The sequence below is a fragment of the Talpa occidentalis genome, unplaced genomic scaffold (genome assembly GCF_014898055.3).
Source record: "Talpa occidentalis isolate TD23 unplaced genomic scaffold, MPIMG_talOcc4v2.1 talOcc4.4, whole genome shotgun sequence".
NCBI classification, from domain to species: Eukaryota; Metazoa; Chordata; class Mammalia; order Eulipotyphla; family Talpidae; genus Talpa; species Talpa occidentalis.
Genome location: NW_023604295.1, coordinates 12,596,774 through 12,740,952, shown reverse-complemented (window position 1 = coordinate 12,740,952; position 144,179 = coordinate 12,596,774). Strand labels below are relative to the sequence as shown.

Here is a 144,179-nt window from a genome sequence, read left to right as displayed (position 1 = left end):
TACTACCACTATATAGTAATATCCTTATTTGTCTTCAAATTCTAGTGTACTATTTCCACATTAATAAAAACAAGAGAATTGCTAAATTACAACTTTTCTCTTGCCAAAATGCTACCCAGTCAACAACCGAACACACTCAGGCTATTGAGACAACTAATTACTTTTTTTCTTTCTTTCTTTCTTTCTATTTTTTGTTTGTTGCTGTTATTTAATCTCAAAAAAATAAATCTCTTCTTAGAAAAGTAATCATTAGCTGCCAAAAACACTTCTAAAAAACACTTACCATTTTCCGAGATCTTTCCAATAGCTTATTCCATATCGTAAAATGTGCCTTGAAAGGAAAAGATTTAATCTGAATTAAATTAAGCAGTGAAGTTAAAATAAACATGGCTGAGTATATAGGCTCTGAACAAAACAAATAAAATGTTGGACAGTATAGTGAGGCTCACTTAGGTAGTTACAAAAGGGCTTCAAATTGGTGGGGAAGGTACTGCATGGAACGGTGACTTTGGCATTTAAGGAAAAAACAACCTAAGTCCTGAATGAGCCATTATTGCTCTTTCGTCCACCTAAGCCATCGACAGCAGAGAAAGCATTCACTTTAATGGAAGTAACACTCTGCCCGCTTTCCCGCAGCATGAGTCTTTCTTTCAACATTCAATTTCGACATGCCTGAGGTCGTTCTTCAAATCATAAGCAACCACAAAGAGAGGTTCATGAAGCACTGTCACAGCTTCACACTGAAATGGCAGGCCTAGAAGATTTAGCAAATAACGCTAAAGACCAAGGAAAAACAAATGAAGACAACAGTAAAATTAAATAAGCATTTCCTTAATCCATAGCACTTTTATGTAGCAGAGGATTATCAGAAAGCAAAAGGAAAAGCTGTGCAAAATATATATTGAGACATAAATTTTATTGTCAGGTGAAGGTGATCCTGAGGGATAAATCGATATTGACTAAGTTGGTAAAAGTACTCCTTGCAAGATCACTTGCAAACCCTTCTGGAGAAAGAATACATAATACGTTTAAAGGAAAACCATGCTTGACTTGGGCTGAATGAACTACTGGTGCTGAAATCTTAAGGTGTTACTGGAATACAGTGTGTGATGGAAGGTGATATGCAATGAAGAAAGAGAGGTAGGCATAATCCATAAAAGGAAAAAATGATAACCTGAACTTCATCAATATTAAAAACCGCTGATGTGAAAAAGCCTGACATAAAAGACAAAAAGACAGACTACAGAAAGTATTTGCAAACTACATATCTAATAAAGCATTTTACTCAGCAGTAAAAAGCAAACAATACAATTGGAATATTGGCAAAAGGACATGAACAGATATTTCTTAAAAAAAAAAAAGATATACAATGACAAATAAGCACATAAAATGATGTCCAACATAAACAACCAACAGGAAAATGTAAATTAAAACTACGAGAAATCATTACAAACCTATCAGAATGGCTAAAATACAAAATAGTGACATCGATGCTTAGGATTTGAAAAAACTATCACACATTGCTGGTGGGAATGTAAATTGGTACAATTAATTTGATAGTTTCTTAAAAATGTAAACATGTACCTGGACATGTATCATAGAGAAATGAAAACATATATTTATAAAAATCTGTACACAAATGTTCAAAGCAGTACAGTATCCACAATAGCCAAAAAGTAGGAACAACCCAAATATCCATTAACATGTGAGTGGTTAAACAAGTGGTAGACCATCCACATCAAGGAACAAAGAATACTACTGAGCAATAAAAAGGTACAAGCTATTGATATATGCAACAAGTTAGACAGAGCTCCACAGAATTATGCTGCATGAAAAAAAGCCCAATCCCGAAAGATTAGCAGTTGCCAGGGGTAAGGAGAGGGCACAGGGTGCAGGGAGTGGGTGTGAGTGTATGTGGCAATGTAACAAAGCATAAAACCTCCTTGTAAAGTAATTATTTTGTATTTCACTGTCTTGTCCATACTCCCGCTGTGATATTGCACCACAGTTTTACAAAATGTTACAGTAGGGAAACTGGATAAAGGTATTTAGGGCAGGATCTCTTATTTTTCAAAACTGCACATGAATCTATAATCATCTCAAAATCAAAAATTTAATTGGAAAAAAAAATTACCAAAATGAGGGAGGCTGTGGGTCATGAACAGATCATTAAACTTAGGGAGAAGTGTAGGTCAAATGTAAGCCCAGGCCTCCCCGGTGGCGCAGCGGTTGAGCGCTGGGTTGCGAAGCTGCCCGCGGCACCGGTTCAATCCCCGGCTGCTCCCCGGACACCAGAGGAGGGTCCCACATGGTGCGCAGACCTCTCCTGCCACCCGCTGCTCCCCTCAGCAGTGTCCTTCTGCCTGCTCTGCTCCCCACTCTGGCTCTGGTGGATTCTCTCACCCTCCCACGCTTCTGCCTGTACCCAGTGCTTGTATAAATAAATAAATAAATCTTTTTTAAAAAAGAAAAATCTTTAAAAAAAAAAAAAAAAAGTAAGCCCAGGGCCTCCCTGGTAGCACAGCCAAGTTGAGCACCACACTGTGAAGCTGTCCACAGCATCTGCAGTGCAGGTTCGATTCCTGATTCCCTGCCGGCCAGGGAGAAACCCACATGACATGGCAGACCTCTCCGGCCTTGCCCGCTGCTCCCCTCAGCAGTGTCTTCAGTCCATCTGCCTGTTCTGCTCCCCGCTCTGTCTCTGGTGAAATCTCTCACCCTCCCGTGCCTCTGACCCTGTACCCCAGTTCTTGTACAAATAAATAAAATCTTTAAAACAACAAAAAAAACTTATACCTAAAAAAAAAAGTGTAAGCTCAAATGGCATTCTAGAAGGTTTTACTAATACACATTCTAAAACTTCTCAATGTAGTAATTTGAACAATTAAAAATAGTATCTCAACTTGATTTATTAATGTTTCTTTTGTGAATTATCTGTTTACAACCTAGCAAAATAGTGTTTAATCTTAAACCCAAGATTATGAAGTATTAGAAAATTAAAACATATGTCCTTCAGGGCCTCCCCGGTGGCGCAGTGGTTGAGCGCTGGGTTGCGAAGCTGCCCGCGGCCTGCGTGGCACCGGTTCAATCCCCAGCTGCTCCCCGGCCACCGGAGGAGGGTCCCACATGGCGCGCAGACCTCTCCTGCCGCCCGCTGCTCCCCTCAGCAGTGTACTTCGGTCCTTCTGCCTGCTCTGCTCCCCGCTCTGGCTCTGGTGAATTCTCTCACCCTCCCCCGCTTCTGACTGTACCCAGTGCATGTATAAACAAAAAACAAACAAACAAACAAACAAATAATAAATAAAACATGCCTCTATAAAAAAAAAAAAAAAAAAAAATATGTCCTTCAAATTGGTGTAAAAGCAAAATTAGAATCACCCACAACCAAACTGTATGAGCTGCAACTTTAAGGTTTACTTACTTTTAAGTGAACAGGCAAGGAGAGACCCTGGAATCTTCGTACAAGACTTGGCTGGGCGGTTTGAAGATTGTGAACTGCTGATACTTCATACTGGTAACAAACACTTGTTCTTGGAATAAGAGGGCCTTCACTCACATCAATGAAGTCACCAAATCTGATTGGATTTTTTAAAATAAAGAAATAAAACCTCAAATTCAAACCACTTACAGTAGTTGGTGAAAATGATCTCATTCTCTTTGCCGCTACATCCCTAACCAAGCTCTAGTCCCTAATGCCCCCGACATGATGACATAGTAAAAAGGCTAAAACTCTGAAAATCAGTCAGGGGAACCGTGTTCTTAATTAACATTAATATAACTACAGGTTTTTAAGATGCTATTAAGTGGACCCACAACCTTTCAACAATTCATTACAACAGAGGTTGGAATTCAGCATACAGGACAGACTGTATGACGAAACACAGGGCAGATTCCTAGATGAAAAACATTAAATCTGAGTCAAAAAAACATGAGGTTGGGAAAACAGATATAGGTCATGAAATCTTCTTTTGTTACATCTAATTACCAAGCTAATTCTTACCATCCCACCCTGATTTATTGAGAAATAATTGACATACATTAGTGTGTATGTTTAAGGCACACAGCATGATGGTTTCACATACACACGCTGTAAACGCTGCCCATGAGAGGTTCCACTAAACACCCATGTGTTTTTTGCTCAATACAGTCTGACCTCTCACTCCTGCATTAGACAGTACATTCTGATTTAACTTACTTATATGTCACAGGGTAAAACTAATGGGTTGAGATTCAGATTCTGTGTACATGTGAAATACCATGTGTAATTCATGATGATGAATATTTTGGCCAATTTCAAAATCAACTCTCAGAAAGCATATTTTTGAACAGTGCTTTTCCACTCTTAAAATGCAGAAATAAAAATAAACAATAGAACAATTAAATAACAATGAGGAACAGAAGCCATAACCACTCCTGAAGATAATTTAAAGCTTCCAATTACCACCACATCAGAAAAATAAAGAAAGCAATAGAAAACAAGGTAATAAGAATAACAAAATTAAGTACAAATACATCTTGTTCAGTTCTACACTACATTCAGGTAGCCATAAATGTATGGCTACTATAACTTAGCAGAGCAGACAATTTTATTCTTATTTACCTGTGTAATTTGACTATTCTCTTGGGGTTCTGAGAGGCCTTCTCTTCTATGAAATCTATTTTGTATCTAAAAAACAAAACAGAAAAATCAATGCTTAAATATACCAAAAAGAAGGGTTTAAGGACGTCTCCCTCTCACTTAACAACAGTTTTTTAAAAATGTAGTTTGCCCTTGGAGGCATCTCCTTCACCTCCTTCACTGGGCCAGAGCCTCCCAACTCCACCAGACTGTCCTTGCCAATGGCAAATGTGACTCTTTGATGCCAAACTAGTGAACACATTTCAGGCGCGCCTTGCTTAGGTAAAAGGAGGGTCTAAGACAGGGCACAGAAAGAGAAGAGCCTCCAGAAAGCTGAAATAACAAGCAATAAAGAATGCAACGGTGAGGGGAGGAGTGAGAAGTGGAAATAAGGCCTACAATGGAGAATCCCCACAGGTAAGATCAAGGCCTGCCTGTGTTAAGTCCCTCCAATCTTTCCATTAAATACTAGAAGGATAGGAGAAGAAAGATGCCAAATATACAAAATAATACAATTTATTGACTGATGTTATCACTTCACAATGGAAGAAAAAAGGGAAACCACTCTGTTGATATGAAGAGAACTGGCAGAAGAAACAGAGAAGTAAAACAAAGTAAGAAAATTATCATTTACTAATGAGGAGTGAGTGGGGCTTTTACTTGGATGAAATAATGAGATTACAGAGTGTGCTGATTCAGAAAAAGAAATGTTGGAGCTGAAAATAAAATGGTGTAATATATAGCAAATATAAATATTCTTTTTTTTTAATTTTTTTTTTTTTCAGGAAAAAAAAAAATTTTTTTTTAAAGATATATTTATTTATTTATACAAGCACTGGGCACAGTCAGAAGTGCGGGAGGGTGAGAGAATTCACCAGAGCCAGAGCAAGGAGGAGAAGAGCCAGACAGACAGAGGACACTGCTGAGGGGAGCAGCAAGTGGGTGGGACAGGAGAGGTCTACAGCGCCATGTGGGTATCTCCCTGGCCGGCCCGGAATCAAACCAGCACTGCAGAGGCTGCGGACAGCCTCACAGTGCTGCACACAACCCGCTGCGCCACCGGGGAGGCCCCTATAAACATTCTTAAAAGCTGAATTTTCTTCAATACATGTAACTTTGTAAGGTTAAATCCTGCTTTAAAGGTTGGGCCTCCCCGGTGGTGCAGCGGTTGAGCGCTGGGTTGCGAAGTCTCTGTAGCGCCAGTTCAATCCCCAGCTGCTCCCCAGCCACTGGAGGCGGGTCCCACATGACGCGCAGACCTCTCCTGCCACCCGCTGCTCCCCTCAGCAGTGTACTTCGGTCCTTCTGCCTGCTCTGCTCCCCGCTCTGGCTCTGGTGAATTCTCTCACCCTCCCGCGCTTCTGACTGTACCCAGTGCTTGTATAAATAAACAAACAAATAAATGAATAAATCGTAAAAAAAAAAAAAAAAATCCTGCTTTAAAGGAAGTCAACTCTTGGGCCTCCCCGGTGGCGCAGCGGTTGAGCGCTTGGTTATGAAGCTGCCCGCAGCCTCTGCAGCACCAGTTCGATCCCCGGCTGCTCCCCGGCCACTGGAGGAGGGTCCCACATGGTGCGCAGACCTCTTCTGCCGCCCGCTGCTCCCCTCAGCAGTGTACTTTGGTCCTTCTGCCTGCTCTGCTCCCCCCTCTGGCTCTGGTGAATTCTCTCACCCTCCCGCGCTTCTGAATGTACCCAGTGCTTGTATAAATAAATAAAAATAAATCTTAATAAATAAATAAATAAATAAATAAAAGGAAGTCAACTCTTACTTGTTATGTTGAAATATATCTAATGCCACTTTTGCATCAACATCCAGAGTTTCAAATGGAAGATCTTTATAAATGAAAGCACGAGCATCTTTTGTGAAGGAACGTAGGTTCTCCTAAAAATGAAAATAATAACCTTTTAGAACAATTTATTTAAAAGCATTTTTCCATAAGCCAGATAAGATAAAACTGTATGCCTAACATTATAAATCCAACTAAAATAAAAAGCAAAGTCAAGTTTGTTAGGAGAAAAAGTTATTAATTCACAACAGTTGACTACCTATTAAGATATCAGCCTGTATTAATAATAATTAAAGACAATCTTACAAGAAGTTTCAATAAACATTACATTCAAATTATAGAACTTGTAAATGTTTTCAAAACTATGATGCAACAATTAAGAAATGCTAATAAATAATAAAATACAAAAAAAAATTTTACACTAAGTAAAACTGAATTTGTAAAAGCATGGAGAAATAAATTATTGTTTACATGATTCAGAAAGCTGGACGAGGATATTGGCCCTGTTCAAAATATAACATCTATCTAACACTGAAAATTTCTGTTTAATGAAAATGTCAATTTTACATAATTATAATGATTAATTAATAACATACACTAACAAATCCTTTTGAGATTTTAAGTAAAAATTATTAAAGTGCTTTTGAGATTTTAAGTAAAATTATTTATTAAACATTTTTAATAAAAATGTAATAAAAATTATCTCAATAAATTTTAATTTAAAGGTTTTAATATACACTAACAAAATTATTTAATGAAAATAAATTTTAAAATTTTAACAAAAATTTATTTAAAAATTTTATAAAAAATTGAGTTTTCCTATTTTAAGTCACTACTTCTGGGAAGTACTTAACTACTTAGAAACAGAAAGGACTTATACTACTTAAGATCAAATAGTCTCTTTTTTTAATTTTAATTTTATTTTCCGATAGAACTCTGGTATAAGCCAGAGGTGCAGGGGGGTAAGAGAATTCACCAGAGATAGAATAGGGAGTAGAACAGATAGATCTACTGAAATACACTTTTGAAGAAAACAGTGGGAGAGACAGGAGAGGTCTGCTGTGCCATGTGGGTTAGCTCCTGGACCAGGGATAGAACTTAGGCCATCGTGGTGATAGTATTGAGACTTAACCCTTAGGCCACCAGGGAGGCCTGAGTTTGATCCCTGGCCAGGAAACTGACCCACATGGCGCAGCAGACCTCTCCTGTCTCACCCGCTGCTCCCCTCAGCAGTGTATTTCAGTAAATCCGCCGGTTTTGCTCCCCACTCTGTCTCTGGTGAATCCTCTCACACCCCACACCTCTGGCCTGCACCCAAGTTCTTGTGTGCATAAACAAAATTTAAAAAAAAAGAAAAAGAAGACAAGTTTCATAGATAATCAAAGTTGAATCTTGATCTCATTAGTTGTTACTTAACTTCTCCATTAAAGTAAGAATCTCTTCTTAAATTTGGGGACATACATGAAAAGGAAGAAGTGATATTGACACAAGCCCAGAGATGATGCAGAAGCAGTTCCAATATCATCGCCGGCCTCCTCCCGATCTTTCTCTCTACCGCTCTTCCTTCTTTCCCTTTCTCTCTTTCTACCCTTCCTACTTTGCTCTTTCCTCTCTGGATATTCATATGGGTAGGATATATAAGAACTTCCAAATCCAGAATTTAAACCTCAATCTGTTCTGACTTCAAAATTCCTGCTTTAAGATGCAACACTAAGGAAAAACTACTATCAAGTATAATCATAAAATGCCCTCTACTGTAAGACACATTTGTTTCCAGCGATAATAAATTGACACATTGGCACACTATCTGCCTCCTCTTTTCTGGACATCTTGAAAACCACTATCCTAAGAAACAGAAAGATCTGTACAAGGGAGAAAGCCCTTCAAGAAAAGGTCAAGAACATAAAGCTTCCATACAACTGCCCATGCTGTTGTGAATACTCTCATTCATATGCCCCTGTCTTAAAATATACTGGAAAAGCAACAACAAAGATAAATAAATTCTTTTTAAATATCCTCAACATGCAGCATCACTCAACAATACTACCCGAGGAATCATTCAAACAAAGAAAAGCACACATTCTAAAATTAATTTTCCAAAGAGTACACTTACTTTGGTTGGCATCCACTCATCAAGTTTCTTATCCAAAACTACGTCATAGCAGAAGGCTCCGGCAATCACTGTAAATTCAACCAAAATAAAAAGCTAAGTTGAATCGGCTAGGGAGAAAAGGGACTGATTTGCAACAACTGAATATGTAGACCAGGAGACGAAGGGTCAGCAATCCCTCCCCACTCTACAAATTATAAAATTGCCACCATTGTCCCAGCTGCTTGCCGTAGCGCCACTAAATCTCTCCCCTCACCCAAAACCTTTAATCATTAAAAATTCCATATAATACTAGCTATAAAAATTCCAAAACAACAAGGTATTTCATAAGTTGGTGAGTGATAAATGAACATGCAATGTTGAAATTACTTTAAAATAGCTTTTAAGTTACTTTAAAATAGCTTATACATGTCCTCATTTTTGTTCTATTCTTAGAATCATTGCATTTTTTCAATTATTGGTGTATATACTTCTACCTTTCACGAAAATACAAATGTACTCTTGCAAAAATCCTAGTTTTAAGAAATTACAATGAGTGTGAACTTTTCCATCTCCCCAGTGGTGTCCCCCTCCAGAGTCACAGTCATTTATGGTGAAAAGCACCACATGGGCACAGCTTTCTCAAAAGCGCATTTATAATCTCATTCCCGCATCCACCACTCAATTTGGACGTAATGCTTAAAGTGGTAAGAAATAAACAGAGAGACAGCATAATTCCATGAAATTCACATCCAAGAGAAAATTCTCCTCTAATTCAGTTAATTATTGCCCTCCAATAATAAGCAGAATAGATTTTAGTACCCATAATAAATGGAATGCATGTATGATGGTAATTTTTATTCCATAAAAGTAAAAACTCTATACAACATCAAATAGGTATCCAAATATTCAGCGGTCGCCACGTATGTCTGTATTTACGTGTGTACGTTACCAGGGACTTCTGGAGCTCTGACCAAACTGACCACATAGTTATCCTTGAAGGCCCGCTCCACGACACAGCCCATTATCATGGCACAAGAGCGCCAATAAGCCTGGAGAAATGAGAGACACGAAAACATAATACACGCTAGCACTATATAATACCCACTCAGTATTAATACTTAGGTTGACTTCTGACTTAGGACCTATTTCTCAGTCTCTGTCCATCCTCAGCATGGTACCCATCAGGCCATGACCTACTGTCACCAAATAAAACCACAGAGGAATGTAACACCAGCTTCCTGTTGCCAGCAGCTTCTGTTAAAGCTATCAGATACCGTAATGTTTATCAAACAATAGACAGTTTTACTATCTGGTAATAATTTTATTTTGAACCTAGGATAAAGTTAATTGTCCACAAACTTGTACTAAAATAATGTTAATATACTGTGTACACGCATACATTTTATAACATAATCTATGTTAACAATATGCTAATATGCATATCAATGTATTATATAACAAAATATGTATGTTAATACTATGTTAATATGGTATATATGTTTACATAAATTTGGAAGGAAAGGTCAACCTTTAAGAATTAGTTATAATATTCCTATGATTCCTATGGCGTACTGAACATTACATAACTTATCACTCAGGTTACTCATAGCAAAAAGTTATTTCTAATAATTCATAGCACCTCACTATTAACCTGGCTTTGCTTTTACCAGCACTTTTAGATTCATGAATGAGCCTGATATGGGAACCCACACAATGACCTTATCAGACTCATAAAGATCCTATGGCCCATCTCATGCCCCTGACTGGCACTGCAATGGACACTGACTGTTACAAGTTCCTCTCCACATCTGAGGATGGCAAGGGCGCGCTCCTTTGGGTGTATGTGGCAGAATGTATTCTACACAACTACACAACATACACTAAAAGTCAGCACAAACCCAGGTCTTGAAGGCAAACAGAAAAATGCACTTCACCTATCCTAGTTAAATGCAGTCAATGTCTACTGAAGTCAAGAGTCAGGATGCCTAAGAGCAAATCCAGGCTCCACCACTTCCCAAACCACTTGGTCAAGATGCTGAACCTCTTCTTGCCTCAATTTATTTATCTGGAAAATGGGGATAATAGCAACCACTTGGTATGTTATTATGAGGATTAAATGGCTTAATACCTGTAAATTACCTAAGGCAGTACTTAATACATAATATACAATGTTAGATATTACTATTAGCAAGTCTATCATTTTTCCAAGTATTTCAATTCTGCAAATATTTATTAACCACCTACAATATGTTAATCAAGGACTAAGTTCAATAAGGAACATGGCCTCTGTCTTTACAGATTCAAGAATCGAAACATTCAACAATTACAAAGCAAAATGAGAAGATTGTATCTAGAGACACTGCCACATTCTGTGAGGGCCTACAGAAAAGAGGAATTAATTCTGACAGGAAGAAAGTTCTAAAGAGCAGAGAACATTTTAATTCAACTATAACAAAGAATTTTAATTGGGATGGGAAAGAAAATGCTGATAGTTGAAGGAAAAGGTAGTCAACAAAAGCCAGGAAAGTAACAGCACACACCCCTGCGGGCAAAGAGCAAAGAGCAAGTGCTGGCAGGAAGCAAAATCTGAAAGACCTCACAGGTCAGGTAATGCAGGGCCCGAGAAGTTACAGGCAGGCGAGTCCTTTAGGGATAAGGGTCATGTCACAACTCTTATATGACTATTCTGGACAACTTTATAAAAGGGGGTGGGGAGGGCAGAGCTAATTAAGTTATTGAAATAATCCAGAGAAGATGATCAAAGGCTGGCTTCAAGCAGCAGCAGGAATGAAATTAACTGCAGTGTAAAGTGATCAGTAAATGCAAGTTGACCAAAGCTATGAATATGAAAGTCATGTCGTCTCAAACCAAAACACAGAGAAACAGAAGCCACTGGTATTTACTAAACTCTGAAGATGCCTAATCCAACAAGCAAAACGTGGACTAGCACACCACAACCCCTGGCCATGGCCATATTTGTGCATTTCATATACCCTCGAAAACAGACTTAACAAAAAGAAGAAAAAGATGAATGTAGAGATTGAAATACCTTATTTACTTCTCCTGGGTCACGATCTTTGAAAGTAAGAAACTGAATTTCACAGGACTCGGTCAGAGGCTTGTACATGTCCCAGGGCTGCCCGTCCACCAGGGCCAGCATGGACTTCTTACAGTACCACTCACTTAAATCTAGGAATTTACAATAGATTGCTGGTCAAAATTTAACCAAACCCACAGTGAAAAGTTACATGTGTAAGTACTACAGTTAGAAATAAAACAATAAAGGGGCCTCCCCGGTGGCGCAGCGGTTGAGTGCTGGGCTGCGAAGCTGCCCGCGGTCTCTACAGCGCCGGTTCGATTCCCGGCTGCTCCCCGGCCACCAGAGGAGGGTCCCACATGGCGCGCAGACCTCTTCTGCCGCCCGCTGCTCCCCTCAGCAGTGTACTTCATCGGTCTGCCTGTTCTGCTCTCCGCTTTGGCTCTGGTGAATTCTCTCACCCTCCTGCGCTTCTGACTGTACCCACTGCTTGTATAAATAAATAAATAAATCTTTAAAAGAAAAAAATAAATAAAACAATAAAAAGGCAACATTCTGCAAGCTGCCTTTCTGGGGAGAAGGAAATATTACACAGTATATCTGTCACCAATTAAAAAAATCCCCAAAACATCCAATGAATTGTTTATTATTAACCATTTACAAAAATCATTAAGGCTGTACAGCTGCAAATTAATTTGCCAATTGTCAAATAACAATTATCTAAGGGCTACACTTTAATATTCAGAGAGCAGCATCACCAATATATTTAGATGTATGCATACACAATTCAGAAAAAATGACAAACATACAAATACTCATCCACATTAAGTCTGTTTTACATGAGCTTGGGGTTACATTCTCAAACCATCTTACTTTCCCTGCTGTGGACTCTTCAAGTTAAATTCTACTGTTACCAGTTTGTAATTATTAGTGTTAATTCACATATAAGCCAATCAGCTCTGGTTTGTTCTATGACCCTGGGCTGTAACTCCATACCTGCTTAGAAGGTTTTTTGAATGCACAGCTATTCACAAAAATGGTTAAACTACAGCACCTAAATTATTAGCACTACATCATTTCCATGAGGCAGGGATCAAGTCTATTTCTGTTCATTCATCAGTATATCCAAGGCCTTAAAACAGAACTAAATATAGTAGGACCTCTATAAACTTTAATGAATAACGAGCAAGTGTCAGGGCCAGAGTCATGTTGTGAGTAGTCCAGAAGTGTCACCTCTACATGTCTCTGAAAGGCCTGAGTTTTGTCTTATCTCCTGTAATCCTACATCTACCATATAGCAGAGGATCAATAATTACTAGCCAAACAATTACCGTAAGTACTGATTCAAGTGATAAAACATTGAGAGTATATATTCTATAGGCCCATGTAACCTGCTAATTAAATTTGTTAATTATGTAAATGGAATCTTTTCTGAGTTTCCAAAAGTCTGAGCAATGGAGCTAGTCATATAAATATGTGACTGTGTCTGTCTATATCCATACATTGGGCTTTCTAAATTTAAATATTATTAGTTCCATCAAAACTACTATAAAAGCACTGATCACAAATAAAATATAAAGCCCCCGTTCCCTGCATTTCCACAACAAATCATACATGGGGCACAGGTATCTCTGTTAAGACATGAACAAAACAAATATTTTCACCCCAATCACATTCACCTCACTGCACATTTCCAATCACACATTTACCACGTTTACATGTGGATGTTAGCAAAAAACCCACACACGAAGTAAGTGGTAAACAGATATATAATTTAAGTTAGGTTGCAAAGAGTAAGAAAGGAAATGGTGGCCAAAGAAGCTGGTCATCAGAGGCCAGGGCAGTCCCCTTAGCCAAAAATCCTTCCAGGAGACCTCCGGTTACACGGGAGTACTGCCCACAAAGGCAAGTACTCTAACTAGTAACAATACTTTGAGTTCCGCCTCTATCTGCCAGAAACAATTGCAGTGTCAACTGTAGCCACAATCAAGTTAAGCCCCAGGACAACCTGGCATTCCAGTGCCAACCTTGCAAGACCACAAGTACATTTAAGAGCTAAAGCCGGGCCTCCCTGGTGGCGCAAGGGGTTAAGAGGCAACCTGTGAAGCTACCGCAGCCACTGCACCAAGAGTTCCAGGGAGCAGCCCACATGGCACAGCAGACCTCTCCCGTCTCCCAGCTGCCCCCCTCAGCAGTGTATTTCAGTAGATCTGCCTGTTCTGTTCCCCACTCTGTCTCTGGTGAATCCTCTCAACCCCCAAATCTCTGCCCTGTACCCCAGTTCTTGAATGCATAAATAAATCAATCTTTTTTAAAAAAAAAGAGCGAAAGCCAAGGTGAACAGACTATAAGATGCTGGATAAAGGACTTCTGGAAACTTCAGGGAGTAATTACAGCAGCTTATCCCTACTGCACCAGTCTTCAGCACGATTTACTTAAGTGTCAAAACTGTGTTGTGACTTGTTACTTACGCATCGCACAACTATAAGGAGTTGAAATGTTTTTATTCATCACAAAGATGGTGCCAGGGTCCGTTTTCCCAGCAAGTTTAACTTCAATCTTCTCAGTTCGGGGAGTTAACGATAATTGCCTGCTTTTCTCCTTATTATAGAGCTCATTCTGCAATTCTATCACTTCAGTCGGTGACAGCGACAGCCAAGAAGCTGGAGATGTGGCTATAAGTCCTGTGTGGAAATTACAATAAATATGAAGATTGAAAAATACCGCTAACATACAGCCAATACCCCACCCTGTCCCAATCCCCAAACACCACCATCCACATATAAGAACAGGGGAGGACGGTGATAATGCTCTCAGGAGTCAAACTAACGCTTTCTAATTTTAATCAAAATGCCAAAGGACGAAAACGCAGGTAGCCCAGATCTGCGCTCTTATTTCAACTTTGCTCTTCCACCATCAGATCTCCATTTCCCACCAATTTCCGCTCATATTCCACTGCGTGCTTTACAGTAAGGGACCAAGAGTCACCAGGAAGTGGCCTCCCTGGTGCAGCAAGGGGTTAAGATGCAACCTATGAAGCTATCAGCAGGCACTGCAGCACGAGTTTGATCCCTGGCCATGGAGCTACCCACATGGAGCTACCCACATGGAGCTACCCACATGGCCTGGCAGACCTCTCCTGACTGCCAGCTGCTCCCTTCAGCAGTGTACTTTGGTTAATCTGCCTGTTGTGTTCCCCACTCTGTCTCTGGTGAATCCTCTCTCTTTCTCTCTCTCTCTCTCTCTCTCTCTCTCTCTCTCTCACACACACACACACACACACACACACACACAGATCTCCCCTCTCCCGCCCCTCTGGCCTGCACCCCAGCTCTTGTATGCATAAAAATAAAATAAATCTTAAAAAAAAAAAAAAAAGTAAACCAGTCACAGGGAAGGTGAGCAAAGCTGTCTCTTTGCAATACGCCTTGGAGAGGACAAGAAAGCTCCGGGACACTGGAGGTCCCGCGCCCAAACTCTGAACAATATCCAGGGCGAGAAATGTTGGGCATATTTTCCAAACCTCAAACCAGGGGATTTGGCAGAACAAGTTCGACTATCCCTCAAGGGGGAAAAACAAAAAAAACAAAAAAACCCACGTTTGCACAGGGCCGTGGATTCCTTACCCGAGGTGCCCCGAGCTCTCCCTGCAGCCCCGCCCCAGGTCTCCCCACCCCCCCGCGCCCCCAGATCGAGAAGGGGCCGCAGCAGGGACTGAAAGCCCGGCCTCCGCCGCCAGCCCCGCGAGGCGCCCCGGGACCCTTCTTGGGACCCATCTGAGCATCTCGCTCCCCGTCCCCACGGCCGCTGCCACTCACTCCAGCCCGCCCGGCCGGCGGGGGCGGCCCGCCAGAGCCGCAGCGCCCGTACCCCCATGGCCCGCGCCCCCTTGGCGGCCATAGGAACCGCGGCGCGCAGGTCCGTCTCTTCCTCCTCCCCGGAAACTCTGAGCGTGTATCCCGGTTCCGGTGCACTATTAGTTCCGTTCCAGACCCGGCGCGCCGCCTGCGGGCCGCCACTAGGGGGCGCCGAGGCACCTTGCTGGAGGTGAGGCTAACGTGCGCCAGCAACCTCCCCTCTCCAAGGGTTCGAGCCCCGCCGCCCGGGCGCTGCCGGGGTATCCAATAAAGAATAACTATAGAAAGGGAAAAATGGGGTGGAGTGGGGAAGGTTTCTGTTTATCCTTGTTTTTCCCTGCTGGCCACGCCGATGATCTTTTCTAGGTGGTGGCTTATCTCAGTTTTGTAAGGGTGGTCTTTGAGGTGGGCTTGCAACCGAGTTGCTCATTAAATTGTCCATCTTATTGTGCACCTCCAAGTGTGTCCTGTTAACGGTGGAGGGATTTTGTAATCTGTAGAGCTTTACAAATTACCTAGAGGGTCTAGAGAAAGAAAGTGCAAATTAGAAGGCTTCTGTTCGTCCCCTTGAGAGCCCAAGCGCCCAGTGCAATGGGTTCACAGGGTCGGTGCTCGCTCATAGATATGTGTTCAATAAATGAATAAATGAATAAATGAACGAATGCCTTGCAAAAGACCTCTGTGCAGTATCTAATTCCTTTTTCATAGCAGGATATTATTGCTGTTGTAAGCATCCATAGGTGAAGTCTGGAAGTGCTTTTATTCAAAATTGGTTAATGCTTTATTTAAGGAGGCTAAATGTACAGGTAGAGCCCACACTGCCTTTTCCGCCTCTGCTCTTTGGCTTGCAATGGAAATACAGCACCACCAGGTGGAAGTGCCCGCTAAGGAACAAACCCTACGTCCTCGATGGCTCCTCTGCTGTCAAGACCCAAATTTCACATTCACATCTGCGCTGGAAAACGCCTTTCTTCACTTTTAAAATAAGAAATGTAAGTAGGTGGTTGAGCTTGGATTTAAGTCCAGTCTACATTTTGCTAGACCACCTCTCCTTTAAGATCTTAATTCAAAACAGGTGTGTGGTGTGTGGTGTCTGGGGGGAGGGGAGTGTGTGTGGTGTGTTTCTGCTTTGCTTCCTTCCTAAATATGCATATGCTTATTCCCTTGAAAACTTGTTTCACCAGTATTTTAGTGTCTGTCCCTTTTCATCCTATCTAGCTGTCATCAGAACATATTAGAGCAACATTTAAACGAAGTCTGACCATAATTAGGCAAATTTAAATCATAGATTGCCTTGGGAGCAGGAATTGCAAGTCACAAGTTTCTCAGAAATTAACTTGGTTGGAGGGAATGTTACTGATGATAATGACCAGCTAATACTGACTAGATGCCAATTGTTGGTCTGGGTTCATTAATTCTAACCTGCTTGATCAATAAGCAAAATTATTTTCGTTTTCCTGGAGAGGAAAATCAGGTTTGGAGAGCTTGAGAGACCTACCCCACAATTTTGTCTAAGAATCATCCCCCCAAAATATTTCATCATTCTAAATTTCCTTTCTGACCTCCTTCTTTACTAGCCTTTCCCCGAATTTAATCTTACTCATCTCTATCTCTTTCCCAAATAATAGGAATCAGATCTGCAGCAGTAAATATTTAAGTTAGGCCCGAGACGTCTTTTTGTGCCAGAGAGCAAGGAAAGACTCAAAAACAGAGAGAAATGTTAAAAGAACATAGGTCCAGCTTGAAGTGGGCTTACATGAGACAAATTTAGGTTAGGTGAAATAATTCTGTAAATTATTTTAATTATTTTACACACACACATATTATATAAATACATATTTTTATAGCAGAGTTGTATTTCATACTACGGAAAAGCTTATCAGTTCTTTCCCAACAGTAAACAGAACCAAGGATACAGATTCCCAAGATACATATTCTTGTAGGTAGTGTTTTTTATTTCATTTTACAAAAAAAAAAGCGTGTGTGTAAATTATGTTAAGAAAGCGAATGTTTTGTCCTAACCCTCGTTAATAAGTACCAAATAATGTTTATTTAAAATAGTAGTGACTCAGGGCCTCCCTGGTGGCACAAGGGGTTAAGTCTCAACACTCTGAAACTATTGGCAGCCACTGCAGCATAAGTTTGATCCCGGCCAGGGCGCTAACCCACATGGCACAGCAGACCTCCCCTGTCTCGCCCGCCCGCTGCTCCCCTCAGCAGTGTATTTCAGTAGATCTGCCTGTTCTGCTCCCTGATCTGTCTCTGGTGAATCTTCTCACCCCCTGCACCTCTGGCCTACATCCCAGTTCTTGTATGCATTAATAAAAATAAATCTTTGGGCCTCCCCGGTGGCGCAGCGGTTGAGCGCTGGGTTGCGAAGCTGCCCGCGGCCTCTGTGGCGCGGGTTCGATCCCCGGCTGCTCCCCGGCCACCGGAGGCGGGTCCCACATGGCGCGCAGACCTCTCCTGCCGCCCGCTGCTCCCCTCAGAGGTGTACTTCGGTCCTTCTGCCTGCTCTGCTCCCCGCTCTGGCTCTGGTGAATTCTCTCACCCTCCCGCGCTTCTGACTGTACCCAGTGCTTGTATAAACAAAACAAACAAACAAACAAACAAACAAATAAAACATGCCTCTATTTAAAAAAAATAAAAAAATAAAAAAAATAAATAGAATAAAAATAAATCTTTAAAATAAAATAAAATACTAATGACTCACTAAGTATTTAAAGTTGTAAGTTTAATCACAGATTGAAGGGAAAGTAAGAATCCTTTAATCTGAAACCCCTACCCCTCATTTTACTAGATAGAGAAGATGAGTTACAGAAAGGCTAGTATTTGGCTCAAGGCCATACAAATGTGAGTGTAGCATCTGGGATCACTGGAAACACCAGCACATGGGAAAAATGTCAAGACTCCTGAAATTGGCACGCGCTCCTTAAAACGTTGCTAAAACACTCAAAGTCGCTCCACCCTGCAGCCACCAGGCCAAATCCCTCATTGCACAGTGTGGCGAAAACCTCAAGAATTCGCCTCCCATTTGTTTAGGATCAAAGATGCACTAATTCCTTCAGCACATAATAATCTAGATTGTTGTCCATGAAAAGGGACAGAGAGATTCTCCACAAGCAGTCCTCTTGTGAGTTAAGAAGCAAACAGTTGGAATCTAATCTAGACTTCCCTCCCTCATTATACTGAATTTCATTAGTCAGTGGGTGTAGGTGGTTTTTGGATGATCAGTACGGAGCTTGGGGTTCTCTCCCCAGTGTAGGCTAAATTGGACATCGGGGAGAGTACGGAGGATAGGCATGTGTCATACACAGGAATTGATAAGGGAGGTCAGGAGTTTAAAACAATAATAAAAATTGGGTTAAAAGTTGTGCATAATGGGGCCTCTCTGGTGGTGCAGCGGGTTGAGTGCGGTGCTGCAAAGCTGTCCGCAGACTCTGTAGCATGGGTTTGATTCCTGGCTGGCCAGGGAGCAACCCACATGGTGCAGCAGACCTCTCCTGTCTCACCCGCTGCTTAATTCTCCACAAGCAGTCCTCCACAACCCCATTCTATTTCAGAGCAACAGAACCTACCAGACTCCCCACAAGCTCACTTAGAATTTCTTAAGGTGGAAGTTCATGTTTCCTGGGTGATGGGGTGAGAACTAAAGGATGCTATTAAAAATAATAAATAAATAAATAAAGTGATGCTATTGGGGTGAAACTGTAACAACTCAATGGAGCTGGTGTCTTGTTGGGTGTCTGGGCAGAATGGAAGACACTGACAATATGGGGTGTGCAAAGGACAAGTATTCATTTCCTTGAGACAAGAGGAGACCGGGAAACTCGTGTGTGCAAAGGAACTGGTTTGCAGAGGGGAGGGTGAGGCCAAGTTATGGAACATTGTTGAGGGTGGGAAGAGAGATTCAAGAATGTCTTTGTTCCCAGTGCTGGATTCTTCTGGATCTTACTTCACCATCTGGAGCAGGAATGTCTGCAAAAAGCATACCTTTGGGAAAACATCAAAGTATATCATATACATGATGCTTATCTCATCCAGGTTTTATTTCTAGGCAAGAAGTGAGTGTACAGGTGACCTATGACTTATGACTGGGGCCAGTGGGGAAACTTGCATAACTCCTATTAACCCTGTGCTCACAAAACAAAATACTTCCCTCCAGAATCCCCCTCCCTTCATTATGCATGACTTTTTTTATTTATTTATACAAGACCCGGGGTACAGGCCAGATGTGAGGGAGTGTGGGAGGATTCACCAGAGACAGAGCAGGGAACAGAATAGGCAGAGTGACTGAAATACACTGCTGAGGGGAGTATCGTGTGAGACAGGAGAGGTCTGCCGCACCATGTGGGTTGCTCCCTGGCCAGCCAGGAATCAAACCCGTGCTACAGAGTCTGCGGACAGCTTTGCAGCACCGCACTCAACCTGCTGCACCACCAGGGAGGCCCCATTAGGCACAACTTTTACCCCAGCTTTTATTATTGTTTTTTTTTTTTTAAAGATTTATTTATTTATTCATTTGTTTATTTATTTATTTATTTATTTATAAAAGCACTGGGTACAGTCAGAAGCGCGGGAGGGTGAGAGAATTCACCAGAGCCAGAGCAGGGAACAGAACAGGCAGACTTGAAGAGGTACACTGCTGAGGGGAGCAGCGGGCGGCAGGAGAGGTCTGCGTGCCATGCGGGACCCTCCTCCAGTGGCCGGGGAGAAGCCGGGGATTGAACTGGCGCCGCAGAGGCTGCGGGCAGCTTCGCAATCCAGCGCTCAACCGCTGCGCCACCAAGGAGGCCCTTATTATTGTTTTAAACTCCTGACCTCCCTTATCAGTTCCTGTGTATGACACATGCCTATCCTCTGTACTCTCCCCGATGTCCAATTTAGCCTACGCTGGGGAGAGAATCCCAAGCTCAGTACTGATCACCCAAAAACCACCTACACCCACTGACTAATGAAATTCAGTATAATGAGGGAGGGAAGTCTAGATTAGATTCCAACTCTTTGCTTCTTAACTCTAGGATGTTGACCATATGGAACCATAATTGACTCAACATGCTCTCCTTGAGGACACAACACAGGATCCTTGAAATATTTTGCAGCAGAGAACATCTATCTAAAACTGTGCACTGGTATCTGGCATAAATATTTCTCTAGAAGAGTTTCCTGATAGTAGGATTGTTTGGTCAAGATTACATGCCTTAGAAATGTTGATAATGACCCCAAAATGTGCATCTAAGTCACAAGCATGTACACCAAAGCAGAGCATAACCAGGGTCTGCTCCAGACCATAGTTGCACAGATTCATGTAGAGGTAACAGGCTATGCTTTCATGTATCTTTAAATTTGTGACTGAGAACCAAGATTGCAACCTCTAATTTTCCACCTTTCATCTTTCTTTCCAAGAAACACAGTCCCTATTTCAAATTCAGGAATGTTTTCAACCTGATCTGGCATTTGTCTGTTGGAGACATTGCAGAAAATGGCAGCTCAGAGCCAATAATTTCAACTTTTTAAAAATATTTATGCATACAAGAGGTGAGGGGGTGAGAGGATTCACTAGAGACAGAGTGGGGCGCACTCTTAGGGGAGGAACAGGTGAGATGGGAGAGGTCTGCTGGGCCATGGGGGTAACTTCCTGGCAGGGGATCGAATATGTGCTGCAATGGCTACAGATAGATTCACAGTGCTGTGCTTAACCCCTTGTGCCACCAGGGAGGCCCAATAATATCAACTTCTAATCAATCTTTTGTTCAGAGGGCTGGACATTGGTGCTAACGTTGGTTATAAAGGTGTGTAGCACACAACTGTAGATCTTCAATTAGAATGAGTGGCTCTAATCAGACTTCTTACTGTTTTTCTCTAGACTCCTTTTCTTTGCTGGGATTATATTTTTGTCACTTTACATTACACAGACAACATTTAATTCCCAAATGTTCCAGATTCGGGTTATTCAGATGAGATCAGAAGTATTCAAGGTGGTTGGCCATGGACACAGATTCAAATTATTCAAAATAAATCTCCAAGAAGAAATTGCAGAAGCAATGAAATAGGGAGACAAGAAATAGTAACTCCCTGAGCACTTCCCCTGTGACAACTGGAGGAGTATTTTGATAACTGTTGGCAGCGGAACACTGCATGTGATGTTGGGAAGGAGACCTTGGCATTCATGCAAACAAATGGTTACATGACCATTTTTAAAATTTCTGCGGTGCCTGCAAATGCAAGTGACAACTTCTCAGCCTGCAGAATTCCTCCATGTGAGAGATTTGAGAATGTTTCACAATTGTCCTGAAATGTCTCCCCTGAAAATGAAAAATTTTATGACCCCATCAAATAATTGTCACTACGAAAACAAAAGCTCACCGGAGTAACTGTAATTAACTTGTTCATTTTTTTTTTTTTTAAGATTTATTTATTTATGCATACAAGAACTGGAGTGTAAGCCAGAGGTGTGGGGCTTAAGAGGATTCACCAGAGAGAGTGGGGAGCAGAACATGCAGATCTACTGAAATACACTGCTGAGCAGAGCAGCAGGCCAGACAGGAGAGGTCTGCTGCACCATGTGGGTCAGCTCCCTGGCAGGGATCTAACTCATGTCCCAGCAGCTGGCCATAGCTTGATCGTGCTCAAACTTAACCCCTGCACCACCAGGGAAGCCCTGATAACTAATTTTTTAATTTATAAACTGGTTGACTAACTAATTTTAACTTGCTCCAGTTTTACAAGATTTTATAATAGTTCAAAGCAGTGGTCCTCAAGCTTTATTTCATTTACCTTCCCCAACTAGCATTATAAAACATTTTCCTAATGGCTCCCATGATACTTAAATACCACTGATGCACAATCTGCTTTAGCCTTTTTTTTTTATACCCCCAACAAAATAACTGCCTCTCCCTTGGAATCAATGTTGCCGAGAATTCATGGCCTAGGATATTTAGATCTTCTATGGTCAGAAAATGTAGGATAAGCTACCTTCCTCAAATGCTACTCTGCCTGCAGCTGTTATTTTCAGTCGCAGTTCAGTTACATCTGAATATCACCCTGCTTTCAGTGCGGTTGGAGGAGCTGCGAGCTTGTGAGAAATAGGTTCTCAGCTGCCCTCATTCCTACTGACTCAGAATCTGCATTTTTTAAATTTTTTTTAAAGGTTTATTTATTTATGCATACAAGAGCTGGGGTGTAGGCCAGAGGTTTGGGGCTGGGGGTGAAAGAATTCACAGAGAAGGGAGCAGAACAGGCGGATTGACTGAAATACACTGCTGAGGGGAGCAGCAGGCAAGACAGGAGAGGTCTGCTGCACCATGTGGGTCACCTCCCTGGCAGGGATTGAACTCGTGGATCAGTGGCTGCAGATAACTTCATAGTGCTGGTGCTTAACCCCTTGTGCCACCAGGAAGGCCCCAGAATCTGCATTTTTAACAAGCACATCTGTGGATTCAGATACCCAATGCAGGCTGAGAAGTAATGGTTTACAGTACAGTCCTCTGCCCAGTTGGGATACATTAAGACAAAGTTCAAAGGAAAATTTGCACAGGCCCTAAAGCCTTTTTTTAAGTCCCCACCCCTTCCTCCTGATGAGTATACCAAATTGCTTCTTTAAAAGTCATCAGTATTGTTTTTTAAACTTAGAACTGGGTATATTTTGTTTGTTTGAGAAAGGTTAATTTTATTTACTCTAAGCAAGTAAAAATCCGCAGGACATCTTTCTTCCCAAGCTGCCTGGCCTCCCTCTCCTGGTTTCCTTTGTATTCTCTTGCAAAATGAGGGTGGATTACAATTAGTTGGAGCCTCAAGACAAAAACAATGGAAAGAAGTTTTAGTTTTTCTCCCTGGTGATTTGGCCTCCCAACTCTGGGTCAAGACCTCTGGAAGATTAAACTTGTTTTGATAGTGATCATTCTCTTGGATCTAGTGAGTAAGTGGAGCCAGTAACATAGCAAAGTGATTTCATCTGTTTTATTAATATGAAGAACCAGCAAGTGAGCAGCAAAAGGGGGTGGGTACTGAATTATTTCAGTCCACTTTGGTTTCTTATTTATGCAGATCAGGTTAACTTTTCCATTACCCTTTCTTGGTTCTGTGTATGAAATTTTAAAATGTATGTGAAATACATGCAAAACAGTTCAATCATAAAGAAAAGAAGGAAAACTGGTACAAGGAATCACAGATCCCCGCGCCTGGGCTACAGATTGCCATGTTTTGCTTCTTTTCCATGGGTCTGAAGTATTTTAATATTAATTATAGATATTATGGCATTTTACCCCTAATTTTTCAGCTGAGTAGCCATTTTTTAATAAATGGCAATTTTTTACATAAAAGATGACTTATGCTTAATAAATACATATTTATGCTTAAAGATGTATTTATTTATGCATACAAGAACTGGGGTACATACCAGAGGTATGGGGGTGAGAGGATTCCCCAGAGTGGGGAACAGACAGAGTGGGGAACAGACTGACTGTAAACACTGCTGAGGGGAGCAGTGGGTGAGACAGGAGACGTCTGCTGTGCCATGTGGGTTAGCTCCCTGGCCTGGATCAAACTCTGCAGTGGCTGCAGAGAGATTCACAGTGCTGTGCTTAACCCCTTGCACCACCAGGAGGCCCTTCACTAAAACTTTTGAGATGAAAACTGAAGAGATTTCTGGCAGCACAAGGCTTCCATTATCATTCTCATCACTTTTGCTTCTACTAGCAGAAAAAGAACTTGGACCTTTTAGAAATGGTCCAAGAACCAAGTGAAACTGTATTTTTTTTGATGATTCCAGGAGGGTCCTGAGAGCAGAAAGCAAAACTCCCTTTCATTCTATACTACAGACGAAGTCAGGTCAAGTTAGGCCAAAAGCCATACTCCTTGTCATTGAAAATTTCTGTGGAAAGATGTGATTAAAAGCCAGTGGCTTTTTCTTAATTAAGAATCTCAGGCCATGGCCTCGCTGGTGGTGAAAGGGGTTAAGCATAGCACTGTGAAGCTATCTGCAGCCTCTGCAACATGAGTTAGAAACCTGGCCAGGGAGCTACCCACATGGAACAGCAAACCTCTCCTGTTTGGACTGCTGCTCCCCTCAGCAGTGTATTTCAGTCAGTCTGCTTGTTCTGCTCCCCACTCTGTCTCTGGTGAATCTTCTCAACTCCACATCTCTGGCCTGCACCCCAGTTCTTGTATGCATAAATAAACAAAATAATTTTTTTTAAAGTGTCTCTAGGGGAAAAAAGTTGCTTCTGGAATGGCCATCTGTCTCCACTTTGATTTTCAGGCCTTCAGGATGTTTAGTCCCTGTCCTCAGAAATAATGGCCAGGATGGCTACTTCCCCCGAGGGCACTAACCCTGCATCCTGTCTGTGGACCCACAGGAGCCCACGAGCATTTTCAAAGCTCTGCTGTCCCTGCCGGGTTCACTAGCCCCAGCCAGCAGAAGAGCATTTGAACTTCTGTCTCTGAGAGGACTCTCAGCACTTCAGGAAATCAACAGCCTGGCCTTCTTCATGTTATACTTTTAGGAAAAACAAAATATTTTTTAAAAGAGATCCAGTTCCTAGGGGCACGCAAATCTGTAAATCCCCAGGCAAGGCTTAAAAATGAGGGAGACAGTGTGAGGGTTTGAAGGGTATCTTATGAAAAAAATGTGACCTTTCCTGACTTTTCCAGAGAAAAGTAAATCTTGGCTTGTGTGGTGAACAGAATGTTGTCACCATGTTATCAGTTGGGAAGCTACATGTTAATCTGTTGTTCTTCTTCCAGTCAGTTGCTATTTGTAAAGGCCATAAAAGAGCATTCTAGAGAGACTAACACTGTCCACCTGGTTTAAAGGGGACATATCCAAGAACCCAGCAGAATTTCCAAATCTTTGGGAGTAAAAGCACATTCTGTTCCTTGTCTAGCCAATCCAAATTTTCTATGACAAATAAATCAACTTATTGGTGTTCTAACCCCCTCCCAAATATCTTTAAGGGGAAAGGATACAGGTGAGATGCTGGTAAGAAAAGTTATTTTATTTTTAAAATTTTTTAAAAGATTATTTATGCATACAAGAGCAGGATACTGGCCAGAGGTGCAGGGGTGGTGGGTGGTGGTGAGAGGATTCACCAGAGACAGAGCAGGGAGCAGAACAGGCAGATCTACTGAAATACACTGCTGAGGGGAGCAGCGGGTGAGACAGGGGAGGTCACCATGTGGGTTGCTTCACCATGTGGGTTGCTCCCTGGCTGGCTGAGCATTGAACTCGTGCTGCAGAGGCTGTGGATTGCTTCATAGTGCGGTGCTTAACCCCTTGTGCCACCAGAGAAGCCCATAAATTGCTTTTAAAAAAGAAAAAACTAATAACTAATTTACTGATTGCTGGAGAATTCCACTAATTGGCAGGCAGAATCATTTTAATGATGGTTAGAAATTGAGGAATGGGCCTCCCCTGGTGGCGCAGCAGTTGAGCGCAGTGCCGTGAAGCTATCCACAGCCTCTGTAGTGCTGGTTCGATCCTGGCCAGCCGGCGAGGGTCCCACATGGTGCAGCAGACCTCTCCTGCCTCGCCCGCTGCTCCCCTCAACAGTGTATTTCGTCAGTCTGCCTGTTCTGTTCCCCACTCTGTCTCTGGTAAATCCTCTCACCCTCCCACACATCTGGATTGTGCCCCAGTTCTTGTATAAAATAAATAAATAAATCTTAAAAAAAAAAAAAAAAAGAAATCGAGGAGCAAAGAACCTGAACGAATGTTACTACCACTAGTAATTAGAAGCAGGAGAGACTAGTTAATTGTCTGTATTTGCTTTGCTTTGCTTTTAATTTTTGAGGTGCAGGGGTGAGAGGATTTACCAGAGAGAGAGCGGGGAACAGAACAGGCGGATCTACGGAAATGCACTATTGAGGAGAGCAGCAGTTGAGAGAGGAGAGGTCTGCTATGACATTTGGGTCAGTTCCTTGGCTGCGGCTTGAACTCAAGCTTCAGTGGCTGGTGATAATTTGATAGCTCTGAGACATTAACCCTTGTGCCACCAGTGAGGCCCTATATTTTTTCTTCTTGAAGTAAGTTTTGAGCACTGTATTGTTATGTCCATGAAGAAAGATGTCCCTTTGGGTGAGTAACAAGTGCTATCTCCTGGAGACACTGCAGGCCTCCCTGAGAGGTTTATTTTGGCTGGGAAGTGTTGGTTTGAGCAAGACATGAGCGAGCTTACGGGCCCATCAGAATGCAATGTTGAATCGGGCTTCTTCTGGATATATCTGAGGAGACAATAAGGAGGATGAATAAGTAACAGGGATCCCAGTAGGTTAAAATCCTTAAATTCTATCCATAACAAGTTAAAATTTATATGAGAGGCACTTGGGGATTTATGCGGTACAGGAAATAGAAGACTTTTTTTCCATCTTTTCTCTAAATTGCAGAGTGTGGGCACACTTTCCACCACCTTCTCCACACCCATGAGGAAAAATAACCCATCCAACACAGAAACTTGATCTGAGAGGTTGTGAGAAATCACTCAATTTAAACCCAGCCCTTTCCTTCATTCCTTGTTTTAGGAAATGTGCCTCGACACCTCCTCAACATTACTCCAAATTCAGAATTGGAGTGGGTGGAAAGAATGAAAAACGGTTAGTTGTCCTAAAACACCAAGTCCCCATTTATGTTTACCTGACAGAACTGCTAATGGTGTCACAGTGGCAGTGACTGTGGCAGGTGGGGGTGTAGCGAGCCAGCAGGATTGTGGAAACTGGGATGGAATGGAGAGGGACTCTGGTATTTCCTCCCGCACACCTTCCCTACAAATTGCCCCATTGCTCCCTAGTAAAGATTCTTACAAATGGAGTAATAATGAAACCAGGGCCTCCCTGGTGCCTTATGGCTTAAGTCTCAGCACTATCACCACTAATGCATGAATTTGATTCCTAATGCATGAGGTTGATTCCCGGCCAGGGAGCTAAGCCACATATGGCTCAGCAGACCTCTCCTGTCTTGTCTCCTGCTCTCCTAAGCAGTGTATTTTAATAGACTTGCTTGTTCTGCTCCACACTCTGTCTCTGGCGAATCTGCTCATTCCCAGCACCTCTGGCCTGCACCCCAGTTCTTCTACAAAATAAATATTTTTAAAAGAAGGAAAGCAATGTACATCCACTCATTAATGAAGCAGCACTCACTATTACTGGTCCTTTAACCTGATGCTGCTGTTGGTAATCATTTCATTATTTGTTTTCATCTTGTGTGTGTTTCATACTTAATTAAGCATAGAAAACTATACATTTTTTGGGCCTCCCTGGTGGCGCAAGAGTTATAGACACAGCGTTATCAAGCTATCACCAGCCACTGCAGCACGAGTTCTATCCCTGGCCAGGGAGCTACCCACACGGTGCAGCAGACCTCTCCTGACTCATCAGCCACTCTCCTCAGCAGTGTATTTCAGTAAATCCACCTGTTCTGCTCCCCTGTCTCTGGTGAATCCTTTCAGCCCCTGTACCTCTGGTCTCTACTCCAGTTCTTCTATGTAAAAATAAGTAAAATCTTTTTTTTTTAAAAAAAAAAAAACCAAACTGCATTTTTTTCTGCAATTTTTTGAAGTCTTGCTTTTGCTTTTGTCCAAGAATTACTAAATGCAGGAGACAATTCTCAATCCTCTTTTTAGCATGTGACACTGTAAACATCTACCTCTACCTTTGGGTCCTAAGTCTCTACCCTTTCCTACTTTTTTTTAAAAAAGATTTATTTATTTCTGCATACAAGAGCTGGGGTACAGGCCAGAGATGCGGGGGTTGGAGGATTCACCAGAGACAGAGTGGGGAACAGAACAGGCAGACTGACTGAAGTACACTGCTGAGGGGAGCAGCAGGCAAGTCAGGTCCTCTCCTACTTCTTTGTCTTCTCCTTTGGGGGGCGTTCTTTTTCCAGGTCATTTTTCAGTTTGTTTAAATGTTGCCATCAGACTGTTTTTTTTAAAGATTTATTTATTTATGCATATAAGTACTGGGGTACAGGCCAGACGTATGGGGGTTGTGAGGACTCACCAGAGACAGAGTGGGGAACAGAACACGCAGATTGACTGGAATACACTGCTGAGAGGAGCAGCGCCCGCTGCCAGGAGAGGTCTGCTGTGCCATGTGGGTAGCTCCCTGGCCGGGGATCAAACTCATGCTGCAGTGGCTGCGGATAGCCTCATAGGTTGCATCTTAACCCTTTGCGCCACCAGGGAGGACCCTCAGACTTTGTTTTTTTAGAGCAGTTTTAGTTTGACAACAAAATTAGATACAAAGTACAGAGATTTCCCATGTACTCCATAACCCTACACATGCCTGGTCTCCCCCACTATCCACAACCCCCCCAGAGGGACAATTTTTCCAAAGGATGAATTTACATTCACACATTGTAAACACCCACTCTTAGTGTATATTCTGTGTATATAATTGTTCCTAGGGATCAAAAATGTCTGGTGCACTCAAGAGTATTGACAGATCTGCAAAAAACATTCGCAAGAGACAAAATTGTTATACATCCATTTTTTTTTTTTAAAGATTGAGTGATGGGTAAAGTTTTGTGTAGAAGAAAGTCAATTTAATGGGGCACAGGGGAGAACTTAGCTCAGTAGACAAAAGCCAGAGTTTAGATACACAGAACTGGAAGGAATGAGGCATCCCTGCTGTTTCCTTGGAGACAGTGATGGAAGCTTAGTGACCATGGCAGGGAGAGGGGCAGCGACGCAGTGGACCCTGAATGGGAATCAAAGTGGCAAAATTGTTAGTTTGTGCTCCAGTCAAGCAAGAAAGGACACAGATTTAACAACAGGCTTCTGTCAGCTTTTTTCCTGGGCAGTAACAATCTTGGTGATCTCTGTTCTAAGAGATGCTGATGATAAAGAAAGACTTATTTGAAAGACTTATTTAATTGACTTATTTCTTTAGTCAATTCTGAGGGTCTCCTGAGCTCTAGCCCAAGCTTTCTTTCTTTTTTTTTTTTAAGATTTATTTATTTATGCATACAAGGACTGGGGTACAGACCAGAGGTGCAGAGGGTGAGAGGATTCACCAGAGACAGAGTGGGGAACAGAGCAGGCAGATCCACTGAAATACACTGCTGAGAGGAGCAGCAGGCGAGACAGGAGAGGTCTGCTGTGCCATGTGGGTTAGCTTCCTGGCTGGGAATCGAACTCTGGCAATAGCTTGATAGTGCTGAGACATTAATCCCTGTGCCACCAGGGATGCCCTCCAGCCCAAGCTTTCTAACAGTTTTGCTGATATTGCACTTGGACAACTGTCAGTCAACTCATCCCGGGTCTCCTGGAACCATGTCTGCTTACTCAGTTAATGGTGCTTTGTATAAGCCCCTCACACACCCACTCAGGCTAAACATCTCACCTATAACTTCTCACCTTTTCTCACCTGTATAAATCTGCTGACCAGGTCCGTGCAGTATCATCTGAATCTGTTTTTTCACTTATTTCTCTGTCACCGTTGTTTTTACTTCATTTTTTTCTTGGAACGTTGTAATAGTTTTGAAACTTGTCTAGCATTCTGATTCTCATTGTCTAATCCACGCTCAACATTTCTACATAAATCATCATTCTATGATAGCTGTGTCCTTTAAAGCTTTCTGCAGTGATGGAATAAGAATGAGAATTTTAAATGTGACTAGTGTGAATTTTAAATTTAATTCATTTCAAATATGGTAGCCACGTGGCTGTAAAGGCTACCATATTGGTAAAAGGCAAAAGAGTTATAAGATCTGAAGAGAAACCAGAATATAAAAGCCTACCATATTGGACAACAGGGTTCTAAAATATGGATTTTTAAATATCCTATCCTCGTGCTTTCAAAAAGCTCTCACCCATAGGATGAGGCTAGGCACCATGATATTGGATGACACTCTTTCAGTTTCTGTCACCTCGCCTGCCTTAATTCCACATGTACTCTAGCACTGTAGAATCTCACTTTTCCTAAGCAAGCAAAACCTTTTCAATCTTCCAAGTTTTGACCCCACATTTTGCTTTACCTAGAATGCCTTTTCCTTATTTTCTTTCTTTCAAAATCTGACTAATCTTCAATGCCTAATAGAGAAAACAGTGCCCCTACACCCCAACAGAGGAACATCCCTTATCCTTGACCTTGAAAAAGCTATTTAGTATCTCCCAGCTTAGCTTTCTCATGTGTGAAGTGAGAATGCCATTTCCCCCCCTTACACAGTTGGGGTGCTTAGCTATTCCACTATGCAGAGTCCACTACCGAGAAAGCACTCAATAAAAAGTAGCTGTTATTATTTTCTATCCTGACATAACACTTACCACATGGCATTAGAGATCTTTCTAGCTGAAATGCTTTTCCTCCTCAAGACTGCGAGCTCATTTGCAGCTAAGACTTGTGTTCATCATCATTTACCTACCAGCCTCCTGCTCCCTGTGGCCATTTGATAAATGCCTGGACAAGGTGACAAGCAAGAATCTGAGTGAATCAATTATTTGCATAGCATGTTGCAGAATAATAAATTTTTAAAAAGCTTATTTTTTTAAAAGATTTATTTACTTATGCATACAAGAGCTGGGGGACAGGGCAGAGATGCAGGGGGTGAGAGGATTCACCAGAGACAGAGTGGGGAGCAGAACAGGCAGACTGACTGAAATACACTGCTGAGGGGAGCAGCAGGCGAGGCAGGAGAGATCTGCTGGGCCATGTGGGTTGCTCCCTGGCTGGCCGGGGATTGAACTTGTGAACTTGTGCTGCAGAGGCTGCGGATTGCTTCATAGTGCGGTGCTTACCCCCTTGAGCCACCAGGGAGGCCCTAAAAAGCTTATCTTCTGGGTGTGTATCTATTGGGAAGTAAAGGAGACATATAGTTGTGTCAAGAAGGAGAAAGGAGAAGCCTGTTGTTAAATCTGTGCCCCTTCTTGCTTGACAGAGCACCAACTAACGTTTTTGCCTTTTCACTTCCCTTGCAGCGTCCACTGGGTCGCCGCCCTCTCTGCCAAGGTCACTAAGCTTCCATCACTGTCTCCAAGGAAACAGCAGGGATGCCTCATTCCTTCCAGATCTGCCTGTCTAAACTCTGGCTTTTGTCCCCTGAGCTAGCTAAGTTCTCCTCTGTACCCCACTAAATCGACTCCCTTCTGCACAGAACTTTGTCCTTTACTCAACCTTAAAAAAAAAAAAAAAGGTATAACAATTTCTTCTCTTGAAAATGATGTTTCTCCAGACCTGTCAACACTGTTGACTGCTCCAGACATTTTTGATCCCTAGGGACAGATACATAAATGCCTCCTTAGCCCTTTTAGTGTGTGCACTGGAAGTGCAGGTCCAATTTAAACCACGTACCAGAGCATTCATAACGGGTTTCCCTTTTAAAAGCAGAGTAGACCGAAAATAAACCTGACAAAGGGCAGCTGTGGAGTTTTAACGTGTGGAAAACTCCACAGGCAGCAGTTATGTAACTGAAGAGAAACATGATAAATATTTTACACCGTTAGATGAACTTCCAGCTCTGGACACGAGAAAAGCAAAGAACACAGAACACACCTTAACTCTGCAAGGAGCAAAAGCCTACCCCGAGCAGGGCCAAAGCCAGCGCAAAAATCTGAGGCCAGCCTTCCAGCCCAAGTCTCCAGGGCTTGCTTTTCCCTCGAGTTCCAGGCGGAGCCGGAGAACCCCATCCTCCCGCAGCGCCTCCGCCCGCAGCTTGGCCTCTTTGGATAGAAATTTTCCCCTAATCTCCACCCCTGGGCTGAAAACCCCAAAAGAAGTTTTGTGCCAGGAAAGAAAGAGGAGTTGGTGCGAGGCGGGCCGAGCTCCCCACCCCCTCCAGCGTCACCCTCTCCCCTCTGCACACAACCCCTCCCCACCCAGCCCCCGGCCCGCGCCCCCGCCCGCGCCCCGGCTGCGCGCCCTGGGGACAGCTGGCAGCCCCGAGCGCGCCCAGACACAAAGCCGATCAATCCCGGCGGCAGGGGGCGGGGGATGGGGGAGCCCCGCCAGGACTTCCCTTCTGCCCCTCATTAGGACGCCGCCGACACCTCGTCCGGCTCGCACGTCCCGCCCCGCTCCCCCTCTTGCTCCCCGCCTGCACCCTCAGCCAGAGCCCCCAGCCCTGGGCCAGGGAGGACCCGCCCGCGGAGAAGCGCCCCGGGCAGGGGAGACTGAGCTCCCATCAGGGGCCACCCCTCTTCTCCCCTCCCCTCGCCCGCACGGATCTCTCCTCCCCTCCCGCCCCAGAAGTTCAGGGGCCCCGGCCTGGCCTCCTGCGCGCGCGTAGCCGGGACCCTCGGCCTCGGACGCGCTGCCCGCGGGCGCCCGGGAAGATGGCGAGGAGCGGCCACCGCCTGCTGCTGCTGCTGCTGCGCTACCTGGTGGTGGTCCTGGGATGTAAGTTACAGGGGTGCCTCCACCCTCCCACCCATTCCCGCTGGAACCGGCTCCCCCAAACCGCGCGGAGGGCCGGCTCCCGGCTCTGCGCCGCGGGGCGCCGCGGGGCCTCGGACTCGGCACCCCGAGCCCAGGAACCCCGCGTGCAGGCAGGTGCGGGGGCCGGGAGCTCGAGGTCTGAGGTTTATTGGGAATAGAATCTGGTTTTGTCAGTTTCTGTGAGAGAAAATTAAGGGCGCACACCAGCGCCTTCGCGTCTTCTTGCAAAGTTGGGTGAAGTTTGCAAAGAAAGACGCGGGACGTGACCCGAATGCAGAACTCGCCAACTACTTCTGAGATGCTGAGAGCCCAAGATGGCATCGCTCGGGCCAGGCTCGGCCACTCTCAGTGCAGGGGACGGGGGTGGTGGTAAGAGTTTGCTGGGCTTCAGAGGGGCCCGATTGTGCCGGGGATGTGCAGCGCACCTGAAAGGCGGGGTGTGAGTGTGGGTTGGGGTACTTCGTGGCCCGCCGACCCTAAATTGCTTTTATTCTCTCCACCTGCACATGCAATCTGCATTCAGCTCGAGAAGCCTCGTCTGGGGACTCCCGCCAGCTGCTGTGTCCTCAGGGGACCGTCAGCTGGATGAATGTTAGAAAGATGCAAAAGCTGAGCAGCCGGGCGGACAGACGTCCCCAAAGCCAATTTTCTGGGATGGTTCTAAACGGGATTTTCACGGATTCTGGGCTCATGAGACTTCAAATCCTGGAAACGTCTCCTGTTATTTTGTTTTCTTCCTGTTTACTTTTTGGAAAAATGCAGGAAATGCTAATGGATCTTACTAAGAAACGAAATCCTTTTTTCTTTTCCTTTCGCTTTACCCCTCTTTTTTCGTTTTTTTTTTTTTCCTTTTTTCTTTTGGTTTTTAAAAGACAAAATGGGTTATTGTTGTGACTCAAATTCTGGTAACACAATATTTAAAATAATCAGCTGGATAAGTGACTAATACTTTAATACAATGACATTTTCTCAGCTCTCGCCGCTGAAGTGATTATTGCTTAGCTCAACGTGATGTCAGTTTTGTCCCTTCGTGTGGGAGGAAGATGCAGGATGTCTCAGTCCAGGGACATGTGCTGACCTATATTATAGAAACCCAGACCAGGAAGGCTAGCTTTGACAATAAAGCCATTATTGCGTTTTGAATTATCGAATTGGTATCACCTTGAACACAGAGAGGGAAAAACTGTACTAATACTAAAAGACAACAAAGAGACAGTCTGGAGCACTTGGAACAAACTACAGGGAAAGTTAAGTCTTCTGTTGATAATCCCAAATTTCCAATACAAAAGACTGTGCTTTAGTGTATAATTGTTACTAATTAAAAACAGAAAATGGTCTTACTCGGCTATTTCTATTCAGTGATCAAAATAGAAACAATACCCTAAGGTTGAAATTGTAGCCAAGAAACAAACAAGAGGCAAACAAAGGCTCCAATGAATGGGCAGGATAACCTCTGCAATCTAATGTTAGACTCTAGTACAAATCTAACTTTTTGGTTCTTATCACCATGAGTCCTGTAGGGATTAGTTTGTAAGTGGTGGATCTCTTCGGTGTTGTTCCTGGGAACTAAAAGAATATTTTGTCTTCTTCATTTTATTAAATAAAGCACATAGATTTAAAGAAAAATGGCAGAGTATAGAGAGTTTGATATATTATTATGGTCTACTAAAGAGCACATTTTACTCGGATGTACTTCATTCTCACCTAATATCCCTTTTGGTTCCAGGATCTGATTCAATATATTAGGTAGTAGTTGTGTCATACTAGGCATATGACAAATTCTCAGACTTCCTTTGTGGTTTTTTTTTTAATCACCCTGAACATGTTCAAGGAGTCCTGGTGAAGTACCTTGTAGAATGTCCCTCAATTGGCATTTCTCTGATGTTTTTGTCATGATTAGACTGCTTTTATGGATTTTTGGGAGGAAAGTCACAGAGGTAAACCACCATGGTTGGCACATCTCAGCAAGAGTATGTATTATGAACATGACTTCTTTCTTAGTTCATACTGATGTCAGTTTTCATCACCTGGCTGACATGTGTTTCTACACAGATACTACTCCCCCCCCCCACCTTTTCATTCTGTATTTCTGGGAAGAAAGTCACTATGTGCAGTCCACACTTAGAGAGTAAGTTTCACCTCCTTGTGGTGGAGTATCTATAAATTACTTGGAATTATTTTGTTTGGGACATGTGTCTCCACTATGCGTTCATACTTTCATTCATTTTTTGTAAAGATTTATTTTTATGGGCCTTCCCGGTGGCGCAGCGGTTGAGTGCTGGGTTGCGAAGCTGCCCGCGGCCTCTGCAGCACCGGTTCGATCCCCGGCTGCTCCCCGGCCACCGGAGGAGGGTCCCACATGGCGCGCAGACCTCTCCTGCCACCTGCTGCTCCCCTCAGCAGTGTACTTCGGTCCTTCTGCCTGCTCTGTTACCTGCTCTGGCTCTGGTGAATTCTCTCACCCTCCCGTGTTTCTGACTATACCCAGTGCATGTATAAACAAACCATCAAACAAACAAACAAACAAATAAATAAATAAATAAAACATGTCTCTATAAAAAAATTAAAATAAAAAAAAAGATTTATTTTTATTTATTTATGCATTTAAGAACTGGGATACAGGCCAGAGCTGTGGAAGGTGAGAGGATTCACCAGAGACAGAGTGGGGAACAGAACAGGCAGACTGACTGAAACACACTGCTGAGGGGAGCAGTGGGCGAGATAGGAGAGATCTGCTGAGCTATGTGGGTCACCTCCCTGGTGGGGGATCCAATTTCTGCTGCAGTGGCTGGCAATAGCTTGATAGTGCTGAGACATTAACCCCTCTGCCACCAGGGATGCCCCTTCATTCATTTTTATGTCAGTATGGACTCCTGAATATTTATCTAATACCTTGGGTATAGTCCAATACTGTTTTATTTATTTAAGCACTCAGATTGCTTCCGTTTTGACCACTGGGAATTCTTTCAATTGGTTCCTATGCCCCTTGCCATATCACAATCATTGTGTAGATACGTGTTTGTGTTTTTGTTTGTTTGTTCTTAGTACTTCCTTTCTGCTACCATGGAGCCCTCCAGGCTGATATCATGTTTCCCGCTCCGGTGCAGAAATCAGCCATTTTCCAAAGGTGTTCTGGTTCCTTTCATTGTAGAATGGTATTAGAAACCAAGTTCTGGGCACTGGATGTGCTCATGGTTGCTTCCAAATCCAAAAATGCCATACTGAAGGCTTGCGTATCTGTCAGCCACTATTCACATCTGTTCTTACTTTTAAATTCTCAACAAACCCATCAGACGGAATCTACCATCAACTTACAGATGGTGACCCCACAGCTCCGGAAAGCTTAGTTGTCTGAGTTCATGTATCTTGTCTGGAAAGAGAAGACACTTAGATTCAAAATTCTGAAAATTTGTTCTTAGATAGCTGACCTCTCTGTCCTTTATTTCTGTAAGTGCTTCATGCTTGTTGCTGTTTTAATTTAAAAAAGAAAGAAAGCAAGAAAGACTTGTGGATTTCTTATGCTCAAATTACATACACACCTTCTTCCTATTCACCCCAAATAGAGCAGAGCCACCCTTAGCCCAATCCTATGATACTCATTCCTTTCTTTTTTATTTTTGCTACATGTCAACATTCTTTCTTTCCTGGTTGCCTAGAGGATTGCTTTTGTTGTTGCTGTTATCTTAACTATGATTTCAGTGTACCTATTGATCTATGGACATTTATTTCCATGTTTTGGAATTATATTTCTCTTTCTCACTAAAATGGAAACTCCATAAAGGAAGGAATTTCGTGATGTCTGCTCACCATTATGTGCCCAGTGCTGGGTGAAGGAGTAACTCTAGAACTGTGGATTGATGGGAAGGGGTTAGGGTAGAATGAGTAAAGGAAAAGCATGGATGGAAAAAAATGACTGCCATATAAATCGAGAACCTTAACTTATTCTAAGTAGATGAGGTGTCACATTTCTCTGAAGTAACATTTAAGCCAGTGCGATCAGAACCATGAATGTAGATGAGCTGAGGGCCACATGCTGGCCTGCATGGCCCCTAGCACTGGTCCGCAGATTTGGATTGGAACCCAAGCCACGCAACTTGGCCTGACTGTAATCTTTCATCAACCACTAAGGATCGTGGAAGAGAAGAGAAGTCTGGTTCTCCTGCAGAATCACAAGGCTCTGCCTCATTGATGGAACTGACCCAAAACAGTGCTCCACCGAACCAGTGCAGGAAAATTTTGTTCTCCGTAAACATTGTTAAGAACAAAGATTCATCATCAATTTGCTAAAGAGAGCTGGTTCCATACTGGCATAATCTTAGTTATCTGATGAAGAATGTAAAGATTTTAAATTGGTTTTGGGCCTCCCCAGTGGCGCAGCGGTTGAGCGCTGGGTTGCGAAGCTGCCCGTGGCCTCTGCAGCGCCGGTTCGATCCCCGGCTGCTCCCCGGCCACTGGAGGAGGGTCCCACATGGCGCAGACCTCTCCTGCCGCCCGCTGCTCCCCTCAGCAGTGTACTTCGCTTCTGCCTGCTCTGCTCCCCGCTCTGGCTCTGGTGAATTCTCTCACCCTCCCGCGCTTCTGACTGTACCCAGTGCATGTATAAACAAGCAGGCAAATAGACAAACAAATAAATAAATAAACAAAACATGCCTCTATAAAAAAAAAAAAAATTGGTTTTGCTGGTAGACCCTATAGCCATTTCAAGACTGTGACAGAAATAACATTACAAGGGAAGAACAAAAACATTAGCATAAAGGGACATTAGCATGGCCTCCTAAGGTTGAAACCACTCATTTCCTTCCACAGCAGCAGATGAACAAGAGGAGCGCTGTGAGCTGGCATATGTTTGTTGCCTATGATTTCCATTACATTGGTTTCCTCCTGTGGATCTTTGGGTAGAAATGTTGTTTCAGACTACAGGGGCAAGAGCGGCTTCTGTTGTTGTCAACAGCTATTCCTTGTGGAAAGAGAAGCTTCCCGACCATGTTAGTTTCCTATCGCTACAGTAACAAATTACCACTGATTAATTATCTTAAAGTTTTAGAGGTCAGAGGTCTGAACACATCTCACTGGGCTAAAATCAAGATGTGGAAAGGGCAGTGCTCCTTCTGGAATTTCTAAGTGAGAATCTGGTCCTTCCCTTTTCCAGCTTCTAGAATCCACTGTTCACGGCCACCGACCCAGCTTGCAGGCAATCCCAGGCTCTCTTCTGCCTTCCTTTTCCTCTTAAAAGGACCCTTGAGTTGACCTCAGTGATCCAGGATTGTCTACTTATCTCAAGGTTAGCTGATTGGCAGCTTTAATTTTATCTAAAATGCTAAATTTATTTACTATGTAAGGTCTCATATTTCGAATTCCTGAGATTAGGATATGGAGATCTTTGGGATGTCATACCAACCAGAAGTAGCAAGTGCACAGCAACAGTGTAATCAGTGTTGTGGCCAAGAATTGGTCAAGAATATTCTAGATCCTGTGACACAAACATGCTTTTACTTGATTCACTCTACCTGTTCAAACAGGAGTTGGGGCAACTCAGCTTACCAGGTAGTAATTCCTTTTGCGGAGGCTGTGTCAGGAGGAGACCACTGCAGATGGAGGGAGCAGCATGTATGGAGGTCCTTGGGCAAGAACAAGCAGGGAGGAGAGTGTGAGGGAATGAAGTTCCTATGTCCAGCAGGAGAGGGCAAAAGACAACCGCCAAGTAGTGCTGGGCCACGTGGGATGTATTTCAGATCTTGAATTTATCCTCAAGGCAAGTAGAAGACATTGCAGGCTTTTAAACAGAAAATATTAGTCCAATTTGCCTTGCAGGAGCACAGTGACAGTTAATGGAGTGTGGAGAATGGACAGAGTAGTGTGGGAAGTCGAAGTGAGGAGACCAGTAGTTGGAATGGGCCAGGTAATTCATAGCTACTTCTTTTATGTAGTTTATTGAAATATACATATGACTAAACATACATACACAGACAGTTGTTTTCTATTTGAAGTGTGATTAGACTTAACAAGTCTAATGAGAAAAATTGCTGTTTGGTTTTTAAGGAATTTTTTATGATGTCACTGCAAGTGTTCCCACCTTTCTGTTCAACTCCCAAGAGATAAACCTGCAAAGATAGTTCTGCTGTTATTCTTCTTTCAATATCAGTTTCCCCACCCGAGTTTGTGCTCCTTCAGTGTTAAGTGTTGCCAGCTTTAGGAGGGTAGCTTGGTTTGATTTGACAGAAGAGCAACCTCTATAAACACCCACCACCAAAGTGCCCAATTATTTCTTTAAAAATGAAAATAAGGGGGCCTCTCTGGTTGCACAAGGGGTTAAGCACAGAACTGTGAAGCTATCCGCAGCCTCTGCAGCACAAGTTCGATCCCTGGCCAGGGAGCTGACACACCTGGCATAGGAGACTTCTCCTGTCTCGCCCACTGCTTCCCTCAGCAGTACATTTCAGTAGATCCACCTGTTCTATTCCCCGCTCTGTCTCTGGTGAATCCTCTTACCCCCCACACCTCTGGCCTGTACCCCAGTTCTTGTATGCATAAATAAATAAATCTTTTTAAAAAAAAGAAAATAAGAATTTACTCTGCTTACTGTTTTGTACTTTCCAACAAATCAAATCATTATATCAATATATAGTATTTTTTTAAAAGATTTATTTATTTATTTATACAAGTACTGTGTACAGTCAGAAGCATGGGAGGGTGAGAGAATTCACCAGAGGCAGAGCGGAGAGCAGAGCAGAGCAGGCAGACCGATGAAGTACACTGCTGAGGGGAGCAGCGGGCGGCAGGAGAGGTCTGCGGGCCATGTGGGACCCTCTCCTGGTGGCTGGGGAGCAGCTGGGGATCGAACCGGTGCTGCAGAGGCTGCGGACAGCTTCGCAACCCAGCGCTCAACCGCTGCGCCACTGGGGAGGCCCGTCAATATATAGTATTCCAGGCCTTTTTTGCAGACATTTATTTATTTATTTATTTATTTTTAAAGATTTATTTATTCATTGATTGATTGATTGATTTATACATACATACATACAAGCACTGGGCACAGTCAGAAGCGCGGGAGGGTGAGAGAATTCACCAAAGCCAGAGCGGGGAGCAGAGCAGGCAGGAGGACCGAAGTACACTGCTGAGGGGAGCAGCGGGCGGCAGGAGAGGTCTGCGCGCCATGTGGGACCCTCCTCCGGTGGCCGGGGAGCAGCCGGGGATCGAACCGGCCATGCAGAGGCTGCGGGCAGCTTCGCAACCCAGCGCTCAACCGCTGCGCCACCAGGGAGGCCCTGTAGACATTTATTTTTACAAGTAATGAAGTCACAACCTGAAGCAATTGTCTCACAAATCGAACTCATGATACCATCTTCACAGACCTTTAAAATCTTTATGCCAAAATGCAGTAAAGACTGCCTTCTAGTTAAAACACCACAAGCAGTTAAACTAAGTGTTGTCATAACAGGGAGACTCCCAAATCTAAAAAGAGAAAAGTTCCAACCCAGGCCCAATAAAAACATCCAAAGGTGAGGAACTTAAGGGTCAAAGCCAAAGGGGAGAGAGACACCAGCTTGAACAAAGATTCACAGACAAGTTCAAGATGCTGCTATTTTTAAAGGTGACCAAAGCAGTAATGACCACAAATAAAAGGAACTTGTTGAACCACCGGAAGAGTGCTAAATTTGAAAAGGGAGAATTGGACTGTTTTTTGTTTTTTGTTTTTAATTCTTTAGAGGCACTTTAAAATAGTGGATTCTAGTCAGAAGTAAACTGATACGGTGGGATAAGTGATTACTCAAGAATATATTTGTCGAGTACTTTAAACACGCAGTCAGATCTGTCATTAAAACTAGGATAAAAATTCTTTATAAGCTGATTCTCCATAGGATCACTGTAATTTGGCCCCATATAGTGTGTTTGGTTGCAGAACCAAACTGGGCTCTGTGTGTGTTGGGGTCAGGGGAGGCATCTATCCTATTTTACTGCATACACTGTTTCTCCTTCCCAGTCATCTTCTGGGAAGAAGTCATCTTCTTTTTTTTTTTTTTAAGATTTATTTATTTATGCATATAGGAGCTGGAGTACAGGCCAGAGATGCAGGGTGGGGGGCGGTGAGAGGACTCACCAGAGACAGAACAGGGAGCAGAACAGGCAGACTGGCTGAAACACACTGCTGAGGGGAGCAGCGGGAGAGATAGGAGAGGTCTGCTTCGCCCTGTGGGTTGCTCCCTGGCTGGCCAGGGATTGAACTTGTACTGCAGAGGCTTCGGATCACTTCATAGTGCTGTGCTTAACCCCTTGTGCCACCAGGGAGGCCCGTTTTTGTCTTTGCTGAAATTGCTGCACTGGCCAAATGCAATTCCTCCCTGAAGGTCCAAAATCCCTTCCTCTTCTCTTAGACCTTTCCAACTCATCCATTCTTCAGAGGGGACCCATACTGCATATTATGATCCTGGTTCTCTTGTATGTTCTTGGTTCTCTTTTGGCACTTACCGGACAATTGTCACTTTCACACGTACATCTCTCTGTTGAGGACAGAGATAACACATCTTTGTGTCCCTAACACCTAACATAGTGCCTGGCACATGGTGTTTCTTTAATAATCAGTTAAGTGGAAGTGAGTAAATTGGAGCTTAATGTTTGTTTATTTGCTTCTTTGCTTCATATATAGCTTCTATATAACTTTTTAGTAATAAAAATCCCAAATTCATGTAAAATTAGTAGTGCTTAATGAACACATAATTTTGCATCTCCTAGAACACCACTTCCTATCCTTTTTAATGGTAGTCTTCCTAAAATTAGGAGGAAATACAGATACAGGTCCACCTTTTTGAGTTTTAGGTAATTGGGCTGATTGCCTGAATAGTGCTGCTTGATTAGTAAGCATAGATGAAAAACTCAGATAACTCAAACAGTACCTGCTGACAAGTTACCTGATATAAAATATGAGATAGGATGTGAGAGCTGTAAATGTGATCTTTGGAGCAGAGGATTCCAGACTTTTCCCTCAAGGCCCACTCTCTTTACCCCTCAGCTGATATCATAGCAGTCCAAGTCCTGTAATTGGCTAAAGGTAATTTAAACAGGTGAGAGGACAGAGCCTGATAAAGTGATCTGTATTTCCAAACCAAAGATGATTTTCATAGACATTCTTGTCCAGTCATCATAACATCTTCTTGGGGGTTGGGGGGTGGGATCTTGACCCTTTCTCATTAATGCTGAGAATATTTCCCCTGGATCCAGCAATTCTTTATTTTGGTCCAAGGGAATCATCTCATAGTCTGCTAGTAGGCAAATGCCAAAATTAGATCCATCCTAAGAAGAACTGTCTGAGGATACTGGAATGTTCAGACATCACTGTCCAGAGCACTGGTCTTCAAAAGTTTAGCTAGCCTACTTTTAAAAAGAACATATGCCCCCAAATAAATTTTTGGTTATAAATTGCAAACACATATTTGTGCATCTATATTCTGATAACTATAAAAACATAAAATAAATATCAAACCAATGAGATAATGGAAAAATTAGTAATAATAACCTTAGACAGAAATAATTGGGTGGTTGCCCTATATGTCAGCATTTGATCAAGCCTCTGTATTTAAAACACTGTGGGATCAGAACATGATCCCATGGACCAAAATACAGACAACTCCCGATTTAGAATGGTTTGACTTAGGATTTTTGGACTTGATGCTGTGAAAGGAATATGCATTCAGTACGAACCATACTTCCTTCAGATGTTGAATTTTGAGATTTTCCAGGTTGGATTTATGCCTTAGGATACTCTCCAGGGATGCCGGGCGGTGGCAGGAAGCCACGTGGTCATGGGAGTAAGCAGTTGTTACTCTACAGCCTGTTTTTCTCTTGCAATACAGTTTCAATACATTACATGAGATATTCAGCACTTTATTACAAAACTGGCTTTGTCTTAGGTGATTTTGCCCAACTGTAGTGTTCTGAGCATGTTCAGGGTAGCTGAAGCTAAGATGTGAAGTTCTGTAGGTTGGGTGTACTGAATGCAGTTCTGTTTTGTTTTTTTAAGATTTATTTTTATTTATCATGAACTGAGGTGTAGGCCACAGGTGTGGGGGTGGGTTGGTGGGAGAATTCACTAGAGACAGTGGGGAGCAGATTAGGCGGATCTACTGAAATGCACTGCTGAAGGGAGCAGTAGGTAAGTCAGGAAATGTCTGCTGCGCCATGTGGATCAGCTCCCTGGCCAGGGATCGAACTCATGCTGCAGTGGCTGGTGATAGCTTGGTAGTGTTGAAACTTAACCTCTTGAGCTACCTGGGAGGCCCTGAATGCAGTTTTTGACTTGCAATATTTTCAAATTCTGGTGAGTTTATCAGGATGAAACCCCATCAAGGTACAGGAAAATCTATATAAATTCCAGAAATTGGCCCAGGTTAATTTGGAAATTCTTTCTCCCTCTCTCTCTCTCTCAATCTCTATAGCATCTCAAACCATAGCAAAAGCTTTAATAAGTATCATTTTTAACACTTGGTAGCCATTTGAGGGACACTAGATCTTAACCTGGTCGTGTCCATGAGGATAAATTTCGAATGGATGAGAGATCTACATGAAGTAAATAAGCACAAAAATGACCATACGCCAGCCCCCTCCCCAAAAAGAAATCATGGGTACATTATTCTGCTAGCTAACCATATAGCAAAAGAACTTCTGCATGGAAAAAATAAATCACCATAAGCAAATCAAAAGATAAACAATTAATTGGGAAAAGATATTTGCAATTTAAGTCGCATCCAAAGAGTATTGTTACCAATATACAAAGAGCTCATAAAAATGGAAAGAACTTAAAAATACAAAGAACAAAAGAGAAAAATGCATGCAAAATTACCCAGAATTCCCAGAAGAAAATTTGAAATGCTTCCTCAAATATGAAGCTCAACACAACAAACTTGATATGCAAATTAACACATCACATAGATAGCATCTCTTCCTCCCAGATTATCGAAGAAAACACATACTTCATCTGATTGCTCTGTTATTGAAGCTGTTTGGAAATAGGAGCCTCTCACACCTGCTGATGGGCTGTTAATGATATAACTGCTATGGAAGGGATCTCAGCAATTTGTCAAAAAATTACGTGTCTCCCCTTGACCCATTACTCCATTGCTGGGAGCCTGTTTCAATGCAATATTTGCAAAACAGGATATGATAATATATAATGTTATTTATTTCAAAATTTTTATGATAAATAATCAAAAATCCATCAATGGAGGATTGGCTTGAACACATCATAGAATGGTATGCAACGTAGCCATAAAAAGGAAGAAGGAAGATCTCTCTCTATGTATGGATATCTTCAGTGTGTTACAAGTGAAAAAAAGCAAGAGACAGAACAGTGTAATTAGTATGCTACATTTTTGTAAAAAGGAAACACCGGGAGGTTAAATGAGAACTATTATAAGTGAGTGAGACAGGAATGAAACAGACTTTTATTAAACAGATTTGATTTTTGAAAATTTAAATGGTTTATTTCAAAAGACAAAATTCTCTGAAACAGCCATCTCTAAAATTTGAAATTAAAAAAAAAAACGAACCTATTGCATATCAAGACAATGATATAACCGCATGGAGGAAAGAATTACTCCAATCTGAGTTTAGAAGATAATACTCTACTGGATAGTAGAATATATTTTAAGGATAAATAAAGCTGCAAATATATTTTAAACTAAAGTAATTTAAAATAATGGTTTTGCTTTGCAATAATGCAGTGCAGTAATCATTATCTTGCATGTGTAATTGTTCAGGATGTCAGTATTAACAGGTAAAAATATTAGATTAACTATGGGCGGCAAACTGTACCATGGAAAAATCTGTCTGTTATCGCCTGCAACCCCTGATTAATCTTGGCATCACTAAAAGTAGAACAGCCAACACTATGTGATACAAAAGAAGCATATAACATTCCCTGTGTACTATTCTTGCCCATGTCTACAAAGAAAAAACAACAAGAACAACAAATCTGACCTTCACTTGACTCAAGTCAGTAGACTAGCTAACTTCTTTTCATAGGAGGGTAGATTCACAGATTAAATGGCACCACCAGGTTGCAGATGGACAAATTCAGAACTGACCAAGTTTTTACAATCAATGACATGAAAACAAAAAATAGAGAAGGCAGTTAGCTCTGCATTAACAATAAAATAAGACAAAAAGCCTATGAAGCAACTGTAATGCTGAGATGTGGTTTGAATTCTGATTCAAAAAAGGCATAAAAAAATTAGACTATGACTGGACATTAGATTATGCTAAGGAATTATTTCTAATTCATTTGGTTGTTCTAGCAGTGTTGTATGTATACATCTCTAATTTTGTATTGATTCCTACTAAAGTAATAAAAATTGTTTGAGGTCTATGATTTACATTAACCCTATAATTGAATTTGTATTATGAGTCCTACTTATTTGAACAAGTATGTCTTACCTCTCTTGCTTGTACCATTTTATAGTGTCAACTGTTTTTTGGTGAAATACCAAAATTTGCTGACTAATCACAAGACCAGTCTTTTTATTACCTGGACTAGAATATCTAAGGAAATTTAATTCTGATTATTAGAAGATAAAAAATACTTTTGGAAGCGGGACACAGAAAGACTTCCTTTATGCAGCAAAGTTATTTCACCATGATGGTGTGGAATAGGAAGGCTTCTTTTCAGAGGACAATGGATTCCCACTTTTACGGGAAAGGCTATCAGAATTACATCTTCCCTGGCAAGATAACTCAGGTTCATGTTCATACTGACTGGGGTGCTGGGCAGAATCACTTTTTAAATTGATTAATTCTATAAGTTATATATATATATATTTTTAAAGATTTATTTATTTATTTATACAAGCACTGGGTACAGTCAGAAGCGCGGGAGGGTGAGAGAATTCACCAGAGCCAGAGCGGGGAGCAGAGCAGGCAGAAGGACCGAAGTACACTGCTGAGGGGAGCAGCGGGCGGCAGGAGAGGTCTGCGCGCCATGTGGGACCCTCCTCCTGTGGCCGGGGAGCAGCTGGGAATCGAACTGGCGCTGCAGAGGCTGCGGGCAGCTTCGCAACCCAGCGCTCAACCGCTGCGCCACCAGGGAGGCCCTATAAGTTATATTTTTAAAGTGTATTTGATAATTAAATTCCGGGTGAAATGTTGTCACTGAAGGTTCAGATGATCTCCTTTTATTTTAAACCACAAATGTCAAGTTTATTCACAAGGAAACAAAAAACATGTTATAAATTAAATAGAGCTTGCCATCCAAAGAACTAAGCTTGTGGGCCTCCCCTGGGGGCGCAGGTGGTTGAGCACCGTACTGTGAAGCTGTCCGCAGCCTCTGCAGCGCTGGTTCGATCCCGGCCGGGCGGCCAGGTCCCACATGGCAGGGCAGACCTCTCCTGTCCCGCCCGCTGCTCCCCTCAGCAGTGTATTTCAGTCTGTCTGCCTGTTCTGCTCCCCACTCTGTCTCTGGTGAGTCCTCTCACCCTCCCGCTCATCTGGCTTGTACCCCGGCTCTTGTATAGAATAAATAAATAAATCTTTAAAAAAAAAAAAAGAACTAAGCTTGTATCAGTTCTGATTCTAGTAATGATAGGACTTTAGAAACTTGTTTTATTTAGGTCTTCATTTTGTTATTTGTAAAATGAAGGGGTAGAATTTAACGATGATTAGTATTTTTTATAATTTAACACTTGATGTGTATAAGGAATAATTTCCCTGCCCTCCTGGGTTCTTCTTGGGCTGGTGGAGCAAACACATTGACATCAGACTAGTAGGAGAAAAAGACCTAATTTGAGTATGTGGGGATGGAGAATTTACGTGATTGTGCATTCTAGAGCACATGAGACAAACTGAGGTTTATATCCTGAGTTACGGATTGGGTAGGGGGCCTGCAGCCTCAAGGAGAGAAAAAGAGGGACTCACATGATAAGGAAGGGGTGACTTCATAGAACAGAGCCTGCCTTTAGATGTTTGCCCTGCCTTAAGACAGGTTCTCTGATGAAAAAGTATTTCTGGAGCTGACACTCAAATCTGGGTACCATTTATTCTTTATTTTTTTAATATTTATTTATTTATGCATACAAGAACTGGGGTACAGGCCAGAGGTGTGGGGGTGAGAGGATTCACCAGAGACAAAGTGGGGAACAGAACAGGCAGATTGATCGAAATGCACTGCTGAGGGGAGCAGCAGTTGAGACAGACGAGATCTACCACCCCATGTGGGTAGCTCCATGGCTGGGGATCGAACTTGTGCTGTAGTGGCTGCGGCTAGCTTCATAGGTTGTGTCTTAACCCCTTTCGTCACCAGAGAGATCCCATGTTTTCATTCACTGCCTCCTTCAGTGTTCTTTTTGATTGGAACTCTATTTTGAAAAGGATCAAGATATGCTCCAGAAGTGACTGATACTTATTTTTAAAGATTCATTTTTATTTATTCATGCATAAAAGAACTGGGGTGTAGGCTAGAGATGCAGAGCTTGAGAGGATTCACCAGAGACAGAGTGGGAAGCAGAACAGGCAGATCCACTGAAGTCCACTGCTGAGGGGAGGGGCGGGTAAAACAGGAGAGGTCTGCTATGCCATGTGGGTCAGCTCCCTGGCTGGGGATTGAGCTCATGCTTAAGTAGCTGCCAATAGCTTGATAGTGCTGAGACTTTAACACCTGCGCCAGTGTGGGTTGTCCTGTGTGACTGATATTTATGTAATTGACTAAATACTAGGTACAAGATTCCATTGGATGCTGTAGGCAGCAGGAAGTTGCTGGAATTTTTTAAGAGTGAAGTTATATGCCCAAGAAATGATATTTGGAGTAGATAATTTTGACACTTCATATTGGATACATAGGGAGTGTTACAGAAATAAATTCTACTTTTTACCCGTGCAGAGAAAGAACAAGAGGTACTTCAGGAATGGTGAGGTCAGGAAAAGCTTTATTACTCATGCATGAGGTCCCAGACCTGGGTATCCCACTAAGGTCTGAGCACCTGTCTACAGACAAAGAATTTCTTTTATACATAACTATTCTTACGTTGATAACATTATTTGCTACAAAGTTCCTGAACAAGGGGAAGGGAAAAGCAGGAACACAGACATCTGGGATGGCCTTGAAGAGATAGACCAACATGAACATGACTGGCTGCCTGACCTTGTAACTTTATTAGTCTGCTAAGGAAAGATTTGTTAAGTGAGCAAAGCTTGCTGATTACAATTGCATTGAATTATTAACTGCAGCAGCCCCAACCCCCCACACAGCAGGGAGCTGAAAAGATTTATTTTCCCTTTCATCTCTCCCCTTTGATGCCATTGTGAGTTGTTTTCTCATAAAGCATCATCCTCTACAATGTCCAGTTCACTACTAACTGGCCAGTACGCGGTGAGGAGCAGCTGAAGCTTGATTTTTGATACCTGTGTGGATATACAATTTGTAAGCATATTAAGCAGACAGGGGCCAAAGGCAACTATCAAAAAGAGGATCAGCAGGGGCTCTAAAAAGGGGGCCAGCCATGGGAACCTTGAGGAGAAGGAATCCCACCAGGTCGACTGGTGTTGGGCGCCCCATCTGCGATCAATACGATCCTGGAGCTGGGTGAGTGTTTCCTGGACCACTCCAGACTCATTTGCAGAGAAGCCCAATCTTCTTGTAAGAACAGGCAGATACCTCCATGGGCAGCAGCAAGGAGATCTAGTCCTCGTGGGTTTTGGAGTACCACAGCTGCCAGAAAATCAAGTTGTTTTTGTAGGGCTAAGGCTGACTTTGTAAGAGCATCAAAATCTGACTTGAGCTGGCCACCTAATTCATTATAACAGACCTGAGACACTCCTATCCCAGCCACACACATAGCTGCCTGAGATGCAGCCAGGAGACCCACTACAAGTGGGATGGCCATAGGAACCCTCTTTGTACGATGAGGGGGTTTCCAGACTGAAAGTGCATCTCTTCCAGTTAAGACACACAAGTTAGGCACCAGTTTGACAATGAAGCATGACTGATTGTGTGGAATAATACATTCATATACTCCTCAAATACAAGCTAGGTAAGTGCTGTTTGTTGCACAGACCTTCGAGGTATGAGACAAAGGATTGGAGGCATTTCCCCACAGAGATATAAGACCTAAGATCTGGTTTGAGGAGGAGTCCGGTGAAATCTTTGGAGGGAGCTGGCCTGGGCTGAGCACAATCCTAGTGTACTTGATGGGGCCTGGCTTCATACAGATCCAGAAATCTGAAGCAAGGGCTGCATTTGAGCAATTGAGAGCTGAGTATGAAGCATTAATTATGCCTAGTAGTGCAGACTCAATCGTTTGTTGGGATAAATCAGAGGATGCTCAAGATGAAGGTGACCCTTGCGGACCTACAGTCAGACGGGGCACAAAGAGGGGAAAGGAGGGGTTCATGAATAGGAGCAGCACGCTTTGTGGTCTCAGCTACCTGAACACTTAGAAGGGAGGCAGCGACCACCAGGGCAGATGATAAGGTGGGATGCGCCGGAGCGGGTAAGCAAGCCGCTTGTTTAGCTGCCTTATCAGCTAGACGATGGTCTGTTGCTATGGGATCAGTTCCCTTTTGGTGTCCTCTACAGTGTGCGATGGCTACTGCGTGTGGATACCAAACTGCTTCTAACAACGGCATGATTTCAGTTTTATTTTTAATTGCTTTACCAGAAGCTGTAAGGAGCCCTCATTCTTTATAGATTGCTCCATGGATGTGGGCTGTGGCAAAAGCTAGCGCGAACCTGTGAAGATATTGACTGCCTGGTCTCTACCAGTAGACAGTGCACGAATCAAAGCAGAAAGTTCTGCCCTCTGTGCCGACCAGCCCGCGGGGAGAACACCTGACTCCAAAACCTTGCAGGTGGTAGTAACTGCGTAACCTGCAACCTGCCCTGCGGGTGTTGTTCTTCAGAAAGCTGCTACCATCACAGGGCCTCCCTGGTGGTGCAAGGGGTTAAGCACCGCACTATGAGGCAATCCGCAGCCTCTGCAGCACGAGTTTGATCCCCGGCCAGCCAGGTAGCAACCCACAAGGCGCAGCAGACCTCTCCTGTCTCTCCCGCTGCTCCCCTCAGCAGTGTGTTTCAGTCAGTTTGCCTGTTCTGTTCCCCACTCTGTCTCTGGTGAATCCTCTCACATCCCCCCATCTTTAGCCTGTACCCCAGCTCTTGCATGCATAAATAAATCTTTAAAAAAAAGAAAGGTAAATTCACTCTGAAAGAGAATGAGGAACTAGATTAATAGTGACACTACCTGTTCCAGTGCAACCCCGATATGAAATGGGTGGCCTGACTGTGGGTTCTCACCCGTGCACTTAAAAGGATTTATAGTAAGACTCAAGTATAGGCACATACAAAATGGTTAATAAGTGTTTATTTACAAAAGAAGGGGAAAGAAGAAATGAATAATTTAGGGAGAAAGAGAGGGAGATAAGTTGGTGAGTGTGTCCTACCCGTTCCGCTGAGCTGGAATCCCAATGGGGCGCTGAGAGCCGGGGGGTAAAAGTCAAGAGTCAAACCAAGAACGAAGAGGCCCCCAGGGGCCATATATCTGATTTTATACCAAACCTGGCTGCTTAACTCCGCCCTCAAGACCCAGCAACCGGCCTTTCGGTGATGATAGGATCTGTAGTTCCTGGAGTCTTGATGGCTTTGGTCTGGAGTGGGGTGGAGTCCACAAAACCTGTGTGGAGTTTGCTCAGGACATACTTTTCCCCTAACAAATCCCAGTGCTTGTGCTCAGTTCACGAATTAGAAGAGCAGAGACAATGCGGAAAAGTACCCAGAGAACAAGAGACTACCAAGCAGAACCAGTGTCAGGGAAACAGAGAGCAATTTCCACCAGTTGTTATCTGGAATCCAGGGAGAATGAACAGAGAAGATCAAAGTGAAGTAACAAACAATGTGAAGGATTAAAAAAATAAAGGAAAAATTAGCATTTGAATGGATTTTCCATCTACAAAAATACTTTCCCAGGAATTATTTTACTTATTTCTCAGGCTAACATCCCTGTGAGGTACCTTGAACTAATTTTACTACAGTTTCATAAATAAGAAACAGACTTAGGATATTTTTAGGAGCTACATGGAGGCAGGTCTTGGAGAAGTTAGAACCGCTGACTTCAAATCCTGTTCTTTTCCATCTGGGAGACAAGAACATGGGTAAGTAAGGAAAGGTGGGAAGTTGACATGTTAGGAGACATGACTGAAGGTGACCTTTTCTGGTGTCCTTCCAGCAATATAAATGCCACAAGGAGAGGAGAGAGGGAGACTCAGTCTTGTTATGTATAGATTTAGAATCAGCATATGGAAACCTCTGGGGCTCTTAGAGGATGACTAATTTTTTATGTCATAATAAGAAGATAATTTGAACGTTCTCTTTAGGATGTGGCTTACATAAATATCTTCATGTGTTATGAAAGTTCTTTTTGACATTTGGTATGCTTGCAATGTGGTTGTCTCAAAATATAAATATGCTTTCCACATTCACAGCTCAAATTGAATTCAAAGCAATGTTAACCTGAAGGTAAGCCACAAGCTTAGAATAAATATTTCATGATCTAAAAATATTATTTCACTGGGAAAAATATCCAAACATGAATATATTCAGTATTGTGAGGGGTTTATTATAGAATTTAATCACCTTGACAAACATCACAGACCCTTTAAATGGTAATTAGAAAGTTTTCATAATTTTCTGACTTTTTGTCCTTAAAGCTTAAGTAATGTTATGTTAAAAAAAATTCTGTATTATGAATTCACTAAATTTTGTATATTTATTTAAATTGTGATGTGTTGTTTGATAGTGGTACACAAATATTTTTTTAAAACCCCCTTTATTTTGAAATAAAGAAATACTCAGCTAATTCCTTTACATCTTTTGTAAGTTCTTTTGTCTTTTACTACTTCCCTCTTTGGTTTCCATGGGAGCAGCCTCAGTCAGAAAGTATTTGGGACTTTTGCAAAAGATTGAGTCCAGGATTCCTACTTAGATTTCAAGCACTTGCAGCTTAATTAATGCTCTGTGTGTATCTTTGAAGGTGGAGTAAACTGTGTTATGTTTCCACTTTATGCTTATATTTTTAAAAGATTTTTATTAAAGATCTGGATTGCAGACCTTTAAGATCATTTAAAAGTGTGGTTGTATATGCCTGAAAAAAAAAAAAAAAGGAAATATCTCTAGGCATTCTACACTCAACACATATGGACACACCAATGATCCCAGTTAAACTCGTCTGAATTAGTTCCATTTTTCTTCACTGAAAATGTTTTTAAATACAGCATCTGGTGAGTAGGAAGAATTGTATTGAATTTAGACTTGGACCAGTAAATAATTAAAAGTCAAAAAGGTAAGATGGAAAATAAAGGAGATGACATGCCTCCAAACTGTACAAAAAGATCCTGACTAACCCTCTTGTCACTTCCCCAGTGCCTGTTATCATTTCACTCTGATGATAAGTCCCACCAGTGGAACATCATATAGATCAGAGGTTTTATTCTGAAAACATTGATTTATGGTCATATTACATCAACTACAGAAATATAAGACACTCTGAGTTTATATGGCAAAGCTTTCAACATTCTTTTAACTGAGGGTTTGGTCAAGGAATTCAATTGGGAGTAACCAACTGGAGGAGCGTCCCTGTGGGGCTGTTGTGAGGGTTGTAGAGGTCCCTGGGACCTTCCTAATCACAATGATGGGTGGGTCCTATACATTTGTTGGGTTGCAACAAGGGCTGGTAAATATCTGTGTGTCAGACAATGTTGCAAAATAAAGAATTTCCCAGTGTCCCTCACCCTGCATTGTTCAGTGTTTTCCTAAGACCCGCTGCAAGTTGACATAAGTGGAAAATCTCTACTATCTGAGCCCATAAATTGTACTATTACCTATAAACACAAATTTGTTTTTATAGTCTAAATATAAAATATGCAAATTTTATTCCAAAAGCCACAGTAACCTTGTTCTTTATTTTCTCACACCATTTGGAATGATTTCTCATCCTTTACGTCTCTTAAATCCAATTGAACATTATAACTGCTATCCGACTTCTTCATTGTGTCTTCTAGTGTACTCATGTAAAAGCACATATATATATATATTTAAAAGATTTATTTATTTATACAAGAACTGGAGTACAGGCCAGATGCATGGGAGGGTGAGAGGATTCACCAGAGACAGAGCGGGGAACAGAACAGGCAGACTGACGAAATACACTGCTGGGCAGCGGGCGAGACAGGAGAGGTCTGCTTCACCATGTGGGATTCTCGCCGGCTGGCCGGGATCGAACCCGTGCTGCAGAGGCTGTGGACAGCTTCACAGTGCGGCTCTCAACCGCCTGCACCACCAGGGAGGCCCTATAAAATAATTTTCAAAGATTCAACAATGTAGAGGAAGGAATGACTATGAATAGAGGGGTAGAAGGTTGTAGCTTTCTTGACAGTTGAGTGAGGCATTGAATTATACACAGAGTTCACCTTTGTCAGGGGCGTGTTGGAGGAAATGGATTCCAGGCAGATGGAATGGAGAATGTGAAGGTCTGAAAAATGCAAAGAGCTCACGTGAGTGGGAGCCCTAACCTGGGGGGCTTGACCATAAGGTTTGTCTGGTCAGTGACCCCTGGAAAGGTAGGAGCCAATTGTGAAAGTTCACTGGAAAGAATTTGGATTTGATCGTGAAGGCAAGGGAAATCCTCTGAAGAAAGTTAAATATCACGAGACTAACTCATGTAGGAGTGAAGAAGATGAATTGCAAACTTGCTCACATCTCTATTCTTTCTTACCTTTTCCTCTCCTGAATTAGAGGAAAATGAGTCTCTCCTATCAAAAATTAATTCCTTCCCTATGCGCCAAGATGGGTCTTTTGCTTCAGCAGCTATTTCTCTCATAGATCTTCATCTTCCTTACTAGCTCTCTTATCATAGGCTATTAAGATATCGAAGGTTCTCCAGTTTTAACTGGGGAAACCGACTGCCATGTTTCTATAATCAAGCATCTTGAATCAGGGGTCTGTATCTATTAACTCCATTTTTTTAATAGCCCACTGCAAATTGCCCCTTCCCAATACCGTTGAAATTGCTATCATTGTATTGCCCATAGTTAGATAGTTCATAAATCTGCTTTTGTAGAAAACCTTAATTTATCTGGAACATCAGATATTGTTGATGCTTCCTCCTTAAAAATCTGACCATCCTAGACTTCTGTGACATTCTGTCCTAGTTTCTCTCATTTCTGACTACCTCTTTTCAATCTTCTACATGATCTCCTCTTGGACTGTTTCTCCTTATTCTACTCCAGTGCCCCATACTTTCAATTAATTATATTCTCTTGGAAAGTCACAATGCTCCTTAGCATGTCAAAGGCTCCAAAGAGTCATAGAGAATTTTCTTTAACGTAATGTTTTTCAAGCCTTTATGACCATGGAATTCTCCTTCTATAAAATGCTAAAAGCCAAAGGCCAATCTGAGGGCAAGAGGGCTGGAAAGAAACATTAGAGAAGAGAACCAGGAGAGAATGGTGCCATCAAAGCCATCAGATGTGACAGATCATGAGATACTATTTAATTGGATCAAAGTGGATTGGCAAGGAAAGTTCCATGGGTAGTTGAGATGTTACTTAGAATTTCATGGGAGAATTTCCTAAAGGTGTTAAGATGTGAGAGGTTAAGGAATCTCCACATAGCTCTCCACAGTGGCTGGACCAGTTTGCACTCCCATCAGCAGTGCAGGAGAGTTCCTTTTTCTCTACATCCTCGCCAACATTTGTTGTTGCTAGTTTTTTTAATATGTGCCATTCTCACTGGTGTAAGATGGTATCTCATGGTAGTTTTGATTTGCATTTCCCAGATTACAAGTGACGTTGAACGTTTTTGTTAAAGATTTATTTATGTATGCAAACAAGAGCTGGGGTACAGGTTAGAGGTATGTGGGGGGTGGATGGGTGAGAGGATTCACCAGAGACAGAGTGGGGAACAGTAGAGGCTGATTGACCAAAGTACACTGCTGAGGGGAGCAGCGAGCGAATCAGGAGAGGTCTGCTGCACCATGTGGGTTGCTCCCTGGGTAGCTGGGGATCAAACTCATTCTGCAGAGGCTGCAGATTGCTTCATAGTGCGGTGCTTAACCCTTTGCGCCACCAGGGAGGCCCCATGATGTTGAAGATTTTTTCATATGCCTGTTGGCCATTCGCATTTCCTCTTTGGAGAAGGAGCTTCCATATGATCCAGCAATTCCACTCCTAGGTATTTACCCAAAGGACACAGAAACATTAATTCCAAAAGGCACCTGTACCCCTATGTTTATTGCAGCACTATTTACAATAGCTAAGTTATGGAAACAACCCAAATTCCCAAAGGTAGATGACTGGATCAAGAAGATGTGGTGCATATACACCATGGAATATTACACAACAATCAAAAAAGATAAACTCATGCAGTTTGCAGCAACATGGATGGAGCTAGAAGGGATCATTCTCAGCGAAATAAGCCAGAAAGAAAAAGAAACATACCCGATGGTCTCACTCATAGCAGGAATTTAGAAAACCTAAATAAGGGACCAGGAAAAAGACTAATTATAATAAAGTAAAAATCAAAATCAACAAGCAACTATAAACCAGAGACACACTACATGGGTTGGGGGGAGGAGGGAGTAGGATCAAAACAAAGGGGGTGGGAATTGTATGGGGACTATAACCAAAATGAAAATGCATACATTGTGCAAAAATGAAAAATGATGTAAAAATGTATAAAATTTTAAAAAAGTGCAAATGTCAAAAAAAAAAAAAAAGATGTGAGAGGAGTCTTGAAGATTGGAGAGAAGAGAGTTCCCCCCACACCTGCCCATACTTCCCCTTCATGTGTTGACTATGTGTAAATAAACATGTCCTTTGTACTTGAGGATACAGACATAATGCTGCAGAGGGTGTTTATTTGAGGGTATTTGTTTAAAGAGGGTGTTTAAAGAGTGATTGAGGGACCTCCCTGGTGGTGTAAGAGGTTAAGTCTTGGCTCTATGAAGCTATCAGCAGCCATTGCAGCACGAGTTCAATCCCCGGCTAGGGAGCCGACCCACATGGTGCAGCAGACCTCCCCTGTCTCACCTGCTGCTCCCCTCAGCTGTGTTTTTCAGTAAATCTCCTTGTTCTGCTCCCCTGTCATATTGAAGAGGTGATGCCAAGGATAAGATCCATGGAAGGAAAACTAGGAAAGTGTGTCACCCAGGATACTAAGTGTAGAAAGTGTGTATCAAGGGAAAGGGTGTGTTGAATTGTAATTAAGGAAGCTTTCATCATCACACACTTGATTGACAGGTGATGAGATCCAGCCCAAAGAGGCTGTAACTGCCCCAGGCATCTCACAGCAAGGGTGAGAGGATTCAGGCATAGACTTACATTATTACATTACAGCCTCGGTAATGATAAAGTCATGCTAATTATTTTCGAAAGGGAGAAAAAGATATAATCATATAACTCATTCTCTATTTGTACAGTCCACGCTAATACATGACTTGTAGAATCATTTATGAGACTCTAAATTTTCATTACCTGCATGACACAAAAAGGAGTGTGGAGTGAAGAGAGGGATTATATAGTGTATGGCAGATATTAGGCTAAGCAATTATGTACTTATTTTTAATGTAATCTTTACAACCAATTTAAGGAAGGCATTATTAACTTCATTTTACATAAATGGAAACTGCAGCCTAGAAGCTTAAGGCGATAGTTTGTCCAATGTAATGTGACTGATGATTCATAGCAGCGGACTTCAACCCAGCTAAGTCTTACATCTTCTCTTCCAGTTATAATTTCCTGAAGACAAAGGATGATTCTGTTTCCACCTGTAATTAACTTAGATCACAATTTTAACAGACTTTGCACCTGGATTTTATTGTTGCTTTTTGTTTGATTTGAGATAATTAATCAAAAAGCCAAGCGATTGAAATGGTGATGGCGGTAGTAGAAGATTATTTAAACTCTTTATCTCAGTGGGTGAGAAATCAATTCTGATGCTACCTCATCAGAAACTGAAGTGCTAAGATGAACTCTATCTAATTTCAAAGTATCTGGTTGATTCACAAATGCAGTCATCCTCTTGCTATACAGGATATCAAACAGCTGTTTTGACTGAATTATATTATGATGATAAGACTTTTGCCTATTTGGCAAAAGAAAGAAATCACAGAATTAATTTTGAGCAATCTGGCCAGACAGTTGTAAAATATGACAATTCAACACAAGTACTTTGTCCATTTTTTTTATTCTTTTTTTAAAATTTTATTTTTATATTCCCCGTACAATTTCAACCCCCTTATTTTGCCCCTAAACCCTCCTTTCCCCGCCCACTTTGTCCATTTTTTAAAACACTTGATCTGAATAAGTTTCAAAAATTGGGTCTCTAGTTGCACTTACTCATTGCCTTACCTTTTAGGATGCACATCCGAAGCCCCCAGTATTTTGAATATATTTTAAAGATTTATCTATTTTTATGCATACAAGAACTGGGGAATAAGGGGTGCAGGGAGTGAGAGGACTCACCAGTGAGAGTGGGGAGCAGAACAGGCAGATTGACTGATAATACACTGCTGAGGGGAGCAGTGGGCGAGACAGGAGAGGTCTGCTGTGCCATGTGGGTTGCTCCCTGGCCGGCCAGGGCATCGAACTTGTCTTAGTTCAGGCTGCTGAAACAAAAATGCCAGAGTCTGAGTGGCTCAGACTACAAGCATTTATTTCTCACAGTTCTGGAGGCTCAAGTCAGACATCCAGGCAAATTTGGTGTTGGTAAAAGCTGGTTGCAGAGTGTGGACTTTTCTTGTGTCCACATGGGGTGGAAAGGAATGAGAGGTGCTCCCTGGGGTCTGTTTTATAAGGACACTAGTCCACTAATCCCATTCCTGAGGACTCCATCCTCATGACATAATCACCTCCCAAAGGCCCCACCTCATGACTATTGGAGGTTAGGATTTCAACACAAAACTCATGTGGGTGACAACACCATTCACCCCATAACACACATGTTCATTAAACCGTTTCTTTTACTGATCAAGTTGATTGATTCTGAAGAGAGCAATTTAGTGTCAACTCACAGTTGGATATGTAGGACCGGTTTTGAAATAAAAGAGTGAGTCAGAGAACTGTCTTTACCAAAGAAACAAGAAAACTTTAGCCCCTGGATGTAGAGCATCTGAGAAATCACAGTAATTAATTCTGAGCAATCTGGCCAGACACTTGTAAAATATGACAATTCAACAATGCCAAACCATTGTTTCATGGTCTGCACTTCAAAATAAATGGCTCTTGTTCCTTTGGCTTCCTGAAGACTAATCAAAGGAAACAAGAAGCAACAATAGGCTGGGAGGGTTTCCCTTAGTTTTCAAATTTCTTCTGGAAGCATTTATGATAAAAGAATTTAATTAACAACACATGTTTGAAATGTAAGGGCTTAGGTTATTATGAATTCTCATCCAGCAGGGGAGTTGAAAAATAAAATCCATACAACTCTCATTTTTTTTTAAAGATTTATTTATTTATTTATACAAGCACTGGGTACAGTCAGAATCATGGGAGGGTAAGAGAATTCACCAGAGCCAGAGTGGGGAGCAGAACAGGCAGAAGGACCGAAGCACACTGCTGAGGGGAGCAGTGGGCGGCAGGAGAGGTCTGCGCGCCATGAGGGACCCTCCTCCGGTGGCCGGGGAGCAGCCGGAATCGAACTGGTGCTGCAGAGGCTGCAGGCAGCTTCACAACCCAGCGCTCAGGCCCACAACTCTCATTTTAAGAATAGTAAGTAGGCTGGAGTGAGTTGGAGTGAGTTTGCTAAATTGTTGGTAATATAAAATATTTAGCGTATTATTTTATTTTTTTAATTCAAGTAACATTGCATCATACATATAAGTTTCAGGTGTTCATTGTTGAGAATCCACATGTGTCTACACTACACTAAGTTCATTGCTGAAAGTCCATATCTATCCTTTACCATAACATTGTCTCCTTTGTCCCAACTCACACACACCGCTACCCCTTCCCTCCACGTAACCACCAATTGGTCCTATAGTCCAAAAGTTTATTTTTGTTTTGTTGAGATTATCCATTTGCTTTCTCTATAGACCATCTATGAGTGAAACCATGTGACGTTTGTCTTTCTTTGTCTGCCTTATTTCACTAAGCATAATGCCCTCCGGTCCAGCCGTGATGTTGCAGATGGCAGGATTTCATCTTTTTAACAGCTGAATAGTATTCCTTGATACTATAGATATATATATCTATAGATAATATGTCTTTAGTCATTAGTCAATGGGCCATTAGGTTTGTGTGACACAATTTGTATTCCTAACTGTATATTCATGAAAACATTTGACACATTAAACTATTCTAAGTGATTTTCAAAATTCACTGAAGGCAAAGAAATAAAATTGACGATACAAAGAAAATTTAAAAACAGACATCTATGTATAGTCGGGATGGAAAGAGATTAAATAGACTGCTGTCTTCTCACATAAGTTGCTTAAGTGGATTTATAAATAAATCCACTGACCCAAACAGTCACTGAGCAATCTGTGCCTATCAGCTGTTAGGACATTCTGTGCAGGGATTCCTAGATTTGCATACCTTGATGATTCAAAACCCATATTCAGAAACTTGGTGTTTTTTTTTTTTTTAGCTATTTTCCCAAAGCTGATCAAAACTCTGGAGAAGTGATTTGTTATATCTGCTCTTAGAAATTAGTTCTATTACAATTATATTGGTATATTCATTTCTGCTAAGAAATCTCAAATACTGGTGGTGGTGCTGGCTGCTTAATCATGAGAAACCATATTGAGTATTAGGAATTGGTACTGGCAGTTTCAGTCTAAAGGGCAATGAATAACAGGGTATGGGCATGGGTGGTTTGGTGGAGGTGAAGAAAAAAATTAAAGTCATGTGTCTTGTAAGATATAGTTGTCCTGCAATAGGTGCCCTTAAAGACCATTATTATATACTTTACCAGTTTTCTTAACAGAAAATGGATAGAAGTGGAACTCTTGCAATTTTAGTTTAGAAGTATCCATATGCATCAATATCTATAAGCCTAATACTGTTATTAAAAGAGGTTGCAAAAACATAAAGTACATTTTTTACATCTTAGGAGTTGTACTTTTTAGAAAAAACTATTTTTTGTCTAGTTTGAAAGTTGAGGAAATTTGGTGGAGGGGAGAGTGAATGAGCCATCAGTTTTGCTACTACCTTGTATGACTCCGGAAGAAAAATAATAATCATCTTAATTATAATGTCATCAAGTTCTCTAGGCCTGATGTACCATCTCTACTATAAAGACATGCCTGAGACACCCAGGACCACTTGGGTCTGTGTAGAGATAGACTCAAGTTTGTTTTGCTCCATCTTTCCTACTTTAGTGCTATTCATCATTACACCATGTGCCTGTTTTGTTACTGAACTATTTTAGTAACAATTTCTCAGTTTACATTAAACAATGTTAGGCCAGGACCTCGGTGGTGGTGCAAGGGTTAAAGTCTCAGTGCTATCAAGCTATTGCCAGCCACTGGGGCAGGAGTTTGATCTCTAGCTAGGGAGCTGACCCACATAGTGCAACAGACCTCTCCTGACTCACCCACTGCTCCCCTCAGCAGTGTATTTCACTGGGGTGTAGGCCCAAGGTGCAGGGGACAGGGCAGGGAGATGATTCACCAGAGACAGAGCGGGGAGTAGAACAGGCAGATCTACTGAAATACACTGCTGAGGGGAGCAGTGGATGAGACAGGAGAGGTCTGTTGCACCATGTGGGTCAGCTCTTTGGCTGGGGATCAAACTTGTGCTGCAGTGGCTGGACATAGCTTGATAGTGCTGAGACTTTAACCCCTGCGCCACCAGGGAGGCCAAAGAAGGTGCCATTACTTTATCTTGTCTTGACTTCCTGCTGGATTTGAGTTGACTGCTGCCGTCTACCTACAATTTATAAATGAGGCCACTTGTGAATGAGTTATGTTTGGCTAAGATTGTAATTTGGGGAAGATCTCAATCTCAAAATGGCTCCTTTCACACACTAGTGGAAAGTACCAATTTAGAAATTCAGCCGTCATGGGGTTTGAATGCCATTGGTCACCATTAAACCTCTGAAGATGTGCTGAAGGCCATTTCCTTGAAATTTTTGAGAATTTACAGTAAGAAGTTAATGTATTGGGCCTCCCCGGTGGCGCAGCGGTTGAGCGCTGGGTTGCGAAGCTGCCCGCGGCCTCTGCGGCGCCGGTTCGATCCCCGGCTGCTCCCCGGCCACCACAGGAGGGTCCCACATGGCGCGCAGATCTCTCCTGCCGCCCGCTGCTCCCCTCAGCAGTGTACTTCGGTCCTTCTGCCTGCTCTGCTCCCGCTCTGGCTCTGGTGAATTCTCTCACCCTCCCGCGCTTCTGACTGTACCCAGTGCATGTATAAACAAAACAAACAAACCAGCAAACAAATAAATAAAGTATGCCTCTATTAAAAAAAAAAAAAAAAAAAAAAAGAAGTTAATGTATTTACTTTATCTGTTTCTAATATCACCTGAAATTTTTAATCATCCGGTTGTTTGCACAGCAGAAAAACTTGAAAATTTCCCTAAATTTACTAAAACATATAACTTTCATGGAAATAACTTTATACTTAGTTCTGAAATACCAATGTTCCTTCTTATACTCAAATGATTGAAAAACCAGAAAGAAGGGTGTAGGGGCAGGACAGGGACAGAGCAGGTTTTCTAAGATTTGAGCAGACCAGGTAAAGGAGAGTCCTGGAGCCCTCGGTGGCTTTCTCAGGCTTTTATTGAGCTTTTACATGTAGTGCAGCAACCAGGTACACAGCAGGCACCGGTGCCGGGGGTCCAGGAGGCCAAGACGCCTCCAAGCCCCCGGCAAGTCTTCAGTCTGGGCTTCTTTCTTTCCTTCTCTCTCTCCTGCTTCTGCTTCTTCTCTTGGTGAGTATCTCAATACTGCAGTCATGGCCCACAGACGTAAACAACACCACAGTCGTAAAAAACACAGAAGTAAACAACGCAGCTATAGCAATGTAACAAAATTCAGGTGCCCATTCAGGCAGTGCAATCCTAATGGTGGGAGAGTAGAAAAGCCTGAAAATCATTTACCCTACAAAAGGGGGTATGTAACTATTTTACAGTATATAATAAATATACGTTTGACCACCATAAACTTTTACCCATGAACATTTTCTCCATTAAAGTGTCCATTTGTTATATACTCTCTGAGTAATATTTTTACAACCCTAAAGGTTGAAAACGAACCCCCCTGGAGGGTATCTGCCAGTGTAGTTATGGGGCTACATTCTCAGAATTGCACTGGTCTGAGAATGGGGTGGGGGTGGGGGCAGGGCAGATCCACAGAGCCAGCCTGACTAGCTGTAGGTTCACAGAAGCACATTTTGACTTCCCTGCTTTCTAGCATTGTGACCTTGAACCAGCATCTTGCCCGCTCAATCATCACATCTGTGAAATTTCGGTATTAAGTCAAGTCACATCTTACTTAGGTACTAGGTTCTTAAGGGAAAAATTTATTCCCTGAAATTCTCTAGGTCATCATTAACTTACCAGGACATCAGCCATGATTAACTCTAAAATCAAGCACATCTTTTATTTCTCCTTGCACTTTGGTGTGGATTCCCTTTCTCTAAAATTAGGATGTCAATGTTTCATTAAGAGGAACAGTCACAATGTCCAGTTTGAGAGACTGGGCTATCTTAGTCTCTCTCCCCGCCTCCTTACTCTTCCCAGTTCTCTTCTCTCTTGTCTTGCTCTGGCCTCTTCTCTCCCCTCCCCTCCCCCAACTCTCCAGACCTCCTGTGGTTGAATCTTAGTGAGACAGATGACTTTCTAACTATTAATTCCTCCATCACTGGGTTACTTTCTATCCATATAAGCATTTGTATGTAGCAAATACAGGGTCATAATATTTATTTGTTACTGCTAGGCCCCTATATCTTTTTTATATCTTACTACAATAATTATATGCCAGTGATTATCAAAACTACATGGTTATTTGTTTTTATTTTTGAAAACCTACAAAATATATGACATCTACAGTTTTTATAATTTGCTTTTATTAATGGTACTCTTGGTAACAATTTTAAAGCAAAGAAAAACCTCTGTGGGGGCCTCCCTGGTGGTGCAAGGGCTCAGTCTCAGTACTGAGCTAATGGAAGCCACTGAAGCTATGAAGCTAATGGCAGCCACTGCCTCACGAGTTCAATCCCCGGCCAGGGAGCTGACCCACATATGGCGCAGCAGACCTCTCCTGATTCGCCTGCTGCTCCCCTTAGCAGTCGATTTCAGTCAATCTGCCTGTTCTGCTCCCACTCTGTCTCTGGTGAATCCTCTCACCCCCCTCTCACACCTCTGGCCTACACCCCAGGTCTTGTATGCATAAATAAATAAATCTTTAAAAAAAAAAAACCTCTCAGATATGTCAATTTTTCCTAATCATGTCTTCAATTAAAAGTATTAATTTAAACAACACTTCATAGTAAACTTTTTAATGTGGTATTGTTAGTATTTATTTTTATTCAAGCTAGATTAATTTAGATGAGTGATAGATAATACAGGAACTTCTTACAGTTAGGGAAGAAAGAAACAAAAGATTTCACTGTACTAGGAATTATTTGACTTGGAATTTTTAGCAGTTATGGAAAATCATCTCTTAACCTCATTTAATGAACTTCTGCCAACAATTTTGGAGCACATCCATAAGTATTAAAGATGTTTTGTAGCTAACTAAAACAATTGTTGACCTCTACCAGCAGACCTACATGATGATATTTTTGGTTATTTTTCTAGTTAACTTATTCTGAAAAAGTGAAGAAAAAATAAAAATCTTCAAGAAAGCAATCAATAGAGACTGTTCCTAACATCTGTTAGCGAAATGTTGATATAAAATCCAACATTTTGTTTTCATAAAAAGAGTTATTAGGTGCAAGTTTTGAAAAATATGAAACTGAATTCCAAAACTAGAAAAATCTAAAAAAGGTAGCAATCTTATAATAAAGAAATGTTTATTAATTTTTTAAGAATTTAGAACTTTCTGTTTAAATAAAGTTCATCTTAAGTGACCACATATTTTAAGTATATTTACTTAATTAAAGGCAAACCTTTTTTTTTAAGTAGAATTAGAGGAAACAAGGTGACTGGGGGAAGACACTTAAGGTTATAGAAGAACAGTCAGCTATCAAGAAATACTACCTATTTATTAATTTTTAACAACTAATGTCTATTCTTTTTTTTTTTGCCTTCATGGTTTTGCCAATTCAAACAGTTCTTTTTTTTTTTTCTTCAGTGTCTGGGACACATTTTTTTTCTATTCAGGTATATAGATATGAAAGCTAAGAGGAAAAAATAAAATTCTTGAAGTTAACAGCTGCTGTTTTACATTTACTTTTAGAGTGATTTTTGAAGATTTAAGAACACTTCCTCAAAGGAAGTTCAAGCAAGTAGAAAACTAGAACTATGAAAGGGGGTAAATGATTCAACTACATCTTCCAGTCTGAGACTGGACTGAAGTTTGCCTCAAAAATGGAAGAAGATTCAAAGCATACTGAAGAAAATAAACATTCTCAGTGGGTAGTGCAATGTTTGAAAAGTTCAAAGATATGATGATGTGGAGGGAACAAACATTATTTTTTCCTACTTTGCCCAGATTTTCCCCTCAACTGGTTTCTAGGGAATATGAGTCTTTATTTTTTTGTCTAAAAGTGTACTAAAATAGCTTAAAAATCCCAAGAAATCCCACTCATTTTGGTAACTAATATTTCTAGGTGATGTGATTTATTTGCAAGTTTTTTAAATTATTGGCAGTTTCCAGTTTTTTCCCCAATATATTTACTGAAACAATCTATGTATACATGGAATTGCATAGTTCAAACACATGTTGTTCAAGAGTCAACTATATTTTGAAATGACTCTTTGGAAGCCCTGATACTTCTCTAAGACTAAGGCACATGGATCACTACTTTATATAAATGTATTCATAGATCGCCAATAAAAAGGATTCGTTTAGTCCTATATCTTCACCTGTTTGCTGGTTTCCCTAATGATGTGTTTTAGGTGTAGGGATATAAAATCTGAAGAGTTTAACAATATTCGGCAAGGGAACTTTAAAGCCTGTAGAGTTTTGAGATTTTTTTTTTTTTTAAAGATTTATTTATGCATAGAAGAGCTGGGGTACAGGCCAGAGATGAGGGGGAGTAAGAGGATTCACCAGAGACAGAGTGGGGAGCAGAACAGGCAGACTGACTGAAACACACTGCTGAGGGGAGCAGCGGGTGAGTCAGGAGAGGTCTGCTGCGCCATGTGGGTTTCTTTCTGACCGGCTGGCGATCGAATTCGTGCTGCAGAGGCTGTGGATTGCTTCATAGTGTGGTGCTTAACTGCTTGCACCAGCAGGGAGGCCCGAGTTTTGAGATTTTAATTTCACAATTTTATTTGCTGTCCAAATTTCTAAAGGAGAGGGAAAAGGGAAAAAAATATGTAGAATACATACTATTCTATTTATGTGTCAGAGTACATATAGGTAAATAAATCAGAGAAAAAGAACCATGTCATATGAAAGACTCTCATAATAAATTAATTCATGGTTATCCTATAAGATTATTCTGATTTATTGGAACTTTCAAAATCCTGGAAATCATAGGGTTTTGCTTCCCTGTAGTGTATTTATTTCTGTTCCTGATACTTCAAACCAATCTAGCTTTAAGTATAGGCCAGTGTTTCTAAATCAGGTATGATTCATACACTCACGCTTAGATCCTTAGATACAGGAATATCTGCAAACATTTTTGGTTGTCAGGACTTGGGGAGGAGGTGGGGGTGCATGGATGCTAGTAACAGCTGGTGGGTAGAAGCCAGAGATCCAACAAAGCATCCTACAATGTACGGGACAATCTCCCAGAGCAATGATCTGTCCCCAAACGTTGATGGTGTCATGACAGAGAAACCCTTGTCTGCATCTCTCTTCAAGGTATCCTATTTCTCCAGACACAGACTGGAGTTTCTCTGGTTTCCACCTTCCTGCTGTCCTGGAGTCACTCCTTTGCCTTTGTTATGACCACCAATTTCTCAAACCTATCCCATCTTCATTATATCAGTGGCTCTTTGCACCTGGCATCTTTGTTAACCCAAGTCCTTCCTCAAAGTTTAGCCTTGGGGAACATGATGTGGAGTCTGGTATAGTACCAGAATGACCCACATGGGCATTGGGTACAGACTGAATGAGTGAAACTTCAACTTAAGCACTTATTATTTGCATAACCTTGGCTAAGTTTTTTTAATCCACTCTATGCCTTAGTTTCTCCACTGGAAAAAAAGATGTGGATCAAAATGGTACCCCATAACAGAAAATTGTTGTAAGAGTGAAATGAGTTAATGCTGGTAAGCACTGAGAATGTTCCTTCCCTAATGCTTATTAAATGCCTAATAAATGCTATTGTTCTTTTTTAAAAGTCCACTAAGGTCCATATTCTGCAAATCTCTTTTCTCTACCTGTCTCTGGAGCCAGAAGGCGTATTTACTCATGATGGTTTCTCTCAAATGTTTTCCCAAACCATGGCCTTTTTATATCTTTTTAATGACCAGAAGTTCTAATTGTGGAAAGGCAGGAAGTAACCTGCTTTTCTTTCTGGTTTTGCCTACAACACCCTCTCCCAGAGGGAAAGAGCATTTGGCTACATGAAGGTGGGGGAGGACAAAAAAGGTGGAATTATTGTCCTAGACGACATACAAGTCACCATCTATTGATGGAAACGAATGAGTAATGGATACATCTTGGGCAATGCCTGATTTTCTGACATGAGGGAGCATACGGATTGTGGTATTTTTATGGAATGAAAATTATAGGAAAAAAACAAAGTTCAGGAGCAAGCAAGGTTCATTTTTGGCCATGAGTTTGTGGTGCTTATAAGAAATGTAGATCTAGATACCTCACAGAAAAAGGAGTTTATGGATATAATGAGAGTTGGAGATACATATTTAGAATTTTCAGCAAATAAATGATAGTTGAGTCAGTGAAGTTTAAAAATTATATAGAAAAGGGTTTCTGGATGGATGGATGGGTGGATGGATGGATGGATGGATGGATGGATGGATGGATGGATGGATGGAACAAAGAGGAAGAAGTCACAAGGAAGGCAGAATGAAAAGTAGGAGAAAGTCATGTCCCAGAATCCAAGGGAGTCATAGAGACTGTCAGATAGCATAGAGAGATTAAGTATGACAGAAGACTGACAAAGTGTCTGCAGGACAATGCCACAGATAGGCAATTTTTGCCTTGATGAAAACATCAACTTTTAAGTTTATATTATGAATTGTGTGAAACTACCCCCCAACTTTTGGACAGTTTACTTTTTATTGCATCCTGTCAAACATTTAAAGATGGCCTGTTGCACAATATTAATTATTTTATATTTAATCTTTCAGATCATAAGGCCTATGGAGTCTCTGCCCCAAAAGACCATCAAGTAGTCACAGCAATAGAGTATCAAGGTAGAGTACCTTACTGATTTTCATGGACCTCATTGCTTAAATGACTCACAAGGATAAACTTTGTGATGACATCAGTACATGCCTCAGCCTCACCTACCTCACCTTGAATCCTCTGCCAGGAATGCCACTCCTTGTTGTCCCCACCTTGAAAATTCTTCTCCGCCTCCCCTGTGGAAATTTTGGACATTCAACGAAAGACCTGATGTACAAAGACGGTTTCTTCCTTCATAAATTATGCACAAAGCAAATCTAACTTGCGGAACTGGGTGATAAAAGTCTTGCCAAGTTTCCAGCCAACTAGCTAGGGCAAATGGAAACCACTTCTGAAATCCACTCTTCATATTTGAGATGATAGTGTAGCCTATGTGGGCATTCCATTCTGTTACTTATTTTAGCTTCCTAGAAATTCTTACAAGAGCCAGTTGATGTTTGATGGGTACAAGTTCTCAGTTTTACAAGATGGAAAACTTCTGAAGATTGGCTGTCCAACAACGTGAATGTACTTGACTGAAGTGATCAGTGAAAGCGACTAAGATGGCAATTTTTCAGTTTTATGTAGTTTACCATGATGAAAATATTGTTAAAAATGCCTAATAGCCAAAAAAAAATAAGAGCTTTTATAAGTTCCCTTCAAATGGGAACTACTATTTTTCTGAAGGATCTTTTTTTTTTTTTTTTTTTAAATACAAGTGCTGGGATACAGACCAGATGTGCATGAGGGTGAGAGGATTCACCAGAGACAGAGCGGGGTACAGAACAGGCAGACTGACGAAATGCACTGCTGAGGGGAGCAGAGGGTGAGACAGGAGAGGTCTGCCGCGCCATGTGGGATTCTTGCCGGCTGGCTGGCTGGGATCAAACCTGCACTGCAGAGGCTGCGGACAGCTTCACAGTGTGGTGCTCAACCAGGGAGGCCGCCAGGGAGGCCCCTTTTCTGAAGGATCTTTTACTAGAATACAGTTAATTATACTAGGCAACCAGAAAAATTACTATTACTTAAACGCAATACTTCTTTAGGCTGGAGAGTGTAAACAATAAACAGATCCTCTTCTTCAGGCATGTGTTAGGTTCCTGGAATTGCAGAAGGATAGATTTGAAGAAAGAAACAAGGGTATAGAAGAGGACTAGGGTGAGGAGGAATTCTATGAAATAGCATTTAACCAGTGCTTACAAATAGTGTCTGACACACAGTAAGTCTTATATGTGCTTGTTTATAAAAATGTGCTATCAGGGGCCTCCCCGGTGGCACAGCGGTTGAATGCTGGGTTGCGAAGCTGCCCGCGGCCTCTGCGGTGCCGGTTCGATCCCCGGCTGCTCCCCGGCCACCAGAGGAGAATCCCACATGGCGCGCAGACCTCTCCTGCCGCCCGCTGCTCCCCTCAGCAGTGTACTTCGGTCCTTCTGCCTGCTCTGCTCCCCGCTCTGGCTCTGGTGAATTCTCTCACCCTCCCACGCTTCTGACTGTACCCAGTGCTTGTATAAACAAAACAAACAAACAAACAAACAAACAAATAAATAAAAAACATGCTTCTATTAAAAAAAAAAAAAGTGCTATCAGCAGAATCAGCCTGTCAAAAAATAAGAAATCACTTAATAAGAAATTGCTTAAATATTAATGTTAGCTAGTTTCAATCCTAATATTTTCCATGATTAAGCTAATAAGACCATCACTCTTTATAATGAAATAGTTTTAAATGAGGAGAAGTGGGTAGAGGAAATTAATGAAGGGAGTAGTTGGCACTATGGAGTACTTACAGGGAGGACAAATCGGAGTGGGCATGATTCCAAAGAAGAGACTGGACAGCCATGAAAGGGAGCAGGGTGGGTGGGAGAGGAAAAGATGGGTCAGTATGTCCTTGGGGGTAAAGGAAGTGAGGTTAGTTTCTTCGACTTCCTTTTCTGGAAGTTCTTACTGTTAAATCCAACAACCTGGACATACCTTCAAACATTGCTGCTTCCCAGATTGCTATGCAATGATATCTGAATTAAGACATCAAATGTATATTCTTTGGTCTTACATTAATTTTTAAAGCATTTTTTGAGGTGAAATTCACATAACATAAAACCCATACTTTAAACAATTCAGTGGTATTTAATACATTCCCAGTGATCTACAACTATCTCCTCTATTTGTTGTAGAATATTCCCCCCCATTCCTCCAGGAATAAAACCCCATTATATAATTTACATTACTTTTTTTTTTTTTTTTTGTGGGACCCTCGCCAGCAGCCGGGGAACGAACCGGCGCTGCAGAGGCTGTGGGCAGCCTCGCAGGCCAGCGCTCAACCGCTGCACCGCCAGGGGAGGCCCTACATTACTTTTTAATGTAAAAAATTTTTATATTTTATATTTTTATATTTTATAATTTTATTTTTAATGTAGAAAATGTTTATAATGAGTGGCCATTTTATATTTCTATTTCCATTTCTATCTCCTTTTAATAGAGAATTACATTTTCAACTATACTTTATGTTTATATATTATATGAAAATTTCCACGTAATTTTCCAATCACTCTAAGTTGGCTCTCCATAAAACAAAATTAATTTCTTACCTTAAATTTTAGTTTTGGGATACTTTATTTTATTTATTTTTTATTTTTTTATTTTTTAAAGATTTATTTATTTATTTATAATTTAATTTAATTTTTTTTAAAGATCTATTCATTTTTATACAAAGGCTGGGGTACAGGCCAGAGGTATGGGGGGGGGGTTGAGAGAATTCACCAGAGACAGAGTGGGGAACAGAACAGGCAGTGTGGCTGAAATACACTGCTGAGGGGAGCAGCCCGTGAGTCAGGAGAGGTCTGCTGTGCCGTGTGTGTAGCTCCCTGGCCTGCCAGGGATTGAACTCATGCTGGAGAGGCTGCAGGTTGCATCTTAACCCCTTGTGCCACCAGGGAGGCCCAGTTTTGGGATACTGTATGCAGTAAAGTATCTTTTTTTTAAGTATCTTTCATCGTACTAAATGCCTAAAATACTTTACGATTTGTGTATGTACGTATGTGTGGTCCACCACATTTATTCAGTCTTTTGTCTCTTCTATCTCTGACATCAGGAAATAGTGAATTAAATCCTTCCTGTAGGTGTTGCTGTCCTGCTCCTCTTCCCCTCCTGTGCCCAGAGCAGAATAAGACTACAATGAGGGCACCTCTGCCAGGCTTATAAATTAAATTAACAGCCTTATGCGGGCAGCAGTCAGACTTGAGAGCAGGAAATCATCTAACAGCATCCTTTTCTCTACAGAAGTGATCGTTGATAATTCTTTAGAACTATTTTGATAGTATCAATTCTTTTCTTGCATCATTTAAGATTTTGATAATTTTTAACTTGAGCACAGAGAGTAAAAGCCAAAGGCCAGCAGCAGTACAGAATCCTAGAAAAATTAAAATTCACAACAATTTCATTTATGTGATCCCTATAGGTGATTATTTTGCTATGTGTTGTTGCTAATGCTTTTTCTAAACAAAAAATTACCTTTTCTCAGTCCAAATAAAATATAGTTTTGGTAATGCTGTCATCTTAATAGAAAAATGGTGCATTTCGTTCTTTTAATGTATTTGTTTTGAGAAAATATGGCTTATTTTACTCCTTGCTGTCTCAAACAGAGATGCCATTTTAGTTCAAATTTGAGTGATTTTAGGTACATATGTGAGGGTATAAAATAGGGATTCCAATCATGTCAAGGCCAGCTTATAATTACAACAGAGAAGTTCCTTGTAAGTAAAAGTAATCATGATGACTTAAAGGACACAGACCATAGACAAAGCACCCTGTTCCCTCACTCAAGTGTGTAATTGCCTTATCTGGATTGATCTTTACAACTTTGTGTGATGAGTACTGTTATTCTTTGTCTTTGCCCAAAAGAAGTTAAATAATTCATCTAAATTCACACCTACTGGGCCTCCCTGGTGGTGCAAGGGGTTAAGCACAGCACTCTGAAACTATCCACAGCCTCTGCAGCACAAGTTTGGTTCCCGGCTGGCCAGGGAGCTACCCACATGGCACAGCAGACCTCTCCTGCCTCGCCCCTCAGCAATGTATTTCAGTAGATCTGCCTGTTCTGCTCCCCACTCTGTCTCTGGTGAATCTTCTCACCTACTAAATGGAAGAGGTCTAACTCCAAAACTGGGCTTCAAACTACTGCATTATGGCGTCATCACCCTGAGGGCTGGACACAGAGAATGATGCTGGCTATGGGGGTTGACTAGGCTGAACAGAGGAGTAACATGGTGATCAGCTTCCAAGTTCACTGATCTTTATCCTCTGTTGCTGACCCCACAATTCCAATCATTTTACTGTTTCTCACAATTCTAGAGGTCAAGGTGTTGGTATCCTAGGGTCTAGGTATCAGCTTTCCCTTCGTGGAACAATCCCAACGGCCCATGTGGTGAATTCCGAATTCGAATTTCAATGAATTCTAAGTTTATTTCTAAAGAATTCTAATTCCTTCTTTTGAGTTCTGAGTCAAATGTCCCCTTCTAAATGAGAGGAACTCTAGCTGCCCTACTAACCCCCAGCGCTTCTCAGTGTACTGTACTCTGCTCTACTCTTATTTATTTCTGTAGCGCTCATCATTTCCTGACATAATAAACAATTCACTTTCTGGAGTTTCTTGTTTCCTAGTGTCCCTCTAGTGTGTAAAATTCACAATGGCAGGGGTTTTTATGTTACTCACTGATATAATCTAAGAACAAGGCCAGGCACACAGTAAATACGCAATAATTTTGGGCAAATTGGGTAGACCGTTTCTCCAAATTTTAAATGGTCAGGGTGAGTGAGGTTGGAGAGCCACGGTACTTAGACCATTGTTACCTTTCTTTCCATAGAGTAATGGGGACAGAAATTAGAAAGAATTCACCAGAAAGATTGTGTGAATGTGAGTATGTGTGTGTTGTGTCTGGTTAAATTTATGAAACAACATGATTTTTTGAGTAAAAGCTTATTCCTGAAACCTAGGAGTATGGGTTAAAAATGAGTGTGGGCGTGTATTTGTTGGAAACTCAACAAAATACGGGAAGGAAACCTATCTAAAACTTAAGACTCCGGAAAGTCACCACCCATTCTCCTTAATCAACAGAACAGAATCGTGTTTCCTCAGACAAGTCCCTCAGCACACATTTGTCTTTGAGCATAATTGTAAACATGTCTGTAAAATGATGTCTCTTTCTAATGTAAAATCTCCTTTAAAAACTTTAGGCATCTTTAAAAACAACATTTTAGGTTTTTTTTTCCCCCTCGTCTTTCTTTTCTCTGTTCTCCTTTCTATTTTTCCATTACTTTTTATTCTATTTATGTATTTCAAGCAGTATGTGTGTAAAAGAAAAAGAAAATAGAATCCCATTTAACAAAAAGAAAAATCATAATTCTATCACATCAAAATCCTGGAAGGGTTAATATTCTCATGCATATTCCTACTGGCTTTTTGTCCATATGTATGTGTATGCTGTTAATGAAATCTGGGGTAACAGTATAAGTATTTCTCTCTAATCTACCATATCATGTAGTGTCCCAAATTCTTTCAAAAATGGCATTAAATCTGCTTAACATTAAAATTAGTGGTATGGAATAGATTTTTACATAACTTCTAGTCCAAGATACTATAATTATGCATTGGAGGTAAATGAAAGTCTCAGGTATATGAAACTGAAAGTAAAGAACCAAGTTGAAACACATTTTTAAAATTATATAAAATCTTTAAAAAATAAATAAAATTATATAACTGGAGATTACCATTTAGCAACTTAAAACAACTGGTGGACAGGCATCGAGTTCTCCCCCAACCCCACTCCCAACACACAGACACACACACACACACACGCACACTCACACACACACACACACACACACACAGTCATCTAGTTTGGACGCTAAAAAGAGAGGGAATTCTTTAATGATGTAACTGCAGAAAATTTCCTGTGCTAAAGTGAACTTGAGGCTTTAAACTTGATGCCAAGATTCAATCATTCTTTTTTTTTTTTTAAAGAGAGTGCATTTAATTTTTATTTTTATTATTTAAGATTTATTTATTTATTTATGTATTTATTATACAAGCACTGGGTACAGTCAGAAGCGCGGGAGGTTGAGAGAATTCACCAGAGCCAGAGCGGGGAGCAGAACAGGCAGAAGGACCGAAGTACACTGCTGAGGGGAGCAGCGGGCAGCAGGAGAGGTCTGCGCGCCATGCAGGACCCTCCTCCGGTGGCGGCGCAGAAGCCGCCGGGTATCGAACCAGCGCAGCAGAGGATGCGGGGCAGCTTCGCAACCCAGCGCTCAACCGCTGCGCCACAGGGGAGGCCCTAGATTCAATCTTTCAATAATGTATCTGGATTGAGTTATAGAATAGGAATCAACAATTTATTAGAAGCCCATATTGTGTTTGTATCAATGTATTTGGAGAGAGGGTTATCAAAAAAGGGATCTGAGTAAGAGTGTAGCAGATTTACGGAATGTTGGTGGATTCCACTGTATGACCTGGGCTGGACTAAGTGCCTCATGAGGCTCTACATATGAAGATTTCTCTGATCACCCCCATCCTACACTTCGTTATGTTGGACTAACATTACATTATCTCATTTGCCACCAGACTCAACTCTTTGAAGACTGAGACTTTGTAGAATAAGATAATTGATCATAGCTGCCATTTTAAAAATTTAAATTGTGCCCAGGCTTGTGTGCTTTGCACATATTATTGTATTTGAAGACTCACGACAACTCTATGTGATATTATCTTATTTTGCAGATGGTAACTGAGCTTCAAGAACTAGGTAACCAGAAATAAGTACCAGAGTCAGACAATTATTATATGGAAGAGCTATAGTGCTGCTACTTCATCTTTGGGCTAACCCAACATGGTACCCATTGAAATAATTTATAAATTATGCATGAATAAATGAATAAATACAAACATAAAGGAAAAATTTAAGTATGCTTAAAATTTTGTTACTTAGTAAAATCCAATATAATTTTAGAGACAGTGAGAAAATAAGTGTTTTTGTTGTTGTTCCTAGAGGTTATTTTAGCCTGTAAATACCCAAAGAAGACCACTTCCTCCAGATTGGAGTGGAAGAAGCTGGGACGGAGTGTCTCCTTTGTCTACTACCAACAGGCCCTTCAAGGTAAGAAGCTGTAGACCTGATGAGGTGAAATGCTGGAGAACAAGTACAGCCCGATCTTTTATACAAAAGCCAACAGGACATGGCTGATTTTTGAAATTGTGTTTTTGTAAGTGTGAGATGAAACCAACAGTGACTGAGACCTGGGACACAGCAACCATGAAAATAGGACAGAGAATGGAAGTAGATGAAATCCATTGAGTACTGGGGCCTTCAGCTGATCTAATAGATCAAACTCTTGAGAAAGAAGAAAAGATGATGTGATCTGGGGATGGATGCTCAGTCTCAGTTGTAATGACGTCACGCTATTTCCATATCTCCATCAGGAAGGGTAACCATTGCTGAGAAGCTCAGGAGGGAATAAAGACTGGGGGGTTGTGGGGATTGAGGGTGGGGGGTGGGGGTAAATGCAACTACTTTTATTCAGTGCTTTTTTTTTTAATTTGTTATGTATTTCTTCTTGTCACTCTTCCTCTTGAATATGTGGTGAGCTTTAAAGTGTTACTAATGATGGATAAGATAAGATGTCTAGAATATGCCTTAAAATAATCCAGTGGTTAGATGTAAAGATGCGTTGATTACTGTTGCAGCTGGTGGTGCGTATGTTAAGGTTCATTTTACTATGTCTCTAATTCTGTGTATGCTTGAATTTTTCCATTATAAATATTTTGAAAGTTGGAAATATAATGTAACAAGTACAATAAACATTTTAATTTTTTAGTATTATGGATTTAATTTTAAAAAATTAAAAAAAACCAAATGTTTAAAGTCCATAAAATATGTAAAATAGCCTCCTGGTTTTTAATCCATTTAAGATAAGGCTATAGGCTTCAGCTGCCTTTACTTGAATTTTCTGCCATTGCCAATTCTGGCATTTAAGGCTTATACAAAACATTATTTTACTTCCATACACATGTCTATCAAAAATTAGCCAAAAGAATATTTTTAATACTCCCTCACCTTTTCTGTTGTGCCTGCATTAAAATTACTGCTTGTGCTAATTAAACTACGTTCTTCGTATCTTTTGAAAACAGGAATATTTTTACAAAGGTACTGGAAAGGGGATGAGGCAGGAATAAGGGCTAGATTTCTTAAAATATGGGAATATGGAATGGACATTACTAAAACCAAGCCTCTAAAAACTCAAATTATCCCCTTGATTAATTTTTTTATTGGAAAAACAACAACAAAAAAAAGAAAGAAACTTGAAATAGCACCCACACACAATTTGGAAGCTTTAAAGTCAACTTAATTAATAAGAAAACCACTAGTTTGGTTGAATCCAGGAATGCAGTATCCATGGCTAGAAAAAAACCCACCTATAAGAGGACCCAAATGGTTCAAAATCAGGTTGTTTCAGGGTCAACTGGCATATAGAGAATTACTTGCATCATTATTAACATCATTGTCTTTTTTATCTGAAAGGTGATTTTAAAGATCGGGCGGAGATGATAGATTTCAGTATCCGGATCAAAAATGTTACCAGAAATGATGCAGGAAAGTACCGTTGTGAAGTTAGCGCTCCATCCGAGCAAGGTCAAAATCTGGAAGAGGACACAGTCACACTGGAAGTTTTAGGTGATGTGTTTATATCTCTGTGATTACTGCTCCCCATTGTCAACCCCCCAGCCCTGGGAGCAGTGAAGCAACTCCGGACCCCAAATGAGTAAAGCGTCCAGCACCCCTTCCATGAAGCTCTTGTCTGTTGCTCCCCCTTATCTCATTAGTTACTGAATTTCTGCTATTACTAATTCATTGTCACAAAATTTCTATCCACTCAAGAATGAAATAAACTTAATAGTTCCACTTTGCGATAGGAGCATTTTCCCCAAGAGTTTGTTTTTCAGTAGCTTATGCAGCATATGCAGTATTTCTCCTTCCATATAAAAATAAACATGAGAGGAGAAAAAAAAGCAGAAAATCAAAAAAATAGAACGGAAAAAGTATTAGATGTCATTTGGTAAAGAAAAGAAATTAGCAATGTACATCTTGTAATTGCTAGAGCCTTTCACATATGTAATTTTAATCTTCATTGACAACCTGATTTTTACTATTAGGGAAATAGCAGTTAAATGACTTTTCTGAAGCCTACACAGCTAGAAAGTATCTGGACCAGGATTTGAAAGTGAAAGATTTCACTCCAAGGTGAATATGTTTGGTTACTGCAAGAATCATTGATAGATATTAACAGCTCAGCATGACAATTGGTTGGGCACATGATTGTCTTCTCTAGAGATGTTAGTACAAAGAACCAAGAAAATAGAATGAGATGACTCCTCTCCTTTTTTTCTGTATAATCCAGGGCTCTTTCTAAATACTGGTAATGCAGTAGTTAGAAGCAATTTAATTCAGAAAGCCCTACAGGAGGCCCAGCTTTTGCTGCTGTATAACAAATGCTCTTTTGTTGCTATATAACAAATGCTTACAAAATTTGTTGCGTGAAATTAGCTGGCAGGTCTACAGATCAGCAGTCCTGCATGATTGAAGTCCTCTGTCGTGGCTATCACAAGGTTGAAGTGTCAACTGGGCTCAATTTTTGTCTTAAAGCACAGGAGGAAAGTCTGTGGCCAACCTCATGCTTGTCATTGGCAGATATTACTTCCTGGTGGTTGTAGATCTGAGGTCCCATTCCATACTGGCTGTGAACTGGGGGCCACATTTGACTCCTGGAGCCACCCACATTCTTGCCATGTGGTTCTTTCCATCTGCAGTCCAACAAAAACATGTCAGATAGTCTTGTGCTTTGAACCTCTGGCTTTCCCTGCTGTGACCAGCCAGAGAAAACTCCTTTCAAAGGATTAGATCAAACCCATCTATGCCACTTCTGTGTCTTAAAGGTCGTGGACTAAGTACCTTAATTACATCCCCTAATTCCTTCAGAGTAGTATCTCATTTAGTATTTGATTGAATAACTGAAAGTGTATACATACCAAGGCCATGAACTTGGAGAGCCATCTGAGAATTCTATATCCTGCTCTCACCAGTTATCACCTAGTCAAGTCTGGTTTATTTCACAAATACCTGAGACCAAACTAATCCTAACTTAGTTATCCTCTAAATTGGATAGTGCTAGATATGATGGGATTTTAGTATAAATATGGGACAAGAAAATTGTATTTTAAGTTTGACTCCTTTTGAATATAGTGGCAAATGAAACATTAAAATCATGGGTGAGGGGAAAAGTAGAGACCATTTTTTCTAAAAATGAATAGCTGTGTTTTTAACTAAAAGAATGCTATTATAACAAAAACCCTGTATGCTCAGGGAGTGTCTTAATATCATAGAAATTTCTTTCTCATGCAATTAAAGTCTGAATAGTTGGGGCAGAATTTGTAGCAGTGGAGCTATATTATTCTACTTCATTAGAAACCCAACTTATTATAGGTCTGGCATCTTAAATCATGGCCTTCAAAGGACACCCTGGGTATTGATATCTACTCAGTAGTGGGGAGGGGTAGAGACGGTGAATGAATGAGAATCACCGAAGAAGGTGTTATGAATCAGGTCTAGAAATGGCATATATGTCATTTTTCCCCATGTCCTATTGGCCAAAACTCATGCACAAGATCCCATCTGGCATCCAGGGGACTGCAAATGCCATCTAGTATGTCCATGTGGAAAGGAAATGGGTCTCTTGAATAAGGAACCAATCTTTAGCACAGCTGTCCAACAAGTCCAATTTACAGGACTGTTCAAGTCCCTACTCAGCTTATAAATAATCAATACCAATAATCCCTGGTGGCGCAAGGGGGTAAGATGTAGCACTATGAAACTGTCTGCAGCTACTGCAGCACGAGTTTGATCCCTGGTCAGGGAGCTGACCCACATGTGCAGCAGACCTCTCCTGTCTCACCCGCTACTCCCCTCAGCAGTGTATTTCAGTAGATCTGCCTATTCTGCTCCCCACTCTGTCTCTGGTGAATCCTCTCACCCCTGAACCTCTGGCCTGTATCCTAGCTCTTGTATGCATCAATAAATAAATCTTTAAAAAATAAATAATCAATACCACTTGACTTCCACCCTTCAGTGGCTCCAGCTGTTCCGTCATGTGAAGTACCAAATTCTGCTCTGAGTGGAACAGTGGTGGAACTACGATGTCACGACAAAGAAGGGAACCCAGCTCCTGAATACACCTGGTTTAAGAATGGCGTCCGTTTGCTGGCAAATTCAAAACTCAGCACCCAAAGCCCCAACAGCTCATACACAATGAATACAAAATCTGGAACTCTGGTAAGCTTACGTCAAGCATTGGCCTGGTAACTAGCTTGTATGTGGAGGGGAAAAATCATATTTGAACTAACATGATGGCGACTAGAGGGCTGGTACCATTGCTTATTAAATGGAAAGAGGAGGATCCAACAGGACAAATGTGGTCTGCATAGCGAGGTGTTGGAAAGGGCAGCTACTAGATGAGGGAAGACAAAACAGAGCCAGGGAACTGAGCACACAGAAGTCTACACTGGTGACCAAAAGCAGCCAAGTTTGTCATGATGATGGACCAGGAGTGCATTCCAGCCGCCATCTTGGACTGGAAAGTACTGAGTGCAGTGTCATATTTATAAACTCTGGGAAATGTATACATGCTCTCTTGGGGCTGCCCTGACTCCAGCGTCAGCCACATAAATAGTGACTATGGACAACCTGTGATAGGACAGCTGTGCCATTAAGCTTTGTCATAACTGGATCACCAACAATGGATGCCATGACTTGAGTTTCTGTTATTTTAGATTTAGTCCAGATCTTCTGATTGTCTGCCCTTGAAAATATCTCAATTGAAATGTCTTTCTTTTTTTCTTTCTTTTTTTTAAGATTTATTTATTTATTTATACAAGAACTGGGATACAGGCCAGAAGCGCGGGAGGGTGAGAGAATTCACCAGAGACAGAGCAGGGAGCAGAACAGGCAGACGGACCGAAGACACTGCTGCGGGAGAGGCAGGAGAGGTCTGCCATGCCATGTGGGTCTCCCCCTGGCCGGTGGGGAATTGAACCAGTGCTGCAGAGACTGCAGACAGCTTCGCAGCGTGGCACTCAACCTGCTGCGCCACCGGGGAGGCCCTGAAATGTCTTTCCAGGAGGGGTTTCCCTGGTGGCGCAAGGGTTAAGTCTCAGCACTATCAAGCTATTGCCAGCCATTCGATCCTCCTGGGGGGCGGGGAGCTAACCCACAAGGCATAGCACATCTCTTCTGTCTCCCCTGCTGCTCCCCTCAGCAATGTATTTCAGTAGAAATACTGCTCCCCACTCTGTGTCTGGTGAATCCTCTCATACCCACCCCTCTCCTCTGGCCTACACCCCAGTTCTTGTATGCATAAACAAATAAAATAAATCCTTAAAAAAAAAAAAGAAAGAAAAGCCTTTCTAGGAAGTGATGGGAACTTCTAAATAAGCCTCTTTAAAGTCAGTGATGTTTACAGTAGCCAAGCCATGGAAACAGCCTAAGTGCCCAAATACAGATGAGTGAATCAGGCAGATGTGGTATATATAATGAAATATTACTCAGCTATCAAAAAAAGTTAAATTCTTGCCATTTGCAGCAATGTGGGTGGAGCTGGAAGGGATTATGCTAAATGAAAGAAGTCAGAAAGAGAAAGACAAACACCAGATGGTGTTACTTATTAAGTGGAATATAAAGAAACCAAACAAAACTTAGATAAAGCCAAAGTAACAACAAAAGCTGACTATGGAACTGCAGCTCTCAAAGTGAGAAGGGGAGGGGAGCAGCAATAACAAATGGGGCCTCTCTGTGGCACAAGGGGTTAAGACGCAACACTATGAAGCTATCCACAGCCACTGCAGCACAAGTTCAATCCCAGCCAGGGAGCTGACCCACATGGCGCAGCAGACCTCTCCTGCCTCGCCAGCTGCTCCCGTCAGCAGTGTTTTTCAGTAGATCCGCTTGTTCTGCTCTCTGTCTCTGGTGAATCCTCTCACCACCCCTACACCTTAGCCTGTACCCCAGTTCTTATATGCATAAATAAATATTTAAAAAAAAGAACAAGAGATAGAGCAGCATGGACTGTGGGTGTTTTGATGAAGGGTGCAGTGTGACACCTTAGCGGGGGGAGATCTCATACTTCTAAAACACAAATAGTGTTCTAAACCAATGTTCCCCCAATTAAAAAATTTTTTTAAATAAATAAAGTCAATGACATTTAAAATTAAAAATATTTTGACATTTTTATCTGACATTTCATGGTAGAGATGGGAACCAAAAAAATCACTGAAGTTTTTTTTCAAAAAATCAAATTAATATATAACCCATCAGCTTAAAAATGTCTAATTTCTGGGCCTCCCCTGGTGGCGCAGAGGTTGAGCTCTGGGCTGCGAGGCTGCCCGCAGCCTCTGCGGCGCCGGTTCATTCCCCGGCCGAGCTCACGAGGGTCCTACCAAAAAAAAAAAAAAAAAAGTCTAATTTCTAAAAATGCAGAATCACCAACACAGCCACTGTCCAAGAATGTTAAAGGTATAATAATTTCAGTAGGAGGCCATGATGTTTCCAGTCATTCCTCCCATATACAAACACATAATAACACGCAAAACTAGATGCTCTGGTGAATAAATAATACAGCATTGTGATAAAGTGATTCAATAATAAGTTTTGTCATGGCTGCGGCTCCTCCCTGAGGAAGGCCATGCTCCGGCCCTCTGAGCACCAGCAGCATCAGTCAGCAGGTCCAGTGATTTTACACTGAGCAACTGGGCAGAAAACCTGCCGTCACACTTTGCTATATTTACTTTCAAATTTATTTTTTCTCAGAGCAGGTGATAAAGCCCCAAGGCAAGTCTGAAAAGATATAGATTCACTTTCCTCAGTTTGCCTCAACCCTTGAAATATCTTGTGATGTCAAATGAATGTACCAGGGCAGAACTAGGATGGGTCATTTTCTGAGAAAAGAGCAAACAAAGACTCCAGTGTCTAACTAATGACTTCCTTTTAATTACCAGCTATGACATGCCAGAAGATCGTTTTTTGGTCTCAGTCAAGCTTATTGTTGGCCTGAGTTCATGGTGAATTTTTTTTTAAAGATTTATTTATTTATTTTATACAAGAACTGGGGTATAGGTCAGAAGCGCGGGAGGGTGAGAGAATTCACCAGAGCCAGAGCGGGGAGCAGAACAGTCAGATGGAGCAAAGACACTGCTGAGGGGAGCAGCGGTCCCGAGGCAGGAGAGGTCTGCTGCTCCATGTGGGGTTCTCCCTGGCCGGTGGGGAATCGAACCGGTGCTGCAGAGGCTGCGGACAGCTTCGCAGCGTGGTGCTCAACCACTGCACCACCAGGGAGGCCCCACAGTGAATATTTTAAAGTTTTATGACTTTGGGGGGTGGTGAGTGATGAGTCCATTGAGTGAAATGAAAATGAGGAAAAGCTTTCCATGCCATCATGTTGAGGTATACAAAAAAGGAAGGGGAGAGGATTGCAAATTGTGGGTAAACAAAAGGAAGGGAGGTAAAGGAGTTAATAGACCAAAATCCTGGCTGTTTACAGGAGAAAATAATTGTGTGGTGATTTAACACAATGAGGTGCTCTTTAGAAGTTCATGGCTCCCTTGGATGTGGCCACCAGTGACTTATGTGGTATTTAGGGTGTGACAGCAGGTCACTTCACTCTCTGCATGGTCCTGGAAGGATCCTTTAAGGACCTTCCTTATGCCCAGCTATCCATCCATCCATCCATCCATCCATCCATCCATCCATTCATCCACCCTTCCTTCCTTCTTTTGCTCCTTCCATCTGCTTTTCTACCTTTCTCCTAACTTGTTTCTTTTTTTTCATCTATCTAACCACCTAGATTCCCTCCCTCCTTCCTGCCTTCCTGATAAAATAACTAATAACAATTATGATGCCTATTATAACAAAGTCTTTCAGTTGCTTTGTCAGGGTGTGGAAGGAGTAAGAGTAGGACTTCATCTTTTCAGAATTTTCAAAAAATTTGCAGCCAGTAGAATTCATAATCCTATAAACTATCTTGATTAAGATTTACCAAGACTTTAAGCTACTTCCAGGAGGTAAGTCTGACTCTATAAGACTTACTTTGCTGCTGCTGTTAACTCACATGTGGTTTCGGAAAGTGCATTAGCCTTTTGTGGCCAAGGAGGACTCAACTATCAATTGCAATCAACTTTAAAAAATGCCCACTGCCTCCTAACCATACTACTTTTGCAGTGCCACATACACAAAAGGCATTTATCCATATATTTTTAAGTCTTTCTCTGTCAAATTAAGTAGGAGACCTACCTTGAAGATGTGGCAGATTTTTTAATTCAGAGTAAAGTGATTAAGCTCTAAGATTCGAAAAGGAAAGACCAAATTAACAGTAAAATTCAAGGGACGCCATTATTTTAAGGGTCAGTTTGTAGATTTGTTGCTTAAAAAGTGTATTTTTTCTTTCCACAAATAGCAATTTAACACTGTTTCAAAACTGGACAGTGGAGAATATTCCTGTGAAGCCCGTAATTCCATAGGACATCGAAGGTGTCCTGGAAAACGAATGCAAGTAGGTAAGCATGAAAGACTGGGAAGAACAAATGGTTTGCAGTTAGAGCAAGTGTTTGGGGTGGAAGAAGTGAGAGGCAGGAAAGGGCTGAATGATTTGAAGGATAATCTGGAAAATATTTAAAGTTCGCTTGATAGATGCGGTTTTAAATTCATGTTCTGAAGAAGCCAATAGTATTCAGCATTATATTTTACAGTTTTTTAAATTTTTCAAATAGTAGTTTTAAAAATAAACTCATTTAAGTTAATATTCTTTCCAACAAAACTAAAGGTTTGGTAAATTGCTCAAGGTCATGGATTTGGTATGAGGGTTTGAATTGAGGCTCTCCCTATCTGCGTGTTCTTGGGTAAGCGGTTTAACCACTGTGCCTCAATCTGCCCAAAATAAAAGTACTGATATGCCATTTTCATAATGTTGCTATAAAGATGAATCAGTTTCTGCCAGATGTTTCTTGCAGTTTTACAGACCAGCAGTGGCATAGGCCTTCTTCTGAGCCTATGAATGAGCTTTACATTATTTGTGAAATTGGAACAGAAGAATTGCAAGTAAAATTTGAAGATGTGTGTGAGCAGAACACTTGAACTCTCTGGATCTCAAAGATCACTGCCAAACTAATTGATACATGACTTCTGAATGATTCCATCTCTGAATGAATGCAAGGGAATGCCATACATTTTTCCCCCTAAATCACAGAAGTTAATAAAATGCAAGGTTCTTGCAATGCTCACTTCAGCTGATTGATATTCCTGATCAGTTTTGATATAAGTCCCAAAGGGAGTCAGGAGAACAGCTTCAAGAACATGAAACATCCCTATTTATGTTCTGACTGCAGAGGATCGTTTGATTTGAACTTTTTTAGTGTGGTGACTGACCTGCTTTCATGGAGGGTTTACTTTACCTTCCAGATGATCTGAACCTGAGCGGCATCATCGCGGCCGTAGTTGTTGTGGCTTTAGTGATTTCCGTCTGTGGCCTTGGTGTGTGCTATGCTCAGAGGAAAGGCTACTTTTCAAGTAAGTGAACTTAACCCTTTTTTACTGGACAACTTCCTCTGGTTGTAGAATTTTCTTTAGACACTTCCTTTTAAGTTCTAACAAACTCTGGAGAATGTTTTTCATTGATTTTTCTGCAGTAGAAAATGTCGAAGATGATATGCAGGTGAGTCTTGATGGACCTTGGCTAACATAGGGAGGAAAGGCAGAGCTGCTGCATGGAACATTCCAGAAACTCCACAGAATATGTGAAAAGCGCCCTGAGGTGGCTTAGTGAAGCCACTCTGACAGCTATTCAACAGAGGATGGATGTTTATAGTATATTTTAATGTATTTAGGATCCTCTCAAGTTAGGAGTTGTATGTCTCAAGATGTAAATTAGTTTCTAGTTTTCTGATAAGAAATTTCATTGAAAGAAATTTGTGAAATGTTTTATCAGCTTAAAACTTGGAATGTCGAATGTTCAATTGAACACACTTGTCTTTAGAACTGTTCATTACAAACTAGAAACTCTGTTAGAGATGCTTCTGAACAAGGTTTTTAGTAATTTAAATTTAGAACTCTTATATCTCCAGATCTCTATTTGGCAATGTAGTAAGTTTGATTAAATGGGTAAAATTAAAGCATAATCTGTTTTAGTCTCCTAATATATTTCTTTACAACCAGTCTTCACATTTACGTAAGAGTTCAGAAGCTACAGAACTGCATCAAGGCCACTGAGAATAGTGTATTAATGGAATTTTTTTAATGGAATAATAAATACATTTACAGCATGGGCAAAATTTAGACATACTGTTTTAGAATTTAGATTTTTTTAATATTTTATATTAAAATAGAACTTAAATGTAAAAAGGGTTTATAATGCATATAGATAAATATTGTTATAAAATGTTGCCATGAACATGATTTCAAAGATAGCCCTATAATTCAGAATAACTACACTGTAAATTAATAAAACTAGTTGTTCTTTTATATGTTGCGCCAATTTGGTCCTGTGTAATGTACTTTTATGAATGGAATCTGGGTGAGTCCCTCTGCTGGTCACCAGTGAAAGTACACACAGATTGTTCATTTCAAAATTCTTGTTACCTTTATCTCTACTCGGAAAGAATGTCTCAATGATTTTATTTGAAGACTTGGTAGTCACATTTTCCTTAAAATATTTGACTTGGGTAATAGTAGTTCATTAGCTAAATATGTTGCTTCTATTTCTTGTGGCAGAAAAAAATCTATCCAAGAGAACCATTTTTTTGCAGTTAAATTTCAGACAGGAGTTGGCAAGCCTGTGACTCAAACCCAGCCTGCCACCTATTTTTCTTGGGCCTGCAGGTTAAGAATGGTTTTTATAAATGAACGTTTATAATCTATTCACTAATAGGAAACACTAATTTTAAATGCCAATTAAAAGAAAGGTATCCCCTCCAAAAAAAGTATTCCATCTTTTAATTAGTAACTTGTATTATAAGATTTGATTATTATTATTGTGTTTTGATTTTAATTGATAAAAATTTGGGGAACATGTTTTCTCTTTTATTGTATAAGTGCCTGTGTAATATCAATTTATCCTCTTAAACCACAAAGCCAAAAATATTTGCCATGTGAACCTTTTCAGAAAAGTTTGCCAATCCTTGATTTAGAAGGTGTAAATGTCACCAAGTGAGAATCAAAATTGAGAACAAGAAATCTGGCCAAAACTCACTTTTATATGAATCTGTATATACCATATTAACTCTTGCATTAATGATATATACTTATTCTTTTCTAGAAGAAACCTCCTTCCAGTAAGTATACTTTCTTCAAATGCATGCCTTTTACCCATGTCAACTAATTTTCTGTTAATTTCCCATTCAAAGTAAAAAGTGGGAAGCAGGGTTACCATTTGCATAGGTCAATATCCTATGGGATGTGACTCAAGTTCATCAAGAAATACACCCCACCTCACACCTTGTGCCTACTTGTCAATGTGTTTAATTACCTAGAAAAGAAAGTCACTGGTTTGATTTTGTAGGCATTTCTGTGGTACTGCTTTAAAAAATACCCATGCTAGATTGAAAATTTTCAAATAAAATTTTACTTAACTGTCATTTTTAGATTTCATTGAAAACCGATTCTGTGCTTAACACTATCTTAGGCTCTGGTGACAATGCAGAAAACTGAAGAGGTCCAAAAAACTCCTCTATCTTGTGAAGCTTTCATTGTAGTAAAGAAACATGGGAAGTTACCAAACACATAGTCTTACATCATATTGTGATTAAGTATCATGGAGAAAAATTAAGCAAGGAAAGGATAAGGAATGCACGGGATAGGATTGTCCTTTTAAACAGGGTGGTTAGGGATGAGGTGGCATTTGAGAAAGACCTGAAGGAGCTAAGAAAACACATCACCTTGGAGTAGACAGCCACGAAGAGTGTTCCAGCTGAGGAAGAGAATGCATGGAAAGATCCTGAGCCTGGGTGAGCCTGATATGTCTAAAGAACATCAACAGTAGCAATTTGGCTGGAACAGAGTGAGGATGGCAGGAAGAGGGGATAAGAGCACATAAGTACAGGGGGGTCTGATCACATAGAGCCCTTTCTAGGCAGTTGTGAAGAGACTGGCTTTGGTCTGAGTAAGTTGGGTTCATTGGAGGAGGAGTTTGAGAGGAGAGTACATTCATATTACTTAATTCTTTAAAGATCACATTGGCTGCCATGTTGAGAACTAACTATAAGGCAATAAGGATGGCGGGAATAAGGAGACCAGTTAGAAAACTACTCAACAATTAGCAAAAGAAAATGGCATCTGGCACCAAAGCAGAAATGTTGAGAAGTAATAGGATTCAGAAAATATTTTTAACATTCGGCTGATTGATTGGATGTGGGTGGTAAGAATAAGAGAATTCAAATTGACTCTAAGGTTTCTGGAGAACGGAGTTACCATTTACTGATGTGTGGAAAGATCAGAAGGTGCAAATTTGGGATTGTTGTGGGGGGAGGGGTAAGTAGAGTTGGGAGTGTTTGGGAATTTTAATATTAGAGATGCCTGTTAAGACCTCAGGTAGAGATTAATAGGTAATTGCTTATATTAATTTGGAGTTGGAAGTAATACCTTGTCTAGAGTTAGAAATCTAAGAGTCATTGGGGTGTGAGTACTAGATGAGATCACCAAACCAACCACCCCAGTTTTTGTGCAGCTGATTTGTGACTGCCCTCCATGTATATACCTGGGAAGACCAGCTGTGGTCCCTGGGCATTCCCTTCCACTCTCCACTGCTGTGGCTCCAGATAATTTGTTATCATCTATGTCTTTTGAAGACTTAGCTGCTGCTGATTTCCTGTTCCCAGCCTTCCTGCCCAAAGCAGGTCTAGGAGCTTCATAACAGCCCAGTACAAGTCCAGAATGAGATCCAAGTCATCAGGACTATCAGTAGCAAATGGGGTGAGCTCAAAAAAGTAGAGAAGTCCAATGGCCTAGAAACCACACCCTCTCCACCCAGGCAAATGGGAGGCTTCCATTTTGAGTAAGATGGAAAGTCATTGGAGAGTTTTGAGCAGGGGGTTGGGAGGGACATTATCTTCTATATGAGAAGAGGGTGGCATTGCTGTGGTTAGGTTAGTTACCCAAGGCAGTGATCTAGGAGGCAATTGTTTCTTTCCTAGACACATCTCTCATGACTCCCAAAATTTGGTGAGGAATGCATTGGATGTTGTCCTAGTGTGCTGGAGATGCTGTAACAAAGTGCCAGAGAATGGGTGGTTTAAGTGGCAGAAGATAATTTCTTCATAGTTCTGGAGGCCAAAAGTCCAGGATCAAGATGAAGCAGGTTCCTTCTGGGAACCTTGAGAAAAGATCTGCTTCTGGCCCCTCTCCTGGCTCAGAGGGGGTCTTTGCCCTGCCTCCTTCTCATCTCCATCTCTGTGTCCAGATTTTCTCTTCTTGGAAAGACATGCATCAAATTGGAGTCAGACCTATCCATAGGACTCATTTTAATTTAATTACTTCTTTAAAGACCCTAACTCCAAAGCCACATTCTGAGGTACTGGTGGTTGAGTCTTTAATGTATGAATTTGGAGAAATGGGGGAAGAGACACAATTCAGATAGGAGCCACCAAGTAAAGCTTCCTTTCCAAGGAAAATAGGAAATTTGAGATAATTATAATAATCGTTTTCAAAAATATGAAATGTTAACAAGTTGCTAAGGTAGGCATTCTCTGGTTTGCACCACAAAAGTCTTTAGTTCCAGCTCCAGGCTACAATGAGATGCACAGAGCTTTACACACACTTATTTTGTTGCATGGCTTTCTCTGTGACTATTGTACATAAATAGAAGAAAATCAGTGAGGATTGTGGGCTTTTTTTCTACGGGGCTCATCTTCCTGCTGAGAGATTGTGTGGAGGTGATATTAACTAAAAGAAGATATGTGTTTCAGAAGGGGAAGCGATAATGTAGTAAATATTGTCTTTTATATTCCACAAACAGGAAGAGTAATTCTGAATCTAAAGCCACTACCATGAGTGAAAATGTGAGTATTTTGAAAGCATATTTATAGAACGGATGTGTTTAGGGACTGGGGCAGAGAAATGATGTCATTGGATGGAAATGATAGATTTTTCACTTTCCATATACTTTGTACTATTAGTAGTTTCTACCACTGGTGTTTAGAAGGAGCTGAGGTACCGTTAGTCTCCATCCACTCTCTGGGATGGCTTGAAAGTGGCCTGGAGTTTGTAAGGCAAGGGAGCTTTACCAAGCCACTGTTCTCCCTCATGGTGAGGGTCATGAGTCAGCTCTTTAGTAGCCTCAGTTCTGGCATTGCCCTCTCCATTTCATAGATGAAAAAGTGAAAATTAAGCCACAAGCTGCACAGAATACAGTGGAAGAGCTTGGACCCAGGTACCTTGATTCTCATGGGTCTGACCAACCAGATGGCTTCCATTCCTGTGGGTCTGGGACTCTCCTTGGGTTATTTAAAATCATTTGGAAAATTTAGAGATGTGGAATAATAGCCTCTGTCATTATTAGAGGGAATATTTCAGAAATCCTTGAAAAGGTGAGATAATTATCTCATCATAGGTAATTATCTAACTTAGATGGTTTAGGGAACATGATGTAACATTCGGACCCTTGTGCCTTTGTAACACTACAGTCAAGCTAAGATTTTGTAGCTCTTAGGGGGGGTGTTCGGCCTTCTGGATTAGCTTTCAGGAATATAGGAGGTGGAGTAGGGTGTCTCCCAATGGATTTATTTATGTATTTATTTATTTAAGGTGGGTTTTTTTTTTTAATTTTTTGAATTTTTTTAGTGTGTGTGTGTGTGTAGGGTTTAGGCCACAGGTGTGTGGGGGGGCTGTCAGAGGGTTCACCAGAGTCAGAGTGGGGAGCAGAATGGGCAGATCTACTAAAATACACTGCTAAGAGGAGCAGTGCATAAGAAAGGAGGGGTCTGCTTCACCATGTGGGTCAGCTCCTTGGCAGGGGATCAAACTCAAGCTCTACCAGTGATAGTGCTGATCAGAACTTAAACCCTAGGCCACCAAGGAGGCCCTCTTTCAATGATATAGAGGCCTAAATTTCTTGAGAAGTGTACTGTTTCTCTGAAGTCCTTAGTAAATGATAGCAGGGATTCTCTTAGATTTCCTTTCAGTAGAACTTGGGGTTGGGAGTGGACAGCAATCTTTTAAACCAAGTGATTCTAATGAACACTACTATTTAAGACCCACTTACTTCTTCAGTTTCTTCTGTCAAATTTTGATTTTTAAAATTTGTCTAGGGCCTTCCTGGTGGCGCAAGCATGGTGAAGCTATCCTAGCCTCTGCAGCACACGTTTGATCCTTAGCCGACCAAGGAGCTACCCACATTGCGCAGCAGACCTCTCCTGCCTCACACACTGAAATACTGCCGAGGGGAGCAGTGGGAGAGACAGGAGCGGTCTGCTGCACCATGTGGGTCATCTCCCTGACCGGGGATTGTTTCATAGTGCTGATGCTTAACCCTTTGCACCACTAGTGAGGCCCTTTTGAAGTTTGCTACGCTGAAAACATTTTCTTTTATTAACAAATAATAAGTAATTCTATCTTTATTCCAACAATTTATGGAAAATACGTCCTGGGTATGGAATGAAATAATCTCATCCCATTGAATAGTAAGAGGCCCAATGTGGCTGAATGGAAAAATTAAAATCTTTTACTTTTTCTCCCTCTTTTCTTTCCCCTCATTAGCTGAGAGTCTCTAGTTTTACCCTGGAGTAGGGTTTTATCCTGAGTAAGGTTTCTTAATATTGACACTATTGATAATTTCTTTTTTTTTTTTTTTGTGGGACCCTCGTTGGTGGCCGGGATCGAACTGGTGCTGCAGAGGCTGCAGGCAGCCTCGCAATCCAGCACTCAACCGCTGCGCCACCAGGGGAGGCCCACTATTTATTATTTCTTATAAGTCTTATGTAATCACTTAGAAACAACAATTCCTGATGGCTCTTATATATAGAATTCTTAGAATTTCATATAATTCTTTGGTTTTGATGGGCTGTCCTGTGCTTTGTAGAATGCTTAGCAATGTAGCATGTTCCTAGCAAGCAATATTTCTCCTCCTCTAATTCCCTCTTTAGGGGAGAGAATTTTTTTTCTTTTTACCTTTCTAGATTCTTTTGGTTGGCCTAGTAATTAAGTTCATATAGACCAACAGGAGAAAAACCAATTAATTGTATACATATGGGGGAACCCTCAAAGATCAATTGCAAAGTATAAATTGATTAATTCAAAATATTATGTCATTCTGAGCTAAGGGATGGCCAAGAGGCCTGGGGCTTCAAAGGGGAGGAGGAGAATTCATAGGACAGTACAAAGAGCAGATGTTTGCCTTAACAAACATTCAGATAAAAGTAAAAGCTCTCTTTCTGGGTGAGGCACCCTACCTAAATTCTTTTAGATAATTAAGGGAGAGGTAAATTTGTTCCCTCAAGTCAGCTGGGTCTTATTTACCTTCAGCTCAAAAATAATCCCTATGCCAAAGATGGACATGGGAGTAAAGTTTCACAGACTTTGTCTATTAGTATTTAATTATTTTGTTCCCTACATAGTTAATTAGATACATGCTGAGCTCTGGTAGATTCTCATAGTGGATGTAGCTTTATACTCATAAGACTTATATACACATACTTTTTTATCTTTATATATGAATTAATACATTGTTTTTAAATTTGATTTTCTTTCTTTTCCTAGGATTTCAAGCACACAAAATCCTTTATAATTTAAAAGAATTCCACCTTTGAGATATGCCAAAACCACAGTTGTTACACAAGTTATTAAAAGATTATCAAACTCTGTTTTGTCCTACATGAGACACATGAGGAAATGAAATTGGTATCATAATTTTTATGACTGCGACATCACTTGAAATTGTTATTTTAAGTAGTCTGTCAACATCATCTGTCTGGATTAAGTTCAAAGAATCAAAATACTTGGTAATATTCTGAGGTTTGTGGAATGCTCAATGTCCTAACTTCTAGAAAAACTTACTAAAATGTATCACACGTATCTTGAAATTGATCCAAAGGACATGAATTTCTAAACTGCACCCATCCTCTAAGAGTGATTTAGAAGGTTCAAGAAGTGCTCAGACAGGCAAAAGGAACCTGTGGTCTCCTTTCTCCCAGAATAGTCTTTCTCCCCTAACATAATCCTTGTTCTGATGTTCACTCATCACTAACATACCATCAAAAGGGAGGGAGCAAGAGGGAGTCTTCGACCCATGGATTTGTACTTTTACTTTCATTTCTGAGAACCAAATGCAACACGAAGAAAATACCTAATACCAGAGCTCACTCGCCTGGTGTCATTGATTTCTTCATTAAACTTAATTTTCAGAGTCAAGAACAAGCCCAAGTGTCTTATTTCACCCCCAGAGCTGCTCATTGCTATTTCTTTCCATGAAAACTCCTTTGAAGTAGACCAGTGACCTTGACACCAGATGCCTGCACACATAACCCAGCAGGGACCTCTCTCTGCGGGGTGGCGACTTCACATCTCTGTGTCTCTAAAAATTGTGGGGTGAAGTTTTGGGCTGGGCTTTGTCCCTATTTCTTACAGCTAGTGGTTTGCTGATCCTGCTATTCGTAGAGCCAGGGAGGGGGGTGGGAGGTGAATGGCTGTCCGGAAAGTGAAATGAGATGAGAGTTCACTGTGCTTGGAGTCGCACTGATGCATGGGACTCAGCAGAAGCCACGGCTGAAAGGAAAAATGGGTCTTACCATCTGGCTTCTCAACAGATTAATCATCACAAAGGCATCATGCCAGTGTCACAAAGGAAAAATTCCATTATTAGAGCAATTACGCAATCTATATATACCATTTTGATTATTCAATTCGTATAAAAGCAAAATATGGCTAGGGTAACTTTAGTTCTGGGCAAATGTGAATGAAAAGGTCACTCATTTTTGACAACTTTCAACATGTTAAGCTGCTTTTAAAGGAGTCCACTCTTTTTGCCCAAGCAGCAAAGCAAATCGCAAGACTCATTGGACAAATAAATGGATTAAGCACTCACTGAGTGCCTGGCTGGTTGCTATCACTGCCCCCCTACCCCCCAAACACACAATTATCTGTGACACTCTGCTTCTCATCATACCCCTTCAAACATTTTCTGTAAAGGGCCAGATAGATATTTTAAGTCATACATACAGTCATACAGTTGATGGTACCTCAACTCATGCTCAACCCTGCCATCGTAGCAGGAAAGCAGCCCTAGATGATAATAAGCAAAGGGGCATATTTGTGTGCCAATTAAACTATATTTATAAAAACAGCAGGCAGACAGGATTTGCTCATAGGCATCACTTCCCAACTCCTGGCAAAGCATGAAAAAGATACCTACTTATAAGCTGTCCTGAGAAATCAGTCTAAATATTAGTCATGCTATAGAAGATTTGCTTTGACTTGAAAAATGCTTTCCTCTTGCATTGCCAAGTGTCAAGGGGGATTTCTAAGTCTCAGAGGTGCCTGTTGAGGTAGAGCTATCTTTAGTCTCCCAAGGTCAACTTCTTCAATTTAAGGACACAAATCCATACTGTGGGGAAAACATAGTGCCTGAGTTTTACTAATAGATGAAAAGCTTATCTAAGTCATCTAGGTTGGAGGATTCATCAAATGCAGTGTTAATACCTAACACTTTCTTTGGGTCAAATATGTATTATATATCATCTAAAATATTATATGCAGCTAAATAAAAATCATTGTGCGAAGAATCCTTTCTTTCACACAGAAGATCTAGTGTTGAGCACTCATTTCCCACCTATTAAAAGTTTATCCGCCTGTGTCTGGACTTGTGCTTCCTTTTGCTCTTATTTGAGGGACTTAAATATCAACTTGAATTGGTAAAACCTCATTAAAATTCTTCTATCACATTGATTTTATTTTCCTGCAGTTAAACTACATTGTATGATAGATTAGGGTTCTAGAAATTTCAATAGCCAGTTTTGTTTTAATTTGGTTGCTACTGTAACTAAATCTAATTTCTAGTTGGGGATTTGAGTTAGATTTGTTTTTCAATACAACTTTGCAAAGAACTTCATCTCACAGGTGGTTTTGTTTGATTGAAGTCTACATTAATAAAAATAGCTAGAATTGTTCAACATTTTAAGCCCTATTTAACAGTTCAGGGAAGAGTCATCCACCTATTTCTGTTCACCAAAACTTGGGACTTTACACCCTCTTACCATCTGTAGCTACATGGTTAACTCTTTAGCTGTTTAAGGTTAGAATCTCATCATCTTTCACCTGGATGCCTGCCAGCTTCTCAAAGCCTGAAAAATGCTCTGAAAATAAAAGACAAAAACTATATATTGAACACATTTTATGTCAGAAGTAGGGGTGGGGTGAAAATGAGGTTGTATAAAATCTCATTCATCTCAATGATTTTATACAGTAGACAATGCCATTTTGCAGATAAGGAAACAGCTTGACAGTGACTAATGTTCCCAGAACTGCTAAGTGAAGAGTAAGTCTGTGTCCAGGGCCTTCTGATTCAGGATAATTTACATAAGAGGATGATTCTCTGTGCCTCACCCTTTCCACCCTAGCATTTCTCTTTTTCTCATACCATACCTTCCCTTCATGCTCAGAAGTCACCGGCCCATTCACCCCACCCTAGTTTTACAGCCTATGACATCTGTCTTCTCTTTCATCCCTACCCTGTCTGAATGTCATGGTGGGTAATTTTGTTATAGAGCAGCCCCGATATTGAACGGGTTCCTGGCTGTGGGTCCTCACCCGTGCGCTTACAAGGGACTTATGAATACTCCACTACAGACACACACAAAAGGTTAATAAAAGGTTTATTTACAAGGGAAAAGGAAATTAGGAAAATGTACAACTCAGGGAGAAAACAGAAAAATAAAGTCTTTAATACGTCCTACCCGATCCGCCGACCTGGAAACCCAAAGTCACTCTTAGAGCTGGCCGGATGCTGCGAGCTGGCGGGGAGCCAAAATGGGGATCCCCAAAGCCCACGTGTCTGCCTTTTATATCCACCTGGCTGCTTAACCCCACCCTCAGGTCCCAGCCACCTTCCCTTTGGTGGTGATGGGATTTGGAGTTTCCAGTGTCTTTGGCTTTGGCCTGGGGTGGGGGTGGAGTCCACAAAGCCTATATGGAATTAGCTTTGGGACATCCTTTTCCCCCTAACAATTTCATTCTTACCCGCCCACCCCTCACCACAGAAGTCCAAATCTCTACCTTAGTTTTTAAAAGACTGGAGTCAGACATGATGAATACATTTAAATTCTGTCACCGACAAAGGCCTTTCCTATCACTAAATCTCCCCAGCTGTAGCCTCTGGGTTATATGTGGTGATTGTCACTACACTGGTTCCTCACTTAGCATTTTGGTTCTCGGAACCATTAGGTTCTTTGAAACTGAAACTTTAAGTGAAAGAGTGTATAATGAAACCAATTACCTTAGGTTGATTGATAGAGACAAGAGTTTAAGTTCCTGCGGGCTGTCGATGGTGGCTGTTACCGGGAAAAGTCTAAAGACTCGTGGGGTCAGACACTTTCTGGTTCTGCATCCAGCCACATGCCGCTACAAATACAAACAAAAGGGCCTTTGCTGCAGAAAAAGAGAGAAAAATTACAATTTTTTCCACCAGCATTGTAGAGGGAGAGAGGGGTAGAAGGTCCAGTTATTGACTGATTTGGTGCAAGGTGCAGTTACAGCTTTAGTAGCTGGTAGGGTGGGTCAGGGGTCCGAGGTGGAGGTGAGGTTGGGGCATGAAGGTGGTGGCAGCTGCCTTCTACAGCAGCTCCCTAAGATGGAGCCCATGTCCTTTGCTCCTTTTTCTTTAAAAAAAAAAAAAAAAAAGAATTATTTTATTTATTTATGCATGTAAGAGCTAGGGTACAGGCCAGAGGTGCGGGGGGTTAGAGAATTCACCAGAGACAGAGTGGGGAACAGAACACGTGGATCTACTGAAATACACTGCTGAGGGGAGCAGCGGGCGAGTCAGGAGAGGTCTGCTGCGCCATGTGGGTAGCTCCCTGGCTGGGGATTGAACTCATGCTGCAGAGGCTGCAGATAGCTTCATAGTGAAGACTTAACCCTTTGCGCCACCAGGGAGGCCATGGTTCTGATACCGGAATGGTCAGGCCTAGTCTCTCAGCCAGGAATGGATCTCAGGCTGCAGGGCAGCGCTGAGCCCCAGCCGCTAGACCCCCACGGGTTGGTGTCTCACGAAGCCGCAGCAGGAACTTCGCAGACGCTCAGGCAAGCAAGCGAGAAGAGGCAGATTTGTTTATAGAAAGAAAAAGTTTATTGAGGAGGAAAAGAACAGAAATAAAGTGGGACTCCCAGGCCAGGGAACCAGGCCTGGGAGGGGCAAGGAAGCCCAAGTGGAGTTGTGTCTCAGGGAATATACACCTTCTTTCCCTGATTATTCTAAAACTCCACCAGTCTCTTTGTGATTGGTTAGTTCTGGCTGTCTCACTTAATTTGCTACTGAGTGGGGGATCTTCACATTCCTTATCTAACGGGTCTGTCTTTCCCCATTTGTTATGCTTATCGCTTTATCTTTATGGTTTAGTCCTCCAGGTGAGCATCTCTACACTTTATCTTATCACCTGAAGAAAACCGGGACCATTGTTAACATTGTCCGTGGTCCTGGGATGTTTGTTTTTCCCAGTGGAATTGGTTACATTCCCTTGGTTGTCCTTATCTCTGAAGCCTCCCTAAATTCTTCAGAGGTCCCCTCCTGCACTGTCCCTAAAACTGCATAATTCCTAGCTTGCCCTGTGTCTCAGTTCCTTTTTAAAGGTTCACAAAAATGGCTGCTCAGCTCCAACCCCTTTCCAGCAGGACATGAGGGCAGAGGCATTGCCTCCTCCAGCGTGGGTGCTGGTGGAGGGCCGGGAATGGAGTTTGGCTCTTCATCATGCAGGGTGTTCCTAGAGCCAAGGTGAAAAGCCCAGCTACCCATGCCCCCCAACAAAAACATCACCAAACTTCTAAATAAAGACCCAAACACCTCTAATATTCAGTAATTTGTCTTCTCATTCCTTCAGTTCAGCCCAAGGTCATGAGTGGCTGGTTCCTGGCAACTCAGGGTGCGAGGCAAGAACCCACGCTGGACAGGATGCCCTTCATCACAGGGCACATCACACCCTCCCCTCACTCATACCGGGGCAGTTGGGAACTGCCTAGTGAACGCAATTGCACAACTTTGGGATGTGGGGGAACAAGGATATCCGGACAGAGAGAATTTGTGAACTCCATAGTGGCCCCTGCTGAAATCGATGTTTTCTTTTCATCAATGTTATCACAAGATGACATTATGCAGAATCTGTGGCAAAAGTGACCTTTTTATCTTATCTTGCCTTTTGCTACATTCTCACCTGTTGTTTTCCGGAAACTTCCTCCCTCAAGTTCCCTTTCTCTTAGTCACTATTTCAATCTTTCCTGTTGTGAAGATTCTGTTACCTCTACTTCCCCCCTCTCCTTTTCCCATCCATCAAGTTACTGCCAAATTACTCAGGTCAAATCCCTCCTTTTCCTGCTAAAAAGCTTTTTTACTTCACATTGTCTGTCACCAAGTTCTAAGTCCCTTGGCCTGGGATTCTAGGCTTCTCCCCACCCACACGTCGTCATAGTGTCACAACCTACCTGTTCAGTCATGAGTTTGTGATTTCTCTTCCGTCGCCTTCGGTGCTCATCCAGATGAACTCGGTCATTTTTTCTCCACAAGGGCAAGTTTCCCCCCCTCTGTACATTCACTCATAAACACTCCCTCCGTTCAACCATGATTGCTCAATTTCCACCTTCTCGTGAAGACTTCCCTCCTTCTCCCTGCTGGAAGGTTTCCCCAGTTTCATCAGGGAGCATATGTGGGTCTTTTGAAGAAGGTATTCCTCAGCAGGTGACTCCAGCTAGTATGACCTGCCACATCATAGATTTACCTCTTTTGAAGTGACCTAAACTCATAAAGAAGACTGATTTCTACTATTAAAGATCTATCAAGACCATTATTTATGATTTTTTTTTTTTTTTTAAATACAAGCACTGGGTACAGTCAGAAGCGCGGGAGGATGAGAGAATTCACCAGAGCCAGAGCAGGGAACAGAACAGGCAGGCAGATGAAATACACTGCTGAGGGGAGCAGCGGGCGGCAGGAGGGGTCTGCGCGCCACATGGGACCCTTGCCCAGCGGCCGGGGATCAAACTGGCGCTGCAGAGGCTGCGGGTAGCTTTGCAACCCAGCGCTCAACCGCTGCGCCACCGGGGAGGCCCAAGACCCATATTTATTGACAAAGACCCATATTTATTGAGACGCATGAGAGAGACTGTCAGGTATAAAAATGCCGTTGTTTCCCCTCCTTTCCCAATAATTCACGGAGAGCCAGCCAGAGTTACCGAAACTTTGATGGCTGCTATGTGCTTCTCCATCACTTCTGTGCTGGGTCTTCCATCACTTGGGCAATACACCACCAAAGAGCCGTACCTTTTCAGCAAGTTCCTTTGGAGGCCCCTGTAACCGCCCCCCCACCCCCAAAACCCCTCTGCCCCTCACGCTTTCCCTCCTCTATCTGGATCACATTGTAATAAGCTCTGTAATCATCACTGCGAGGGCAAAGGAAGGTCCTGGTTTACTGGTCCTCAAAGCTTTAGCATTTGATAGAAGCCAAAACAACCGATGTTTATGTTCAAAATTACACTTGAATTTCTTTTTTTTTTTTAGTGGGACCCTCGCTGGCGGCTGGGGAACGAACTGGTGCTGCAGAGGCTGTGGGCAGCCTCGCAGCCCAGCGCTCAACTGCTGCGCCACCAGGGGAGGCCCTACACTTGAATTTCTTGAAAAATGTTATGATAAAGGATTTATAAACCATTTCTTTAATTTTGGGAGAATGTACATTTCTCCACGGGAAACACTCCTTAGGCCAGGGTGGCTCTCCTTAGGTAGCCACGTCCACAACTGTAGCCACACTCTGTGCACCCAGAAAGTCTGCCAGGTTATAGGCAAGTTGTACTCTGTAAGCAGATGGAGACTCTCCAAGGTCTCCATCTGCTTCTGTATAAGCAAACGGCAGGAATTAAAAACAATGCTAGAAGACAGAATTCAATACATGTAAGCAGATACCCAGCATCACCAATTATTTATTTGGAATCAGAATTAAAATCACATTTGACGGTGGTGAAATATGTTTATTCTGATACTTCTCCTAAGTTGTAAACTAATGCACGATAAATTACCAGATACATTTTACATCATTTCTTCAGGACTGTGGTTTGTCAATGACTTCAAACTTGGGTTCTAAGAAGAAAAATAGATTCAAATTAACCATTCTGCAATAAACTTACATTATCTAGAATACTTTAATATTTAAGTTACTAATATTATATTTTTTCAAAGTAAATACCTACCATTTAAAAAAATGTACATGGAAATAATAGCTAAAGACTTATTCAACACTTGCAGTAAGTCACTGACTTGACAAGAAATATTTAACTATCACAACCAAAAAGAAGATATTGTAATTCTCTCCAAGAGTCAGATGGAGAACAGGCACCAGTCAAACATCCAAGATCAGAAAGCTGATTGGGCCTCCCTGGTGGCGCAGCGGTTGAGAGCTGGGTTGCAAAGCTGCCCGCGGCCTCTGCAGTGCCGGTTCGATCCCCAGCCACCGGCAAGGGTCCCACATGGAGCGCAGACCTCTCCTGCCGCCCACTGCTCCCCTCAGCAGTGTACTTCTGTCCTTCTGCCTGCTCTGCTCCCCGCTCTGGCTCTGGTGAATTCTCTCACCCTCCCGCGCTTCTGACTATACCCAGTGCTTGTATAAATAAATAAATCTTTAAAAAAAAATTAAAAAAAAAAAAGAAAGAAAGAAAGCTGATAAATGATAGTCAGAATCCAAGTTCAGGGAGTTTGGTATCAGATGCCCACTGCGGGTTCCAATGAGCTGGCTACTAGCTGGCCACTCACGGGTAACTGTGAGCTATTTGCTATCTGCAAATCACAGGAGAGCATTCCTTGACTGCCTACGGAGTAGAGCCCGTATCACCAGGCAGACCTGGGGATGCCTAGGCCACTGTTGACCTGATTACGTGACTGTCTCCATGGTGGTCTCAGGATAACTCTGCCTGTGATAACATCAAATACTTTGCTGATGCAAATGGCTCTTGACTTATGGTCACGATGTCCCCTTCTCTGGTCCTCATAAAACTTTGTCCCCCATTCCAATCCCACCCTCTGGAGTTTATTCCTCATACCATTGTCACATGATCAGCTTTGACTAGCCTATCTGCTTTCAATCAACAGCCCAAGAATTTCTGCTCAAGAAGAGTCTTGCCTTGCAAACCTGCTCCATGACTGCTGTGTCCCTCATCACGTTCCCGCTGCAAAGCAGCAACAAAGTTCCTGTCACAATAGCTCTCTGCTTATATAACCTCCTATATCCTTTATCAACAGCAAACATTTATCCCAGGGTGGCCATGCTTGAGTCAGTATCCTAATAAATTCACACAATGTAATTGTCATTTAATTCTCTGACTAACCCAAGTATAAATGTATAAATATTCTACATTTAATGATCTCCCACAAGAATGAATCTGTCATTAAAGAGGCTCACCTTCAAATTTGAAGTTAGGGAACGCAGTCATATCTCCTTTGCCATACATTTGCTTAAGCTTAAAAAGCTCTCTATCCAGCTCTTGCTGATATTCTGGGCCGGTATCAACAGGTCCTCCAGATGCCCTGTTATGTAAATGAACAAGTGAAAAAACTCACTGTAGGCACTAGTTTACATAAACAAAATTCTTACCATCATATATATATATTTTTTAAAGATTTATTTATTTCTTTATACAAGCATTGGGTACAGTCAGAAGCGCAGGAGGGTGAGAGAATTCACCAGAGTCAGAGCAGGGAACAGAACAGGCAGACTGACGAAATACACTGCTGAGGGGAGCAGAGGGCGCGGCAGGAGAGGTCTGTCGTGCCATGTGGGACCCTCGCTGGCAGCCGGGGATTGAACTGGCACTGCGGAGGCTGCAGGCAGCTTCGCGGCCCAGTGCTCAACCACTGCGCCACCAGGGAAGGCCCTCTTATCATCATTTTAATAGACCTCTTATGGGTATCAATGTAAGGAAAAATATACTTTTCCAAAGAAAACAAGTATTTCCACTTGAATTTCAATTAAACTGATTGAGATTAGTTTAATTGAAATGAGGCAACTTCAAACAAAGGAACATTCAAGGTTTGTTAGTATCAAGGACATTTATTGAGGCAGAATCTCTCTAGGTCTAAGTTTCAATAAGAGATAATGGCTGCGTCTGTGGCTGGAGTCAATGACTGCACCCACTTGGACATCAGCGTTACTACACAGTAACTGCATAAACCAAAGCAAGGCACAAAGCACTCTAAACTTAAGTTTCAACATCTAAAACAGCAAGTCCTCTAGGCTAGCAGGGAATACATGATAAGCTTCTGTAGGGAAAGGAAAAATGTCAGGCTTTTCTGCCCTCCCGCCATCAGGATAAATGATGGATCCTTGAGGTCCTGAATGCATGCCTGATGGCAGTCACCTGGAATAGGGTGCAGGCATAGGTAGATGGGATTCACCTGGGCTAAGACTGTGCTTTTTTTAAGGGCGGAGTCATGGGGATGCCAGCAGAAGCCGAGAACGAACAGAAGCAAAGAAGCAGAAGCAAAGAAGGCCGGAGAGCCCAGAGAGAGTGAAGACTTGCTGGGGGCTGGGAGGCCTGCCAGCCTCCCGGCCCCCCAGCACCCTTGCCTGCTGTGTACCGGGTAAATCCCAACAAAAGACCTGCAAAAACCACTAAGGACTCTGACTCCTTTACCCGGTCTGCATGGGATCCTAGAAAACCTGCACTGTGTCCAGTCCTGCCCTTACAGCTTCAAAGACATGGTTTAATAAAAAGTTACTTCAGTTGAAGAGAGCACATTTTTGCTAAAAGAATTTCATTTAAAAGATGGCATGTATGCAAATGTATTTTGGGTCAAATTTTATTAGGAAACATTCTAAAACTGAAAAAGCAAAGATGTGGCAGTGGTAAAGCACTGGCTGGATGTGGGGAATATTAAGCAGGCTAGATGGAAAAGCCCCATCTTGGAAGGGGCTAGAATGTTAAATTGGGGAGTTCGTATTTTATTTGAGAAGCAATAAAGTGACAAAATTATTTTTTTTTTTTTTTAAAGATTTATTTATTTATTTATTTATACATGCACTGGGCACAGTCAGAAGCACGGGAGGGTGAGAGAATTCACCAGAGCCAGAGCGGGGAGCAGAGCAGGCAGAAGGACCGAAGTACACTGCTGAGGGGAGCAGGGGGCGGCAGGAGAGGTCTGCGCGCCATGTGGGACCCTCCTCCGGTGGCCGGGGAGCAGCCGGGGATCGAACCGGCGCTGCAGAGGCTGTGGCAGCTTCGCAACCCAGCGCTCAACCGCTGCGCCACCAGGGAGGCCCAAAGTGACAAAATTATTAAAGTTGTGCTTTGGAAGATGAATTTAGCAGCACACCAATGAGATCTCAGTTTTTGTACAATTTCTTCTGTTGGTCACAATGTTATTGGGAATGAACAATACATTTACAAATGAAAATTCCATCAAAGATAGTAATATTTTCATTTGCTGAAAGCATATGGACTTACTTATATTTAAGAATTTTTGCAAAGCATAAGACAGCTCAAATTTAAGAACATACTAATGCTTCATAACATGGACCCAACTTTCTTCTGGATCAGCATGAGCAAAAGAACTTTCTGTGATGAGAGAAATGCTCTCTATCTGTGCTGTCTAAAGGCAGTCTAGTTATTGAACACTAACAATGTGGCTAAGCAGATTAAGGAACTGGCTAATGTGGCTAAGCAGATTAAGGAATTGCTACAAGCTTTAGAAACTGCTTTGAGAAGATGTAGTCAATCTCAGCAAGTTACCATTACTGATAGAAAATGGCTACTATAACTTTAACATGCACTCATGATAAAAAAGGACCAGAAATCATCTATATCAACTGAATTTATGTCCAAGTTCACTTGTTTATTATTTTATCTCCACTCTAACACAGTGACTAGGCCAAAGCAAAGTATACTGTTTATTTCACTTAAAAAACACTAGACATAATAATTTATTGAATCACTTAAGCGCTAAGTCCCATGAACTAGGTACTGCTATTATCATCCCCGTTTCACTTATGAGAAAACTGAGAACAAAGGTGAAATAACCTGCCCAAGTGGCAGAGCCAGAATCCAGTCCAGAGCTCATGCACGGAACACTTCTTCACGTTGTCTGCCCAAATGAATGAACTAGACTGCTTAGATTCAGATTGCAACTAACACTAGACTTCTTATTGGACAGGTTTTTAAGAACAATTAAAGTGCAAACAGCATCAATTCGAAGATGCCGTAACATGTCCAGAACACTCAAATTCCACTACTGGTCCTGGTCACCTACTTCCTGAGTAGCGCCAAAGTCCCAGGACCCTTTAATTGCTCCCTTCTTCCAGGCTCTCCACCAGGTCCCCCAGATGGGTTCAGTCTCTCAATATGTTGTCTCTGTTATTTTTATATTCTTATTGCCATGAAAACAAGGTTTTCATCAACTAAAACTTGATTACATTTTCCTAAAAGATATATCTTCTCTCTTCTGTTCCAATTTTTCTAATACACCGTGATTATATTATCTTCCTAACAAAGAAATCTTACCCAACCCCACCATCCTGCTCAAAAATCTTTAAATTTTCTAATTCTCTTAAACATCTATCATAGTATCTTTTCTTTTTACTTTTTTAAAAAGATTTATTTATTTATATAAGCATTGGGGTACAGGTCAGAGGCGCGGGAGGGTGAGAAAATTCACCAGAGACAGAGCAGGAAGCACAACAGGCAGAAGGACAGAAGTACACTACTGAGGGGAGTAGTGGGCGAGACAGGAGAGGTCTGCCTCACCATGTGGGAATCTCCCTGGCCGGCTGGGAATCGAACCGGTGCTGCAGAGGCTGCGAACAGCTTTACAGTGCTACACTCAACTCGCTGTGTCACAGGGGTGACCCTATCACATAGTATCTTAACTGCCTGGTCTATAATCAAGGCCTTCTATAATCCCTCATTCTAACCCCATCCTATACGCTGCTCCCTTTGCACTCATGCCCCATACTCTTGGGAAACAACATTTCACAATTTCCCAGTACACTTTGTACTTTCTAGTTTATATGTCTTAGCTCACATCTCTCCTCTGAAACGATATTCTCCTCCCACCGGCATTTATCTGTCCAACCTTCATACCTGGGGTAGACCCCCAGGTGTGGGTGCCTATGAAGGCTCTATAGGTTTGAGAATCTTTGGAACTAATTAAGATCATGAATAAATTCTTCTTCTTTTTTTTTTTAACTGGAACAATCTATACCTGTCCCTGATCATCTCAGAAAGGAAAGAATGACCTGAAACGCTACCTTCAGTACCAAGATAAAACAGTCACCCCTCCAAACTGCTTTCCAAAAGGCCTCCAGCTAGAAAGGAGCATTCTCTCCTACGACTGCCACAAACACTGCATGTGTCACTATATTAGCATCTAGCCCATTTTACCTCATAGCTTACTCATTTGGCTCACAAGCTTCCTAACTCTACATATTTTAAGATTAGAAATGCTATGTGGCTTCTTTCTCTGTGGCCAATCACACTTAACAGGCTGTGTCTTACACATAGTAGACAAGTAAAACAGCTATGAATTGACATATACTATTTTTCTAAGACTTAGGGGGTTAGCTAAGGTTATCATTCTTCTTCCAAACTGTGTGGCCCTATAATTCTGGTTTCTTCTAACTTGCTTTATGCCATCTCAAGTCCTTTGTCTTTCAGTAGTCCCAGAAATATATACCCATAAATAACGCAATAGAGAAAACACTGTGTTTATATAATTCTCCCAAATCATGATTTCATAGAAAGGACACAAAACTGCGTTAGAATATTTTAGTTATGTTTTTCTCCCAATTCGTTTTATGAATTTAGGCTACTCAATGTTAAAAGGATGTAATTCTCTCAAATGTACTTCATAAATGACTTCAAAGATTCTATCTGTGTCTATAAATTGACTACATATCTAAAATGACAATAGATTTGATGGAATACTTTCTTGGAACATATATAAGGGGTATAAAATTAGGACTCAAAAAAAAAAAATCAAGATACTACTATCTTCTTTTGGAGCACCAAAAGGACCGTTCACGTCAAGAATCAGTTCAGCAAAGGTCTCAGACACTTTCAAATATCCAGAAATTAACTTTACTGAATGCATACCCTATTTATATTTATACCACAGTTGATTTACCCACTTACTGTCGCTTAGTTTTGTATTCTCTAATCTTGTCCACAAAGATTTTCTGTACAGGATCAAGTTCCTTAAATGCCACTGCCGTGGCACCAATGTTCCTCCTGAAATGAACTGACACTGCAGACTGAATGAAAGAGGAGAACTTGAAGAGCCTCTGAAGAATCATGGTGATTCTGTAACTGAAAACAAGCACCAAAATGTTAAAATACTTAAAAATATATCCAAAATTTAAAAAATAGCGATGCCCATATCACAAGTGGGAATCTAATTCTTCTGTAACGGAACCATAGAAATGTTACAGAACTCAGTGAATGCAAAGGACAGTCAACTGACCAGCACCCTTCCCTCTACATTCTCCACTAGTATTTTGCATCTTAATTAAAAAGTCCTGAGACCTGGGAGTGCAAACTGGTCCAACCACTATGGAGAGCTGTGTGGAGATTTCTGGACCTACTAAACATAGAGCTTCCATATGATCCAGCAATTCCACTCCTAGGTATTTACCCAAAGGACACAGAAACATCAATTCCAAAGAACACCTGCACCCCTATGTTTATAGCAGCACTATTTACAATAGCTAAGCTTTGGAAACAGCCCAAATGCCCAAAAATAGATGACTGGATCAAGAAGATGTGGTACATATATACCGTGGAATATTACTCAGCATTCAAAAAAGATAAACACATGCAATTTGCAGCAACATGGATGGCGCTGGAAGGGATCATGCTCAGTGAAATAAGCCAAAAAGAAAAAGAAAAATACCGGATGATCTCACTCATAGCAGGAATCTAGAAAACTTAAATAAGGGACCAGGAAAATGAATAACTATAAGAAAGTGAAAATCAAAATCAACAAAAAACTATGAACCAGAGACACTTTTTGGGGGGTGGGGGCCGGGAGGGGAGGGATTGGGGTCAGAATGGGGCATTTGCAATTGTATGGGGGAATATAAAAATAAAATTTATTATTAAAAAAAAAAAGAAATACTAAGACTATATAAGAAAAGTATGAGTATGGGAATCTGAACTCTGGAAAGGTTATGGGGTCTGAAGTAGCTGATCACATCTGTAGCAGGAAGAGAGCACAAAGAGAACAGAAATTGAAGTTCAGGATAGTCTTTAAGTAGAAAGAGAGAAGCAGAGATCTTAGAGTCCAATACTATGGGTCACATATTAAAAAAAAAAAAAAAAAATTACCATAAAAAAAAAAAAAAGTCCTGAGACCTAGAAGCTGTTGGTAACAACTCAGGAATACTGCAATATTGCTAAAATTAAAAGGGGCTTCTCTCAGGCCTGGGACTCCACTAAGATTACATGCAGAAAGAAAGCACAAAATCTGGGGTGGAGTGTTTCTTCTCTATGAATTTAGTCTTGGGTCAGAGCAAACAATGGAGCTAGAATGTTCAAAAAAACAAAAACAAAAACAAAAACAAAAAACAGCCTGTTGCCAGTGGGGAAAGAACAACACTGGCCCACAAATCAATGTACCAGGTCTGCCAAGAGAGATGGCCAGGGAGAGTGGATACAGTTGCCTCAGCTAGGACTGACAGCGGGGGGGGGGCCTTCTACTTCGCAGGCCCTCAGTGGAAGAAACTGCTCTGTCAAAACTGCAGGATCCCAGGCATTCATGGGCACCATCACCACCAAGAACAGCAAGGAAAAACAGCAACCAGCCCAAGAGAGTCTGCTATGAGAGGGATAAACAGGCAGTGCAACCTAATCAGTAAAATAAAATTTGTGAAGGAGCCAGAGGTCTGAATTTTAAAAATAAGGACTTACAGACTTCCAATCCCTTAGATTTCTGAAGCTAAAATACTTGATATTCTAACTCAAAGATTTCACTAGATGAGAGAAAGCTCTCAGTTGTGATCTCATTTAGTGTCTTGAAAGATAAAATACAATAAAATTCCAAATTCCAATGAAAATATGCAAATAGGAATTCGAAGAAATTCCCCTCTGAGAAAAAAATGGAATCTCTTAAACTGAGAGGGCTTACCAAACTCTATGTTGGGATGATAACAAAATAGTTTGGAAAAATTTCCAAACAAAATGAAACTTTGAAATGCTACATGATTTCCATGCCCCATTTTCCAATTATCTAATTATTTAATCATCATCATCATCGCCATCTTACTGACAATGGATTTCTACTAAGTTATAATACCACTGCTTAGTGTGATAGTGTAGTTTGTAGTAATATGAAAATTGTTACTGGTTTATATTAACACATAACTGGGAATAAGTATCTAGAAACTACAGCAGTATGATGGGGTAATTTTATATTTAACTTAAAAACTTGAGTTTGTATTTTGTGTCTTCATTGTCTTTCTCTTTCAGCTAATTTTCTCAATAATTACTAAAAGAAATACTACAATCAACAAAATATCCTTCACCTACCAGTATAAAAGCAAATTTATTTGAACAAATTAAAGATATCATGTATCTTACCCCATCAGTGAAAAGTATTTCCAAGCAAATAACAAATGACCTTAAGGTGCTACTTATTATCGTTCCCATTTTAAATATGCAGAAACCAGGTTTTATGGGTAAGTACCTGGTCCAAGGTTACACAGTATAATTTAACTGGACACAATCATTTTAAAAATTATGTAACTTGATGTCTATTTTCTCTTTGACCATCTAAGATTTGCTCAGTCCTGGGTTTTTTGCAAAGCAATTCCCAATATATTCTCTTCTTCTACCTTTACAAAACTGTTAGGAATCAAAGGAAGGTGCTCTTAGCCCTTTACAGATAAATAAAACTATTTCTAAAGAAAAGTTATTAAATTGTCCATATTCCCACAGCTAATGTGTTCGAAATCTAACTACAAAGAATCCTGTTATTTTTACTGCAACAAGGATAAAATCTAGTTCATTTTTTCAATTTCTATTATCTAAGTACTACTGATTTCAAGAACACATTCTAATTTTGGTCTTTCTCCTGAACTCCAAACCTATACCTTCAACAAGTTCTCTCCTCTATTGCAAAGTCCGACAGGGCACCAAACATCAGCTTGTCTTCAAAGAGAACTCATGATCTCACCATCAAAATTTGTTCCTGCTCCTTTCACTGATTAAATTCATTGCGAAAATATTGAGTGGGGAGTCACTCTGTCCACGCTCAAGTGGAAGACATGTCATTATACACAAACACGTAAATACCAAACTGGGGTAAACGCTCCACTCCAATACTATGGGGTGCCACAAGAGCCTATGGCAGGGATTCGGCACCGTCTACAAGACTGGGGAGGGCACCCCGAGACAGGGCACAGCAAGTACAGAGGCCTCGAGGTGGGATGGAGCGGGGTTCTCCGTTATAGCAGTGAGTGACTTGCCCAACACCGGTCTGTCTGCTGCCTCCTCAGTGTACATTTCTAAAGTGAACCCGCCCAGCTCTTCTCTGCCCTCCTGGAAATATTGCGAACGCTCAATGCCCCCCTACTTGGAGCTCCGCCCTCTGCTCCCCCAGTCTGACCTCCCCCCTCGTTCCGAGCTCCTCCTACCTCTTCCCCCAGACCCCGCTCGGCTCCTCGGGGTTCAAGAGCTGTGAGAATGTGCAGGGAAAGTATGAGTAAGACAAAGGCCTAAGGATGATGCATGATCAACACTTCCAGGCGGGGGGTGAACTTTTAGGGTTCCTGTCACCCCTTTCTCCCGCCGAGGCGCACGCCTTGCTTACATAACCCAGAGCCCCTCTCCGCGCCCGGGCCGGGCAGGCGCGCAGCAGGCTTGACCTTGGGGCGCCCGGGCCGGACTCCGGCTCCTTAACCCCCTGGCCTCCCAGCCCCCCGCAAGGCCCGGGGTGCCCGCAGAGGGGTATTCCCGGGGCTATCCACCAAGTCCCCCGCACACTTAACAGGGCGGCGGGCACCGAGGCCGCGGGCCAGGCCGGGAGCCGCCGGGGTCCCGGGGCTGCCCCGCTGCAGCCGGGCAGAGGTCACGGGCGGCCGAGGCCCGGGGCACAAGCTCAGCCTCGAAGTCCCCAGAGGCCGAGCCGCTGCAGCTGACCTTCCAGTCACCTTGCACCCGAGCAGAAGCCCAGACTTCAAGTCCCCAGAGGCCGGGCCGGCCCAGCTCCCCTCCCAGTCACCTTGCACTCAGTCCCCGAGCTGCCAAGGCCAGCGCCGCCACCGCCGTTCCACTTCCGGCCCTGGCCCCGCCCCCACCGCCTACCCGCCATCGCAGTGCATTATGGGCCGCCGTTTCAGTCGGTCGACACTCACCGGACAGGAAACGTCTCGGAGAAAGTCTGCGACCGGACGGCTCTAGGTGAAACAGACGCCAAACAGGAGGAGGAAGTGGAGGGTAAGTGCTTCCGGGTCCCCTGGCGAAGCCTCCGCCATCTTCCCGTCGCCTAATTTGACCCGCTCTCTTTTTCCCTCCTGGACACCTGGGGGTGTGCGCATGCGCACTTGGGCTCGCCTCTCCCCTAGTTCACCCCCACCCCCCGCCCCGAGTCGGAGTCCTGCTCCTTGGGGTGGTGGAGGTGTGTGATCGTGCGCGGACGGGGAGAGCGTGGAAAACAAAGAGGACGGGGGCGTTGCGCGCCCGTGGGCCTCGCGGGCCTCCGTTGCCGCGGGCGTTCGCTTCGCGCACGCTGCTGGGAGTTGTAGTTCAGGGCCCGGGGGCGCCTGGGAGGCGGGAGGGGTCGGAGTTTCTCGGCGCCGACTCCGCGGGAAGGGCCCGGGGCCTCCCACTTGGAGCCGCGGGAGCTGCGGGCCTTACCGGGGCGACGCTGCACGTGGAGCCCGCACCGCCGCTCTCCTCGGCCCGGAGCGCGGGCGGCGGCCGGGCCGACTCCGGAGCGGTGAGTGCGGCCGCGCGGGGGGAGGAAGCGAGCGCGGCCCGCGCGGGCGGCCTCGTTCCGGGGCCTTCTCCCCTCCGCGGCCCCCCGCGGCCGCCGCTGTGTTTTGTTTCCGCTGGTCCCCGGCTCTGCGACTCCTATTTCCGTTCGTGGAGGCTGGAGGGAGCCGGGTGGGGAGGGGCGCGGAGGCTGTGCGGGGAGGGGCGGGGGCGCGCGGGGGGCCGGGGAGCCGCGCGCCCCGGGGCCCGGGCCGGGGTGTCACCGCTCGCCGCTGTCCCCCCAGCTCCGGGCACCCCCCTTTTCCCCCCGGCGGGCCGCGGTGTCCACCGCGGGCAGGTGACCAGGTGCCTCCGGGGTTGCAGGGAAGATGCGAGACCTTCCCCCCACCCCGCGCCCCCCACCTCCCCCCGACCTGGCGATCTGCTGGGACTTGGGGACTTGGGGTCCAGCTGTCCTTGGGGCGGCTGCGGAGCCTGCTGCTAACGTCCTGCTGCTCTTTGGGTTCTTGTAAAAGCGAGGAAGAGGAGGGGGCACGATGCGTTTTAGCTTATCAACTTTTAAAGTTGTTTTTTTTTGTTGTTTGTGTGGTGTACTGGGGTGGACCCCGACTTTGCACGCTCCAGTTTGGGGATCCTGGCTTGACGAGGCTGAGGGCTGCAGGGCAGTGCTCCTCGGAGCTGCTGCAGGACGAGCAGCCACTTAGAGCCGCGAGCAGCAGGTCCGACTCGTGGGCGGAGCAAAGATGTAGCAGGGGAGCAAAGTAAAAGGCTGGGCGGTAACATTCTCCGATACTATGTTGTCTCGCGCTGCAGAAGAAACTGGGCATTTGTTTCGCGTTTGCTTTAAGATAGTAACCTCTTGAGGGTTGAGCAGGCTTTCTAAATTTATTTTCAAGTGTAGTCTCTCATAGGTAGATTTTAAATTCATTTCACCTGGATGGCATCCTCAGGCGCATTTGTCATGAATTGTGCATGGGTTTGAAGTCATAAAGTAGCAAGCTAGGTGTTAAATTGGGAATCGTGAGAGCATGTGAAGGCGGAATACTAAACTACAACTTGACTTTAAGCTCAACTTTTATTTATAAAATTTCAAATTTACAAGAAAACTTAGACTATATATATAGTGAAATTAAACGGTGAACACCTTTGGGTGGTGGAGGGGGGCACCTGGTGTTCTTTCTCCAGATTTAGGGGAGTGCTTGAGCTCTTGCCCTTCCAATTCTTTTTGCTTCTCACCGCTCTCTCCCCAAGACTATTGGCTTTATTTTTTAAAACGAAAATGCCTTAATTACCTCAGGCGGTTGAAAGTTAACTTGGGAAAATGTGTAGCTGATCATGCAGGTACTCTTAGACTACACATATTTATTTGTTTTTTATTTTTCTTTGTTGAGGAAAATTGTCTTGAACTCTGTAAACTAATAATGTGTTTCAGTAAACACTGTCCTGAAAATTATCTGCAGCTCCAAAAGAGAATGTTGAACATAACTGTATATTAAAGGGAGAATACTAGCCTTTCCCATAACTTACTTTAGGTTACATTTTAGTTGTATCCATTTTGTGAAGCATGAACTCCAGGTTAGATTGAATCTAGGGAAATGGGTTATCAGGGGGCAGTACTGAGGTGGAAAGGTTCCAAGTAATATTCTCTTTTGTCTTTTCTTAAGTTTATTCACGTAGAATTCTGGGGAATTGGTTCTAGAAAAGAGTTAAAACGTACTCAAGCACTGATACCAAGGATTTGGACAATTTCCCACCCCTCTCCATTTCTTCTCTAGGCTAAATTTACCTACATCTCCTTTGCTTCTCTAGGCTAAATTTAGAGAACTGAAAGAGAAAGATCTATCAATGCAGAGACTATGAGTGATTATTTCCTCAAGAAGTATATGGGGTTTATTTTTTTTTTCTTTATTTGGCACCCTCTAAGGATTGATATTTAAATCTTGGGAGAAAATGACAGTACATTTGAGAAGTCTCAATTTTACTGCCTATATTAAAGGAAACCTCAGATAAACCTTTCAAACCTTTATGACCGCTCTCACCTGCTTCCTCATTAGCCTTTCTGTTTTTCCAAAGTCCCTAGAAAATTCATGTTTTTCTAATTTTTAAAAAAAAAATAGAAATAGATTATGGAGATGGGATTGTCTATACTTAACATCAGTGTAAGCCCTGAAAATAAAATATCTTTTAAAGTGTTATTCTATAAGCATTGTTCTGTTTCTTTTTTTCCCCCACTGTATACATTTTACATTTTGTGTGTGTGTGTGTGTATTCCCTATGTGTATGTATTATCTCCTTGGTATTGTTTTTAAAGATTCATTTATTTATGCGTACAAGAACTGGGGTACTGGCCAGAGATGCGGAGGCTGGGGGGGCGCATGAGAGGACTCACCAGAGACAGGGTGGGGAACAGAACAGGCAGGCTGATTGAAACACACTGCTGAGGGGAGCAGCGGGCGAGACAGGAGAGGTCGGCTTCGCCATGTGGGTTTCTCCCTGGCCGGCCAGGAATCGAACTCATGCTGCAGAGGCTGCGGATTGCTTCATAGTGTGGTGCTTAACCCCTTGCACCACCAGGGAGGCCCTATCTCCTTGCTGTTAGCTGCTCCTAAAGTTCCTTAGTGTACGCACCTTTACATTTTCTGAGATATTTTCTTACCTGGGGTACTTATGCAGGCTTCAGCTTCCAATGATCACTGCAAAACTGGCCTTAGCATCCTGTAATCAAAGTGAGTCTTGATAATAGGATAAAATGTTGATAGTAGTCACATGTTTCTGGAATGTTTATCTCAGTTCAAGATTGTTGGGTCATAGGTATATGCCTCCTGATTTGAACAAGTGCAGCTAGATTTTTCTCTAGTATAGCTAGACCTGCCTATACCCCATCAAGAGAGGCAGAGGATTCTTATATTTCCATGTCCTTATTAATTTGCCACATATACACGTAGGGAATAAAGTGGTAGTTCCTTATTTTTAAATTGCATTTTTGAATGACTTAAATTTGAGCATTTCTTCATGTTGTTGGTCATTTTGGTTTCCCTTTATGTGAAGTACCTTTTCCTATCTTTAACCTGCTTTTCTAATGCTTGATTTGGGGAGGTGAGGGTGAGTTGTTACCATCTTTTGGGAATTTATTTTGTATTCTAATCATTAGTGCCTTGTCACTTTTGGTTATTGGAAATATCCTTTTCTGCTCTGTAGCCTGTCATTGAACATAAATCTTAATTTTTTATGTAATCCATCATTTTTCCTTGTGTTTTGGGAATTTTATTTAAGAAATTCTTTTCTATCCTTGGGCTACAAAGTATCACCATTTTCTTTTTTCAGCTTTACCCTTTGAAATGTAAACCTTTCAGACATCTAGAGTCAATTATATATGGTGTGTAGTAATAGTTCTTGTAACGTTTATTCAGCACATACTAAGAGAGTACCTACTAAGGGTGAAAGACTGTTCACAATACTTTGTATAAGTCTGTAAACAAATGCCCCTGCCCTTGTGGAAATGAAATTGCTCTACATGTGTAAAACCCTTCCCACTTTAAGAAGCTAGGACAGTCCCAAGGCCAGACAAACCAACTTAAATTCCTTAAGTCACTTTTGAACAATTTTAGTCTTTACACTTGGATGATGATCCAAGAGGAAGAGGAAGAAAGAATAAATCTAGTGAACAAATGAAATAGTGTGTTAGAGGACAAGGGCTGTGGAGAAGAAGGAAGAATAGAGGAGACAGATTATAGAATTAAATGGGGTAGTCAGAGTATAGATAATCCCTAAACTAATAGTTGAGTTTAGATGGTTTTTCAACCTTGCAATGGTACTGAAGCTGTCCTCATTAAGGAGAAATCATACTTTGAATTTTGATCTTTTCTCAGGCTAGCAATATGCATTGTGATGCTGTCGTGATGCTGGGCAGTGGCAGTGAGCCCAGCAGTCTGTTTTCCATTTCTAGCACAGTATTCAATAAGTTACAGGAGATATTCAGTACTTTTAAAAGTAGACTTGTGTGAAATCTAAGTGCTCTGAACATGTCTAAGGTAGGCCAGGTTAGCCTGTGTTCCGTGGGTTTGGTGTCTTACACGCATTTTCAACATACGCTGTTTTAACTACTCATGGTCTTTTAGGCCATTATCGGTCAAGGAAGAACTGTATCTAATGGAGAAAACGAGGTTTGAGTAGACATCAGAGAAGGGAGGGATTTAGCTAAGCAGACATCTGGGGGGAGTCGGTACAGAGCCAGCTACACAGCAAAAGCAAAGCCATGGGCCAGGAAGATCCAAGGACTAGCAAGAAGGTCAGTTTGGAAGGAGTCAGAACAGTAATGGGGTGGGATGGGGGTAGATAGGACTTTTTGACCATTGTGAATTCTTTACATTTTATTTTGTTGTGATTAATCAGTTAAACAAGTGCTGTGAAAAAAGGATCACACTTGCTGTACTGACGGAGAATAGCCTGTCCGGGCAAGGGCACCCACAAAGGAAACCCTGCGGGGAGGAGGCTGTGGCGGTATTCCAGGCCAGCCTTCGTGGTGCTCTTGTACCAGCAGATGCTGCTCTATGGAGCCTGTCTTTGAATAAACCATAGTCAGACATACTTAGGATACTGTATCCTTCAGTTAGTGCACCTGGCATGTGACATGGAGCCACAGGCAGCGTCACCTCACCTTCGGAGAGTGTGCATGTGACGATGGGCTCAAAGTAAGATTGTTCTCTGGTAAAGACTAAAGCATTTGAATGCAGTGCTGGACAAATAATGGTTGTTAATTCTTTGTTTTTTCAAGTCTTCTAAGTGGGAATATAGACGTCTTTGCAAATATTGGAATGCTGCATTTAGAGGTCCGTTCCTTACAAATCAGAGTCAGAGTATTTAGCTATTACTTTTAGATTGACAGTAGATTAGAAAACTCTGGACTGAGACTATATTTGATGTTCAAAGAAAAATACATTGACCTACCTATAGTGAGATAGTTAACAACTTGGAACTTAACCTCAGAGATGGTCACAAAGAAATACCAATAACATGCAGTTAGCTTATATATGACTTAGCATTTAAAAAATTATGGTTTTGTATCAGTGATAGTTTATAGTAGCCAAGTAATCATCGTGCATGAGAAAATTAAAAGCTAAAATAGTGGTTTGTTTAAAACATACAAAAAAATCATACTTGAGAAAATGAATCACAGAAGTCTAGTGTGTAATCAGGGCAGTAATGTGCATATTTGTAGTGATTTTGTTACTTTATTTGACTGTTTCAGAATATTGTGCTGGCATTTTTAAGATAGTTTGTAGACAGATTTCTAACCAATTAATTGTATTACTTGATCAGTACAGTTGGTCCTCCATCTGCCAACTTCCTCATCCAAGAATTCAACTAATCACCATACTATTATGCAGTAGTATCTATACTGAACATGTACACACTTTTTTCTTTGTCATTTCCTGAACGATACTGTATGACAACTACTTATAAAACATTTATTTTGTTAGTATTGTAAATAATCTAGAAATAATGTATACAGGAGGATGTGTATAAGTTATTTGCAAATACTACACTATTCAATGTTAAGGACTTGAATATGATTCTGGAACCACTCCCCTGTGGATTTTGAAGGCATAATGTACAGTGCTTTGCAATGAGTTCTGCTAATAAAGTACAGCTTTTAGCTGACAATTACGGTTAATTTCCATGTTTTTTTTTAAGCTGCAAGTTTGAATATGTTAACACTGAGTTGCTATAATCCAGTTAACATCACCTTTTACTTGAGTTTGAGGTAATTTGAATTAACTTATTAACTGAGATTAATCAGAAAAACATCCCAGTAAATCAGTGAAATGAAGACGTGTTTATCAGGTTAATCAATGCCATTTAAACAAAAATTACTTTATAAATAGCATTTGTGGATTTTCTTTTGTATGTGAAGATCACCTCTTTTACTTATTTGCTTTGATTTACTTATTTTTCTCTGCTTTTATTTGAATGTCTGCTTCTTGTGCATTTCTATTTATACAGGTAATTTCAAAAATGTCTTAAAATTTAACTCTTTTAGGACTGAGCTTTTGAAATACTTTCAACCATGACGAAAAGAGAAGCAGAGGAGCTCATAGAAATCGAGATTGATGGAACAGAGAAACCAGAGTGCACAGAGGAAAGGTTGGTGTTTCTAAATTTACTTTTCATATTATCAGCATACCTAATTAAAAGGAAGAATCAAGCTATTGTTCTTTTGAGACCTCTTGTTTTGTTTTTTAACTAGCCTCAGCATTTTGGGGGATAATGCACTGCTTATTTCCTTTGACTTAACTGTGTTTTTTTTTTTATAAGTTTTTTTTTTTTTTTTTAAAGATTTATTTATACAAGCACTGGGTACAGTCAGAAGCGCGAGAGGGTGAGAGAATTCACCAGAGCCAGAGCGGGGAACAGAACAGGCAGAACGATGAAGTACACTGCTCAGGGGAGCAGCGGGTGTGGCAGGAGAGGTCTGCATGCCATGTGGGACTCTCGCCAGAGGCCGGGGATCGAACTGGTGCTGCAGAGGCTGTGGGCAGCTTCGCAACCCAGTGCTCAACCGCTGCGCCACCCGGGCAGGCCCTGACTTAACTATGTGTATAACTAGGTGGCAATTTAAACAAAAAGTAATGATCACAGCTGAAAGTGATCATGTAATTGATTGTGGTGGTCCTTAATCCTAGAGTGCTGTTTGATTCTGTTTCTTTTCCATTACTTTTGTTTAAGAAAGAATTTACTTCACAACCTGAATTAATTTAGCAAATACTGTAATTGATATCAACTAATAACTGTCGCAACACATGAATAAATGTGATAGAACCCACCTTGGAGAGACCACATTGTATTTGAGGAGACATACAGGCATCAGCAATTATATGCACAGTGCTAAACATATCGTACAGTGACAGGGTGTTAATAGGCAGTGGTAATGAGTTCAGAATCCAGGGAGAGAATATGTACTAATCAAGATGTGAGAGTCAAGAGGAAGTTTGTGGAAGGTAATGACTAACAGTCCATACTTTGCTGTATAAAGCAAGAGATGAGATAATATGCAGAAAATAAAAAGGTACTAAGTCATAGTAGAGGTCTTCTGAGAGTAACAGACTTGTAACATTTGCATTGGGAAAGGACAGTATTACTAAAGTTGAATAGGGCAGCCACTGCGAAGCTGTCTGCAGCCTCTGCAGCACCGGTTTGTTCCCCGGCCACCCACCGACGAGGGTCCCACTTGGCACGCAGAGCTCTCCTGCCGCCCGCTGCTCCCCTCAGCAGTGTACTTCGTCACTCTGCCTGCTCTGCTCCCTGCTCTGGCTCTGGTGAATCCTCTCACCCTCCTGTGCTTCTGACTGTACCCACTGCTTGTATAAATAAATAAATAAATCTTTTTAAATAAATAAATAAAACCTTAGATTTTTAATAGAGTTTTTCAATGTTTTATTATCCTAGCTTCTTCAGCAAAATTAAAGCTGTATATATATAAATTATAATATTACAATATTTACAATAAATTACAATATACAAATATGTATATAAATTACAATATGCTTATTGTAATTTTCAGATGTGTGCCTATACACACAGGCATTCATTCAGTCATTTATTTATTTATGTAACAAATTGACTCAGAATTTAGCAGCTTAAAACCTTCGCCACTTCTTATTGCACAAAGTTTCTCAGAGTCAAGAATCTGGGAGCAATTTAGCTGGATGGTTCTGGCTCAGGGTGTTCATGAGCTTCAGCTAAGCTGTCAGTCCAGGCTACTGTCATCTGAAGAAGTTGACTGGAGCTAGCGTAACTGCTTCCAAAATCACTTGGGAGTCCGGTGTAGGAGCAGTTACTTCTTCACTACATTGGCTTCTCTCTGTGGCTACTTGTGATATGCTGCTGGCTTCCTCTAACACAATTGGTCTGACAGAGAGTATCATCAGGATGGAAGCCACAGTATCTTTTTTTTTTTTTTTTTTTTTTTTAAGATTTATTTTTTATTTATTTATACAAGCATTGGGTACAGTCAGAAGCGCGGGAGGGTGAGAGAATTCACCAGAGCCAGAGCGGGGAGCAGAGCAGGCAGAAGGACCGAAGTACACTGCTGAGGGGAGCAGTGGGCGGCAGGAGAGGTCTGCGCGCCATGTGGGACCCTCCTCCCGTGGCCGGGGAGCAGCCGGGGATCGAACCAGCGCCGCAGAGGCTGCGGGCAGCCCCGCAACCCAGCACTCAACCGCTGCGCCACCGGGGAGGCCCCACAGTATCTTTTTAAATCGTTTAAGAGTCAGTATTACCAATTCTGTCTCAGTCTTTTGCACACTCAGTCCACCTGCAGGGAGAAAATGGTAAAAATGAAATGTTGGTTAGATGAGGCTCATTTGGGCCATCTTGGAGCCTGACAGACACGTATTTATTAGACACACACACAAATGGGCCACACAGCCTAATGTTTTCACTATTTGGGATTTATAGAAAGCCTTTGCAAATGTCCTGTGTTAAAGATTGTCGTTACAGTGTCATCTGGGCAGTAGCTGTAAAGGGAGCAGTTGTTGCTGTTGAACTGTAGCAGGTTGTTGTGCAGGAATATGTAGATGTGAGATGTGCACATTTTTTCAAGGGATAACAGTGGTGGCAACATAATATTTAAAAAATTGTTAAATGTTGAGCTTATGTAAAATAGCCCTTTAAAAATCTTTAGGGCCTCCCCTGGTGGTGCAGGAGGTTGAGTGCAGCGCTGTGAAGCTGTCCGCAGCCTCTACAGCATGGGTTTGATCCCGGTGGCTGGCGAGAATCCCACATGTTGGGGCAGACCTTTCCTGTCTCGCCCGCTGCTCCCCTCAGCAGTGTATTTCGGTCCTTCTGCATGTTCTGCTCCCTTCTCTGTCTCTGGTGGATTCTCTCACCCTCCTGTGCCTCTGGCCTGTATCCTAGTGCTTATATAAGTAAATAAATCTTTAAAAAAAAAATTAAAAAAATTAAAATCTTTAGTAGCATCTGGTTCTATTAAAGAATTGTTCAAAAAAAAAAAAAGAAGAATATAACCTTTGGTGTAGCTGAAGAATTTGGTAAAAATATGTAGCCAAAACACACAGTTATTTTACTCTAAATAGTAACAACTCACTATTATTTTAAAATAATTTTTATCACAATTGGTCTGTTGTATAATTTTTAATTTTTTTGAAGAAATTTAGGTTATACACAATAAATTTCATTGTATATCATACTTGAAATTTCTGTAAAAATGGAACTTGACAAATTTTTTTTTAAAGATTTATTTATGCATACAAGAACTGGGGTACAGGCCAGAGGTGCGGGGGGTGAGAGGATTCACCAGGGACAGAGTAGGGAACACAACAGGTGGATTGACTGAAATACATTGCTGAGGGGAGTGATGGGCAAGACAGGAGAGGTCTGCTGCGCCATGTGGGTAGTAGCTCCCTGGCAGGCCAGAGGCTGCAGATAGCTTCACAGTGCTGTACTTAACCCCTTGCGCCACCAGGGAGGCCCAGAACTTGACAAATTTTTAATACATACTGTTTTTGACAACTGCAAATGGAATTTAAGTTATATTTAAATTTAAAATTGTGAAACTTAATTGAATTCCAGATTCACCAATTCAGCAACTTCTGTTTGGTCCCATATAAGAATTTACAAAAGATACTTTACTTACTTACCAAAGACTTTATCCAAGGAATTTTTTGTTCCATGGAGTTGAAATATGAAATAATAATACAAAAGAGTCCTACCAGAGTTTTAAAGGAAGAATATGATTATGCTTTGCTGATTATGACTAGTGGTTTTCAGATTAAATTAAATAGAAAGTATCATCTATCATGTTTTCATATCTTAAGAATTACATTTGTTAAATTTGGGTAGACTATTGTCCTTTCGAGGCCAAAAAAATATCTTCACAGTAACTTGGAAATATACCATGAACATACCATCTTAAATATTGTATATGCTGCATTTATATTTGTATACACACATATGAATATACATAATGAGATATTTTTGCAAGGGTACTTTATAAATTTTAAGGTAACATTGCTCTGTGCAAGTCAACATTGTTTGTCAAAACTATTTGGTGATGAGCCTTCCACTGTGAATAATGTCTGTGCAGAAATTAATTTCAAAGGTTAGAAATGCTTAATGTTGAATTCTGTTTTGAATATATTATTTTTTCAACATACAGGATAAAAACTTGTTAACCATTATGTTCTTTAACATTTAGCATTGTAGAACAAACTTACACCCCAGCTGAATGTGTAAGCCAGGCCATAGACATCAATGAGCCAATAGGCAATTTGAAGAAACTACTAGAACCAAGACTACAGTGTTCTTTGGATGCTCATGAAATTTGCTTGCAAGATATTCAGGTAATTTTGGGGGGTGGGGTTTATATTTTTGTTAGTCTTTTAGTGTGTAGCTCTAGCTTTTGTAACTAGATTTGATCTGTTTTATAAAATTTAAGCATTTTAAAATATTCAGGAAAATTTCATTTAAAATTACATATTAAAGATGGAGTGCTTAATCAGACATTTTTTATTTTCACAAATATAAAATGGGAAGTTTAAATAAATTTGAATGAAAGCTTAAGGTAATGGAAAGCACTAATTAACTTTTAACTTCTTTGTGCATCAGTTTCCTCATCTTTCAAAACAAATTAGTTGACCAAATGATCTTTATAGTCCTTCCTTTATCTGTTCCAGTAGGAAGTTTTGGATAAGAATTGTATTTATTTTTTATTTTATATATTTTTTACATCATTCTTCATATTTGTACTGTGTATGCTTTCTCATCTCGGTTATAGTCCCTCTGAAATTTCCACCACCCATTCACCCATGTACCATCACCATAGTCCCTTGTGCTCTTCCCACACTTGTTTTGATCCTACTCCCCCCTCCCCCCTATAGAATGACTGGTTTATAGTTGCCTGTTGATTTTGATATTTATTATTATTTTTTTGTGAATAAGAATTTAGATACCAATGTATGTATTTCTTGGAGTCTATTGCCATGGGAATTTAGTTGTGGTCGTAGTATAACAATATCATATTTTCAGTATATTTATAGTCATGTTTTACGGTGTTCTTTTAAGAAAATTAACATTTTTGTGTGTAAAAAGGTAGTAGACTGGATAGGATTACTCAGGTAGATTTTCTGGACTTTGAAACATACTTACTAGAGTTTTTAATATTAACTTACACTAGTATATAATTGTGTCATCTTTGGGGTTGTTTTATTCTGTGCCCGCCCCTCAATGCATTAATGGAATAGCTTATTCCATTAAGTATAGAACTTCTGTTTTAGTTTTTAAAAAATTCAAATCTTGTTCATCTATAATTTTTAAATAAGATTTTGATATAGAATAGGTTGAAATTGTTTTAATGAAATGTGTGCATTTTAGTTGCCATTCCAGTGGGAGGCTATTGCTCATCTAGAACTAGAGGTTGTAGGTAGGCCTGGTAATATTATAATTTTAAGATATAAAATTTTTCTTCTTTCCACTGTGAGAAGATTAATTACCACAATCATTTTGGAAGATACTCTGGCATGTAGTGGCTATCAACATTGAATGTGAAATACATAGTAGTTCCACCCAATGAATTGTTTCTACAAAAATCCTACATGGTTGTGCATAGTAGCTCCAAATGTTCCAAATTTTAGATATTCCAAAATTAGATAAATTCCATAGATTGGAATTCAAGCCAACCCTTCAAAATTGGTGAATTAGAGATATATGGGCAATTTATATTTAATGAAAAAAAATTTCAGAAAATTTCTAAATTACCTCATTTAATCTTTACATTAGTCTCTAAATTGGGATCTTATAATCAACATTCTGTCCATGTAGACAATGAGATTTAAAGAGTTTAAATCGTTTGCCCAGTGCATTCTTACAGGGGGCTGCCGTGGCATTTGACTCTGAAACTTTCATTACTAATCCAAAGCAGACTTTTAAGAATAACTCATCCCTGGATTTACTTGACTTTTTACTCATATGCGAGATAAAGGGGAGTCTGGATTTAATTTCTTTTTTTTTTTTTAAAGATTTATTTATACAAGAGCCAGCGTACAGACCAGATGAGCGGGAGGGTGAGAGGATTCATCAGAGACAGAGAGGGGAACAGAACAGGCAGACTGACTGAAATACTCTGCTGAGGGGAGCAGCGAGCGATATAGGAGAGGTCTGCCTTTGCCATGTGGGTAGCTCCCCAGCCAGCGGGGATCGAACCAGCAATGCAGAGGCTGTGGACAGCTTCGCAGCGCTGCGCTCAACTGCCCGCGCCACCAGGGAGGCCCTGGATTTAATTTCTTAACTAATCTTTCAACTCTAGCATTTGTTGCTTCTTTTATAATACCTGATCTAAGCTAAACAGAATGAAAATATGACCTGCAAAGTATACCCCCTGACAAGTTCTTAATAAAAGTTAAATAAGTGGAAATAGACACAATTAATTGTGTCATAGAATTCAGAGCCAGCCTTGGATCTTGGACTATTTTGCTTTTCTTCCTGCCCCCTTTTCCTCAAAATAGTTTGCAGATACCAACTTCTTTCCTTCTTGGCAGTTAGTGCAGATGTGTATTTAGAGTCAGAGTGCTTGCTGCTTTAGTAATGCTTTTGTATTTTCAGGTAAATGCTGACTTGAAAGCTAATGGGGCAACAGCTGAGTTGCACTTCTTTGAGGAGTGTGACCCAGAATCAAATACCATGCTCGAGCTTTGTCCTTCTGCCAGTTCTTAGTGAGCTAGCTAGTGTATGCAGTACCTGAGAGGTCAGGTAGTAATGTCGTAACCTTATTTGTTTAAAGTTATTATAATTTTATCAGCTGTGTGATCATAGATTTAGAGTTAACCTGATCTTAAATGCTTGGCTTTGGTTACCAGGGAAATAGGAAAAAAAATTATGTTAGTATATGTATATAAATTTTCCTCACTAATTAAGCCTTGCATATTTATGACAGATAGATTGCATTCTCTTCTACTTTAAATATATTTATAGAATGAACAGTTGATTTTTGGCATTATTTAAAGTTCTAGACTGCAGAGAAATCACAGCTAGAGAAAACCACCACTTAAACTCAGTTGTTTATGTTTTCTTTAATTACTACCATAGTGGCTAAAATATTTTCAGCTTTGGCAAATATTTGAATATGACAACTTGGATAATTAAATTTTTATAATTACTATCCCTCATCAATTAAGTCTTATTTATACATCCATTTATTTTAAGCGAAATGATTGCATTAAAATAACGTTACCCATTTTACCCATGTTTAGCTGGATCCAGAGCGAAGTTTGTTTGACCAAGGAGTAAAGACAGATGGAACTGTACAGCTTAGTGTACAGGTAATTTCTTACCAAGGTAAGTTACTTTCAGTGTAGTTATTTAAAAGTTTAGCTCATGTTTTTCTAATATGGGAACTCAATTTTATAAATTTTCAGTATTGCAGATGTTTGAATTACTTACTGTGATGTTATAACCAAATATCCATGCTTTTGGTTTAATTATTGCATCTGTCAAGGTGAAGCGGGTAGTAGAACACATCTTTTTGAGTTTAAAGAGGAAGGTGTATATTACACAATAATAAACATTACAGTAAATAACAGAATCACAGAGAAGGCTGCAAGAACAGTATCTAGTTGACTTTCTAAGAATGCCTCAGCCGCACTGCGAACTAGACTGCCAAAGAAGGTGCTGCCCTGCAATGCTCTGGAAAATGCCAAATCCGAGACACTGCTGTAGCTGTCAGCTTAGAACTACACTGCGTTTACAATGAACACACTAGCAGAATAGATGCCATGTGCCTTTTTTTTTTTTTTTAAAGATTTATTTATTTTATTTATACAAGAACCAGGGTACAGGCCAGATGTGCGGGAGGGTGAGAAGATTCACCAGAGACAGAGCAGGGAACAGAACAGGCAGACTGACTGAAATATACTGCTGAGGGGAGCAGCGGGCAAGACAGGAGAAGTCTGCAGCGCCATGTGGGACCCTCGCCAGTGGCTGGGGATCAAACTGGCACTGCAGAGGCTGTGGACAGCTTCACAGCGCGGCGCTCAACCGCCTGCGCCACCAGAGGAGGCCCGCCATGTGCCCTTTTGTCACCTCCTAACGCATTTTTAAATAGAAGCTCATATCAAATGATTCTAGAGCCAAAATTGCATCTGAAACCCTAGCTACATAGAATCTAGCTTCTTTAGTACACAGAGGCATTTGCAAAGTATGTTGAGTACCCAGTCGGTCTTATCAGTCACAGTATTTTACTAATCCTGTGTAAGTGTATGAGAAAGAAAATTAGGGAACAGTTTTTTGGTGGGTTGAATTTTAGTTTTTAAAATGTGGCTGGTTGGGATTTCTAAACAGCGTTTTAGACTGATTTTAATCTCTAAACCTATGTTGCTTAATTGCTCCATGAAAGTCTGTTTAGGAAGAGTAGACTTGATGAAATTCGACTGAAAGGCTAAGGAATAAATTTTAGGAAAAAGCTTTTTCAAAAATTCTGATTATTTTATTCATGTACAGTTGATCTTTGAACAAGGAGTGTTAGGAGCACTGACATCCCTACTCCCACCCTGACTTCTGCAGTTGGTTGAATCTATGAATGTGGAACCCAAAGCTAGAAAAAAATCCAAGTATAGTTGGAGCCACACAGTCAAACCCATGTATTTTTTTTCCCAAAGATTTATTTATTCATGCATACAAGAGCTGGGGTACAGGCCAGAGGTGTGGGGGTTAGAGGTTTCACCAGAGACAGAGTGGGGAACAGAACAGGCAGAGTGACTGAAATACATTGCTAAGGGGAACAGCAGGTGAGTCAGGAGAGGTCTGTTGTACCATGTGGGTAGCTCCCTGGCTGGGGATCAAACTCATGCTGCAGTGGCTGCGGATAGCTTCTTAGGTTGCGTCTTAACTCCTTGTGCCACCAGGGAGACCCCTAAAGGTCATTTGTATATTTTTAAAAAATGTTTTGTTTTTACACTAATGAATAATGATACATTTCTTTATAATATGTTAGTTTTTCATGGATGGTTGCAGTTGAGTTTTGCTTTTTCTTCAACAGCATTTTGGTTAAATTTGATCTAGATTAACCAAATCAATGAGCAAACAGTAACTGTTAAGTACTATAATTGTTTCTTAGAGCTGTCATCTTAATAGAAGTATCTGAAGTTGTTTCTTAAATTGTTTATTCTTTTTTGGGTATCTTAACGAATTGGGTTTTCATTCACTTGAAAATGAAAATAAGAATTTTTTGGTGTGAATTTAACAGACTCAGTATCTTCATTTGTTAGACATGTACCTTGCCTTTTAAAAAGGAGAAAGCAGTCAGTAAGTAGTTTAATTTGCTTAGAAGGACTTTTTTAAAGTCTTGAGGCTGGGTAGCTATCTAATGATGCACTTCCTAGTCTAACTTCTATTTTCTATTCCATGTTGGTACTGTTTTTCAAATGTTTATAGGTAGGTGTGTGTTAGGGGTGGGGTAGTTTTTAAATTAGACTTAGAGAAGAGTTGCAAGAGTAGTAAAAGATTCCTGGATATCCTTCACTCAGACTGCCCAGATGTTAACTTTCATTATATTTGCTTTATTCTCTGTTCTCAACTTTTTTTTGTATATTAAAGAATTAATTGCCAAAATAATCATCTTCTATCCCTAAATATGTCAGCATGTGTTCCGTTCCCCCCCCCCCAAGATTGATTGATTGATTGATTGATTGATTGATTTATACAAGCACTGGGTCCAGTCAGAAGCGCGGGAGGGTGAGAGAATTCACCAGAGCCAGAGCGGGGAGCAGAACAGACATACGGATGAAATACACTAAGGGGAGCAGCAGGCAGCAGGAGAGGTCTGCACGCCATGGCCATGTGGGACCCTCGCCCGGCGGCTGGGGATCTAACAGGCACTGCAGAGGCTGCGGGCAGCCTCGCAACCTAGCGCTCAACTGCTGCGCCACTGGGGAGGCCCTGTCAGCATGTGTTTTCTAATAACAAGGAGTTCTTTTACATGACCATAGCACAGTCATCAAAATCAGGAAATTAATAGTGACACAATACTGTCAATTTATCCACCAATGTTCTGTTAAACTAGTCTGCTTATCATTTAATAGGAGTCTGTTAATTCTTTAGACATACTGATAAAAATATTTTAAATGGAGCTTGTTCTATCATTTGAGAATACACAAGCTAAGTAAAATTTTATTTTTCAGTTATTTTCATTTATGTTTACTTTTGTTTTTTAATTCACTGCTAAGGAATTGAGCCAAAGTTAAACATCCTTGAAATTGTTAAACCTGCGGAAACAGTTGAAGTAGTTATTGATCCAGATGCCCACCATGCTGAAGCAGAAGCACATCTTGTTGAGGAAGCTCAAGTGATTACTCTTGATGGCACAAAACACATTACAACCATCTCAGATGAAACCTCAGAACAAGTGACAAGATGGGCTGCCGCCCTAGAAGGTTATAGGAAAGAGCAGGAACGCCTTGGGATACCCTACGGTAATAAAACACATAATTACATATTCTACATAATTGCTTGTTAGGTGGAATAATAAGAATTGAATTCGGCATAGAAAATACTAGAGTGAATAAGTTACTTCTTTTATATGTAGAATTTTTAGAAAAAATGTTAATTTTCTGTATCTTTTGTTGGGTAGAAGGACTGTAATGTACATGATGGATAAATGGTGTCATGGATCTGGGGATAACCAAGAAATTAAAAATAAAATAACTGTCCTTGGGCTATTTACAGTGTAGCAGGGGGGGAAGATAGAGAAAAGAGATAATTGCCATAAAAGGTACATGTTTTTAAAGTGCCATTAACTTGTATGCAGGAAACCTGCTATTAGAATCTCCGAGAGATCATAGTGGCCTTAGGGGACATTGGGGAAGGGCTTACTATAGCCAAGCGATTGGACAGAGGAAGAGATTCCAGAAAATATGCAGGCAAAGCTTACAAGTAGGAGGAATGTACTTGACCAGTAAGATTTAGTGGGTAAAGAGTTATTCTCTAGCATTCTAGAATGGTTTATCATTATAGAAATGGCGATGGAAAATAAATGTGGTATGTGGTATACATTAGAGCAAGTAGAGACTAAAGGAAAGATAAACAAGATCTTAATTATTGTAGTTTAAGTATGACTGGGTGGCAGTGTCAAGGTTAACCTAGTCAGGGTGATATTTATGGAAAGTAATGAATGAAAACAGGGATGAGAGCAAACAACTAATTGATGGATTATGTGTAATTAGAAAGGAAATTTAGGTATTGATCTGACTTCTCAAATTTGGGTTACTAGGGCAATAATAATATTGATAAGAATTGACTATAGCATCATTACGTATTTAGTGGACTGCATATGCCAGGTACCTTGTTATCAGTGGTGTGAATGACAGACAATTCATGCCTTCTAAAACTTAGTTGGAAAAGTAGGGGTGCCTGGTATTGGAAAGATTTTTCAAGGAAAAGTGCTAATAGTACTTGATTTTGGAGTATTAGTACATATTTAACTGGAGATAGTCAGAAAATAGTTTCAAGGTCACCAAGATTTAGACTGCAGACAAGATGTTTTCTGGTCCTCAAATTGATTTTGAATAACCAAGACAGTATCTGTGTTCTCTGATGAAGAGAGAGAAAATGGAAAAGAATGCAACATAAAAGACTGGTTCCTGGACCTTGTAAGCATTTAGGGTTGAAGAAAAGGAAGAGAACATGGAAAAGTTGAAGAGAGAAGAGGGAACTAAGAACAGCGTATACTGTTGAAGAGAGAAGAGGGAACTAAGAACAGCGTATACTGTCACTGAAATTGAGAGTTTTAGATGGTCCTAAGTCCCAGTGCTGAGAGAGTCAAAGACTGCCGACTGAGCAATATCTATTAAATGTGGCAGTCAGAGACTCATGGGTAGATTTAGATGAAAGTAGCTGTGGAGTTGGAGAGATAGCTGAATTAGAAGAAATGAGTAGATCTTATAGAAATGGGGAAAACTAAATGGTAACTTTGATGGGGGGCAGGGGGAAGAGTGTTGGGACAATAAAGAAACAATGTTGAAGGGTCAAGGGCTGGTGGTGTATTTGTGGATAAAATGGTGTGAAACTGGCAGGAGAAGGGGCGGATTAAAGAAGCGAAAGAGAGTGGTTGTTCATTGGATCATGACAAGATAGAAGAGCTCACTGTGAAGGAGAATATATAGCTGCTCCTCGGAATGGTTCAGAATATTGAATTACTTATTTTTGAAACGTGGAAGCTAGATGGGCGATCTTCTTGACATTAGTAAGTTTGGAGTCATCTCATGAGGAGAAATGTTTAGGACAGAAAGAAACAAAAATGTTAGGAGATATATATATATATATTTTTAAATCTGTGTTTCATGGCTTTTTTTTTTTTTTTTTTAAGGATTTATTTATTTATTTATTCATATAAGCACTGGGTACAGTCAGAAGCGCAGGAGGGTGAGAGAGTTCACCAGAGCCAGAGCAGAGAGTAGAACAGGCAGACTGACGATACACTGCTGAGGGGAGCAGTGGGTAGCAGGAGAGGTCTGCGCGCCATGTAGGACCCTCCTCCCGTGGCCGGGGAGCAGCCGGGGATCGAACTGGCGCTGCAGAGGCTGTGGGCAGCTTCACAACTCAGTGCTCAACCGCTGCACCATCAGGGAGGCCCAGGAGTAATATTTTACAGACCCCAGAGGTTCTAATTCATACTGTATACTTTATTTATTTATTTATTCATTCATTCATTCATTTATTTATTTGCTTGTTTATCTATCTATTTATTTTAAAGATTTATTTATTTATTTATACAAGCACTGGATATAGTCAGAAGTACGGGAGGGTGAGAGAATTTCAGAGCGGAGAGCGGAGAGCAGAACAGGCAGAGTGATGAAGTACACTGCTGAGGGGAGCAGCGGGCAGCAGGAGAGGTCTGTGCGCCATGTAGGACCCTCACCCAGTGGCCAGGGATCGAGCCGGCGCTTCAGAGGTTTTCAGGCAGCTTTGTAACCCAGCGCTCAACCGCTGCGCCACCGGGGAGGCCCATACTGTATACTTTATTTATATATTTATTTTCTAAAGATTTATTTATTTATTTGTTTGTTTGTTTATACAAGCACTGGGTACAGTCAGAAGCACGGGAGGGTGAGAGAATTCACCAGAGCCAGAGCGGGGAGCAGAGCAGGCAGAAGGACCAAAGTACACTGCTGAGGGGAGCAGCGGGCGGCAGGAGAGGTCTGCGCGCCACGCGGGACCCTCCTCTAGTGGCCGGGGAGCAGCCGGGGATCGAACCGGCGCTGTAGAGGCTACGGGCAGCCTCGCAACCCAGCGCTCAACCGCTGTGCCACCGGGGAGGCCCATACTGTTTATTTTAAATAAGTGCCGTCAGCATCCACATAAACCTTTCCCGGCTCCCTGAATCCAGCACAATCTGAGCCATTAAGATGGCATACTCTCACTTGTTACTGGCATCCTCCCTGATACATATTTTAGGTCATAGCTCTTTCTATATTCCTCACTTGCTTGGGGAAAAAACCTGTCTGGATTTTATGTATGTATATATATATGTTTATGTGGATGGTAAGTTAACTGTAAATGACTTAATGTCTAAGATGGAACTTGGCTAATGGTTTTTTGTTTTTTTGTTTTTTTTTTTTAAGATCCTATACAGTGGTCCACAGACCAGGTCCTGCACTGGGTGGTTTGGGTAATGAAGGAATTCAGCATGACTGATATAGACCTCACCACCCTCAATATTTCAGGAAGAGAGTTATGTAGTCTCAACCAAGAAGATTTTTTTCAGCGGGTGCCTCGGGGAGAAATCCTTTGGAGTCATCTGGAGCTTCTTCGAAAATGTATAAAATTGAAGTTATTATCTATTTGCATATTACTCTTTAATTTTATTTCTTTATAACTTTGTTTTCATCTTAATTATTCATTGGTAATAGCAATAATAATTAATACTAAGCTGTATAAGACTATGCTGGGAATTATACATGTATTATATTATTTAATCCTTTGTATTAATGCCACAAGTCATTACTTTCCTTATTTTTTAGATAGGAAGCTGAGACTTAGAGTGTCCCACAAGGTCACAGAAGCAGGATCCAAACCCAGGCTAATTAATTCCAGAACCTGAGGTCTTAAGTGAGAAGCTGTGCTCTACACGTAGCTCTTTTCATATATTCTAGTCATTGACTTCTGTTTTCTCACTTAGTTCATCCATTTATTGCTCATCTTATAGAAATTTAAGGCTGTTCACAGATGGCTTCCCTCTCATTTTCATTGTGAGAGTGTTAAACTTTTTAAACTTCTTTTAATTGAATGGTGTCTTAAGAGAGAAAGGTGAAGTATAAGTATGCCGTCCACCATCTTGAATTGGAAGCCACTGGTTACTACTTTCCCATGCTATCCCAAGGACATTATTATTATTGACTATGCAGAAATGAGAAAGGGCTGGCTGTCTTTAAAAAAAAAAAAAAAAAAAAAAAAAAAACCTTAAATTATTATGTTTGAGTTTTAATCCACCTTGTTTTTTAGTAACTAAGACTATTTTAGTGGTCACTCATTCCCTAACACTGAGATTTAAATGAGAAAAGCTAGCCAGACCTACATCTACATATTTTTCAGAATATGTGAACAGGACAAACTCTGCTTTTGTAATGGTTATGGATGAAAATGTAACTGGCAGTACCCAGTAAGGGGACAGCTTGGTGGAGAGATTTTCTGCAGTCATTTATAAATGCTTAGGGTTCTCTTCCAGGGAACATTCTCTGCTGTTGGATAAGAAATGAGCTCTGGAGAGAGCTTTCCTTCATGACTTATATCTGTAGTTTCTTTCCTGTATGAATTATCTTAAATTTTAGGGAGGGGGGAAGTTATCTATGACACTGGAGGACACTAAAGTTATTATTACTCTCATTCCCTTCACAGGGTTTATTTCCAGTTTCAGGTCATGTTAGATAAAATAAGTTGAATGTTCTGGGTAAAGGTTTGTCCTTGGTTTCACAGGTTTCTTCTCTGCAGAGCTTTTCAGATGAATAAGGTAAATTCTGAATTGTTTCAGGTTTTTAACATGTGAGTCATGTTTACTGAAACATTTTCTTATAGGAACTCAAGAATAGAACAAGGACAGTGCAGTTTATTTTTCCACAGTTCATGGTTTTCACTGTCTGTCAGGTCAACACTTGCGTGGTAGTTGTCTCTTTCTGGTTCTCCTAATGCTTCTCACACTTTAAAGCTCATTCAGAGACTTTTCCTTGTACTGAGGGGAGGTGAGTCTTATGTGTCTTTCCATGGCCATGTGGTAGATTGGGTCTTCTTCAGAAAAGCTCTGCTCTGGAATTGTTTTGTTCTCAAAAGAAACAAAACCCCACAGCCTAGAGTAGGAATTCCCTGCCTGTTCAGCCCTGATTCTCTTGCTCTGCCTTAGCAAGGAAATCCCATCTGGTTTGGGAATCTAAGATTTCGTTTAGGAGTGGGCAGGATGATGTATAAGGCTATTTCTGGCAGACTTTCTTTAATTCACAAGCTTCTCTTGTCAGAACAGGCTCTTTTGAAATCAGTCTAGTTCTCTGGCCCCTCTTGTATAGTGAAATCTACAGCTTATTTGAAAGGCACTTACTCACCTAGCATCCGCAGTCCATTCCTCCTCAATGATCTTTCACAAAACGCTACTGAACAGGTGAGCTTCAGATATTTATGTTAGATTACCCACCAGAGTTCTCCTGAAATCCCCTTGTCTTGATATTTCATCCAAATTCTACACATGGGAAAGGTTATTAGGAAATGTTCCAGTACTTCCAGCTCTGATGTGCTTATTGGTGTGAATATCTGACTTTCAGAGTCAAAAATGACAAAGGTCTCCATTTGCTAAGGGCATTTGTAGGAAAAAGAGTTGCTATACATGTAGTGTCTGAAGTTTCTTCATAAAATGGCTCCACTATCCCTCAGAGCTTTGCCTCTTTGGATTCTGCTTCCTTTATGCATGGCCAGGAGTTGAAACTCCAGAGGACTTTGACGACTGCTATGTGGTCTTAAACCAAACTTTCAAAAATCTTGGTTTCTGTGTTGTGCCTTCTATCTTGACTTCCCAGGAAAGAGACCAAACCATTCAGGAAAGAAGGGCTTAGAAGCTGATCTTTCAGTGTTTGGTCAGGCCTGTGCAGTGTGATGGAAACACTCTTGCCTCTTTTTAGGCTAGTCACTGGCTTTTTCATTTATAGTCATAAATGGAAACATTTCAATTTGAATATCACTTTGCCTCTTCAAGGCACTTACAAAATTTTGCAGAAAATCTACCACAATGTAAGGCATGGATGTTTCTTCAAGAGAGAGATTCTTGGGAAAGAATGCTAAAAACTAGGCTTTGGATGAAATAATAGACTAGCATCTTGAATTTACTGAAAAGTTAACTATTTTCAGACACTGTGCTTCTTCAAAGTATTTTCCTTTTATCCTCACAACAGCCTCTTGTGATGGTAGGTGAAAATACCTCATTTAAACATGAAGAAACTAATGTATGGAATAACTTACCAAAGTCACACCAGTGACTGAATGCTAAGCTCACAACCCAGATCTATCTGAAGCTTGTCCCATGTAGTTGTTTAAACTCCCCCTTCCCCAGCTCAGGACTCCCAAAAAAACCCCATCTGATAGGTGGGATTTGGATTTTGTTTTAGTTCCCCAGTCCTTTCCCACTCCATGTGTCTGACCCTGCTGGTCTGGCACCTTAAGGAGACCCACGTTGGGAGCCGAGGCTCCAAGACTGGTTTGATTGCTGGTGGGTACAATTCAAGAGAGAAGCATTCAGTCTCCGATGGGCACTAAATAGATCAAGACTGGGAAGGGCAACTCCTGTTAGAGAGGTGAAGAATAGGATGGGTGGGGAATAGCAACGGATGAGTAATGACTGGTTCTTTACGGGGGTCTATCAGGACCACCTACATTGTCGATCTTGTTAAGAGCTACGTATGTAGACATGCTAAATTATTTTGTTAATTTGTGACATTTAGGGTGGCTACAATTTTAGTGAAAATGTTAGTGTTAAAAAGGAACATTTATATAAATTAAAGCAATTTTATTCAAAGATGAATGTTGAACAGATTAGATTTTGAAAATCTTTTAAATGATCTTGAGAGGGAGCCTTTCCCTTGAGAGTGAAGAATGTATATCTAAATTTCAGTACTGTGCTCATTTTGATCTAATCTTCAAGATTTCCCTGTTTTACATGGTTTATATATACTAAATATAAATACTTATGTTTAGAAAACCATGGTTCTCTCAATAACTTTACTGAACACTTAAAAAATGGGAGCTTTTCCTTGATATATTTTTTCCTTATAAAGTAAGCTATAACGTGTTTTTAGGTTATGTCAGTGTGTTTCAGTTGTTTAATGTTTAGCTATTTATTTGGTTTTTGTTTTAATTGTGGAGTTCCTTTTTATTTTTTTTTTCCTGTAGAATTCCTTTTTAAAGGATTATAATTACTGGAGTTATTGGTTTATTGGATTGGGGTTTGCATTTTGGGTTTTAAATATTAACAGATTTTTATATGTTCTTCAGATGTATTGGCAAGCCAGGAACAACAGATGAATGAGATAGTTACAATTGATCAACGTGAGTATTCATGATCATAATTTGGCTCATTTATCAATAAGAAATCTGTTTTGTACTGCCAGGTAGTAAAAAGGAAAACCAGTTTTTTAATTTTAATAAAGTCTTTTAGATATACAAGAATTAAGGTTAACTAGCATCTGTGCATACTATGAAGAAATAAAATTTTATGCATCAGGTTTACCTGTTGTAGATCCCTTTTTTTTTTTTTTAAAGATTTGTTTATTCAGACAAGCACTGGGGTACAGACCAGATGCACGGGAGGGTGAGAGAATTCACCCGAGACAGAGCAGGGAGCAGAACAGGCAGAAGAACCAAAGTACACTGCTGAGGGGAGCAGCAGGCGCAGCAGGAGAGGTCTGCCTAGCCATGTGGGAATCTCCCTGGCCAGCCGGGAATTGAACCGTTGCTGCAGAGGCTGAGGACAGCTTCAGAGCGCTGCACTCAACCCGTTGCGCCATGGGGGAGGCCCAGATCCCATTTTAAATGACCATACTGGATTTAATGTTTATTACTCTATGCATATTTGATATTTTTACCAACTAACCATAAGCACTTTACAATATGTTTTTGTTTTGCACATGTTTAAACTGTTTGGTAAAATAATATACTGTGCACATCCTTCCTTAACCTTTAACAGTTAACATGAGATTCATATTAATACTTGCAGTGCCATCATTTTATTTCACTGCTGTTTATTAATGTTAAAACTTTGCGAATATCATTGAATGAGTAAAGAATGTGTGTTAGATTCTCTGGTTGAGTGTCATAGGGTTTCTACTCTTTCACCTTTACTAGGTAAATACCAAGGTTTTTCTCAAAGTGGTGGTATAAGGTTGAACTTCCATCAGTAGTAGAACTTTTCATTAGTTCTTTGTTTGGTACATATGCCGCTAAGTTAATCGAAAGTAAGGAGACCAGGGCCTCCCTGGTGGCACAGCGGTTGAGCGCTGGGTTGCGAAGCTGCCCGCAGCCTCTGCAGAGCCGGTTCGATCCCCGGCTGCTCCCCGGCCACCAGAGGAGGGTCCCACATGACGCGCAGACCTCTCCTGCCGCCCGCTGCTCCCCTCAGCAGTGTACTTCGGTCCTTCTGCCTGCTCTGCTCCCCGCTCTGGCTCTGGTGAATTCGCTCACCCTCCCGCGCTTCTGACTGTACCCAGTGCTTGTATGAATAAATAAATAAATAAATAAATAAATCTTTAAAAAAAAAAAAAAAAAAAAAAAAGAAAGTAAGGAGACCAACTTTTCATTAAAAGTCACAAACTATGTTACAAATATATCGTACTTATCCTCTGACCTTTTTTGTGATTTTGTTCAAGACTTGTGGATTAAGGCTTTTTTGAAGTGAGACCATGTGTTAATTAGAGGGGCATTAGTTAAACTAATTGCATTTTATGTCATTTAGTAATATTTTTCCACTGGTGGTATTGGAAGGATAAAACCTTTCCCTCTGTCTTTACAGCTGTGCAAATTATCCCAGCATCAGTACAGTCTGCTACACCAACTACCATGAAACTTATAAATAGTAGTGCAAAGGCAGCTAAAGTGCAAAGAGCTCCAAGGATTTCAGGAGAAGATAGAAGTTCACCTGGGAACAGAACAGGTATTTCTGCATTATCATCTGGTATTTGTAAGTTTTTTCAAATTATATTTTGTTTAATTTCACTGTACAAAAATGCAAATATGGACTGTTTTTTCTGGCAATGCTTAGACATTTGTAAAAAACATTTGTATCTTTAGCACAGCTAAGATATGAGTGATAGGAGAGAACCTGTTCCTTTTTTCCCTCTTAATTCATAACACTGTTGTCATGCTTGTCTTTCTTGTCAACTCAGGAAACAATGGCCAAATCCAACTGTGGCAGTTTTTGTTAGAGCTACTCACTGACAAGGATGCTCGAGACTGTATTTCTTGGGTTGGTGATGAAGGCGAGTTTAAGCTAAATCAGCCAGAACTGGTTGCACAAAAATGGGGACAACGTAAAAACAAACCTACAATGAACTATGAGAAACTCAGTCGTGCATTAAGGTAAGGAGTTTTTTTTTTTTTTTGACACCAATCTAAAAAATGACTTCTTACTCTAGGCATGAACGTTGTTATATAATGATGTAAAATACATGATTTTTCATGAGATGTTTACATGTCTTTAAAAAAGCTAAAGATTTCATACTTAGGTTAAAAATGACTTTTTGAAAAGATCTTGGGTAAATTTGAGACAGTTTTCTTAAGATTTCTTTCTTACCGGATTTTAAAATATGCACAACTGTTGAAAACCAACATGGTCATTTTTTCAGGATTCTTTTTTGTAATAGGTAGATATTTTCATTTGCATAGGGGAATTGAGCATAAATTTTAGCAAATATACGGATTGTTTATTTTTGTAATTAGATGGAAAAATTGACCCATTTCTGTTTTTTCTCTCTGCATTCTGCTTGAATCTGAATATCCAACTTTGATACTATGAAGTTGAAATAGAATAAAATTATTTGTAATTTTCATATGTAGCATGAAATTTTTTTCATGATTACTGTTAGAAATTATGCTTATACTACAGTAATGGAAATTCATTATATGCATTTAAATATCTGAGAATTATGATACATAGGAATAATCAAGGAGTTATCTATTTTTTTGATCATGAATACAGTGTAGGTGTTCTGCAGTATACCTCTGTTTCTGAGTAGTATGCTATTTTTTTTTTTTAAAGATTTATTTATTGATTGATTGATACATACAAGCACTGGGTACAGTTAGAAGCGCGGGAGGGAGAGAGAATTCACCAGAGCCAGAGCGGGGAGCAGAGCAGGCAGAAGGACTGAAGTACACTGCTGAGGGGAGCAGCGGGCGGCAGGAGAGGTCTGCGCGCCATGTGGGACCCTCCTCCCGAGGCCGGGGAGCAGCCGGGGATTGAACCGGCGCTGCAGAGACTGCCGGCAGCTTCCCAACCCAGCGCTCAACCGCTGCGCCACCGGGGAGGCCCCTGAGTAGTATGCTATTAATGCTCTCTTTCCAAGTAATGTTTTACTTGGACATTGTGAATTTCACGCTGAGATTATGATTTACCTCTTGTCACTATCTACACATACCTTTTCCATCTACTCATCCCAGTGCAGTTATAAATTACATAGAAATTTTGGTTAGATCAGTATTCATTGTTATAGGATCATGGCCATGTAAGTACTGTTTCATAGTTTACCAGGATTGGTTTTTTTTTTTTTTTTTTTTCAGAATGCCCATTTGTTTTCCCTTGCGTTGATAAGTAATCATCAAAATGCTTTCTATTCAGTGTGTTAATTATTCAGTTTCACTTTCCCAACTATCTAAGGATCCTTTTCATGTAATCAGAATTAAAACACTCATTTTCGATAGTAAAATGATTGTGTTCATACCAGTCCCCTCAAGATTGCAGATTATTAAAATTAATAACTAATAATTAATAAGTTGTCTCTTCTTCCCAGATTGACAAGTTTCACTGTGGGAAAGGTCTGAACAAGTTTTTTCATAGAAATTGATGAGATAAACTGTAAAATTTATATGGGAATATAAAGTATAGTGATAACCAAGATTCCTGAGGAAGACGCCACAGTGGAAGGACATGTCCAGGATTTGAGATGCACTATGAAATGGTTTACTGAGGATAGACAAGTAGACAGAGACTAGATGGCCCAAATAGAGCCAAACACATAGGTAAAGAGGGCTGTAGTGAGAAGACACATGCGGAAAAGGACTCCTTTTCAGTGAGTGCTGCTAAGACAATTGACTGTACGTTTGGGGAAGGTGGAACTTGACCCTTCCTTTTACCATACCAAAAAATCAGTTCCATGTAGCTAGTAGCTCAGAATGTGAAAAATAAAATAGGAAAGAGTCTAAAACTGTCTCCATCACTTTATGGCGAAAGATAGTAAACAGAACCAAAAGCACTGATTGTTAATGAAAGATCAGTAAATTGGACTACATTTAAATGAAAAAATTGTGCTCATCACAAGTTTTCATCAAGAGAGTACAAGGCAAGCCACATACACCCGACCATTAGGTTCACATCTTGACTAGCTAAAGAAACTCTTATAGATCCGGTGGGGGGTGGGGAAGAATGAATAAATGGGCAAAGAAAATTAGATACTTTAAGTTATTGATTATTCAAATGATAAATGAATGTATGCCAAGGTGTATTAGTAATCAGGGAAATGCAATGTAAAACCATGACAGAATGATCCAGCACACACCCTAGTATGACTACAATAAAACTGATTGCCAATAAGAAGTGTTGGTGAGGATACAGAGTAGTAGGAATGTAACTTGTAACCCAGCTGTTTTTCTCCTAAATATTTACCAAAGAAAGATGTTTGCATATGGTCACACAAGTTCACAGCAGCATTATTTATAACATCTCCATACGGGAAACCATTCAAATATCTATGAACAACAGACTACATAAATAAATTGTAGTAAACAGAAGGATACTTGACATAAAAATGAACTTTTACAAGCATGGATATGGATGAATATCACATAAGTAATGTTCAGTGAAAGAATCCAGACCCAAAATCAGGAAAACAAAATCACCACATTTAGGGATGCATGTTTGGGTGACAATATACAAATTAAAGCAATGAAATTGCTATCATGAAACAGGATCATTTACCTTTTGGAATGAAGGAGGGATGATGATTGGAGGGCTGTGGAGGGACTTTGGGGTGTTGGCAGTGTTCTATTTCCTGAAGTCACAGTTCATAGGTGATTGTTCATGTGTAATTTATCGCTGAGCTATTTACTTTTGTTTCCTTTCTGTTTGTGTAATATATTTTACAATTTAAAAGGTCTAAAAAAAATACAAGTTTCCCCAAAAAAGACGAAAGAAATCACACCCCCTGAAATACAGGTATTGTGTACCTTTCTGCGTCACCTTTCAGAGAGGGAGCAGATGCTATTATGAATATTGTTATTATGGTTGGTTAGTTGTGCATTTACTAGCGTAAAGGAAATATTAGTAAAATTATAACTTGCATGTTTTTTATCACCTCTTATTAAGAATATTAAGGTTATATCAATTCCATATTCTCTGTTGAAATATGAAACCACTTTCCTTCTTCATGTTCCTTTTTCTCCACGTCTGCTTGTTGCATCCTTCGATATTGTGCAGAAATTGTCTTTAAGATTTCTGTTTAACAAGCAATTGGTGGTTTGTACACTGAGATGGCAAGTCTATATTAATGTAATTGGCACAAAAGGAACACAAGACCCAATTTGGTATACTGGGAAATAAACTTACTAGGAAAGTGAACACAACTATTAAATACTTTTGCTATTCTAGAATTAGGGAAAGATGACATAATTTGACGCATATAGGTCAGTCTTTTCTTAATAGACTTGATTAAACTGAGTAACTCTTACAATGAAATCCTGCTAAATGTAATAGTTTCTACCAGTGGTACTTTTGCAAATAGTCATTTCTTTTGTCACTGCTCTTTGTCAGATGGGTTGAAATATGTGGTACAATTTTAGAACAATGCAAGCCCAGGAAAGTCTTGATTCACCTTTTTTTCCTACTGGAATTGAATGTGCGTGAGGGTAAATACAGGGTTCTAAAGTAAATACAAACCCATTTCCATACAAAAGCAGCAGTGAAGTAGACTTCTAGAGTCCCCAAATATGCCTGTGTAGGTTTAGAAACATTGTGACTTTGTGATACCGTTGCCTATTTCTCTGTGTCCTCTTAACTGTTATACCTATACTTTTGAGGCTCCCATATTAGGTTTGGAGAATTTCTCTAAAAGGAAAGACTTTGCATATAAAAATGATAAAGCTAAAGATATGGCTACATAATAAAAGATTTTATATAAAATAAGATATGCATATTAAAAATGCCTTCATGTTACATGGGTTAGTATAGCATATATTTCGTAGAGGGCTCTCCAGTGATCGTGTTTAGTGATTTTTCAAAGATAATCCTTTTAATTTTCAGTTCTGTGAGGACAAGTATTGTTTTGAACCGTATCTTAAAGATGAGAGGAGTAAAAGTTTAGGGAAAATGTTGCCTTATGATCCCAAAGGTAGTGAGTGGAGATGCTAGATTTTGAGTCTGTGCATTCTGACTCCAGGACCTTGTTCTTAGGCTCCGTTACTGCGCCACAGGTTTTTGCCTTTGTTTAATGTTTACTTTAAAATCAGTGATTCATCATGACTGTTGAAAATATGCCTTGAAAATTTAGTACATAAAGTTTTGGACTGTTGAGCATCGAAATTTTAGTAAAAAATTAAATTTTTGTCTTCGATAATAATATTGAAATTTCTATGTAACTTCACAATTGAAGTGCTGTTGTGGTGGATTCATTGCTCTACTAGGCTCTTGTCTGAGTAGTCTGAGGGGCTGTTTAAGAAGTTCAGATGGATTTTTTTGTATAGTTCTAATATGTTTTTCTCTTTTAAAAGGTATTATTATGATGGGGACATGATTTGTAAAGTTCAAGGCAAGAGATTTGTGTACAAGTTTGTCTGTGACTTGAAGACTCTTATTGGATATAGTGCAGCAGAGTTGAACCGTTTGGTCACAGAATGTGAACAGAAGAAACTGGCAAAGATGCAGCTCCATGGAATTGCCCAGCCAGTCACAGCAGTAGCCCTTGCTACTGCGTCTTTGCAAACAGAAAAGGATAATTGAGCCCAGGACCTTCTGGGAGTCCGAGGTCTTTCTTAAATATTAGAGCAAGTACTGCTCACACCTTTATTACTGAATTTGAATTTTCTTTTATTTCTAGACTGTACAATCTGATGCATGATTTTTTTATAAATATTTCATACTCTTGTGAATTTGGATCTTTTTACTTTGAGCATATATTTTAGAATATGTGTATGTTAAAGGATCACCACAATGTCTTCAGCGTGAAGGTCAGGGTCATTGTGGGATAGTTTGTTAACAGTCAGGAAAGCTAAACTGGTCAGTATTAATGTCTAGCCCTACCAAAAATAGCCAGTAGCATCTGAGGATGAAAAATGAAGTATCTTCAGGAAACAGTCTGGCTTAACTATTTTTGAAAATATATTTTTCCTCTCTGCTGCTTTAGATGTTGCTTTACGTAGAACCAGAAAATGGAATTTTTCACAGCTAAAGCATGTGTGCCTGTTTCATCTAATCAAGCAGAGCTAAAATATTCAAAATTATAATATTAATAAATTACTAAACTAAGAATATCAAGTTATTAATTTATATATTTGCAAGCAGAGGACAGTAAGTTGACTCACAGAAGAGCAGTGCTGAAGAAGGAGATCCAGGTTTAAATTTGGCTTAACTTAAGCTAATTTTAAGGATTTTCTGTATAGCTTATTCATAATGTCAGGCCAAGAATTTAAATTATTTCAAGAGAGGCATTTAATTCTAATAAACCAACTACTACAAAAATTCTGAAATGATCTCTGTTTTTCCCGTCAGAGATTTAAAAAACTGAAAAAGGTATATACCTTAGCCAGTAAATAAAAGTTTGGTTTGGTTTGGTATGGCTTCTTTTTAAAAAAAAAAAAATTATAGTGCTGGTTTATCGTGCAAAAGCAGCTTATATTTTTTTCATTGTGATTCTGATGAAATGAAGACTTTAACATATCAGCAGTACCTTACCTTTCAACCACATTAGTCAATTACTTACAAGTAGTTTTAAAAGGAAAATGTGACCTCCAGTTGAGGAAGTCTTCTCTTTAAGGAAAATTTCCCACTTAATTTTTCCCTTTTGAATATTATATATATGTGAGTATACAGTGATCTGTATACATGTCAAAATCACCACTTGGGGTGTGCGTGTCTATATATGTAGACATATATAGACACAGTCATGTATACACATACATAGGAAGGTGGTGATATTCAAAAGGAAACATACTTCAAAAGATATAAGGCTATTTCTAAAATTCCTTAAAAAGTTGATTAATTCCTATATATATGAAACTACTTACCACAGCTAACACTAAACAGAAATGGCTAGAAATGTCTTTCTTGCTCACTTGCTGGCTTCCTTGCTTTTTTTCTTTTTGTGGTCTGTTTTAAGGTATTATGTGCAAATCATGATATGAGATACTGGCAAATAGCTTTTAATGCTTTTATAACAGATGATTAATTTTCAGGTAATACTTTATGCACCCTCTCCCTCATTTCCTTTAAATTCATTCCTCAAAATAACATTATCAGAGCTCAGTGAATGCTTCTGACTAACTAGGAGGAAAGGGCCATGTTAATACATACAGCAAGGCAGTGTTACTAGCATTAGCTGCTGCCAATCCGGAAGAGTGGTCTGGAGGGAGCCAGAGGAGGCAGGAAGCTTAGGAAGGGGTCGGAGGCTCTGTGTTCTTCTTTCCTGGTAACCTCAGTCAGAAAGCTAAGTGCTATGCCACCCGACGACTGTGTGTCAGGCCAGCTCATTCATATCCGCACCTTAAGCCCTTCAAGACCCTGCAGTAGATAATCTGAAAAGATGGAAGTTTGCAACTTCCATTTTTACCTTTTTATAAATACAGACTAAATTGACAAATGATTAGTATGATTTGGGTGTTGTAATTGCAGGAACATCTGAGTAGAATAGTAATATGAAACAATATATAGAAGCTCTAGTTTCAGATAACAGTTACAAGTTTTGCATCTTCTTATGGCCTGGGAAGGTTGATAAGCTGCTTATAATTTTAAAAAATAAAGTATACTCTTATGATATAATATCAAGAGCTTAAAACTCTTTACTTTTAGATTTAAACTGCTTTGGGGGAGACATTATGTTTTAGCCAAAGTGTCTCAAATATACATATATATGTGCGTATGTATATCTACTTTAGGCAAGGAACACCCATATGTTTTAGATCCCTAAAATCAAACTGTTAATTTTCTCCTGTAAGCATTCCTTTGATGCTTAAAAAAAATACTTTCTCTCCTTTTTTTTTTCTTTTATTCCTCATTATAATTTAAACAGAGACAGTTCTCATATATGATCTGGTGCTGTTTCTTTTTATTCTTCACTTCTCATCAGCATCTTATTCACCATAACATAGGTACAGTAATGAGACTAATTTCCCCAGTTGATGCAAAAACTCCCAGTACTTTCTCTCAAAGCCCAGTGTCTTTATTGAGATTACAACTATCAGAAATCCAGGTAGTCTTAATAAAAGATAAATTGTGTTGTGAAAAAAAAAATAGAATTCATGCAGTTCATTCTTTGTTGTTTTTATGAATGAATTTGCTAGAGGAGAATTTATAATCTGTCTTCAGAAGAAGACACGATTAAAATTATTTTTGTACCTTAGAAGTACAAGAATAATTACATTTTCCACTTTTGTTTTAAAACGTGTGTTCCATTTGAGGTTCTCGCTGAGCCAACTTCAATACATATCTTGCTAGCCTGAAGTTTGGAAAATTTGTGTTAGCATCAGATCAGATAAGTGAGGCAGAAAAATATGTGGTTTGTCTTCACATAAACCAACTCATCACGTTGTTTTTGTATTCATTGTCCAATCCTAATTTTTAATTAGGAAAAAAATTGTTTGTTTTTCTCCCCTGATTAATGGTGAGACCTGAAGTACTACAACGTATTTGTGGTGGGGTCTGCTATTTTCCATATCCATCGCTTTATGCTACTGCCATTTAAAAAGAACTTTTACTGTGTCTTTGAAGTAGCACAAAAAGGGTTTTAAATTCGTAATTGCAAAACAACCTTGACTAAATGTCTTCAGAGCTAGAAGGTGTAAAAATATTGATATTTTGGTGATATTTCACTTGCTGCCAGAAAAAAATACTCTCAATCTTTTGTAAAAGGGAGGAGGATTTTTTGCATACATTTTTACTCTTTAAATAAAGACACCTATACTGTCATAATAACAATTATGTATTTCTTTGTGGTTTTTATTTTTTTTTGTAATTTTGCATAAGACAGTTATTTTCTATTTTTACTCAGATAAATATTTGTGCATAAAATGTAAAAATAGTAAAATGAGAAAAATAAAACTATTATACAGTATATTTCTGTGTTAGATGTTTTTCTGCTGCTCATAGTCTCAAGTCCCTGGAATATTTGGTTGAATATCACAGTCTACATCCAATATATATTATACTCGTGATTACCATCTACTTAATCAGTTTGGAAAGAATGTACTCCACTGAACTGAAGGGGGTGTGTTAGTTTTGTCTTTTAAGAAAATGAAATCCCATCCACAAAGCTGAACTTTCAGAATGAAAACAGGGGCCTCCCCGGTGGCCTAGGGACTAAGTCTCAGCGCTGTCACCACTGCGGCCTGAGTTCGATCCCCAACAAGAGCACTAACCCACATGGCTCAGCAGGCCTCTCCTGTCTCAACCGCTGCAGTGTATTTCGGTAAATCCACCGGTTCTGCTCCCCACTCTATCTTCTCTGTCCTCCCCACTACCTCTGGCCCACAGTTCTATGCATAAATAAATAAATCATCTTTTTAAAAATAGAATAATAATAACAAATGGTAAAACTGAATACTTGTCAACATGCAAAGCAATGATTGTTAAACTAGAAATACTTAGTAATGCCTTTTTTTAATTGAAAAAAATTTCCTGTCTATGTTGGCTGGGTAACAGCAGGATGCTTCAGCCAGGACCAGGTATGGAGGAATCAGGGGGCTGCAGAAAGACATGACTTGTGCTTTTGTTTATGATTAAGTAATCAAACTCAGACATGCTTAAAAATGATTTGAGTGAAAAATTGCTTTTAAAATACACAATCTAATTTTATCTGTTTTGAATTACCAGCAAACTAGAGATGTTTGTTCTCCCAACAAATTCACTAGAGGAGTTTCAAAAATTAATGTTCTTCACTGAGTACAGAATACAGGGGATAAATGATCGTCTCATTGGATGCAGAAGAAGTACAATAAAATCCAGTGTCCTTTTATGATAAAAAAAAAAAAAGCCATCTGGAATTAGGAGTTTTACTATTATAAAACACAGAAACACTTTTCTCATAGCAGTCCCTAATTTTTTATTAATTCTTCCCCCTAAATATTAATTAAAATCTATTTCAGTCGATCCATTGAATATATAGGCAAGACGTTTCCCTTCCTATTGTCTGATTACCAGGCTAGTGGGATATTAGGAGTGAAGACTGCCCGGTAGTTCTAGGTCAGGTGGTGATTTCTTTGATTCTTGGGTCCTTGGGATCAGTCTGTACTTATGCAG

At 40.9% G+C, this 144,179-nt stretch overlaps 4 protein-coding genes across 9 annotated transcripts in view; 2 read left to right on the top strand and 2 right to left on the bottom strand.

The window, feature by feature from the left end:
• Nucleotides 1-15,412, bottom strand: part of MRPL39 (mitochondrial ribosomal protein L39) — an 18,274-nt gene extending 2,862 nt beyond the window's left edge. Inside the window, exons 1-9 of the mRNA XM_037525074.2 lie at nt 15,355-15,412; nt 14,008-14,220; nt 11,549-11,688; nt 9,449-9,548; nt 8,521-8,588; nt 6,390-6,502; nt 4,601-4,666; nt 3,422-3,575; nt 284-331 (exon numbers count right to left, since the gene is read on the bottom strand). Of these exons, the coding sequence (XP_037380971.1) occupies nt 284-331; nt 3,422-3,575; nt 4,601-4,666; nt 6,390-6,502; nt 8,521-8,588; nt 9,449-9,548; nt 11,549-11,688; nt 14,008-14,220; nt 15,355-15,412 (960 nt within the window). The remainder of the gene's footprint in view (nt 1-283; nt 332-3,421; nt 3,576-4,600; nt 4,667-6,389; nt 6,503-8,520; nt 8,589-9,448; nt 9,549-11,548; nt 11,689-14,007; nt 14,221-15,354) is intronic.
• Nucleotides 15,413-32,279: 16,867 nt separating this feature from the next.
• On the top strand, nt 32,280-91,156 carry JAM2 (junctional adhesion molecule 2). 2 transcript variants are annotated; one of them, XM_037525071.2, is made up of 10 exons: nt 32,281-32,721; nt 67,157-67,222; nt 74,231-74,338; nt 75,761-75,913; nt 78,363-78,565; nt 82,737-82,836; nt 83,738-83,845; nt 85,590-85,605; nt 88,284-88,326; nt 91,022-91,156. In XM_037525071.2, exons 1-10 carry the CDS (start codon nt 32,658-32,660, stop codon nt 91,052-91,054), a joined length of 894 nt encoding a protein of 297 aa, XP_037380968.1. In that variant the 5' UTR covers nt 32,281-32,657; the 3' UTR covers nt 91,055-91,156. The 2 variants fall into 2 exon arrangements, with proteins under 2 accessions (XP_037380970.1, XP_037380968.1); XM_037525073.2 differs by lacking the exons at nt 85,590-85,605; nt 88,284-88,326; nt 91,022-91,156 and adding an exon at nt 83,965-85,580 and having other exon boundaries at nt 32,280-32,721.
• A 7,268-nt stretch (nt 91,157-98,424) lies between these two features.
• ATP5PF (ATP synthase peripheral stalk subunit F6) lies at nt 98,425-109,027 on the bottom strand. 3 transcript variants are annotated; one of them, XM_037525068.1, is made up of 4 exons: nt 108,850-109,027; nt 104,633-104,806; nt 99,910-100,034; nt 98,425-98,594 (listed from the first exon to the last, which is right to left on the bottom strand). In XM_037525068.1, the coding sequence occupies exons 2-4, from the start codon at nt 104,791-104,793 to the stop codon at nt 98,557-98,559; spliced, it is 324 nt and encodes a 107-aa protein (XP_037380965.1). In that variant the 5' UTR covers nt 104,794-104,806; nt 108,850-109,027; the 3' UTR covers nt 98,425-98,556. The 3 variants fall into 3 exon arrangements, with proteins under 3 accessions (XP_037380965.1, XP_037380966.1, XP_037380967.1); XM_037525069.2 differs by lacking the exon at nt 108,850-109,027 and adding an exon at nt 108,717-108,794; XM_037525070.2 differs by lacking the exon at nt 108,850-109,027 and adding an exon at nt 108,130-108,154.
• GABPA (GA binding protein transcription factor subunit alpha) lies at nt 108,657-142,998 on the top strand. Of its 3 annotated transcripts, none has more exons than XM_037525065.2 (10): nt 108,657-108,931; nt 115,470-115,573; nt 119,646-119,790; nt 122,695-122,779; nt 125,665-125,910; nt 129,058-129,252; nt 132,962-133,015; nt 134,475-134,615; nt 134,848-135,040; nt 139,442-142,998. In XM_037525065.2, exons 2-10 carry the CDS (start codon nt 115,497-115,499, stop codon nt 139,668-139,670), a joined length of 1,365 nt encoding a protein of 454 aa, XP_037380962.1. In that variant the 5' UTR covers nt 108,657-108,931; nt 115,470-115,496; the 3' UTR covers nt 139,671-142,998. The 3 variants fall into 3 exon arrangements, with proteins under 3 accessions (XP_037380962.1, XP_037380963.1, XP_037380964.1); XM_037525066.2 differs by lacking the exon at nt 108,657-108,931 and adding an exon at nt 108,978-109,112; XM_037525067.2 differs by lacking the exon at nt 108,657-108,931 and adding an exon at nt 109,356-109,433.
• The last annotated feature ends 1,181 nt before the right edge of the window (nt 142,999-144,179 follow it).

What these genes read in the sequence shown, in the direction of transcription:
- GABPA (XM_037525065.2), top strand. Translation starts at nt 115,497, where the DNA reads ATGACGAAAAGAGAAGCAGAGGAGCTCATAGAAATCGAGATTGATGGA. An exon ending in CCAGAGTGCACAGAGGAAAG is followed by an intron (nt 115,574 to 119,645) that starts GTTGGTGTTTCT and finishes TTTAACATTTAG; the next exon opens with CATTGTAGAACAAACTTACA. An exon ending in TTCACCTGGGAACAGAACAG is followed by an intron (nt 134,616 to 134,847) that starts GTATTTCTGCAT and finishes TTGTCAACTCAG; the next exon opens with GAAACAATGGCCAAATCCAA.
- ATP5PF (XM_037525068.1), bottom strand. Translation starts at nt 104,793, where the DNA reads ATGATTCTTCAGAGGCTCTTCAAGTTCTCCTCTTTCATTCAGTCTGCA. An exon ending in GAATACAAAACTAAGCGACA is followed by an intron (nt 100,035 to 104,632) that starts GTAAGTGGGTAA and finishes TTTACATAACAG; the next exon opens with GGCATCTGGAGGACCTGTTG. An exon ending in CCCTAACTTCAAATTTGAAG is followed by an intron (nt 98,595 to 99,909) that starts GTGAGCCTCTTT and finishes TTTTCTTCTTAG; the next exon opens with AACCCAAGTTTGAAGTCATT.
- JAM2 (XM_037525071.2), top strand. Translation starts at nt 32,658, where the DNA reads ATGGCGAGGAGCGGCCACCGCCTGCTGCTGCTGCTGCTGCGCTACCTG. An exon ending in CCTGGTGGTGGTCCTGGGAT is followed by an intron (nt 32,722 to 67,156) that starts GTAAGTTACAGG and finishes TTAATCTTTCAG; the next exon opens with ATCATAAGGCCTATGGAGTC. An exon ending in CTACCAACAGGCCCTTCAAG is followed by an intron (nt 74,339 to 75,760) that starts GTAAGAAGCTGT and finishes TTTATCTGAAAG; the next exon opens with GTGATTTTAAAGATCGGGCG.